The sequence below is a fragment of the Drosophila sulfurigaster genome, chromosome X (genome assembly GCF_023558435.1).
Source record: "Drosophila sulfurigaster albostrigata strain 15112-1811.04 chromosome X, ASM2355843v2, whole genome shotgun sequence".
NCBI lineage: Eukaryota > Metazoa > Arthropoda > Insecta > Diptera > Drosophilidae > Drosophila > Drosophila sulfurigaster.
The window spans coordinates 3035905-3142394 of NC_084885.1; the positions used below are offsets into that span (position 1 = coordinate 3035905).

The following is a 106490-nucleotide window of genomic DNA, read 5'->3' on the forward strand; positions in this document are numbered from 1 at the left end:
ATAGCCATTCTTACTATCTCATACATATCGATAAATATACGACTTACTAGCTTTACTATCTTTACTATTACATACATTTCGATAAATATACAACTTTCATGGATAGTATTTCACATATTAACTATCTTGACGATTGTAAACATATCGATAAACACTCAACTCTTAATCGATAGTATAACTGCACTAGAATTAAGCAAGTGTTAATCTGTATTTGTGGACTGTCATTTACCACAAATCCACAATCCACACTCGCTCTGGGATCACGACCCTTTATTATTAATGGGCTAAAGGTTAAGTCGAGGTGTCGAGGGCTGTCCGATGCTCAAGGTGCAAACGATGTTGAGGTGTCCAAGGGGAGGGAAAAGGAGGTGAGCACTGCTCTGACACGTGCGACCCAGCAATGAATGTGATGATGATTTTCGCTGTGGCACTTTCGAATTTCGGCCATTGTGCCTGGCCAAACGGGCAACTGTATCTTACAGATATTTTCTTCAGCTGAACGCATCATCAGGCAGCAGCACCGTCAGCTTCAGCTTCAGCGTCAGCGTCACCATCACAGTCATCGTGTTGTGCTGTGTTGTGTGCCTCATCGACCTGCATTGCCGAGAGGCAATTTAACGAAATGCAACACGTCCCGGGATCGGTGGAAGAACGTGCAACATTGCGAGTGAAACTGGGACTGCGAGTGCAACTGGGAACTGTGCGATCAGCATGGTCTCAGCGGGGAGAGAAGAGCCAGAAGAAACAGGGACAGCAGGCATGAGAGGCAGGGCAGAGGAGACTTGCCACAAATGTAATACACACATCAGGCAAATAAATTAGAAGGCAACTCCTTCGGCAGAAGCGTCAGGAGCGACGCGCCCTCCGACTCAACTGGCTGAGGACGACTCAGAAAGAGAGAGAGAGAGAGAGAGCGGGAGAAAGAGAGAGGAAGGAAGAGACGGGAAAGGAGAAGGAGCGAGAGAGTAATGCCGACAATCCGTCATGCAGGTGTGAATGATTCATTAATTTCTCGCCTTCATACGAATTTTCAGTTAACATGCAAGCGGAACCAAAACGAGCCGCCGCTAAAAGAGTTACGCAGCCTGCAATAAGACGCATGCCTCGCAGCCCCAGTCGGAGTCAGAGTCAGAGTCGAAGTTGGAGATGGAGTTGGAGTTGGAGTCGAAGACGCAGTCCCCAAGCTCAAGTCTCATTTCGAGTCTCGCTCGCAATCCCAAAACACAGTTCGAGTTGCAGCCTCTGTCTTCAGCTCCAGCTTAACGTCTTCATTACGCACGGCCTACGTTTCCGCTTCACTCCGTTTGCTGCCTCCTTGTTGCACGTTGCCTCTTACCCGTTGCCCAATGCCAGTTGCCAATTTCGTTTTGCATTTTCAATTTCGTGGTATGGTAGTATGCGAGTTCGGGGCACCCCGCCAGCTTCCAGCCTCCAGCTTTGTATGTTGTCTTGCCACACGGTTGCAAGTCCTCCTTGTTATTGTTGTTATTGTTGTTGTTGTTGTTGTTGCAATGCGCTGCGCGTTAATTACCCGATGAGCCCAAGGATCAAATGCCAATTTGCGACGCGCGTCCTTGTTTTCTTTTATGCCGAATTCAATCAATTCAACAAAAGCGTGTTATTAATTGCATCACTCACGAATACATTCACTTTTTTTATTTCTAAATTTATTTTACAGTATAATTTAATTTTCTTTGACATATTTGAATTTGTATCAAACTAAAATAATTATTAAATACATTATTTAATAATTTTGTTCAATAAATAAACTCATCCACTCAGTAATTATTGAATACATGAATACACTCACATAAAAACGAGTAATAAAGCAACAGGCGAGTGTGCTCGACTGTGAGAGACCCGCTAGACATATTTATTATTCTTTAAAATACCAAAAATATTAAAATATGCTGAAAGCTATTTTTAGTATATCAATATACCATATAATTAAAAATATACCAATAATCTAAACAACAATTTTCAACTCTATTTCTTATTTAATATGTTAGTCTATGAGATCAAGTTGTTTGTACGGACATACAGGCATGTACATATATGTATATTGTCTAGTCTTCTGACGCTAATCAAGAATATATAAACATTATAAAAATATATGAAATACTAAAATATGTCAAAAGCTATTTCTAGTATATCAATATACTATTTCATTAAAATTATACCAAAAATCTAATCAACAATTTTCAAAAGGCACGGATTGTCGAGTCTTCTGATGCTCATCAAGAATGTATAAATTTTATGAGATTGGAGATGCCTCTTTCTGCCTGTTACATATGTATATTTTCGGGAGGCACAAAGTTATAATACCCTTCTACCCTATGAGTAGCGGGTATCAAAAACAAAAAAGGCTGGGTATTATTCTTAATATATATATATTTAAAATACTAAAATATATCGAAAGCTATTTCTGGTATATCAATATACCATTTCATTCTAAATATACCGAAAATCTTATCAAAAATCTAAACAAATTTCCACCTCTGTTTCTTATATGTTAGTCTATGAGATCAAGTTGTTCGTACAGTTGTTACATATATTTCCTGGAGGCACAAAGTTATATAATAATATCCTTCTACCCTACGAGTAGCGGGTATCAAAAACAAAAAAGGCTGGGTATTATTTTTAAAATATATATATTTTTAAAATACTAAATTATACCGAAAGCTATTTCTGGTATATCCATATACCATTTCATCCTAAATATACCGATAATCTAAAGCAAACTTGATCTGAGTGCAAACATTACAAAAAATGTTAACTCTTTTACTTATAGTCTCTGAGATACGGATATATGTATATCATCTAGTCTGTCGACGCTGATCAAGAATATATATACGTTATTAATTCGGGTATAAACATTCATAAGTATTTCACAAATATTTAGAAAAACACGCCTTCGCACTCACAAATGATTTAACAAGCGCACGAATACATTCGTCTCTTAATCAGATTAGCGAATTTGTGAATACATGAATCCATGAGTGCACTCACGAATATACAGTCATAAATTTCAGCTAATTAAATCGAGTTATCATTCTCTCTTTTCCGCTCTTGCTGTTTTCTTCTGTTATTCAGTCAGTTATTCAGTTGTTATTCATTTAATATTCAATTAGCTGCACACGCAAGTGAATGAATGTCGCTCTCTCTCTTTCTCTCTCGCTCTCTCGCAGTCTGCACTTATTGCGACTCATTCAATTTGGCCAAATGTCAGTCCGAAGTGATTCACACGCTGTTGAATGCCACTGTGAATATGTGAATGCGATTATGTGAGTGTCAGTGTCAGTTTTTCAGTGTGAATATGAATACGAATAGTCGAGTCGGCTGCAAAAACTTTCAGCTCGTAAAAAGCGCTGAATGATTTTCGGCTGCAACCTGTTGTTGTTGTTGTTGTTGATGATGTTGTTGCTGCTGCTTCTCTTGTTGCAGCTTAAGACAACAACAATTCATATTTTTTATTACACCTACTTTGAGGCACGTTGTTGTTGCCTGGATCACTGACTGGATGCCCCATGGATCGCTCTGCTCTGCTGGCAACAAAAAATGAAGGCGTTAACCAACTTTAATACATTTATTTGGGCCACAAAAGCAAAATAAAAACGCGGCTCAACTTCAACTTGAAGTCGCAGTCGCAGTCGAAGTCGAAGTCGAAGTTGAAGTTGAGAAGCGCAGGCGCATTGGAGGTTGCCATATCTGTCCAAAGTAATAATTATGTTTCACGTTGTTATCCTAATTTACGTGCCGGGGCTGCCCAGGCTTCAGCTTCAGCTTCAACTTCAGCTTCAACTTCGAGTTGAGGTCGGTTTCGGGTTCTCGCTCTTGACGACACTGAGCTGCCTTGGCTGCCTGTTGATGGCCCCAGGCGCTGCTCATCTCTCTCTCTCTCTCTCTCTCTTTGTCTCTCTCTGCGGTTGCCTCCTGCTGGTCCTGCTCCTTGAACGCAGCGGCGCATTTCACTGGAAAAAGTATTAAGCACAAAGCGAGATACTGAAAATTGATTTCTCACCTTCGTGCACGTTATGCCCCTCTTCTCAACGTCGTCTTCTTTGTCTTCTTTTGGTCTTGTCTCCCTTCTCTGCTTGCTTTATAATTAATTAATATATATCGGTCGAGTTGGTCGCCTCCCTCTCTCAGACAGTCGTGATCCACACGCCCGCAACATCATCATCATCACTCGCAAAAGTATTTCAATAAAGAGCTGCCCCCCGCTCGCAGTCGCGCGTTGCATGCCCCAATGCGGCGGCACAGTCTAGAGCGCGACTAGACAGTCTGTCTCAATCTATCTACGAGTATCGCCATCTCTAGTATCGTGTCTTCCTCTCTGCTCAATCGTAAATAAAAATTTATCTGTGAATTTATTGCATCATCGGGAAACTTTTCAATTCTTCCTACGGACAGACAGACAGACAGACGGATCGGACTGGACTGGACTGGACTGGACTAGACAAACTAACTGCATATTTAAGCACCTGTTGCACAATGGGAAATTTATTTGTCATCTCTCTTAGGCCATTTGTCGTGGCTTTTAATTTGCTTTCAAAAAGCCAGCTTAGTCTTTTTCACTTCACCAAATGCTTTCTTCTTCTATTTTACTCAGTGTTGCTCCCTCACCTTGCTTGCCCTTTGCGACCCTACAACCTTTCTCTCTCTCTCTCTCTCTCTCTCTCTCTCTCTCTCTCTCTCTCTCTCTCTTTCTCTGAGAAGCAAGCTCACTCACTTTGTCATACATTTCGACCAAAAGAAACAGAGTTTCACATCAGATGATCTTGACGTTTACTTACAAAAGAATCGTTAACTTCGAATACTAATTTCGTACTTCAATTTAGATAATGCTATTTTAAAAGAGTTGTTACATTTATCGAGCAGTCTATTTATGAATAGTAAAACAACACGAACTTATTCGGAATAATATAAGTCACATTAAACATATAATAGAGAGCTATAAAGTTTATGATCTCTTTGTGTAAATCGAAAATATGTTTCAAAGCAGCAATTAATAAAATATATTTATATTTCTAGCAATTTACATAGGTTAAATATAGTATTCCATTAAGAAGAATTAAAATGGAACACAAATATAATATTAATAGAAATTAATTTGTATGAAATATAAAATAAAAAATTATTTATAATATAGTTATTAATATTATTTGAGCTAATGAATTCTACTGAAATTAAAGAATGAATTGAATGAATGAATGAATGAATATTGTTGAAAATACCTCTAAATTAATAGTGAATAATAAATTATATTTTAAAATAGCTTTTAATAAATAAGTTGTACATTACACTAATAAATCGCTGACCAAATGAATTTAATAGTAATTAACTGTGAGGCAATACATTAAAATATCAGATAGAAATATTACTCATATATATAAATATTTTTAGAGTAAATAAATATTTGTTTCTGAAATACTTTTTAATAGAAATTGTTTAATGTAAATGGTTTTCTAGACACTATAAAATAGAGTATAAATTAAACTAATAAATACACGCAATTTTTAAATGATTTATGGTTTTATAGCTACAATAAAAAGTTATTTTCAATTATCAAGTAATATATTTTTGTATTGTATATACATAGTACACTTATTTTCGAAACAGATCTATATCTAAAATCAAGATTTGCAATTTACATTTTTTTCTCTTCGTATAGTTTTGAATTTAAATTAGATTACAATTCTTGATTTAAGACTTTTAGGATCTTGAATAAAAACACTTGAAATAAGATATACCATAAAATCAAAATTATTATTTACAATTTGCATTTTAAGATTAAAGATTCAAGATTTTATTATTAATTTTAGCAGGTTTTTTTCAGTTAGGGAATTGTGATATTTTATTTAGTATAGTAAATCAACAATTTTAACAAATAGTTCTCTTCCTAACTCGATTATTTGTTAGTATAAATATTTTTATTTTATATGGCTGCACTTTGTAGTAAATAGAAATGTATTTCTTACAAACGTTTTAATATAAATATTTTGTATTTTAAGTTGTTAACTAGACACTGTGATATAAAGTAAATAAATATTTGATTCTGTTATTTAACTGTTAAATTCTACATAAATTAACCAGCAAATAGAAACAATATTTAAACGAATAGCTTTATTTTTTATTTTATTATTATTTTTGGAATATCTATTAGTATAAATATTTGTATTTTATTTGAAAATGGATAGTGAAATACTATATAAATGCACTGGCATTAACTTAGCGAATAGCTTTCTACAAGTATATCTAGTTCAAGTTAATTGAGCAAAATATTTAGTATCTTCGTAAATTTAGTATCTTCTAGTTCGAGTTAGTTAAATAAAAATGTATTTTCGAAATATCCAGAGTATATATCTTAGCGAATAGTTTTCATCTTCTACTTAGGGTATTACATAGGTTAGCGTAACTAAATGTTGTCTCTGGCTTCGTTGGCTTGTTATCGTCGCTTTTGTTGTCTTTTGTGAATAGAGTTGACGCTTTCCGTTTAGGCTTCTCCTCTTCTCTCCTCGTGCACTCCTCTGAAGACACGTTTTCTCCCTCTCGTTGAGTCTTTCTTAATGTAGGTCTTTTGGCTGCCAGTTTGTCTCCTTGGTTTTGTGACATTTTTAAATGCGCATGGCATATAAAAATTTGTATGATATGATTTTTATAGACTTCAAATCGATTTTTTTACGATCATCGCTGGGTTTTTATGCGCTCGCCGCTGCTTTATGTGACAACTGAAACGGCGGGGTGTCTGCCACAGTCACAGTCACAGTCACAGTCAGAGAAGGGGCGAAGCTGCCTCCAATTATGTAATTAGGTGTTAAGGCAAACAAGAGAGACACAAATATTTATGCATTTGGCTGCTGTGGCACACAGCGAACCGTTAGAGTGGAGAGTGAACGAATGGCGGGAGGAGCTAACCAAGTTGAAGGTGGAGGTGGAAGAGGAGGAGGAGGAGGATCTTATCGATATGCTGGCATCGAGGGACCATATGCTGCGCTCGAAAAGGCGCAGCCAATATCCGGCCAAAACGAAAAGTAATAATAAAAAAAAACTGAAACTGAAGCTCGAAAAAGTAAAAAGTAAAGAAAGAAACGAAGAAACTCCCAGAGACGGTTGCATGGACTGGCGGCCACCTGTTGCATGCTTTTCTATGCGCGCTCAACATTTTGTATTTAATGTCTTCATTGTGCTGCTCACTTTTGCAAGACTTGAATTATTTGTGACAGGGTCAGGAGATGGTCGTGGTCGTCATCATCGTTGCTGATTAATAAAGCTAGCCAGCCAGCCAGCCAGCAACAGCTGCTGCCGCAGTAACAGCAACAGCAACAGCAACAGCTTGGCCAATTTGTGCAGCCCGATTTGAAGGGAGGATCGAATAAAGTGTGTACAACAAATGTGCTTTTAATTTTGATCATTTATTAGCCATATCAACTTAGAGCTTAGTCACTATTTACAACGTTCACTATTTACATCTATGTACATTCTACAATTATGTTACTTAGTTACGAGTAACTCAATCTATTCGCCGCCCTTCGACGTCGTAAAGTGACGATGGAATTGGCAGGCGGTGCGGCATCCACGGCTGCAGAAGTTGCGATCGGCACACATGGCGGCGGCCAGACTCCACTCGGCGATGACCAGGACACGGCAGTAGTCGTGGCACATGTAGCAATCGGGGCGACTGCGGCACAAAGCTGGCGGCGTTTGCACCGCTAGAGTCTGTTGATAGCAACGCTGGCGACACTGTCGAATCCTCACTTGAAGTGCCAGCGGCAGGGGCTCCTTTAGCAATCTGTTGGCGCTCAGCGCATTGGCACTGACAGCGGCATTCACATCGATGGCTAGCAACCAGATGAGGCAACTGATGCGGAGCAAAAGAGTTGCGTTTACGCTTGCGGTTGGACGACGAGACGAGACGGAGGTGTTCATGGCGGAGAGAACTGTTTGCGACAACGTTGCCTTGGCTTCTAAATGGCCTTTGACAATGTGCAGTTGATTTTATACCCGCAAGAGAGATTCATTCATTCGTTAGCGTTGTCGCTAGGAAAATCCCTGCCCGATGGGATTACCTGATAAAAAAGAGATTTAGGCGCCAGGATTGTTTAACTGACAGGTAAAACCAACCAACTTATGACTAGGTAATTGACAACACATGTGCGCAATGAATGCGACGACGCGACGATGGCACATTTCATGAATGACAACCTCGCCTGGAAATCCCTAGGAATTTCTGCTCATTGATTCAGTTGACGGTTTTCGTGTGTTTCTACCTGTTTTATTGCCTGTCCGACGCACATACATACCTGATGTCCAACATCAGGCATGCGGATTTGTTGTTTGTGTCGCCCGCATCACACACTGTTTTATTATTGCGTAATGCGGCGGATGCCACTTAAGCATAATTGCAACCATCACTTAAAGCAGGTCATAAAACGGGCCAAGTGCCGTCATCTTTTGTTCAATGAAGGATTTCACATTTCCGCAATTTCTGTTTGCAAGTGACTCCAAGAGGACGCCAGCAAACTGAAGTTGTACAGTTGCCTCATAGATGGCTACACCAAAAGTGGAGTTATAACAACTGTTGTCGGTTCAACAGATGACGCCACACATCTACACATAGATGGCGCTAGACTATTTCGAGCATGCTTTTAGGTTGCAAGTTGCAACACAATATTTGTTGTCCTGACTGCAGGAAAGACTCAATATGGATTGCGAAGTTTGATAGTGCAATAATGCTCAGATTTTCAAATTATAATTCAAACTTCTGCTGGATCGGAGCTTTCGAGTGTATGTGTTTGCTAAGTTATCTTATATTTTTGTGTCGCAAGCCACAACACGAATTAATTTACTAACGGAATTAGTTTAAGACGAAAAATTGGGAAATCTTTACATTCCAAACAGTTGAAAAGTTGTTCAAAAACTTTGTTGTTCTTTCAAAACCTAGATGTGAAAACAATCACAAAATGGAAAGGTGATATCATATATATGATTTTTTCCATACTTTATCATTTACATAACTTTATAGATAACCATAAGACACTCAACTAAAAATCAAAGAATATTTGCATGTCCTTCAACAAGTCGATAGCCCTTTCGAAAATACCCCAAGTGAAAATAGTTCAATCAAATACTCCTATTTTGTGTGACACTATCTCTTTATGGTTTATTGACGCCATTAAAATTATTTGCTGCACATTTCTTATAACTTTTTTTGTGTTTGGTCTTTTTACATATGCTACTCTACTATGTTCGCCTGGGCTTATCTGCTGTGGCACGGAAAGTTTGTAATGAATTGTATAAAGATTTCTTAAAAGATTGCTGTTGGCTACTGAAGACGGCACGAACGACTAAAAAACGTCAGATTATCACATAAAACACGAGGCGAAGAAAAACTTGCGACAAGTGCTTATTAATGAAAACGAAAGAAGTGTTAATCCTCTTGCTATTCTAACATGTTCCCCTGATATTTGAAATGGCCCACAGGGCTTCTTCAAGTAATGCCAAATTAGGTTAAAAATACCAGGCGTACAAAAGTCAGCAACAAGGAAAACAGTCTCCTGCGGACTTAGCAGCGCCATCTATGGTTAGATTTCGCAACGACGATTTAAATTGTTGCAGCCCGAAAGTATGCTACAAAATATTGCACATTGGCTTCCTATTAACAAATTGGGCTTCTCCCAAAAGTATGCTATAATAAAATTCATTAGAACTGCGTTATTTATTACAAATTAGACATTACAAAATTCCAGATTTTAAGCATGGAAATCTATCGATTGACATAAGAAAATATGGGGTCAGTCCGGGACCGTAGAAGTTCTAGAGAATGCACTTCGCTTGACACTGGGCTCCAAAGAAACAGACAGAATGTGGCCAAGAATGTGCAAATATTAAAGTGTGCCTAAGTATTCAAAATCATCCTTCAAATTACAGAGATTCTATGGATTTTTTAAATTTATGTAATTTTCCAATACTTAGTCCCTTGATATAAGTTTTATGAATACGAAAAATTGTTTGTACCTCAGGCAATAAATGACAACTTCTCGCTTCCAGAAGCCTTATAAGATTGTGATATTATTACTTTTGCTTTTGTTTTACTCATATATGTATTCGTTGATTAGCGGTTTAAGTTTGTTCTCAAGAAGTTGATGGCGGAACCAAGTACAACGGAACTAAGTTATATGTTACTATATATATTCTAGAAAATTTAAACATGTCGAATTAATATGCAATGTTAAAATTGCAATCTAGAAACCGAGCAAAGCCATAATTAGTTGTGCTCACTCACGTGCATCTAATATAATGCATAATATTATTTAATGTATTATTAACACATCATCTTAGGCTATTTCATAATTTGATTAGCCATGAAATTCCTACCAATAAGTGTTTGAGCAATTTATGGTAATTGTTCATAATTATGTTTATTTTTAAATAGTTGATTTTGGTTTTTTTATGTTGAATGTTTTTATTATTATTATTTATGTGTATATAATTTGTCCACTATAATTTTCATTTAATTATGTTGTTGTATGCCACTTAACTAATATTTTATAAAATAAATTCATTAACAATCCGTTCCAACAAATTAGAAATGTATTTCTGCATTTTCCTCTTTAATCCAAGGAAAATTCGCTATTAAGCCACAAAAAAAAAGAAAAAATAAAACAATGGAAAATAAATATAAGTTAGATGTTCTAACATTGTGGGGATTCAATTCAGATTAACTCTTCGCTTGTTATGAGTTTGTAATGCAGTTGTTTCATTCAGTTTTGTAAACTTGATTTGACTTTGGTATTTTATAATGTTGTGTATCATCGATGAATGATGTTCTGGAATTCGTTTTCTTAGCCAATACGTACATGAATCTAATTATATAGCAATTATGCTGTCAAATATTATTAAATCTACGTTTAACAATTGAAATTTGAATTGAGTTCTTATAAGAAAAATTGGCGAATTGGAAGCGAAAGCGAATTCAACAGGCATGTTCCTAGATGATTAATTGCACTGCTACTTCATTAAAAATCTGCCTCTAGTTATCAATTTTGTTCGAGTAAATTGTTGACAAATTGTAGGTATATGAAATAATTTGGTCAGTTTGTGTATTGAAATATATATCTAGAACGTAAATACGGCTGTTAAATTTGACTCTTACTTTGGGAAACTACAAAAAGCTTAAGAACAAAATTTGTATAACTGGAAACTGTGCTAATCTTAAAAACGTATTATTTTTTTGGTGGTTGTGCGCCTATTTAGAGGCGTGTGTCTGTGTGTTTTGTATTGGTAAGTGTGTGTGCGTTTTTTTTGGGGAGAGAAGGAGAAGTCTATATAAGTATTTATATATATAATATATATGCATGTATATATATATATTATTTATATATATATAGATATCAAGGTGCAAAATTGAACACGCAACTTTATCTTGTCGCAATTTAGACATCGATGACGCTATCATTCTTCTTCATCTCCATGAGATGCGTCTGCTTGAGCTTCTCCTGCATTTGCGTGAGCATGTCCTGCATGCGTCGGATCTCCTCGTCCTTCTGCAAGAGCAAGCGATCCGTTTCCGAAATGGCCGCATCGAATCCATTCGTTGAGCTAATCGAATCGCGCTTCAACTTGCCACGTTCACGCAGCGCATGCTGCGATATTTGTGAGATGCACTGTGCCCGAAAGTTCTCGTAGTGCACATCCTGAAAGACAGAGAGAGAGAGAGAGAGAGTGAGAGGATGCTTGAATATCATCGATTATATAGCAAGAATGTGTAGCTCTTACCTGTGTAGTGTCCTTGAGGTCCTGCATGTGCGTGGATATAAGGAATGTGCGCAGCTTGATAAAATCACTGTGCTCGGCATCCTCGACATTGACAACGCCCCAAGGATATTGACGTCCGCGCACCTTCTTGCCAGCCACCTCGAGTATGGTATTGCTGCCGACAACAGCAAAGGGTATCGATGCCTTGAGCTCGCGGTCCTGCTGCTTGAAATCGTCATCCTCATCGGAATCGCATTCGGGAAACTGATACAACTGTATGTGATTGTCCTCGAGATCCTGCAGTATGCGCTCCTTCAGCTTGCGCACCTCCGTTTTGTTCAGACAATCCGCCTTGCCAATGACCAGCACAATGTTCACCTTGCGATGCAGTCGCCTAATCAGATCCAAGTCCATTTGCCGCAAGCTGCAAAATGATTTGTTCATTGTATTAAATGCGTATTGATATTGAGGAAGCTTGACTTACCTGTGACCCCAGGGAGGGACAAAGTAGAGGCAGCAATGGACACGATTGTCCTGGATGTTGCGGCGATTGAGGCCGCTCTCATCGGTGAAATACTGACGGAACTGCTCATCGATGTACTGCGTGCAGACACGCCAGCTATCCTCACAATTGATGGCATCCCCAAAGCCAGGTGTATCGACGACCGTAAGACGCAATCGTACGCCACGCTCCTCGATGTCCATGGTCTTCTTTTCGACACGTGTTGTCTTCTCGATGCGCTCCTCCACATTGGGCATCTGACGGTTCTTGTACAGATCCCCGAGGAACAGGCTGTTGATGAGCGTCGATTTGCCCAGTCCGGACTCTCCGACGACCATCAGTGTGAACTCGAAGCCACGCTTCACCGACTTGCGATGCACTTGCTCTGGCAGCGTGGCAAAGCCAATGTAATCCCGATCCTTGTCAAATGACGGTGTCTTTGCTGCAAAACGAGAGGGGAAAAAAGGCAATTTTTGGTAAATTAGAGCAAGCGTTTGCTGTGATGTCGCATAATAAAAAAAAGGGAGCAAAAGAAAGGAAAGCACTCCCGCTGTGGAGTGTTGAGTGGCAGCTCCATTTGCTCATTAGCGCAAAACAAACACATTGCTGGGCCGCTTAGCTCGAGTGGCAACAAACAAGCCACTTCAGTGCATCAAGCCCAAGTGTGTCCCCCCCCCCCCACCTCTTTGTGGTGGCAACCTGCATCTGCATCTGCATCTGCTACTTACACATGACGAATGTTGTGTGTGTGCGCTGAGCTGAGAAGGTTTCTTCTGTGTGTTTTCGCCTGTTGTTGTTGTGTGTATCTACACAACGCCGCCTACTTCAGTATCTAATAGGCCAAGTTGCCCGCTGTCAGTTGAACAGTTGAACAGTTGCCAGTTGGCCTTCTTCAGTTATGTAGTTTATGTATCGATTTGTTTATTATATTTATAACATTGATATTTGCTTTATAAAAATCCCCGAGTTGAGTTTATTGAACACTTTATTGTTGTTGTTTAATGCTGCTTATGTTATCGTCGTCGTCGTTGTTGTTGATTTGTTGTTACTACTACGTTGTTTTCGAGTGGAACAGCTTCAGCACGCTTCAAGCCACGGAGCTGAACAGAGTCGTGCAGCGAACTCGCCAAGCAAAACATGCCCAAAACACCAACAACAACAGTACAACAGAAAAAACTTTCGTCCAAAGGAAGAAGAAAAGAACAACCCATGAAATATTAATGGGCCACTTTGGCTACTCTCTCTCTCTCTCTGCCGCTTGCCATCTCGCTCTCACACTCTACTCGCCGCACTTGTGCTCTCTCGCTCGCTCGCTACCTTGCTCTTCAAAAGTTCAAAAGGATAACACACCCGGGTGCGCTTCGCTCTCAGCGCCTGCGCCCAAAGTTCCAACGGAGGTGTTGCGGGGGCGCGCTGGCTACGCAAAATCTATGCCAAAAGGTGGCGACAATATGTCAGCACAGGGGTTGCAAGTGGCTGCGTAGCGTTGCCAGATGGTGGCAATAACCTAAGTCAAGGTGTATTCGAAATTATAAACCATGTTTGCTCCGATGAAATAGTAAACGATAACAAAGACTTCCAAGTAATTTACGGCATGAACTTAATAAAATATGCTTTGAAAGTGTATCTGTACAAATATTTATATATAATATATCAAATTTATTTTATATTAATAAATACTGCACTTCGAATAGTAACAAATATTTTTATATGTAATTCTAATAATAACTTTATTCGCGTCCATGAAGCTATACATTCGATTAATATAAATCGCTAAGTCACTCTGGCTCATATTATTGTAATAAAGAAATTCTATTCGCTACTTTAATTAAATAATAATAATAAATACTCTTCGCCAAAAGCTGGTCTGAATATATACAGGGTGCGCCATATAGACAGGACCTAATGAAATGTTGAATAACTCCTCCATTTTTTAGCCCATTTTAGAAAATAAACTAGATTCATTTACGGTATAGAATGCCATTTATTGACAATTCACTCAGAATACAATATCGATCAAATGACCGCCTTCATTAGAAACACAAAAAGCGGCCCTTTTTTTGGCATTTCGCATTGTATTTGACAACATTTCGGGCGTAATAGCAGTTTCCGCTTTGATATTAGCTTTGAGTTGTTCAATAGTCTTCGGTTTGCTGACATACACCTTACTCTTCAAGTAGACCCACAGAAAAAAGTCCGGTGCCGTCAAATCCGGCGTACGAGGAGGCCACTCCAAATCACCCTTTTTTGACACAACGCGTCCCGGGAACTTGCTCTGCAATTGAACGATTGCTTTCGATGTACAGCGCTACAATTTCAGCCCGATTTTTTTGCTGTGAGTCGATCCATGTTTAAAATGGCATAGGCTGACGTTTCAGAATCTGGCTGGCTTGTCAAAATAGGCTGAAAAATGGCGGAGTTATTAAACATTTCAATAGGCCCTGTCTAGATGGCGCACCCTGTATATATTTATTTTTGTAGTGAAAGATGTGTTTAAGCTAGAAGAAGAACAACAGTCACAGTTCCTTAGGATTTAGTCTTGTCTGAATATACTATTGTACTACAGCATTTAATTCTAAGCTAACATTCTCTTAAATGAATAAATAAATAAAATAAATAACCGCTAAGTTAAAAATTTCTCTAGATGATGAACGACAACTATAAACGAAAGAAATGTATTACAAAATACTATCGTTAATTGTATCGATGAAAAAAACTTCTGCACTGAATCATTTGTTCGTTAAATCATTTGAAAACGTTTTCAGTTTGTAATATCTAGTTGTTTATTTCTTGTATTATTATTATTATTTATTAATTCATTTGTATTGTATGTAAATCTACTTTAATTTAACATGTCTCTATTGGTACGACAAAACAAATACTATCGCTCAATACTATCGAGACAGGGCTATCGATATGAAGATTACTGACGATATGGCAACGCCGTTAACGGATTATATTACACGCAGACATTCACAACCACCCACCCCGCTGCAAGTTGCGAGACGCGTAGCTAAGGGTGAGCACAACGACAACAATGTTGCAACATTGTGCTCAACTTCAATTGCGTTCTCATCCTGGCACACCGTGGTGTGGTGTCGTTTGTCATGTGCGCCAAGCATTTAATCGAGTTTAGACACGTTAAGTAGGCAAATCCTTTGGGCAGTGTCCACAAACTTCATCACTGTGTGGCCCCCTTTTAAGAAAATCGCACGCGTGCGTCAGGCTGGCTTCTTCTGCCCCTTAGCTGGTCATTGTATAGTTTGCAACCCCTAAACACTGCTCGGCGCACTTATCGATAACAAGTCGAGCCATAAACTCACACGCAACCGGAAATCAAAGCGCAACTCCACACCACAGTGCTTCTCTGCCATCGAGAGCAGCTGACAATTAGCCAAAGGAAATCTTGCAACAATGTGTTTCCAAGAAATTTCATTATCTTGTTTACAAATTTGCACTGCCATGGGGGAGATTTAAAGTGATGACTGGCAATTGATTCAATTGAATTGAGATGTATGCTCAAGTGAAGATTTCAAAAAGGCGTTAGAAATATCGATTGCATTCAATTGAGATGACACTTGCAAATAGAGATGAGCATGTCAATTAGAGATGTAAGTATTAATCAGAAATTGATGTCAGTTCAGAATAAACCAAATAAAGTTCGTTTCAATTTGAAAAAAGTGATAGGCACTAAGATTTGTTTCGAAAAGAAACCTTTGGAATAACCAATTGAAAATTTCGGTAATAATATTCAATTTATGTCCAGAGTTTCATGAGCTTGGGGAATGTGAAGTGGAGCATTAGCTAATTGAAAATTTCAACAGAGTTATAGAATTAAAATAAAAATGTTATATCCAGAGTTTCATAAAGATATCACGAGAGCATTAAGTCTGTGCGGTGCTTCTCGCAATTTGCAGAATTGTTGCGATATTCGGGTGTAAATAAACAGATAAAAGTCCCAACAACAACAACATAAAAGACGAGCGTTGTTTACTAAAGACTCAAGCGAAAGAGAAGACTGTGGCTATAGCTGCTGCTGTAGTTATGACCGGAGAGTATCTGTATCTGTATCTGAAGTTTGTTTCTGCATCTGTCAGATAAATGTGCAAAGACTGATTAATATGAACAAATATGCGAATCCAAGTGTCAACTTTGCTCATATGTGAGAAAGCAAAGTGGAATTGAAACTGGTCAAAGCTAAGCCGAATGCACATTGACACTCACACTCACACTCACAGTCACACTCGTACTCGTACTCATACGCGCATTCACATTCATTCATCACCATTCAACCGCATTCAAGTGCCATAAAGAATCTCGGGCCTAATTCGAAAATCAACTCACAGTCTCAAGATCTTTATCTTTTGCTTTGTGTAGGCGATTGCTGTGCTTTTTTTTGTTGCTGCTCTCCACTCTTCTTCCTCCCACAATCTCTCCTCCCCTCCCTCCTGCACTCTTCACAACTCTTGCCCTGTCTTGCCGCTTTACCACGCTTTTGACATGTTTATGTGGTTGTTCCTGGTGGCCCCTTCAAAAATGCATTCACAGTTCATTGGCTAGACTTTGTCATCATCGAGAGAAGTTCGAAGACTAACAACAATATGCGAGTCGAAGAAGTCGAAGTAGAGAAATGTGGGGAGGAAGTGAGGGGGCATGTAGGAAACATTCTCATCGCTAATGGCAGCGTTACATTTGCTGTTAGACACACATTTGCTGGAGTTCACGGGTGTCAACCACTTGAACACTGTGGCCCCCAAATGGGGGCTCAACATATAACTTCACAGCATGCCATCTATGCAAATGGGGAGCGTGTGTGTCTCGTTTGTACTTGGCAGTGATGGCAGCGTGACACGCGCTGAGTTGCCTAGAGATGGCAGCGAAGGGAAAGAATCTGTGAGAATTTTGGGCAAACGAGAGATCGAAGTGGAGGAAATTTCAAATCAGACTTAATGCAACACCAAAACACTTGCTCACATCACGCACATCAAAAAAAATATAGAGTCTCCCTGGACTGAAAAGAATATTTAACTATTCTTATCTCTCTTGCTTTATAAATGTAGATAAGCTTCAATTTTAATTAATTTTTAATTTTTATCTCAGTTGTACGTTTTTTTTGGAAATATATTAAAATGTTGTAGGGTAGAATAATTGATTGCAACTTTCTGAAAGCTATCAATAGAGATTCTATTAGAACATAACATTACAATATACCAGAAATAAATCACCGAAAAATATTGAAATATAATATAATTACAATATACCAATAATAATAACAATATATCAAATCAAAATAATGAAAAATACTGAAATATAATGAAATTACATTATATAAAAATACCAAAAACTATATTTGGTATATGCAAATTCAAATCTTAAGAAAATCTAAAGCATTACAAAAACTGTATATCGCTTTTCAGCTACATTCAAAATATACCATACAGAACAAAATATACTATATCGTAAGCCTAGACCATACCTAAGTATGCCCGACAGCTGCATCCGTTTTATGTCATATAACATTACTTCCTCAATACGTATTGACATTATTTGTAATGCAGTGACAGTATACATAGTATTACACAAATAAGTTTGTTAAAGTTTCTCAAAATCTCCTACTTTTTGGGCTGGTTTCCTCGCAAGTTTGTCGCTGAGAATGTGAACTATAACCCGCTGACACTTCTAGCTAAAAAGCTGCCCCCTACCAATATGTCAACGATACGACGATATCATCATTATGACAGCTCATTTGATGGCGCACTTAACAAACACAACAAATACTTACGAGGCAAACACATACATACATATAGTACAGAGAATTCCCAATTGAAGACGGCAGCGAATGAATCTCAGCGATTCGACTCTGATTCTGTCGCTGGTCCGATTGTCGATCGTAGCGTCGCGTCGGTCTGGCCTCTCGTCTCATGTAACCATGTCTCGTGTCTCAATTTCATGCAATTAAGTTCAATTCGAGCTGGTTCTTGCAACTTGCAACTAGCGACGTCTTTGCAACAGCCAACTGGCAACTGTTGTTCGAGTGCCTTGCTATTTTTTTTTTCTTTATAGTATGTTTTTGTGAACGCACGAGTGCAAATGCTTCACCTCTGCCGCCAACGCAGCCGACTTCGACATCTTAAGTCTCCAACTCCAACTTCAATTCCAACTCCAACTCGATCTCCATCTCAGAGGCATCGACATGAATTGCTTTAGCCAGCCATTGAACAAAGGCAACGGGAACGGCATCGGGTTCGGTTTCTTGTTGCCTCAAAGGCATCGCGTAAACAAACAAAAGCCAACAGCAGCAGCAGCAGTGGCAACAGCAACAGCAACATCAGCAGCAGCAGCACAAGCAACCACCGCAGATCGCACCGCCAACCAAGGGCCACTCGATGCGCTCCCAATGTTCCATAAATAGAGTTGCAGCAACGCTTGGCACGTTGAAATTCCAATCGTTCGCTTTTTCAAACAATTGACGCGCGTTTGAAGTAGCTGCCCCAATGCTACCTTTAACTCCTGCCCCCCCCTCTCTCTCTCTCTCCACTCTCCACTCCCCACTCTCCACTCTCCACTTTCAACTCAGCCTCCTCATCGATTCCTGCCTATCTAGAAAATTTCATGTGAAATTTCATTCTACTTCTTGCATTTTTCCACACATTTCATTTGGATAAAAGACATGCCATTCCATTCAATCCATTGAAATATTTTTAGTTTTCTAGTTTTTTTTTTCTTTTCATTTTTGTTCGCCTTAGGCAAACCAAAACTGTTTATATTGAGTACATAAACGTTTAGCATGAAAATCACATAAATTATGCTCGAATCGTACAATCAAATGATAATGTAAACTCACTTTTATGCAGCTGTTGATCTACGATAATCATTACCCGTCAATAACGAAGCACTAGACGATTTATTGGTCATTAGTTGCTGCATTTTATTGCATCTACTGTCGTGGCTTAGTTTTTGGTGTTAAAAGTGCTCCACAAATGTTGACGATGATGATAATAAGAACACTTTATTAGAATAATAAAAGCAAGCAACAATCGAGCGTACTCAACTGTGAGATACTCGCTACCCATTTTAAATAAAAGCAAAACAGCGTGGCATTTTATTAATATATCAAAATATACCGCAAAATACTAAAAATATACCACATAGTATATTCGGTATATATACAATATATAGTACCACATTCAAAATATTACAGATTGTCAGCCAAAACAACTAAGATCTCTATTAAGTATTTCTTTAATAACTTCGACAGATTTTGTCTGAAACCAACTAAATTTTCGTGAATCATAAACACTGTAGTTATTATTGCATGTACCAAAAAACTATAATACCCTTCTACGCTATGGATAGAAAGTGAATGTGTTCTAAAATATACATGAAAAAGGATACAGGCTTCAAATGAATTAAGAATAAGTAAGAAATTTGCACACATATTAACTATAATAGGCCCTTTTCTTTCCACATTTTTATTATTTATGAATTTTTATTTTTAAATAATTTTTTATTTATTAAGCGCTTTATAATTAAAATAATAAGGAAAATTGCTGACACACTAGTAAAATGATTTCTTCTAACTTCTATGTTAATTTCGTTGAAGAACCTTTTCTACTTTTTTTGTAAAGTAAAGGGTCTAAAAATGTAAGGAACATTGTAAACGATATTAGAGATAAAATGATTTACTTAATTATAGATTTTACTGGAATTATAGATTATTATTATTGAAATATTATGATCGTAGCTTCTAACCTACATGACTCTTGAAACAACAAAAAGAAAATGTAATGTTATCTTATTAATTTCATTACAATCATTTATGACATGATGCCTAGGTTGAAGGGGCACGATTTGCGCACATTCTGTGAGAATGATGTCACCGAATTTAGTAGCTCTCGCTTTTATTAAATCCGAGTTTTATGATGAAGCTCGCTTAAGTGACTACTTTAAGTACTTCTAAATGCACAAGAATTTTCTTTTGGATTTTCCTTAGCAAATAGTTGACAGCTTGTAGTTTTTTGTTTGTGCTTTGCGCTTTGCGCTGATTTCCGCTCCAATTGCAGCGACATTTTCCCTTATTCAGCTCCTCTTCTATTCTCTATTCTAGCGACCACTAACGGGTTGATGCACACGCCCTTCCCTTTGCTGCCGCCCACTTTTGCAGGCAGCCATAGACGCCCCTCATTTAGACAATGCAAAAGATACAACAATAACATGTGTAATCATTTGCCAGCTGCCACAGCGGCAACAACGACTCGTTACAAACAACAATGAAGTATTTTTAATGACTTCTCAAACGCTGCATTTACCACAGAGAAAGAGAGAGGGAGAGGGAGAGGGAGAGAGTAAGGGGAGGGGTAGATTAGCAATAGCAATTAGAAAGATTAACAGAGAGTGGAATGGAGAGAAAGAGAGTACAAAAAACAAAGCAGCCACAAAAAATATATATAGCAAATTGCTTTAAATGTTCATTTTAGTCATAAATTAGCAAAAAAAAAAAACACGTATGAAAGCTAAAATCGAGTATGCTCGACTACAAGACACCTGCTACTCATTTTCAATAAAAACGGTGCGGTATAATTCTTAAAATATACCGAATACATACGCCAAATAATACTAACATATACTATTACATTTAAAGTATACCATAAAGTATAAAATATACCAAATTATTAACTGAAAAAACATACTGCCGCTGTTTTTTTTTTTGCCATTTAAAATTGTTTTTGAAATAATTTCGACGATTCAGAAATTGTAAATACTATAAATATACTATAGATACTATATATGTATTTTACTACTAGCTACGATAGCTTTCGAATTACGCTCGATTATTTCGAGCGGAAGTGGGCGTGGCACAAATTTGTTATGCATGCTACAATAACAAGTGTGGTTGAACCATTTTAGAGCTCTATCTTTTATAGTCTATCAAGGTGTTCATATGGACAGACAGACAGACGAACATTGCTTTATTGTCTCCGCATATATATTTCCTTATGGGGTCGAAGATGCCTTCTTCTTTCCTGGCGGCACAAAGTTATAAAAAATATAAATTGTAGTTTAAGTAATGCGACTATCAAATACGCTGTTAAATTAAATGCAATTTTAGAGATTTCCCCACACATTTTCAATTCATTTGCTTGCATATTTTAAAATTTTCAAAATATTCCAAATAGTGTCAACGATTTGAGCACGCCCAAAACTGAATTCTATAGCTTGACACATACGCTTTGCTTTTGCGATCTTTGCTAACTTAAACAGAGCGCAAAAAATTAACAGAGATGTGGGGAAAAAGCAACTTGCACAACGAGAACAGTTAGTTAGTGTCTACGTACTAAATACAAATGCATATTTTAAGCAATGCCCACACACATTCAGTCAGGGGCATGATGAGTAAGTTAAGTATTAGATCATACACACAACAATACATTATGTGTGGTATATTGATGTATTGATAGCGCAACTCTCTAGACAATACTTATCTTATCATTCATACTAATTGTAATTGTTGTCGTTGTTGTTGGCTTGTTGTTACTACGGCATTGCCCCAAAGCAGCGTATCAAATGCCCCAGTCGACCTGGGCAGCCCCTTTATAAGGCCAAGACGAGCGAAGCGAATGCTAACAACATGTCAACTACTGTTAGCTGCGGTCACGTTGTCTTTGCCATGGCCCTGAAGCTCTCTGCTGCTGCAATGTGTACACTCTGAAAATGCACTCTGAAAATAGTCACAACATGCTGTTGAAGGGGGGTAGAGTAGTGGCATGTGGCATGCGGCCTGCTCCACCCACCAAAAATGGACAGGCAAACAGAAACCGCAACGCATTGTTGGGCCCGAGCCCGAACCCGGAGCGAAAGCGGCTGAGACCGCAAAAGTTGTGCTGTTGTTCTTGTCGTTGTTGTTGTTGTTGTTGTTGTCGTTGTTGCTGTGCCAAAATGAGAACAGCTCGAAAGAAATGAAAGGAAGGGAACAGAAGAGAAAAGAAAATAACAGAAGAAGAGAAGCAACAACAGCTAAAGAAAAGGCAACAATAGTCCAAGTCCATCTACAAAACTCTATTAAGAACCATGCAGCTTTCAATTGCTTTTTGGGGCTACACTGCGCGCAAAAAGTAATCATATGCATGCCAGCAACTTTAGCATTTACATAACAGTAGTCAACAACAACAACAACAACAAGTTGTCCAAGCTCGTCTAGCTTACAACGAAAATGTTATACGATCCTTATATAGAGGCGACCTCGTTACAATTACTTTAAAGACGAACAAATTGCAGCGTATTTTAAAGTAGTAGACTTTTGAAGACGATAGAACTGCTAAAGTTATTATTTAGTTTTAACCTCATATTAACAACTTCACAGTTAGTTTGTTATCAAAATACTTCCATAAATATTTATTAATCACAACGTAAAGGTTGCGAATTTCTTTATAATTAGTTTGTGGGTTAAAGATATATTGAGAAAGGAACCACAAATTGTGCAAAACTCTTGCCCTGATTGAAATAAGATAAATCGTTTATTCTTCTATAAGATTTGTTTAAAAAACACATATTTCCTCTTTTATAATTAACGCTGATAGCAGAAACCACATCTTTTGAAAATCAAATACTTCTTTACTTTACACTTCTTTTTACTTTTTTTAATTTTACACTTCTCTTTAAACTTATAATCATAGTAAATATGATTTAGGGTAAACTGATTCTAAGCCCAATAAATAGCAAAAAAAAACAGCTTTGGAAAAGCTCTGCAGTTTAGCGTTAAAGCTTTCCATTATATATACACCACTTCAGATTTTATTTTGATAGTTCTATAAAATAGTCAGCCTAAATGTTAAGAACTACTTAAGTGTTGATCATGTTTCTGAAGAGCTGTATTATTAAAACAGCAAGCACATTAAAAGCTGCGCAGTTGTCTTTGAATTAAAACAGCGTCATTAATAATGTTAATTTAGTAATGATTCATATAAATTAACTGTACTATAATCTTCAGTGAAAGCTTATGTTTTCAAGACATAATAATTAGTCCCAAAAACAAAACAAGCACATTAAAAGCTCTTTCAATTGCTTTTCCATTAGAACAGCGTTATTTAACACACTCATTTTGTCTTGATTCATATCAATTAAATGTTGTTCATCACAGCTGCTAGTGTTTAATTCGCTTGACTTAATTGAATACACTCGCAACACTCGTTTTGTGAATGACAAATTTCTCATAAACATATCTGTTTTGATAACAATTTCCAGAGAATTGAACTGGAATCGGAATCGTTTGATTTTTATGAAGCTACTCTCTAGCTAAATGAATTATTGAATATACCCATAGAGTTGTCTTGTGATTCACAAATTGAAAAAAAAAAAATAGAAAAAGTTTTTTTTTTACTTACGTTTGGGATAAAGGGGTGGCCGTGTTTTTGTTGTTGCATCAATGCTGTTGTTGTTATTGTTGGTGCCATTGAGATTGCTGATCGCATTGGCCACGACGCTGCCCTCAGCTGCTGCTGCTCCTCCTGCTTGCGACAGCGACGGCGGCTGCGACTGCGGCAGCGGAGGCGGCGTTGACTGTTGTTGCTTCATTGGGCCGCTGCCGCCCAAGACGCCGACGCCAACGCCGCCGCCGCTGAATAGTCGACGCTGCGGTAAAAACGCCGTTTTGTCTGCCTTTGATTCTCAAGTAGTTGTAGTTGTAATTATATTTATTGTTGTTATTGCTATTGTGTAAAATTGATGCTATTTGTCGCAGTTATTGTTTTTTGTTGCTGTCGTTGGTGCGGCAATAGTTAATTGTTTATTGTTGATTCTAGGCGCTTATCAAGCAACCGAGATAAACACAAAGGTATTTTTATTATGCATTAAGTCCGTGGGTGAGTTAATGTGTATGTGTGAGTGTGGCTTTTGCAAATAGAAGTGTCGCGAAAGCGTAAGTGAAGGAAGCACAAAAAAATGCATATGTATTTGCAATGCACACTCACACAAGCTCACACACACAGACACACGCACCACATCAGCCCTAATTCAGTGTGCACTGCTTCTGTCCTGCTGACATCGTTTCTTCTTCTCCCTCCTTTTATACGTAATTGAAAAAGAATTTCGTTCAACAGGGTAGAAAAAGAGAGAAAGCAAAAACTGCATGCAGAACTCAACAACAGTAATCTAATGGTACAGCGGGCAGCTGTTTCACTGCCGTGCTGTTGCTGGCTGCTGCGACGTCGGCTTCACCTTGACCTACACAAACAGCATAACAAATGAGCTCAGCCTGCACAATCATACACATACACTCTCCACAAATATTCTAAAACAATTTTCTGAAATCACACACTATTTGAGTAAACAAAAAAAAAAATAAATAAATAAATAATGTTAACTATGTATATCCGTTGCACTTTGTTTTTTAAAATACCTACTCGACTGTGAGCAACAAAACAACAAACACAACCGACCCGCGGAAAGTGTAACCGACAATTAAGAGCTTTCCCAAAGCTGTTCTATTGAACACATGTGTTGTGGTGTGACCACTTGCCAAATCTTGAAAATATATCATTAAACACTGATGAGATATACCAAAATGCAAAAACCCAGCTGGTTACACTTGCGGACTGCTTTGAATGTTCGCCTTTACCAGATTTTCATTGGAAATAGCAAAATTACAATGAAATTACTTATGATATACATATTTCTGAATTTCCATAGATGTTCCTACACTTCATTTAGAAAACGCAATCAAATTGTTCATGAAGCCATGGGTTTTATAAATGACACAACTCTTTAAATCGTATATTTTCTTATGGGCAGCATCTTTTGCTGAAAATATCGAACTTATACGATATCTAATGTATTAATATTAAGATGTTTCTTATCCACTCTTAAGAAAGAAATAATTTGAATATCTTTAAAGAAAAAATATAAATTTTAAACTAATTTATTAAAAAATAATATATAGACAATTAAAAGTTAATACTTCATAACATTTACATAAAATCGCTTTAATAAAATTATCGATGTTTGCGGTTAAAATCGACGATAAGGCTAAGCAAAATAAACGATACATCGATAGTTCCATCGACGTTCCTTCAGCTCTTGTTGTCTCTGCTTCATTGTGAAATCGTCTCTCGAGAGAAATAGTAGTCCGTGTCTCTGTGAAAAGTATTCGAAAAATTAAATTTTCAATTGTTTCTTTTCGTCACGGTGAGTGTTTTTCTTTTTTTTTTTTTATAATTATAGTTAAATTAAATATTGTGGGACCCTGTTACTGCGTTCAAAAATGAAATACGGTGAAAGTGCAGTGGCTAATAGTCAACTCCGTTGTCATAGTTTTGTGCAAGAGTTAATTGTTTTTGTTTTGTGACTTGTGAGGGGCTCCGCTGGACGGCCGGCGGAGCACCACTTTTCGTAAGCTAGCTAGCATAGCTTTTTGATGGATACACACACATATTGCGCGAAGGCAACGTCGACGACGGCGGTTGATGGTGACTTCGTTTGCACGTCGGATGCGATGCATGGGCACACTTTAGTGTGGTGTATTTGTTGTTTTTGTTGCGTTTTCAAAATGGTGGCCACTGCAGACGACAAGTCGAAGGCAAAGTTTATAACAATTGGCAAATTATGGCTACTAAGTTTGACAATAATGCTAATACTAATGCTAAAAAAAAAGCGCGCCAATTTGCTTATGGTATTGTTCAATTATTAATATAGCCACACACAAAAATAATATGAGTATCATATTCTGATATTCTGGACAGCAGCATTATTGTTATTTTGGTTTTGTGTAATTGTGTATGTATGTATACTGGCGCTCAACCTCACGCACACACTGACACAGTCACGTACACGCATTGGCAATGACACATGCGCATCAAGTTTTTAGTATGCGTTTGTGTAATTGTGTGTGTGCATTGTTGTTCTTCTAGTTCGTTCTCTATTCAGCGCACAGTGACTTCACTACTGCAGTTCTGCAGTTGAGCTCCTTTGCCCAAAATTTGGTATATGGTAAAGAGCGGCACACATACAAGCCTGTGCATGTTGTAATTGTGATGTCTTGCAGCTGTTCAATACAAAACGCACACACACACGCACAGCTGCGTTATTGCTTTACGCGCGCTAAATGCGAACGACGCAATTTTTGTTGGTTGGTTGGACACCTTTCGCTCAATTCGCGCGCCTCTCACTACATTGCTCTCTGTCACACTAATTATCTATTGCTATTGCCGCAATGTTTGGGCTTTGTGTGTGATGCTCTATTGCTAGCCTGCTTGCACAAGCGGCATTTTAATGGAGCACCAAGCTAAAATTTCGTTTGTTTTTCTTCATACATGTAAATATTGATATGAAATAATGTGCAAATGCACAAAAGGAAACAAATTGGCAAATACATATAAATGCATGTATGTGTCTTTTAGTGGTGATCAAACATAAGAGTAGATTGTTTTTCTGTTTATTATCCGAAAACATGTACATACATTTCATGAATTTTTTCAAATTGCCAACCCATTAAACGTTATCTTTTGTCTTATTTTGTTTTTTCTTATTGAAATTGGACATTAGACATAGGACACATTTTAATAAGCATAACTATATTGTTATCGACTTTGGTTTTCGTTGCTAATGCACATTTATCGATGATATGTACTATGTCATGCAAGGGTATGCAAGCTTTTGCTTCATTGCAAAAGCTTCTCTCTCAAATGAATGTGTGTGAGTGTGTGTGCTGCTTTTGTTTGTGTTTACTCGAGTGGCGCTCGATTTGTTGTTGTTCTTTGGCTTCGCATTCTTCGTCTGCATAGAAAGTCTGCCGCATAAACTGCATGTACAGTGTATGTATGTGTGTGTGAGCTGATCTAAAACTAAGAAACCTACAACTCATTACTTCAACATGATTGATTCAGCGGGGCTAGCAAAAGAAAGGCATCAACAAAAAGCAAAAACAAAACAAAAAAGCAAAAATGCGATTCACGACGTACAGAAAAGAAAAGAAAGAAAAAAGTTTATGCACTCACACACAATGGCTCAAGAGGGCACTCGAAGCTTGCCGCTTGCTGCTTGCCACAGACGGCGACGACTCGTCGCAATTGAAGTGGAAGCTGAAGTGTTCCCAGAAACCAAGAGCAGCCGAGTTCAGGCCAAAATAGCTAAGGAAAAACGCACAAAAGGAAAATTGCTGCAGCAGCAGCTGCTACGAGAGATCTCAAGATTTCAACCCTCATTCTCATTCTCGTCTTGCGCTGCTGCTGTTGCTTTCTTTAAAGCCACAGTTGCCACAAACGAATCAGTTGCACGCCAGCGCTGCGGCGCTAAGCGTCGCATTCAAAGTGTTCTCTATAATCACATCTAAAGTCAAATACATCCTTCACTTGCAGCTCTGATCAACAAGAAGTAGAATGGCTCGTACCAAGCAGACTGCTCGTAAATCCACTGGAGGCAAAGCTCCTCGCAAGCAGCTGGCTACCAAGGCTGCCCGTAAGTCGGCGCCATCTAGCGGTGGAGTTAAGAAGCCCCATCGTTATCGTCCTGGTACCGTCGCTCTTCGTGAGATCCGTCGTTACCAGAAGTCCACTGAGTTGCTCATCCGCAAGCTGCCCTTCCAGCGTTTGGTGCGTGAAATCGCCCAGGATTTCAAGACCGATTTGCGTTTCCAGTCGGCTGCCATTGGCGCCCTGCAGGTGAGTTACTGTTCTACACACACAAACACTCTGTGTGGCATGCAACATACATACTATATTTCTATTATTGTATGCAATTACAGGAAGCATCTGAGGCCTATTTGGTTGGCTTGTTTGAGGACACCAACTTGTGCGCTATTCACGCCAAGCGTGTGACCATTATGCCCAAGGATATTCAGTTGGCGCGTCGCATTCGTGGCGAGCGTGCTTAAGGAGGAGGTTATATCGTTAAAACACAAAAAAACACAACAATTACAACCACAACACTCAAAACAAATCACATTCTTCATATATTACATCAATTCTTGTGCTTACAACAAGTTTGTCGCAAGGTTCGAAAAGCACAACATCAAAATGAAGCAGAAAAACACAACATCAACAATTTAACAATATTTGTCAATTTAAGCTTGATTTCATTATAACTTTCGCCAGCGTTATGTGTAACATTCATATGTCTAAATATATACCTAAATGTATTTCCGACTATATAATGTAGTCATATGTAGTTATGCAGTTGTAAAACAGATAATTTGTTTTAAAAATGCATCACTGTATATATGCTGAATATATTTGTGTGTATATCCAGATCATATAGGCTTATAGAAAAGCGCGCGTGCGAAGGCAAAAACAACATAATCTATATATGAATATTATAATTAATAACTGTAATTCTTATCATTATTATTATTATTGCTATTATAAATATGTATATTAGTTCATAAGTTTGTGTGTCGCCCGCTGCTCGCCTTGCATTTTGAATCACGTGCCACGTGCAACGAGTTGCCATTAGAAGAGTTGCGCTTTAACTGTATACGGCACAATGGTCAAACAAACACCCGAATGAAGCCACTGTGTGGCAGCGCAGACCGCCAAGTTACGTGTAACGCAAACAAAATTTGGATTCACGTTTGCTTGCCACAAGACGCAACGCCAACAGCGGGCGGCCAGGCTGATCAGACAACAACATCTCCGTCCAAATTGGCCAACAAACAGCGAAAAAAAAAACATCAGAAATGAGTACACATAAAAAGCGAAAAAGAAGAAAGCTGCATCTATATATATCTATATATATTATTATTATTTTTACTATTATTACATCTTTTTTTTCCACTTAATCTAACATAATTTTTGAGTAAACACACACACACACAACTTAACATATAATACTAAAAATATATATATAAATGTAACGGAAGAAGATATGAAGAAAAAAAAAACCATTTGGATTGGGCCCATCTGGGGCCGTGGTAGTTGATTAAATAAGTTTTAGATTTAAATGCATTTTATACGTTTAGACAAGATTATAACCACAACAACAACAACATTAAAAAACAATCAATATATACAACAAGAGAAAAAAAAGTAATACAAAAAATGCAAAGCACATTTTTGAGAATAGAACTTAAAATCAAACCATCATCTCAATGAAAACAACTTGTAATAGAATTCACTTAAAATAATATATTCAAAATGTGAAACACGATTCGATGTGAGATCATCTGTATCTATTCAATATATATATTGTAATACACACAAGTAATTCATACGATATATTAACTTGACAAATAACCCCTCCAATAATAATAAACCAAAAGTACAGAGATTTACATTGTTTTGTTGCATTCAACAACATACAACAAAAATGAAGAAAAACGAAAAAAAAAAAACAAAAAAAATTGCTGTAACATTGAAATCCATCTTCAATAGAACATGCAGACAAAAATCCCTAAAAAAAATACAAAAAATTAAATAAACGGTTTTTTCTAGAGAAAAAACCAAAAAATACAAAACAATTTGACTTTGTATTAGATACGGTTGGGTGAGTGTACAGTTGCCGCAAAACGTCAAACGTTGCTGCGGTATCAACAACCTATGCATGTGTAAGTATGTGTGTTGGTGTGAGTTTTGGGCAAAGCTTTTTGTTGGACGCCAGTTGCAGTTATTAAAGGTCAACTAGCGCCATCTATGGGTCTGCAGCGTTCAATTATCTGCACTTTTCTTAAGGCCATTGAATTGCCTTTCGCTTTGTGAACGATGTGGAACTACAAAGTACAGTTGTACTATGCATAATGCTATATGTATTAGTATTTCTTATCTTATATGTACATACGTATACGCTTTAATCGCTAATAGAACTTGTTGAGCTGGGCTTGTGCTAGATTCGGTCACGGATTTCACACATGTCTTATCGCCAATCATCAGTTGCAACCCACCTAGTAAACATGCTATAAGTATTTAGTTAGCTTCATTCTAGATAAGTAAGTAATTAGTTAAAATCATGCACTAATCGTCACTAAATGGATAAGATTTGTTTTTATCAGAGCAAGTTGATAATGTGTGACTATAAAATTCAATGTTTTTGGAATGCCACAAAAATATATTATGCAGAATATTTAATTACATAAAAAATGTATTGTATTAAAACTAGTAAGCATACAGACATATAACATAATATTAATTACATGTGTTTACGAGTATAAGCATCATGTAATACAATGTATTATGTAGGTGTAGTAACTTGTTTATGAAATAAATTATTTTATTTTTTCTTTAAATTATTCAATTTTTTATTTTTAAAGTAATTGCGCAAATTCAAGATATAGCTTTTGCTATGACGTCATACTATATAAGATAATGTTACATACTAATTTGTGCTATTAATCAATTTTTTAATAAAGTGAGTCAGAATAATGCAATATGCTTAACATATGTATATGATAAAAACTATCTTTACAGATAGTTGCTCATAAAAAACGGGCATAATTAATTTTGAAAATCAAATTAAAGCTTTATAAAAAAAATAAAAATGAAAACCATACTTAGCGAAGAAAGTACCTTTTTTGAAGAGCAACAAATGTACCATTTCGAATTGCAAGGAAATGTACCCAGAGTCATTTCAACAAGGTGGCAACGCACTTACTACAGCACAGCTGATAAAAGGTGACAGCGTTGCCAGATCATCGCCAAGTGGGCTCGCCCCGCTCACACAATGTAGTGTGTGACTTTCATTCATAGGACGGAGACAATGGAGGACAGCAACAAGTTTGCCAAACTACATCAGCAGTTTCTCTGCTGTTATCCGATCAACAAAATGGCCTGGTCGGTAAGTGCAACTTGCATTACATGTGCCGCATATATAAATATTGTAATTTGCTGCAGACACTGAAACTGCCAATGGAGCTGGAGGAACAACGTGCTCTAATTGCGGCGACCTGCGGACACGAGTTGAACCAGTTCTTCCCGGTGCGACGCAGCTACCAGGAAGCGTTTGTGAAGCGGCTGCTGCAGCTGCTCAAGGATCACGAGGATCTGCACGACGACATCTTCGACAGCATGTGCGGTCAGCTGGCGAAAGCGAGTCTAGACGATGCTGTCAGCGATGGCACTTCCAGTTCAACGACCACCTCCAGCTATGCCTACAAACATTATGTGCTGCAGCCGGGACAACACATCACGCTGCGGGAATCCAACAGCTTTGTCAGCGAAGGCACCACGGGACTCTGCACCTGGGAGGCAGCTTTAGCTCTCGCCGATTATCTGCTGCAACATGCCAATCTGTTGGCAGGCAAACACGTGCTGGAGTTGGGCGCTGGCGCTGGATTGTTGGGCATACTGCTGAAGCATCGCTCGCTGCAACTCCAGGTGGGTCAAGTGCTGCTCACCGATGGCAGCGCTCCTTGCGTCCAGCTGATGCGCCACAACATTGCGTTGAATTTTAAGGATGTGGACGATGTGGTCGCTACGCCGCAGTGCGCTGAATTGCGCTGGAATCGCGTGGCACAGTTTGAGTGGTCCAAGTATGCGATACCCGATCTTCTGCTGGCCGCCGATGTCGTCTACGATGAGACGCAGTTCGAGTGGCTGCTGCAGGCGCTGGATTACATCTTTGATCTGGCCCAGAATCGGTGTCAAATGCTGTTGGCCAGCACAGTGCGCAACGTGGACACGCTGCACAAGTTCATGGTGAAGCTGGGTGAGTTAGCTGAACTTTCGAATTTCGCATTTCGTTTGTATTTCTAATGATTTATTTGATTTATTTGTAGAGGAGCATCATTATCAGGTGACGCCGTGCGCCAATGTGTCGGCTTGTGCTAGCCACTTTTGTCGGGATCACACGGCTGCTGTGCAAATCGTGTGCATTAAACGTTAGCCAACTAATACACGCAAACCTCGCTTAGCGGCCACATAGCATTTAGTGGCCACTTGGGCGCACTTTAAAGAAAACATAGAAAACACTGCAAAAATTCTCTTTTGCTTCACTCGAAAATTGTGACCGTTAAACGAGGTTTACAAGTGTATTACTTACAAACAAAACAAAGACAAAAAAACGAAAAAAAAAAACACTAAACTAAACAAGAAAACAAACACAAATAACAACTCAATGCAATGCCGATCATTGGCTAATGGTCGGTATGGTGCCATCGTTAAGCCAACGCACATTTAGCTGCTCAATCTGATGCTTCATGAAGATAATGCCATACACCTCATACTGTATGTCCAGCAACTTGATGCGATGCGTCCGCGGCACCTTCATGCCCACCACCAACGCGACCAGGGCCGTGATGATCATGAACACAAATCCCTGGGCCATCAGCGTGTTCTCATCGCGGGCATAGAAATACGAGTTGCTCGTGTTGGCCACAAAATAATAATACACAACACTGGTGCTGACCAACTTGAGCGTGTAGGAGGCAAAGATGATGCACTCCGTGAAGCGCAGATGCGTCACCTCGAGCAGCACAATCTGCTGGCTGGAGTACGCGAGGCCGAAGAGCACGAGCAGAAACCAGAATGTCACTTTCGACCCCGTCGTCCCATAGATGATCATGCCCAGCACCGTGATCAGCAGCATCAGCAGCTGTGTGCTCACAAATTGCACCTTGGCGGAGACGAAGCGCAGACAAATGAGCGCCAAGACGCTGCCTCCGAAGATCACCCAAAACATGGCATCCACATGGGCCAAATCATTCAAGCGCACGGCATCGTTCAACGCAAACCAGAAGACCAAATAGATGAACAGAGCGAATTGAATGGCCTCGGTGAAGAGAAGCAGGAACGTGACGTGCCACTGCTGATTCTTGGTCACGTAGAAGAACTGCAGCCGCTTGATGACATCGGCACGCGACTCAAATATGCTGCCATTGGCATTGGCAATGCGCAGGTCATTGTCCAGACTATTGCTGGTGTCCACAGTGCCCAGGACATGCAGCACTTTGAGGCCAATGACGATGGCCAGCATCACGGCCGAGATGGAGAGATATGTGGCAGCAAAGTTCACATAGATGCCATCGATGGCCTGCTCCGGCGTCACCGTTTCTCCCGCGTTCTCCTCCAGATTCTGCACATAGGCGGCGCCAATCAAACTCACAGCCGAGGCCATGCCCATCAGATAGCAGCTGCAGCAGCCGGAGATGAGCAGAGCGCGACTGTCCTTTGAGCTGATCGTGAGCAGGAATCCATAGCCGGCAACGAAGGTCAGACTGTGCGCCACATACGACATATAGGCGCCCACGTGATCTGTGGCGAGAAATGGAGAAAGAGAGGAGAAAAGGCGAATTAGATAGAAAGATACATTTTTAATTGAGTGTGAAGATAGAGCGGGGAACGATTCAGTTTTTTGCATGTCATCCTATTAATATTCTTATCTGCTGCAAATGAGAAGCTTTAAGCTCGCTTAGCGTGGAGCTTTGTTGATCTTTCTTGTATAGCATCTCATCTGAAGATTAGTATTTTGAATAATTCCAAATGAATTGTAGTTTGTAGCTGCATTTTGTTGTCCAGTTTCAAAGCGAAGCAAACAAAAAAGTCTTTCAATTTAAATAGCTATCTTTTGAAATAGAAAAGCGTGTGCTGATAACACAGGTAAATAACACAATTTTGGGATGGAAAACAGCAGCTTTCTAAAGCTCTTAGTGTATAAAAATTGTTAAAATTTGTGTCGTACATTTGAGGATAGGAAAGTGTCTTAGTTTTAATAATAAATGTAGAAGCTAAAGAGGATTTCTAATCGATACTAAAAAGGGATTCCATAGGTGAAGAATTAATATAGTATAGGCAATAAAAGTGTGAACTGAAAGGGATTAATTAAATAGGTGAAGGATTATTCAAAATTAGCATATTATAGACGAGGCCTTATAATGTCAGATAATGTTAACAAAAGCCACTCTAGTTTCTCTATCTGAGTGTTGTTCGATTAATCCGCATTTCCTCACAAGCTTAACACTCATCAGAGCAAAGGAAGTATTACTAGAAAGATGGTTTATTTGTAGAAATCTTACCATATCCATCGGCAAAGTAGAAGCAGCTGGCAATCAGATTGAAGACTCCAGTGCCAATGAGCAACAGTGGCTGCCAGTAGACGATGCATTTCTTCAGATACTTGAGCAGCAGAAAGCAAAGAGCTGTGAACAGAGTCAAGCTGGCACCCAAGATCAACGGTCCATAGTCAATGAGATTGGCAGCGAGATGTCGCTCAGCGATGAACGCACAAATCGTGTAGCCAAAGATGAAGCCAGCGGGCAGAAAGCACAAGCAAACTGAGAGTGAAAGAGAGAGAGAGAGACAATTAAAGCTGCTGTCTTTTTCTTTTGCTTTCATTCAATTCGATTCCATTGGATTCGAAACTTACCCACATAGCTGGGTGCATATTTAAAGAACTTGATCACACATTTGCCCCATAAATTCGACATGGTTTATTTTGACTCAGTTTGATTGGTTGTTGTGATTGTTTCGTTGTGTGTGTGTGTGTCTCTAATGCATTGTCGCGAATTAATTAATTGTTAATAATACTTATTATTTGAGCTTTATGTTAGGGGGAAACCAACTCATGGGGTTGACTGATGAGCCAGCAATGCGAGCAAAGATTGCGTATACTTTAGTGTCCAAGTTGGCAGTCGCAGTACTTAGATAAGATAACCAGGTAGCCAACCAGCCAGCCAGCACCTGCATGATGACTAATCTGGGCTATATAGTACAGATATATGCGGATGCCCGCCTCAAAAAAAAAAAAAAAATAACAGCAATAGCAAAAAAAGCCTGATAAGCATGATAAGTCGCCGCGCCAGAAAAGGGAATTCAAATTCAAATTCAATGAGACTCCACTCCAATCAATTTAGATTCTCTGACTCTGACTTTCTCTCCCACTTCCTCTCACAGTCACTCGCTGGCTGATAATAAAGCTAATCTCATTGTTACGCCAGTTGTGTTGATGTTGATAATGTGCGTCTTAAGCCAAAGGCAGCTAACGGCTAAAAGCTCCCCGGGGAGCGTCTAAAGTGAACGCTGCTTAAGTGGAACAAACATTCGCCTGTCACTTTGCATCTTTGCATCTGCACACACACACACACACACACACAAAACTTGGCGGTTGGCGGGGGAGACAATCGGGCCAAGACTTTGTTTACCTTTGAGTTGACTTTCGCATTTATAGGGTTGTGGCGCAGCCATGCGGCATGCCACACACAAGGTTGCTGACAATTCGAAGTGCTCTCTCGAATCGTTCTTACAAATCGATTAAGCTATTTATTGATGACAAATTGATTCAATGGGGTAATGAAATTACTAAATTTTAAATATTGATTTTTTGCACATTACATTCATTTTTATTTTAAATAGTTTTAGAAGTTTCTTTATGATGGTACAATATTATTCAAAACTATTTCTAGAGAGCATTCTTACTTTTAATAATTTTAGCAATTATTTGCGTAGTCAAATGTTTAAAATTAATAATAATTTAGTTTTTTCTGATCGAAAATTTACTAAAATTAATGATTATAACATTTATTAGCATTTAATAGAATTTAACTAAAAACGTTTTATTCTTATTTAAAGTTATAATCTTTTTTTAATTGGAAAATCCGTACGGAATAAATAAAATGTGTGTTTGTTATATTTAATTAGTATATGTTATAGAAATTTTTGGGTATTTCTTTATTAGCATAATATATATATTTTTTATATATATTTTAAGTTACGTAATAAAAAAAATAATATAATAAAAATACATAATATTATAATAAAATAAAAAGAAATAAATAAATAAAAAAACATCTTCATTGCACATTAATATTAGTGTCTAACTTAATAAGTGCAAAGCAAAACATTTCAAATAATGATTTCATACTTTTATTTATATATATTTTTTTTTAAGCTGTTATTTCATTACGCTATTAATTTTAGCGTAGTAAAATAAAGAAATACAATATTTACATCAAAATAAATAATTTCAAAAAATGTATATACAATCTGAATCGAATTTTGACGAAGATAATAAAAAATAGCTTGTAATAACTTACAGCATTTGATATATGATTAAATTTTATGATTTATTTATTGCTTCTAAGGTGAGGACGCACTTTGTGACGTCACACGGAGCGTTGTTAAGGAAAAAGGTGTTGCCTACCTTTCGGGGCATCGAATGAGCCATTGCGTAAGCCGCACTTTGAGTCTCGGGAGAGCGTCGCACAGAGGGTGTAAATGTCAGTGCGGTAGAGCGAGACGGCGAGCGACGACGGAAGAGAGAGCTTGCGCCTGTGACCCAAGAGCGACCCAGTAACCAAGAGAAAGACAGAAAGAGAGAGCGAGTGAGAGGGAGAGCCAGGACTGTGTTGGATTGTGTTGCCTTTGGACGGCGATTACTTCCGGAATTTATTTGGCGAGTGCACAACAACAAGGCAGCGACTGGGCAGCAAACAGAACAGAACAGAACAGAAGCTGAAGAAGCTGGCGGATGAAGGATAATTAAAGCGATGTTGTAGACGGACGCAGCAATCACAAATCGCCGGCTGGCTTGGAGCAAACAACTCCACACACACACACACGCACAACTGACAACTGGCAAGTGTGTGTGTGTGAGTGTGTGTAAGCGAGATGTATATGAGCATTTGGTGTCACAATCTGAATCTGAGTAGCCGCAGCCTGGCCATTGCCCTGGTGGCCTGTGTGACGCTCGTCTATTTCTCCTACAGCTTCAATGCCTGCCTCTTTGCCAGTCTCTCGCGCACGTTGCAGCAGGTAAAAGTCAACACTAACAACTGCTTGCCACACTTGCCAAACACACATCTCCTCTTCTTGCACTTCTCATTCCAGAGCAACTTGCGCAATTTGCTGACGCTGCCGCAACGCAATGACACAAGCAGCAGCAGCAGCAGCAGCAGCAACAACGCAGATGCAAGTACAACGGCAACGCCATCGACAACCAATGCAACAACGACACCACCCACCCACCCGGCTGCTCAGCCGTTGCCCAGCATCGATGGTGCACCCAAATATCAAATGCTGCGCCAACAGGGATTGCGTCCCTCTCGCCATCTGCCCGACACGCTCATCATTGGCGTGAAGAAGAGCGGCACTCGCGCCCTCTTGGAGTTCATCCGCCTGCATCCGGACGTGCGTGCCGCCGGCTCCGAGGTGCACTTCTTTGATCGGCACTATCAGCGCGGGCTGCGTTGGTATCGCCACCACATGCCCTACACCATCGAGGGGCAGATCACGATGGAGAAGACGCCCAGCTACTTTGTGACCAAGGAGGTGCCGCAGCGTGTCTATCACATGAACACGGCCACCAAGTGAGTGAAATTTGCAATAATATTGAGATTCTTGCACTTATCTGCAATGTGCAATTAAGTTAAACATAGCATGACACTCATTTTGATATGAAACGCAGACTTCAAAGTCACAGTTATCGAATAAAATTTTTGGTTAGTTAACAATTGGTGTAACTTAGTGGCAGTTGTGCGTTTAACTGCACCATTTCATAATAAATCATTCTTACAATATTTGACAGTTCTACAAATATTTTAAACATCAATAAAAAGTGCTTATCTTAATAATTGCACTTATCTGCAATGTGCAATTAAGTTAAACATAGTATGACACTCATTTTGATTTGAAACGCAGGTTTCAATATCATTGCGTTTGAATAATGTTTTCGCTTGCCTGACAATCTGTGGTACTTAGCGGCAGTTGTGCGTTTAACTGCCACTGTAAATCATTTAAAATCCTTTTTACAATATTTAACAGTTGTACAAACAATTAATACATTAGAAAAAAAGGTTGCCTTTGAAAATTATGTAATAATCCGATAGGTGCAATTATGTGCAATGCATTTAATGAATGGTTTAATATAACTTCAGTTGTACGTTGAACTGCACATTTTCATAGAACATAATTTGTAGCATATTTAACAGTTACTGTGTGTGCAAATGTTTCAAACATAAATAATAATCAGAAAATTTTAAAAAATTGAGCAATAATCCGATATGTGCACTTATGTGCAATGCATTTAAATTATATCGGCTTTTTGCGAAGTGCATTAAATTTGATGCATTTAAAACCAAAATTATTTGGCTCACATTTTATTTGAAATGCATATTTGAAATTCAGAGCGATCATATAAAATTTATGCTCTCCTTATGAATGATGTAATATAAGTGCAGTTGTGCGTTTAGCTGCAACTTATAATTGTAGAATTTGTTTGTAGTACCGATTTGCGGTGTCATTAAACTGTAAATATGTTGTAACAAATCCAAAATCGAATGCCTCTTAAAATGTTGTGCAATTATCTTCAATGTGCACTTTAATACACAAATGTGCAATTATCGACATTATAATTAATACACTTCTCGCCTGTTTTGCAGACTCCTGATTGTGGTGCGGGATCCGGTGACGCGTGCCATATCCGATTATACGCAGGCGGCCAGCAAGAAGTCGGACATGAAACGCTTCGAGCAGCTGGCCTTTGTTAATGGCAGCTATGCGGTGGTGGACACCAATTGGGGACCGGTTAAGATCGGTGTTTACGCGCGATATTTGGAGCGTTGGCTGCACTTCTTTCCACTGTCGCAGCTGCTCTTCATTAGCGGCGAGCGTTTGATTATGGATCCGGCGTATGAGATTGGACGTGTTCAGGATTTCTTGGGTCTGAAACGTGTCGTCACCGAGAAGCATTTCTATTTCAATGCAACGAAGGGATTTCCGTGCCTCTTCAAATCGGAGGCACGTTCGACGCCGCATTGTTTGGGCAAAACGAAGGGCAGAAATCATCCGCATATCGATGCCAATGCCATTGAGCGTCTGAGAGAATTCTATCGGCCATTTAATAATAAGTTTTATCAATTGACTGGCATTAACTTTGCCTGGCCCTAAGCGACAGAGCGAAAAAGCGACAAAGCGAGCGAGATGATGTTGTGTTGGTCGCTTATCTACAACGGACTGATATTGTTGTTTGCATTTTTTATACATATTATATACTATACTGTGTACTCGGTAACAAATAGTTGATATATATACATACATATAGATATACTGAATAGTATAATGCGTTACGCAATATTGTAACGTTTATTGCTCAATTAATTGTAGCTTTACTCCAACTCAACTCTCACACTGACACTGACACACTCACTGAAAAACGGTTCCTTCTCTCAACTCTCAACTCTTGACACGCACAACTACTAAAACTACGAATACTACTATTACCTACTATCTTATATACATACACGAGCATAAACATAAAACATATACATACATACTATATATAGTTATAGTATACTATATAATGGCATAGAACAAATAGAGCTTACTACGAATTCCTAGAGTGCATCCTCGATCCTAACAATTAAACAACGATGAGAGACAACAATGATAGTAAATTCACACACAAACACACACACACACACACACACACGTTACGCACAACCTAAAACATAAATTTTGAATACATTCCACATATAGTTCAAGAAGATAACATACTATATATACAACATTACTATATTCAAATTGCATGAGCATAGCTAAAGAAAAGACAAAAAACAAACTCAATTATTACATTTAAATAAATTGATATTTCATAAATTGGCTAATAACTCTTTTGTGATTTATAGTACATACATATATATATATATATATCTTATATATATATAGCTAAATTCCTGCCACCCCCCCCAACTTGCGATAATCCGAATTGACCGCAATGCCAGCATCATTCAAGCCATTTGATATGCCACAAATGACCGAACCACGATGACGATACCGCTCACATTGATGTCCCTTGGCCTGCAGACTGTTGACATCCGCTTGCAGCATGCCGTACTCATATTGCAGCACATTGGGCAGCATCTGATGGTGGAAACGTGCCGCATCGATGGCACTCTTAATGTCCGCCCGTTGCCACAACATGCGCACCAGCAACGGGGCCAGAGCTGTTATGATTTTCGTGCCACCGGCGGCACCAACAACCAAACGCACCTTGCCGCTCTCACGTTCGGTCACGATAATGGGGCACATTGAGGACATGGGCCGTGGGGCGACACCAATCGCATTCTTGCCATCGATAAACGGCAGATCAAAATAGTTCCTCAAGTGACGCAACGAATAGTCAGACATCGCATTATTGAACAACACTCCTGAGCGTTTGCCCATCCTTCCGCTGCCGAAACTAAACGGAAAACAAAGTGTCAACATATAGTCGAAAGTTTATGCTGTCTGTCAACTTACTAAAAGTTGATCGAACTGGTCACGGACACAGCGTCGCCATTGTGCAGCACCGAGATGTGCGCTGTGCCGTGTTCATCGCGTGCTTCGAGTCCTCCACTCGCCCCATAATGCGACGAGCTGTTGAAGGTTTCTGCATCGTCAATCAATTGCGCGATGCGAGCTGCCAATTCGGGACTGGTGAGATTCGCCAGGAGCTGAGGAAGAGAAATACCGAAATGAAATTAGAAAATACAGAAATCAGCAATACATACAGTGTTTAATGAAAAAGTATTCAAGTACCGACTATTTTAGTTAGATAAAACTTAGTTGTCAACAAACAATTTCTATTCAATTACTCCACTCTCAATCTTATGAGCTGCAGAAGAAAGAATTCAACGGAAAGTAGAAGATTAATTGGACACAAATCAGTTGCCTAGAAATAAATAGTTATGGCACTTAAATATAATTTGATCTCGATCTTGTTAATCAATCTGCAGAAGAATTTAACTCAAAGAGGAAATTGTATTAGATACAATTTAGTTGCCCATAAACAAATAGTTGAGGCATTTAAATATAGTTTGTACTCAATTGCATCTCAACTATTAATCTTATGCGGTGCAGAAAAGAATTCATCGTTAGAAACAAATGCAATTTGAATGAAAATAGATGCCTATAAAAATACAAATTCTGACGTTGTGACATTTAAATGTAATTGGCATTCAATTACTTTTAAATACTCAATATTATGAAGAGGGAGTAGCCTTTAACACTTTCAGAAACTGGCGGAGGTTTCATTTTGCTATGTGTATAGTACTACTTGTATACTATAGGAATGCAATCCAGGGGCAGGAATTCAAATAGGCCAATATAGGACATGCTTTGGGGAAATGCTTACGTTAGTTTTATACTTTATTGGTGTTCTAACTAAAGATGTGATTTGGTGAACGGCCAAGGCTGTCTTAGCTCTTAGCTTGTTTTCCTATTTCTTTTTATTCATACAAGTATACGACAAGCTACGGTTATTCCTAGTAGAGGTTTGCGTTACCGGAAAGGCTAGAAAAATAGACGGACGCCATTTGCCTGAGCACACTGTTCACAACTGAGCTATTTGATAACCCAGACTCTCAGTCACTCTGAGACTCATCCTGGTTTGATATGACTGGGAAGGGATGTGGTCAGTTTTGAGAGAGCCGAATCTTCACATATGTTCTTTAGAGCAGTTACTATTAGCTTATCCTAAATTAATCTATTGAAACTTATTTTTTATTGCGTATTGAATGGTAATTTGAAATAAATAATGTATGCTATTATTTAGTTAGAGCTAGAACTAGATTTTCTATTGCGATTGAATAGTATTTGAAGTTGATATATGCCCCATTTAAATTCAAGAAAATAGTCTCGTATTTTGCGCAAGCACATGAAAAGAGCTGAGATAGTCATTACGCTGCAAAAGAGAGGGACAGAGAGAGAGAGCATCTATGTATATCGAACCTGCTCGTTAGCTGCATCATCCAGTTGCCAGCGTTGCACGAAACCAAACTTCATGGCCTCAACAATGCGATGGATTTCCAGGGCGCCCAATTTGCCCGTTGCCTCAAAATCGCTGCGAAACTCGCGCAAAATGTTCATGATGAATGCAACAATGTGTCCGCTTCCAGGCGGTGGCACCAAATGCAAGTCCAGCTCATCCAGTGGCACAACTAGCGACTCTGCCAGCTGCACTTGTGCGTTCACCAGATCCTCGCGTGTAATTCCGCTGTTGATGTCCCGTAGATCGGCATAAACTTGCCCCATCAATGAGCCATTGTAGAAGCTACGCGGTCCCTCGCTAGCGATGGTTTCGTATGTGGCACACAATTGCTTCGGCGGTTGTATGTGGCTGCCGAGACGCCAAAAATCTCCCGTTTCGGGATTCACAAACATGCGGCTCAACAGCGAATCGGATTTGATCATTGCGTCATTGATGAGCAGCGCATCCAATTGATGTTTGTACAGTGCATAGCCGGAGTGGCACAATGCCAATGTGGGTGCCACCAACTCGTGCCACGGCAGGCGACCGTAACGCTCGTGGGCCACAGCATAGCCCAAGAGCTCGGTGGGCACAGCGATGGACCAGCTCGATTGTTGCAGTTGCTGTTCATTCTGGAATTTCGCATAGTCCAAGGCGCTGCGCGACTGTGGCGCCATCTCTCGACTCAAGATGCTAACTGCTCGCCGCTCGTTGTGCAGATAAATGTTCATCAACATGCCGCCTCCCAATCCCATGCTCTGGATGCCCAACAATCCGTTACATAGCAGTGCGGCAAGTGCTGCATCCACCGCGCTGCCACCACGTTGCACAACATCTCTGTGATATTCCTCAATTTACTAATCATTTCATTTAAAACGCTCTTGTGAAGTGTTGACTTACCTTGCTATCAAGCTGCATTCGGCGTTGTCTGAGCAAATTGCAGATTGTTTGAAATGTTGCTTCTGGGAGCTGGATGGTGGCAGCGGCATCTCTGGATTTGGCAGTGTTCTTGCCACATGTCGTTTACCTAAACAATGATTATATGTTGCGCATTTGTTGTGCACTTGTCTTACTTTGCCAACTTACCGCGGTTCTCGAGCTGTCCATAGTAATAAATTGCAATCAGCAAGCTGGCGATGCCAAATAAAGATACAAAACGATTACAAATCCATTGCAAGAGCATCATTTTGTTTATCCTAGTTGTTGTAATAAGTAATTACTTTGTATTCGCTTCATTTTGTGCTTTAAATTTGTTTTGTTGCGTCTTGCAGCCAAACGTAAACAAGGATATCGAAACAGGCAGCGATAGTTCGATAGGCATGAAAAGTGTGGAGTTGCGCGATACTTTTACTGAGCGAAAGTAATGCTATCGATAGCACAAACGGCGCATTTTTTAAATTTCAAGGTAAGCAATTATAATCGTAATTGAATTGTTATACAATTTAATTAAAGAATAAATGTTATGCAAAATTTGAATATATGTGAAATATAAATGAAAATAAAACAAATGAATTAAATTGTATTTATTTTAATTGCAAATAGTGCTGTATTGAATTCTGATAAAACAATAGAGATTTTTACTTAGCTAAGTAATAGGATATTTAATAGCTAACCTTAATACTTGTGTTTTAGTCACATTCAAGCAGCTAAACTAACGTTATGCGCTTTTTGTGGAATACAATATTTAATAGCTAAGGTTATAACCTCATGAAGTGACTTTAGCTAGAGAACCTGACCTGATGATCAAATGCCCCGTTCTATGCAAAAGTCGTGACGAAGCATTGTTGCATTGTTGTTGTTGTCGCTGCAGTTGTAATAAATGAATGTAGTGAAGAGGCACCTTTATAATTGGTTTTTGGCGTGATCTTTGGTCAGCGACAGCAGTTAAGATTCCCATGGTATGAGCAATGTAATTGATTTGTGCATCCGCTTGCCATATTATTATTATTGCTGCACTCGCCAAGCATTCGCACTCGCACTCGAACTCATACTCATACTCGTATTCGTACTCTGCAAGAATCAGAGTGTACATGAATGAAATTTAAAAGCCATAAATCTTATGTTTTTATATTGCACTGCGCAGCATGGCCATCAAATGAACAAATCAACTGATCCAACAACAGGAAGACACATTCCGGTTCGGTTAAGTTCGTTGATCGTCAATGGAGATGGAGATGGAGATGGAGATGGAGATGATGGCAATGGCAATGAATGAATGTGTGCTGCCTGCAACTTGGATTGGGATCTCGCATATCTGACATCTCTTTGGGTTGGGTTGGGGAGTATCACACATCTTGTCTCCGAACATGGCAAAGCTAATTCCAGCACGCGTCTCTCCTAACTATGTATGACGAAATGTACGCAACAAATACAAATGCCTACATCATCATGGCACCTGTCAGACGTCAGTGGCGGCTTAACAGCTTAAATGACGCAACGAGCAGCAGCAGCAAAAACGAGACAGAGAAACGCAGACGCAGTCTGTGGTGTCTGCGAAAGAGAAAGAGATGGAAACGCTGCTCCAGATTGTCAACAGCGTCAACACCTTGGTAGCGACAAACAACTTAGCCAACATAATTTGCCTCAAGTATTTGTGTGTGATGAATTTATTTTTAATAACACTGCACAACAAAATGCTAGAAAAAAAACAAATTATATAAATATGTAATACCAAATAATTAATAGAATAATAATGAAAACTTGAAACTTAGTAAAATATTAAAAGTTAAACAAAAATTATCTAACATGATTGTAAATGTTCCCATAACTAATTAAGGTAATCCTGTACGGTTTTAACAATTTTGCTTCACATAAAAGAAGTAAATTTATTTTTTGTATAGTTTATTTAATAACTTAAAATGTATTCTAATTTATTTAAAAATTTAAAATCAGACTATGCAATCTACTTTTTCAGTATGTACTCTTACAATATTTAAAAAATAAAATCTGATTATGACATTAAATTAAAAAGTTGTTTGAGAATAAGACAAAGCCAGAAATAATATCATCCTTTATATGACAAGTTTCAAAGATTATATAAACAATTTCAAAATTAAAAAAAAATGTATTCACAAAATGAAAATTTTTTTAATGTGAATTTTTTTTTTTTTAAATATAAACATGCTTACTGAATTTTATTATTGTAGAAATATATAATATATTGTAATATCATATTTTTTTAACTGGCTTATACTCATTATTGTAGTTTTTTTTTTATTTTTATTTATTTATTTATTTTTATATTCCCTACCAAATGAAAGAAGGGTATTATAACTTTGTGTCGGCAGGAAATGTATGTAAGAGTCAAAAGGAAGCATCTCCGACCCTATAAAGTATATATATTCTTGATCAGCGAGACGATATGGACATATGGACATATGGCTAGTCCATGTGTCTGTCTGTCCGTCCGTCAGTATGAACACCTAGATCTTAGAGACTATAAGAGATAGAGCTATTCATTTTTTTCGACATCACTGCTTATGTTTCCAGGCAGATCAAGTTTGTTTCAAATTTTTGCCACGCCCACTTCCGCCTACTTACTGGGGGTCTTAGCTGCTTTGGCTGACAATCTGGTATATTTTGCACTCTATAGTATATGTATATTGAATTTGGTACCATATCAATATACAAAATATACCACTTGGTATATTTTAAATATTTATGTGGTACATTATTTCGGTATATTTTGAGAATTATACCCAATATTTTGATTTTATTCAACATGTAGCTTTCTTACTTGTGTTTTATATTTTTGTGCTCCAATATAATGTTTACACCGAATTGTTTAAAATGTATTTAAAGTGAATTGTTGTGTTTTAAAGAAGTGCAAAAAATTCGACATTTTTAAACGCGATTACTAAGAGAGTTTTCAAGCAAAAAACTCAAAAATATTACCATGTTGCCCAGTGTTTTGCTTTGAGCGTTGAGCGTTGACAAGATTCCCGGTGATGTCCAGACGGCAGGTGCAAACAGGCGCATAGCTGGAATTACGTTTTAATTGTCTTTGGGGGCTTTTGATGTTCTGCTGCTGAGTTTGAGATGAGACAAGATGAGTCGAGTTGAGTTGAGTTGAGTTGAGTCCGTGATGGCATAAAAGCTGATGCAGTTAATCTAGGCAGGCTTAGCGGGCGCTTTTCCTGTTCTCCGCATCGGAGACATCGGATGCTATGATCTACTATAAGCATGGCCACACGACACTCCACTCCACTCCACTTCAGTCCACTCCACTTCATGCTGTGTGCTTGCTTCCAAAAAAAGACTACACAAGTTGGGTGCGGGGACGGGGGAGGCAAGCGGGGAGGAGTGGCTGCCAAGTGACAACATTCTTATTTCGCATACACGAGGTGCTGATCCTAAACGCGACTGCAGTTGTTGCTGCTGACAGCGTCTTTTTGCGTTTTGTTTTAAAAGACTGCCAGCGAAAGATGCGGAGAGAATGATAGAGGGAGAGGAGACAGAGAGAGGAAGCCACCATTCCAGAACAATTGGAGGAAGATATCGTGTATTTATAGACCTGGCCCTGAGACCATTTTCACAGTTGGCTTCGTTCACTGCGCCCGTTCCCTGATCTTTAGCATGTGTGTGCCGCCCCTTGTGTTTTCCATCCGCTTTTCTTTCCACTTGTGCAACATATTTTCATTTAATTGCGTTTAATTCGAAAATTACAAACATTCAATTTGATCTGTTTGTTGATCCGTTGATATCCAATGCTCAACAGTTTTTCAAAAGCAAATAAAAAGCCAACTCAACATAAATAATAAATAACAAACAACCAATAACATAGAGCTCAGTTGAGTTGAGTGCGTTGCTTCAAGTTCTATTGCTGAATGAATGACTCATTGACTGAATGCTTTACTGGTTGACTAATTGATTTGACAGCTCACAGTTCGAGCTGCAAACTTGAAAATGAACTTTTCCACGGCTTTTACTTTTACTGCATAAATAATTGCCAGAACTCAGAGTTCATAATTGCAGAGCTTTCGCCTATTTCCCATTAAGAAAAATGGCTTCGAGTCAAATTTGCTAAAGTTTCGTTTTATCTTAAATCTGTAGCCATTTATGTCTACTTTTTAGTTTGGACTTTTCTGGAAAATAAGAATGTAAACTGGCTTTGACGAAAATGTGAAAAAACTATTAAATTTTCTTTTCCGACTAAAAAAAAATGTTATTTTACACATTTATTTCCAAAAGTGGTCCGCATTTGGAAGTTTTTCTATAATTTCTTCAAACTGTGATTTAATTTTGAAATAGTTTCATGTTAGTGATGCATGTATGTATATCATAAAAATATTATTTTACTTTTTTTGCATATCGGTATTTAGAGTAAAAAAACATATACCAAAACATTTTTTTTATTTTAAATAAAGATGAATTTAATAGCTCTCGATTAGTGCATTTATTAGAGTTAAGAATGATTTTGCAATGGTCTTCTGTTTTAAGATAATTGCATAAAGGAACAAATTCGTACGAAAAAAGGAAAGAAAGAAAAAAGAATTTTATCGTAAGACAGAAAAAGTTCCTAATATTAAACTGTGCTCTAAATAGTAAGAAACTTACTTATTCTTAAAATTGTTTCAGCCTATGGTATAATTATGAATTTCTAGTATTTAATAATTAAAGTGTATTATTTGCACAATTTTTCATAGTTGAAATAAGTTTGTGTGATTGTTTTAGTTAAACTTGTTCAACAGTCCTGACTCCATTGAAAATAATAATATTCAATAGCTTTTAATGTATAAACGATTTATTAAATAAAATATTTAATCAGAATATCATTACAATATATGCTCCAAGGTTTTATTTTATTAATTCTCAATGCCTTATATTTTCAATTTTATTTTTTACAAAGAAAAAACTATAATCTAGTTAGCCAGGGAAATCTTGGCAGAATCTTGTCAAGCTGGAAGGCAGATCCCGCCTAGCTTTAGTCAGTCTTAGTTCTAAACTCGTACGGGAAACAACTTCGGGAAACATAAAATACAAAACTCAAAATTGTACGATAATAATAATTAAAATATATATTTCTTTTTCGGGGAACAAATGTTTCGACTCGGGTCCATTGTGCGCTGCATCGATGCGCTGTCGGTGCGTCGTTTGATGGCCAGGAGCTACGGCTCCGCATTGGCTGCCGTATTGCCGAATCGCTCGATGCCGTTGGAGCAGAAGCAATCGTCAAAGCTAGATGAGGAAAAACTGTCGAGTGAGAAGATTATTGGACGCAGCTACAGCGAAGCGTTGGAGCTGAAGATGGCGAGTGCCAAGGAAGATGCTCAGGAAATGGTTGATGAGGTCACCGCTGAAGCCAAGGATAAGGGCAAGAAGGCGGTGGAAAAGGGGAAGGCAGGCAAGTCAGCGGGTGGCGATGGTGCCAAGGAGCCACCAAAATCGCCACCAGCCAAGCCAAAGGCTAAGGAGGAACGCTTCAAGTCCTTCGAAATCTATCGCTGGAAGCCAGGCGATGAGCCCTCGATGCAAACCTATCGCATCGATCTCAATGATTGCGGTGCCATGGTGCTCGATGCCCTCATTAAGATCAAGAATGAAATGGACGCCACGCTGACCTTTCGTCGATCGTGCCGCGAAGGCATCTGCGGCTCGTGTGCGATGAATATCGATGGCATCAATACGTTGTCGTGCATCACGGCCATCGATACGAATGTGGGTAAGCCTTGTCGCATTTATCCACTGCCACATCTGTATGTGAAGCGTGATCTGGTGCCGGATTTGTCGCAATTCTACGATCAATACCGTTCGATTCAACCATGGCTGCAGCGCAAGAATCTCGATCGCGAGATCGGCAAGGCGCAATATCTGCAGGCTCTCGAGGATCGCGATAAGCTCGATGGTCTCTACGAGTGTATTCTGTGCGCCTGCTGCCAGACCTCGTGTCCATCCTACTGGTGGAACAGCGAAAAGTATCTGGGACCTGCCGTCCTCATGCAGGCCTTCCGCTGGATTATCGATTCACGTGACGAGGCCTCTGAACATCGGCTGTGCCAGCTAATCGATCCCTATAAGCTATATCGCTGCCACACCATACTCAATTGCACCAATACGTGCCCGAAGAATCTCAATCCGGCCAAGGCTATCATCTCGCTGAAGCAGATGCTGGCTGGCATGAAGAAGAAGCCGCCACCGAAAATGCAGACTGATCAAATGTTCCCGACGTCGGGTTAAACGCAAGTTTTCATTTTACTCTCTCCACTCTACAAGTCTACAATACATTTTTACATTAGATTTGACTGATCTACACTGTTCGAGATTATTTTTCCATCGTCTGCATTCTACACATCAAGCAACTCTACACGAAACTACATTCGTTGCCTATATTCTACACGATTGTACACTTCTCTACACTACTCGCTTTACTCTACACTACCGTCAACTACTCCACACTTCTGTATACGACTGTGAACTACTTTAATCTTCACAATTCGGTGCTGTCCTCCACTATTTCAAACTGTTCTTATAGAATCTGTTTATCTTAAATGCATTGAACCGTTCACTAAATAATGTAGGGAAACACGTCAAAATTTATGAATTTGATTTTACAATTGGAAATTGTATTCTAAACTAAAAATAAAACACACAACCTAACATTTGTTAAACATGTTCGATAATTAAAAAATGTGCAATGAAATCGAAAGACTTTTCAATTAATATAGTTTGAAATATTTCAATATTTGAAAGAAATCGAAAATTCAAAATGTGAAAGTGTAAAATGAAATGTATAAAATACTTTTATTTTAAATAAACATCAGCTTTATTATATACTACTTTTATTTTAAATACTTGCACTTTATTATTTACTACTTAGAATCAACATTTTGAATTGCCTTTATAAATTACTGGAATTGTTTAAATTAAACAATAATAATAAATAAATAGTAAACTTTTAATAAATAAGTTACGGACAAAAAACGTTTTAGAATTTTCTGAACAGATTCAGATACATATATGTATGTATGTATATGTATAGGTAGATGATGTTTTGCTAGAAGAGAAATAAATCTTTATTCTTTTGTTGAATTTCTAAATTAATCATTTGGTTGCGGGATTAAAGAGATGCGTTAGCTTAAGAGTGTCATTCCATACGATTCCACGCCCTCTCGATTCTATTTTGGAAGCGGTAGCAAATGAAGAACAAGAACATAGCGGAAGCCCTTGAATATTCAAGGATTACAAGAGATTGAAATGTGAAGTGAATCATTTGACTGAAATGTTTCAATTTAGACAGTGCCGAAAGCATTCGTTCGTTTCTCTATTCCGCTCGGAATTCTATTTTCGCATTGTGCAGTAATTAATTGATACACATAACAAATAATTCAACAGATATTCGGATATTAATAAATGCTCTCAATACGAGTAAGTGCAAATTGTGTGCTCGCTAAAGCTTTCAAATATGAATCACATGTGGGATGATCTTGAAATTCGATGGCGGAACTTTTAGCTTAACCTACGACAGCTTAAAGCTTTGCTCTTCTAACACACCGTTGTTCTTGTTGTTATTGTTGTTGTGCTCAGTGTCAACAGCTTGCCATTTCGCTTACTCTCCCTTTGGCGGTTTGGCGCTCTCCCTTGCCAGTTTCGCTCTCTTCGTTTTGGTCGTGAGTAAATAAATAAACGCGCACAAAAATATTTACATATGCGTAAATGCACGAGGTTCCCTGCATGTGTTTGTCGCTGTCTGTCTCTATATGTGTGTGTGTGTGTGTGTGTCTGTGTCTGTGTAGGTGAGTGGGTGTGTTAGTCTAGGGAGCCGTAAAGCGCGTCACCACGTGCAGCGCTAGCGACGGCGACGGCGATGGCAGCAAAAGGCAAACGGCAACGGCAAACAGCAAAGCGAAATCAAAGCTGAGCGGGAAAAGCTTTTCGGCGTACGTCACCGACGCACCGGAGGTGGCCCGAACCGATTGCAGAGCTTTCGGACGCCTACAAAAACCAACCCCAAAGCAAAAGCCGCTTTGCAAATCAGTCGCAAAAAGTACGTCGCCAGAACGCAAAACCGAGAGACCTGGCACGCTGCAAAATCAAAAAGAAAATAAAGATTTTCTAACCAACCAACAACAAACGAAATACCACACACAAAAAAAAAAAAATAGATAAATAAATAAATAGAAATCAAAATCATAATAAAAGTAATTTTTATTATTCAAAGAGAAAATAAAAAGGCAGCGCAAAGCGTATCAAACTAAACGTGGTTTATTGCAAAAGGTGTGTGTGGGAAGGCTCAGCTATCAATGTACAACAAACCTTTTTTTTTTCGTTGTTTTCAAAGTGTGTGCAAAAAAAGCTTGAATAGATTTGTTGTCATCCTCACAAAACAAACAAAAAAAGGAAGCAAAGCAAAGCAAGTGCAACGCTGCTGTTGCATTTGTTGCTGTAACTGTTACTGTTGCTGCGCTGTTGTTGTTGTTGTTCTTGTTTTTGTTGTCGTTTGTTCTTGTCGCTGTAATTCATCTATTATTTATATTTACTCAACACCCTGAACACAAAACAAACACAAAGGTAGCCACAGCAACGCGTTACGGGAGCAACGAACGCCAGGAGCAGCAGCAGAAGAAGAAACAGAAGTAGAAGGAGCAGCTGAGGAAGTTTAAGAAGAAGGAAGCAAAGCACACAAATTTACAAAGATGTCATGGAGATATGCGGTGAGTGTCAACAACTGATTGCTTCAAGGACTCGGCTTGCGCTGGTCACACTTTTTTTTGTCGTAGTTTTGGTTTTGGGCCACAGCTGATGATAAGATGCAGCTGCTGGGACTGTCGCTGTGGCTGATGCTGAGGCTGGTGATAGCGCCAACTAACGTGACCTTGAATGCATGTGCGCGCTTGAGACTGACCTAATTTGAGGCTCCGTGTGTGTGTGTTTGGTTTTTTTTTTTTGTTGGTTTGGTTTGGTTGCAATGACACTTTACCTGTATTTGTGTCTGTGTGTGTGTGCCATTTTCGAGCTGCAGCTGAGAAGCCTTGGCACACACCCAAGCCAAACCACTCAACCTGCAACCCTGCACTACCCCTAATACATCTCCGTTATCCCCCGTCTCTTCTTCTTCTCCGTCACCGTCACCATCACCCTCCATCCATGCATCCACACAAGGCCTTTGCTCGTAAATGCAAATGCTCTCTATGGCCAAAGCAAAGTTCAAGTGCCTTTTGCACAATGTTGGCTGGCACACACACACACACACATACACATACGTACTTAGACACTCACACACACGTGCCCATATAGGTCGTATCCAAGAACAACAATACGACATTTGTCTGTTCTGTTGTTGTGCACAGTTAATGCAAAACAATTTCATTGCATTGCCCCCAAAAAAAGGAAAACCAAATTTGAAGCTTCCAAAAGCTTCAAGTTTATTTCGTTGCTATTAATAACTCGTCATTATTATGCGATAGCTCTGCATTTAACGGCATCCTTAGCATTTTGGCGCCCAACGTGTGGTGGGAGTTTGCTACCTTTTGCTGTAATCAGCAAAAGTTTCGCTTCCATAAGACCAAAGGCAACATCATTATGTGCAGGCCTGAAGCGGAGGGAGTGAATTGATATGACTATGCGGTAATCGAAAAGGCAAAAGCATATCATCTGCCTTTCATTATTGTGCGGTTACCTAAATATAGCCGAGTACTTCACAACGCTGGCTAATGTAATAATACTCCAATTTTGTTCGTGTGTCCCACTTTTGCGCATTGAATTTGCTTGGCGCCCAACGTGGGCTGTGCCACAATTACAGCTCAATTTGGCCAAAGCAAGGGTGCCATGGGGATGGATGGATGGTTGGAGGACTGCATTACAAGTATTGCAGTTGTCGCCTGACCCTAAAATGGATAAATGTAATAGGCTTTTGGGGCTAAACTTAAGCAGATTACTCATACGTCGCGTGGGCCAATTAACTTAACTATAAACGTAATTTGTTTTTTGTTGTTGTTGTTTTATTTCGCGGAAAAGGGCTTGCACACCCCATTTTCCCATTTTCGCCTCAAGGCTAATCTCTCATCTATTGAACTTGAGTTTTGGGGATGTAGATGTGGGAGAGGGCGAGGAAGAGGGAGCAACTCAGCTGAATGCAAAATTAATTAAATTGCTGAGTCAATGTCACAGCGATTGCTTTCAAATTTTGTTTATTTTATTTAATTTTTTTTTTTCGGTGGGGTGTGAGCTCTGCCACTTTTGGTGGCAAGGTGTGCAGAGTGGAGTGTTGTGCAGTAGGCGCAAGTGGGTGGGGAAGGGGAGGGGGAAGCGGGAGTGGCGTAACCACTGAAGTGAACCAAGCGCCCCCAGGGGCGTGCATTTAATTGGCCAGGCAGCCAAGCTCGCTAGCTTCCGTGTAATGTGCATTACAAAATTGTAAAACAAAAACAAAAAAAAAGAAGGCAGAGAAAAACCAACACACTCACACACACACACAGCGAAAATAATGAAACACAAAGCCCAATAGCTTAGCTAAAATGTCAATGTCAGTGCTGGCTGTCATTTATAGTAGTCGCTGTTGTTGTTGTTGTTGTTGTTGTTATTATTGTTGGCGCTAATTGAACGATCGATAGAGCGTTGTACATCTCCGATATATGGTCTGGCCTATATATGGCCCATATATTGCCTATATATGGCCTATATATAGAACGACGAGCACACTTAACAATTATGCGAACATTCCCTCTCAATGTGTGAGTGGGCGTAAAGGCGTGTGGGCGTGTGTGTCTATAGACAACAAACACTCGTCGTCGTCGTCGTCGTTGTCGTCGTCGATTGGCAGCTGTTGCGCCTCATTGAGCAAAAGCGAAAGGCAGCAAAAGCAACAATAACAATACGACAAACTACCTGAGCGGCCACTTAAAAGAGAATTTGCTGTCGCTATTGTTGTTGCAGTTCCATTGTTTAACAACTCAAATAACAATTATCACCAAAAATGTAATGTATTACTTGGGACTGAAGTGCTGCCTATCGAGCATGCTCATTGGCTATGATTAACTCAATTTATTCTAATATCAATTTAAATGCTATTCAACTATTCAAAAATGTATATACATAAGAAGATAGAATTTATTCGAGATATCATCTTGTCTATGGCTTATTTTTGCTAAACATAAATTGCTTATTGTATTCAATATTAAATATTTACAGGATGTATAGCAGTCGATCAGAAAATAATTTTCGATTTGTCTCATACTGCTATCTATAGGGAATCTGTTATATATTGTACTCTACGGTACATTTGAAATACTTATAATAGTATATCCATGTACTATATATAGTCTTTGGTATATCTTAATATATTTGGTATATTAATACTCTTTATTTATTGGTATATTTGATATGTAATAGTAATACATTTACCAATTACCATTTATATTTTTTTTGTATATTTTAGTATTTTTTTTGGTATGATATTTGATTTGAAATTTAATATAATAGTATATCCATATACCAAATATCATTTTTAATTCTATATATATTCTATATATATATTTGAAATGTAATAGAATATCCATATACCAAATATAATTTTTAGTATATTTTATTATTTCCGGTATAATAATACTATATGGTATATTTGAAATGTAATAGTATATCCTCATAGTATATAAATCTAGTCTTTGGCATATTTCAGTATTGTTTTCGTTATATAAATTTCGTATATTTTAAAAGTAATACTGCACACTGCTTTTATTAAAAATATTTTGGGTATCTCAAGTTTGTTTTTACTCGATGAGTATAACTATTTGTGGCAATCTAAAAGAATATTAAAACTTTAGCTGATCCACTGTTTTCATATTTATTTTTGTTTCTATTTCATAGTTCTCTTCCACCCTATCAATAAAACCCCCTTTTGATGTGTTCAAAAATACGTTCATCATTTAAAAATCGTGCCATTTAAATAACATACTCCTCAGTTTCAATTACAGGGTATAGCGTCAGTCGTGACTACGATGCGTCTAACCAATATTTATAGAGTTAGTCACGACTTTGGAGCTTTTCGTTTACGATCGCATCACGTGCTCATCGCTAGCGATTTGAATACTCGCTCGTGTTTGTTAGAAACATTGTCCGTTTGAAGCGCGCCCCATTTCGGGCACCCTATAGCCAACCTTGAGTGATCATTTGCATTGGCTGCATATACATATTGTTAACACAAACTAAATGAGACTTGTCTGTGATGATGTGCTCTGTAGTTGTTGTTGTTGTTGTTGTTGTTACAGTCACTGCCAAAGTGCACACCTTAAATGGCAAATTAAAAACTACTGCGCATTTAATTTGCGCAATTTTCATTTAGTCTCATTTTATTTATTGCTGTTTGGCTTTTCCTTTTGAGTCAGTCATTCAATACAAATACAAATACAAATACAAATACACATACGAATAAAAAATATATGTATATACGTATATACATTTATTTTGTGGTGGATTCGTTTCAGCACGTGATGCCGAAGCGCATTAACAATCTCTGTCACAGTCAAAATTCTTTAATAATTTTTGTTTTGTCTACTTTATTTACTTTTCCTGTTTCTTGTTGCTTTTTTATTTTGTTTCGTTTTGTGTTTTTGGCAGACTGTTAAATCAATACAATTGTCTGCAGGCTGCTTGCATGTCAATGCATTTCGGTTGTCTTCCTTCTTTTTTTTTATTATTTCTACAGGGTATGCGCCATAAACATAAGTGGGGTAAAGTAGTTCATTGCGATAGAGTCAGCGGAGTTTTCTTCATCTGTAGGAAGTCTTGAATTGTAGGGAATTTGATAGCCCGATTTGCCTTAGAGTCAATGCAAATATGTGAATAGTAATATATTCTAATTCATCAGTCGACTGTCTTAGACAGCAATCTATGATGTTTTTTTCTTACAGGGTATTCTGCAATCTGCAGTTAAACCTTTCCCCCGTTTACGTATCTATCCTTAGGCGGATTTTATCGATAGGAAAACGCTTTTGTTTATCGCCTTTTGCCATAGACTACAGCACAAAATATTTCAATTGTTCACAGATATTTTGTTGTGTCTATAATTTTCAGCATGCCTCGCAAATTTTTCACACTTGTTAAGCATTTTTGATAATCGTTTTTCAGTATTTTCCTATTTGCGTTTTTCTGTGAATATCTCGTCGTTGTTGTTCTCAATGTACAAGGCCAATAACAATAAATACGTATACGTAATATTCATATTCACATTCCATGTATGTGTGTCAGTGTGTGTGCGTTCTCACTTATGTATTAAGTGAGTGCTTTTGAGTGGCAACGAACTGATTTCATAATTTATTGGTTCCACATTACTACGAGTATCTCAAAATATTTGCTTCGCTTTGGCAGCTCACTCGGCTGCCTATTGCGTATTTTTGTTTAATGAGTTCAAATCGATTGCTAATGCTATAATGCACTTTGTTCCAGCAGCTCGCAAATGAATTATCAATAGAAAAGCTAATTCGAAATTCTGATCAGACAACTGATCAGTAATTAGTGAAGTAATTTGCAAAGCCTTAATTATAAGTAATTTTAGTTTAATAGTATATTAATATACCAAATATACTCTTTGGTATAGTTTAGTATTTTTCGGTATATTAATTTCAAAATTCTAAAAATTATCCCGCTTTGCTTTGCTTATAGTGAATACATTTCCAGCTGTTTATAGTTTAGTATTTGTTCGGTATATTACCACACTGTTTCCAATATCTATCTATAGCAAAGATAATTCGTGTACATCGATATACAAATATATATGGTCTTAGGTATATTTCAGTATTTTTTAGGTATATTAATTCCCAAAAAAGTTGGATTTTTTTTGCACTGTTTTGCTGATCTCTGATCCAGAAGCTCACATATGAATGTTGTATGGCAAAGCTAATTCAAGTATATCGATATATCAAATATAGTCTTTGGGGGTTTAGTATCTTATCGGTACATTAATTCCCTAAATAGTGAACTTTGTTTGCAAAGCTGCAATTGCAATATAGTAGTAGTATATGTGGAAATACCAAATATATGCTTTGATATATCTTAGTATTTTTTCGGTATATTCATTCCCTACAATTTATAAATTATACCGCACTGTTTTGCTTATATTGCTCTCTGTGTAAGCAGCTCACATATGAATTATCAATAGCAAAGCTAATTCGAAATTCTGATCACAAAATATCAAGTAGTAACTAGTTAAGTAGTTTGCAAAGCTGCAATTATAAATAATTCATCCTAAGTGTTATGTTACATCTTTATGTTAACATCTTTGCCTAAAGTAAATTTACCGAATTAAAAAGTAGTTCAGTCTTAGAAAATATGTTTTCATTAATGTGGAATTCTCGCAGTTTGTTTGGAATTAATCCACCTTAATCTGATGAACTACTTCGCTTAAAATATGTGCTTGGCTAAACACAAATTTAATTTATTTTAATAATCTGATAAATAAGTTGAACAACTTGTAGTTGATTTTCTTTTTCTTAATTACTAATAATTTAATTGTAATTTGAATGATCTAGTTACAAAGAATGTGAATGATTTAGTTCACGTATTTATCACACAAAACCAGATAGACGGAGGTCGTTAGTTAGTGTCGGTTGGGGGCAAGTACTCAGAGTATGTGTCTGTGTGTGTGTGTGTGACAGGTTGCACAAACGTGACACGTCTGCGGCACATTGTCAGCTCGTTTGGATGACTTCCAAAGGGCACGGGCAACAGTTTGAAACACAAGCTGCATTTATCTAGCTAGCTGGCTGGCTGGCTGGCTGGCTGGCTGGCTGGCTGGCTGTTTGTTGAGTGGTCAATGCTTGACCTGGCCTATAGCTTAGCTGAGCTGAGCTGGGTTGACATAGTTTTTGCAGTTTGTGTTTCAGTTTCAGTTGCAGTTTCGATTTTGGTATCGTTTTCATGTGCAGGAAGTGTTGAGCTCTGCAATGGAATTGAATTCAATTCAATTGAAATTGTTTCTCTCTCTCTGTGTGAAGGGGGAAATAGAAATGGAAATGGAAATCGAAATGAAAATGGTGTCAGTTGGACACACTGAAAGCGCCAATGAGTGTATCTGACTCTGACTAATAAACAGTGGATGCAACAATGCGATCGTCAGACGCAGTTCTTGGCACTGTGGGTGTCTATTAAAAGGCAGTGAAAGAGAGAGGGAGAGAAAAACACCTTGCCTCGAGGCAAATAAAAATGTCGTGCCAATGAATTGTGTGGTGTATGTGCGATATACACAGAAATAGATAGAGCGTAATGTCGATGATTAAGTTCAACTGATTTAGCATTTAATCCAAGTCAAAAACACTCACACACACACACACACATTCTATACGATTCTTTGTTGTCTTCCAGAGCTAATTGCTTTGGCATGCGGGCAAAATCAGAGGCAAAACATCCCAACTGACTGACTCATCGGTTGAGCTTTTGTTTTCTTCTGGTTTCTAGTTTCTGGTTTGCCATCATGTTTTCAGTTGTTCGTACAGTTTTCCAATTTATTTTGCCGCGATCTCGAATAATTTCCAACGTCAAAAGGAATGTGTCGAAAGTTTGGGGCGGCGATGTGCGAGCGATTTTCGGTTTGCAGCGTGCTTTTCACAGCATTTAATGCATGTGCCACTGTGTATTTTTAGATGCACACACTAAACAACTAAAAGTACGTATATATGTATGTACATATGTACATATATGTATTGGTGTAGTGTAGATCTGTGTGTAGCGGAACAAGGTCAAGGCGTCGACAGTGGCCAAAAACCACTAACGTCAACAACATCAGCCATGAGGCAACAACATCAAATGGCCAACGCCAACGCCGACGCCTTTTCGCTTGCACCTGAAGGCAACTTTGTTATCCGCCCCCCAACCCCGCTATTCCCCTTCCCACCTCGTCACTGTGTGGGTGTGTGTTAGTCGCCAACCCACCTGCAAAATGGCCTCAAAGAGATTTTAAATATTATATTACGTATACGCAGAAATAGAAATAAATAATCGAAATTGTCGCTAAATATACATTTAACATTTTTATGTATAAACTCATGTATGCGCGTATATCACAGGCAATTACTAAAGTTCTACTTAGCCGCCTCGGGCTGGGGCTGGCGACCCGCTGTTGCCTAGGGGAACTGCTCAGACACAATGCTCTTCACTTTTTTTAATTCAAACGCGACGACACTGATTTCTATTTATAGTCAAGTGATTTCAACTTGATACGATTACACAGGATTTTAGCCCGGAGTGTCATCAATTAGCTCTTTGAATGACACTTAATTAGTTGTTGCACTCTCTTGCTCTTAGTTTTCATTTCTTTAACTCGATTTGCACTTTTCAAAATTCTTTTTGCAAAATGAATTCGAGCAGAATATTCAGGATATTCAAATTTAAATGAGGCATCAGAAATTGCACTTATTACAATGCATAAGTAATTCTTGTATTATTATTTCAATACATTTATTTTTAATTTTATATTTTTACATACAATAATATCTATTATATTTATGACTACTTATAAAAATTGAAGTATTTATTTAAAAAGTAATTTTGTATGGTAAAAAACCTTTGCTTTGGTTAAAAATTTTGTATATTTTGTATTCTACGGTATATTTTCGAATGGGATAGTAAATCTTTATACCACATATAGTCTTTAGTATTTTTCAGTATTTTTGGTTAAAAATACGGTATATTTTATACTCTACGGTATATTTTCGAATATGACAGTATTTTTCAGTATTTTGGTTAACAATATGGCATATTGTGACATCTATGGTATAGTGTGAGTGCAAGAGTATATCAATATACCAAATATAGTCGTCGGTATTTTTTTTTAATATTTTCGGTATATTAATTTATTTATTTTTAGCGGGTATCTCATTCCACTACAGCTAACACATCTTACTTGTTTAGAACTTCGAATTTCTATTCCAATTAATTTCAATTTCTTTTTAAGTTTTTCAAATCAAGCTTAATATATATATATTTTGATATGTATGTTTTTTTTAATCAAAATTGTTTGAATTATTTGTATTGCATAATTAAACAGTATATTTTCAAATTACTATTACTATTGTGAACTATTTTATAATGCGTATAATGTTCGGTGTCTCTATTTAATTTGTATGTTTATTTACATTATTTATTATTATTATTGTGGAACTATTTTTGCATTTGATTTACGATTTTATTATTCATCACTTTTTGCAGCTAGTCGACAGATACAGCAGCAGCATTGGCGATAGATATAGTCCGCACTATTATCAGGTTTGTCAGAGATCGTAATCGTTATCGTTATCGTTATGGTTATCGTTGTATCGATGCAATGCATGCGCGCCCTTCTCGTGTTATTCGAATGCATTAAATAATATTTAATGAATCGTAAAATGCAGCTTATTAACCAAGCAAATCGAATTGTTCATATTAGCTAAGGCTTCCACTAAAATCAGCTAAAATTAATGCTTAAATGTAAACAGCAAATTCATGCCGTCAAGGCAATCTCCATAGATGTGCCAATAAATCGTCGTCGTCGTCGTCAGGCAAACACGAATTTAATTCGAGACAAGAAATATGCAAATGTTTATGTATGTGCATATATTATATATATAGCGATAAGTTGTCGTGTGTTTCGACACACAAACATACACAGTATGTATAGTGTATAATGCCCATCAGATCAGTCACAATAGATCAAAATCAGAAGACAGAAAAGTGAAAGAACTTTTGCCTGCGATGATGTTTGCGATTTCTTTTTGGCTTCTCAGGGTCGAATGCCGCGACAAAAAGCAAAAGTTTTCGCTTCGCTTCGTTCGTCTCTTTTCAGTTCTTTCGTCTCTCTCTCTCTCTCTTTTCCTTCCTCCTTGCGACGCCTCGCTGTCGCTGATTTTATTTGAATATGTTATGACAAAGCAGACAACCGATAAGCAAAACTAAACTAAAAACAACACAAGCAAAAAAAAAAAAAAACGAAAACGAAAATAATAAATGAAAATCGAAAAGGGAAAAGAAAGCAAAACAGAAAATACAGTTTCACTTTCCCATTGACTTTGGCTACTGTCCCTGAAATTGACAAAACCCCAACAAGGACGTGGCTCGAGGGGCGTCCCTTTACCCCCTCCCCTTTCCCTCTTTCTGCCCGTCACACTGTTTCACTGTTTGTGTTTTGTCTGTATTTTGGGGCGACCTTCGCCTTTGCCCATAAATTTTGGCTGGCCGAGCTTTTGGCAAGCTGAAACTGAAGCTCAATTGTCGCCTAGGCACAAACTTGATGCCCATAAATAATTGCCAACTGCCAAAACATACAACAACATTTACATATCCGCAACGCGAAATCATTTACAAATCGCCTACAGAGATAGACTTTCGACTCAGCTCCAAGAAGCCAGCTCAAGTGACAAGCGGCACAAATTATGCCATATTCGCTGTCAAACACAGCAGCAGAGCCATGCAGAGCAATGCAGAGCATCCTTCCTTCATATTTCCTTTTTTTTTTTTTGCTGATTTCTTTTTTTACTTTTGGGATTTTCCTCTGTTGCCTTTGTCGTCGTTGTCTTAAGTGTATTATTATTGTGATGAGCTCATAAACGTTGCTTTGCATGGTCACCACTAAAATGTATTGTCAGTGCGCAATTTTCTTAATTCTTGTTGAGATTTGTGGAATTAAGCGTTCTTACTAACACTGCTGATGCCTTGAATTTGCTTAGGGATTAACACTGATTGTTCTTAGAGACGATTGCAATTAAATACCATGGAACAAACGCAGTTTTGTTTAGTAATCAAAATATATTTAAAGATTGTTTGCCAGGTTTATGATTAACGAAGGAGATATCGAATCTTTATTTCTCAAATTAATAAACTTTGTGTTGTAAAGTAAACCTTCAAAAATATGTTTTACTATCACTTGTTTAACTTGAAATCTGATAATGTGTTCAAAACATTTTTGGTTATGAATGATTGGAAACTGGATGCAAATTAGGTTGTTGAATAATATAAATTTTGTAAAGATAATCGCTTTACTTTAGAATTTATTCAAATTTATCTACATTTTAAATTTTAATGTAACATTATATTATATTATGTATTATATTTACTTGAAACTTTCGAAGACGTTCGAAAAAAACCGGTTTGCTTTTGAAGTAGCTCTAGTTTTCGAAAAAATTAAGTTTTTTAATAGTTCTTGAAGAGTCTAGTATAGAAAGAATGAAGACGACTTAACTTATTGAAAGTGAAGAAAAATAAGATTTAAACAATTTAACATAACGATACGAAAACAATGTCAGGCATAACTACAATATATATTTATATTTATAGAGGAAACATATTACTTTATCTTATGAAACATTCTCAAACAAAGTACAACAAAATATAAAGCTTAACTACAATTATTTAAAAAACTTAAATTCTCAATTTTAAGATTGGACAAACATATTTAAAAATGAAAAAAAAAAACAATTTAGAAACCTATTCAAAAAACATAAAGTTTCACTCAAAATATTGTTTTCAACAGTTACTCAAAAAAAAAACAAAGTTTCTGTCTAAATATTAATTTAAAAAGTTATTCAAAAAAAACAAAAAAAATCACTCCAAATATTATAAAAAAAATAAATTGAATTTCCAATTCGAAAAAGTATTCGAATAAGTATTCGACAATAAATTGAAAGCCTTTCGAACAAAATATAAAGTTTCACTTATTTAATATAACTTGAATTTGAAAAAAAGAAAGCATAAAGTTTCGCTACAATTATTTCAATAACTTGAATTCTAAATTTTATAAAATTATTCGAATATCAGAAAGTGAGTAAAAAGTAAAAAAGTTTGACTTTGGAGAATGGAGCATTTTTGAAAGATTTATACATTTTGTGGCTTGTTTATAATCATTATATTGTGTGTGAACTTGTATTAATTGTGACAAACACTTTTCGTTTTGCAGTCGCCCAGCCGCCTGGAAACCTCAGAACAGACCACAGGACGCCAGCTGCAACGTGTGCTGCACTATTCGATGGCTCCTTGCCGCAGTTTGCCGGGTCTGAGACGCGCCGAGTGCGCCATACACGATGTTGACTGTGATGAAGTCTATCCGGGCATTTACATAGGCGATGCGTAAGTTTGTGTTCTCTTTCTCACTCACAGATAACTAAGTTTTTCTCTCTCTCTCTCTTTGAAGTGCGGCGGCTAAAAACAAAACATACTTGAGGCTGATGGGCATTACGCACGTGTTGAATGCGGCGGAAGGTTGTCGCTATGGCCAAGTGGACACTGGACACAGTTACTATCGGGATATGCCCAGCGTTAGGTGCGTGGAGAAGAAGAAGAAGAAATTGAATTTATGATCATAATCAATGCGGGGCATCATTTGGCGCACATTAATTATTGATTCAACTTTAGTTTCTTAAACTCACATATTTATTTTGATTATTATTATTATTATTTCTTTCTTTGGCACTTTTGATTCGATGGCGGTTGCTAACAAAATTTTGATGACATTTTTTCACCTCTTCTTTTTTTTTCGTTTCGTTCTCTTCAAAATCCACACACACACACACACCTTGTATATAATGTTTCATTCACAAAAACACAAACATTCAATGCATTATCTTTCACACTGTGTGGGTCATTTGCTGTTGTTGTTGCTGTGGTGGTGGTTGTTGTATTGTTTGTGTGTACAGACGCCAACATAAGGATTGCTTTTTTAGATATATGGGATTCCCCATGATCGATGCGCCCACGACAGACATTTCCCGTTACTTCTATGTGGCATCCAAGTTCATCGACAGCGCCATCAGCAGCGGCGGTGAGTAGTTGAACTAGTCTACTTACTGCCTTTTCACATTAATGAACTTTCTCTCTCTCTCTCTTCCTTAGGTAAAGTGCTGGTGCATTGCCTGGTGGGAATGTCGCGATCGGCCACCTGCGTTCTGGCTTATCTGATGATTTGCCGTAAAATGTCCGCCGTAGATGCGATACGCACGGTTCGGATGCGCCGTGAAATTCGACCAAACGATGGCTTCCTTCAGCAGCTCGCCGATCTCGATATGGAGCTGAAGCGCAAGAATCTTTATCCCTATTAAGCCACCCCCCTACGCCCTACGCCCTACCCCTGCCCCATCCCACTCAAAACAAACTAACAAACTCCCCCTCCCAACACACACACAACCAAAGATAAACACAATTACACACACACAAACACTATAGTACTGAATAAGAGCGAGAGAGAAACACAAATATAACGTATACGACGAATACGTGATTTGTCTTGATATTAAACGTTGACACACACACACACACACACACAAATAAATATATATCCCACACACACACAAACACACACACATATATAGACCACAAAAAAGCGTTGTTCTAAACTATTTATAATGAAAAAGCTAACGACTTAAAGGTAACTTGGTCTTCTGCAAAAGAACCGAAAATAATAAAGAAAACATTTCAAAATACAAAACAAAACTGTTCAACTGATCAACTGTATAATCATGGCAACTAGATATATATGTATAGTTATATATAGAATCGGCCATACTTCCATTTAGTGGGAATCAAGTTACACTAGAGAAACTCCACAGCGATACATAGCGACCTAGGCGTTACACCAACAACAACAATAACTACAACAAAGCAAAAACAAAAACAAAAACAAAATTAAGATGAGAACGTAATCGAGCTGACATTTAACCATATGATTAATGTATACACACATACATACATACATATATATGCATACGTCTTTATATATGTATTCCTATGAAATGACTTTTTTTGTATGCGAAAAACGAAAAATCAAAAACCAAGAAACTCTTTCGAATTGTGGTTCATCTCTTCTACCCAATCGTACATCTATATAGTTAAGATCATACTATATACTACATACATATACATATGTATATGTATATGTACTTAGGCGTTTAAGATGAGCTGAAGAACAAAAAACCAAAACCAAAACCAACAAGAACAACACACAATGAAACAATGTATAGAACACAAGTGAGATACTAATATACATATACTATATATCATATATATTGGTATATATGTACTATATATTGACCTTATATCTACATAGATGTATAAACTGATATATATATAAAAAAAGAAACATTAAAGTATATATATATGAAGAAAACCGTGTATTGTATGATACGTATATACAAGCTGCGTTATATACACCCCCTATATATATATATATATATTATATGTACTTATATATACATGCATATATATACAACTACATGTATATTCAACTATTGTACAATGAAATAGCAAAGCTAACTTCACAACAAACAAAGAGATCAACAACAAACAAACAGCAACAACATCAATAAGATGCAATCGGCAAACGAACAAAACATTAAAGTAAATACAAAAAACAAAAAATAAAAATAAAACAAAACACCAAATTCATATTTTCTAGAACATGTATGAGCAAAAAACCAAGAAAAAAAAAAAAAAAAAAAAAAACTAAACTAAAAACCAAAAATTGTCTCTAAAAAGTGATTAATAAAAACCAAAACTATAAAACATTGAAAATTTATTGTGATCTTTTTTATATTATGGTTTGGCACCCGCTGCTTAGAGATTAAGTTTGTTATGTTTGCCTTATGCAGATATAATAATCAATTTCAGTCAGGAAATAGAGAATTGCTTTTCATCTTCTTGGCAAATGAATGAATCATGAGACACAGTAATTAATTAATATGGAATATCGCTCCCATTATCGCTAATGTAGTGCAAAACTAATATTGTTCAGGAAGTTCCTAAAAAAGGTTTCATTCTTTTTGACTGAACTTAAAATTAAATATTCTCAAGCTTGTGTAAAGCTTATTTTTTGTTATTTCCCGTTATAGATTCGGATTAACAATTCTATATAAACATATTTCTGTTTTTATACTACTCTTTTTGAAAAGAATATTTTCTGTTATTTGTTCAGAAACGTAAAACCAATTTTACCCGTTATATTTTTTACATTCATTTTTTTCAAATAAATATTTCTATTATTTATTTAAGTTTAATTTTTAAAAACTATTTTCTGTTGAAAATCTTGACTACATAGTTTCTTTATAACTTTTTTTTTGTCTGTTTTACTTAATATGTTCTCAGTTTTCCTCACTATATAATTTAGCTTCTACAATTATGTGGATCATTTCCATATTATCAAAAGAAATGTTGATCATATGTATTTCCTATTATATGTTTTTTAAAAATTATTGTTCATAACGTTTCTCAGTATGTAAATAACTTTTACTTATTTTTAAAATTGTTTTAGTTTATGTTTTTTTCATTGTAAAGGGTCTAGCACGGAACAAATTCCGTCATGGAATTACCCATATACATATGTATATTCTTGACCAGCGTCAGCAGACTGTAAGAGATAGATCTATAATATTTAGAGAACATTTGTTGTGTTTGCACCCAGATCAAGTTTGTTAAAAAGTTTTACCACGCCCACTTCCCCCTGGGAAATCGACAAAAAACAATCAACAAGTGTATTTTTGAAGATAGAGCTAGAAAGATTTTTGAAACATACAATAATCACTAAAGGATTTAAGAATCCTGAAAGTTTGGTTGCAATCAAACAAAAATTGTAGAAGTAATTTAAGAAATACTTAGACTGTCAATCTGGTATATATTTTGAACTCTATGTTAGAAATACTTAGACTGTCAATCTGGTATGTATTTTGAACTCTATGTTAGAAATACTTAGACTGTCAATCTGGTATGTATTTTGAACTCTATGGTATATTTTGAAAGTGTCACTATATCAATATACCCAATATAGCTTTTGTTATATATTTTTTAGTATTTTTACGGTGGAGTAATTCTATATATGTATATTTTATAACCCGAACTTTGTTTATTCAAAATGGGTCGCGGTATTTCAACGTTGAGCACACTCGACTGTAGCTTTTTTACTTGTTAATATTAAAATGCAAATTTATCACAATCTTGATTAAAATGTCTTCCACCAAAAAGTCTTACTTCAGGGTTTTTCTAATTAATTAATTATATCTGTTCGAAAAAAATTTTTTATTTTCAGAAAAATATTTTCTGTTGAAAACTTTGCCTAAATCGTTTCATTATAATAATAAACAATTAGTTATATTTTCTAGTTAAAAATAATAATGTTTGCTCTTTAAATTTAAATTTTAAAAATTTTTTTTTTTATATAATTCAGTTGCTACAATTTATGGATCATTTCTTCACCCATACCCGCTACCCATAGGGTAGAAGGGTATAATAACTTTGTGCTGACAGGAAATGTATGTAACAGGTAGAAGGAGGCATCTCCGACCCTATAAAGTATATATGTTCTTGATCAGCGTCAACATCCTAGACGATCCGTCTGTCCGTATGAACACCTAGATCTCAGAGACTATAAGAGATAGAGCTATAATTTTTTTTCGACAGCATTTGATATGTTTGCACGCAGATCAAGTTTGTTTCAAATTTTTGCCACGCCCACTTCCGCCCCCGCAAATCAATATACATACATATACATATATACAATAATAACTAAAGTAGTTATGATTCCTGAAAATTTAGTTGCAATCAGATAAAAATTGTCGAAGTTATTAAAGAAATACGTTTGTATGGGCAAAAACGCCAACTTACTAGGGGTCTTAGTTGCTTTGGCTGACAATCTGGTATATTGGGCCGTCTATGGTATATTTTGAATGCGGTACTATATCGTATATTTCGTATATTTTTAGTATTTTTGCAGTATATTTGGTATATTTTGAGAATAATACCGCAAAATATATTGCTTTTATTCGAAATGGGTAGCGGGTATCTCACAGTCGAGTACACTCGACTGTAGCTTTCTTACTTGTTTAAATTAATTTTGACAACATTTCTTAGATTCTTAGATTATATTGTTGTCTATTAGATTTAAGGCTAAATTATTTTCGTGGCTATGGAATCTATCAATGGTTGAAATACTAAGATCTTTGTGAATATTTGCATTAGATACGTAAAAAGGAGCATTAATAATTTTTCGCGTAATGAAAAATTATGTATTTTTAATAACTATTTTATGTAATTATATTTTATATTCAATTCAAAACTTTAGTCAACTTTTCTTACTAAGTGAATATTATGTATATTTTATAAAATATTGAAAAGAATAATTTATTTTGTATTCATTTAGAAATATGTTAAGCTCTACCTTTCCCACTACACACTTATTTAACAATTGGTTTTTCCAATATTTATTCAACATAATTCTTAAGAGGGTTTCCTCTGTTATTTAAATTCATTAATGCATTTAGTATATAATTAACTTTGGCTACTTTAATATTATTTCCATGCCTTGTGACTTCGACCTTGAGGAAAACACACAAATTAATAATTTATTTGTGCTTCTGTTTGCCAGTCAGTTGAAAATTAGCAGATGCAGAGAAGAGCAGCGAAACGAGGTTGTTGGTGATATGGGGAGGGGGAAGAAAAAAAGGGGTTGTCAAGGTGTTTCTCACTCGCATGCAGCGAGGATAATTACAACAAAATTTTGATTGCTTCGGCATTAAGAATAACAGCACATTAGGGAACATTATTTTTAATAACCCATCAAGACAGTGAAGTAGACGTAACGAGTGCTCCACACACTGTACTGTAAATACGAGTATTCCTCAGTTTCCGCCACCAGCTGAGGGAAACGCTTAAAAATTTGTAGTCCATACTTACAAATTGCCACTGTAAATTCAATTGCTGTTGAGGTTGCACGTGTGTGTGTCTGAGTCTGTGGCAGGGGCAGGGGCAAAGTGTTGATGGTGCCAGGAGTCGCAGTGTGTGTCGGGGTCGAGCTCAGTGTTTGGGCATGGTGTCGGTGTCGGGGTCGGGTTCGGGCTCGAAGTCAGAGTCGGAGTCGGAGTCGGGGTCGGGGTCAGTGGGGCCATTATCTAGACATTAGTTGCGCCTGCTAACTGCCTGGCAACACCTGCAGCGGCATCGACTGGTTATCAGCACAGAAAGAGAGCAAGAAATGAAAGAGAGAGGGAGAGAGATTGAGACAGACTCTGTGTGTGTGTTGTGGCTAAAAGCCGAGCTTGTAATTAAAAGAAATTGCTACCTGAGAATGCATGCCGAGAGCTGGTTAAAGTCACTGTTCAAAATGTGGAATGAGGAGCGAGGAGCGTTCACTCGTTCGCTCCACCGCATAGTTGACCCTAATTTAAAACTATCAATAACTACGCCACAAGAACACACTCAAGATTCAAGATTTCGATCTCGCGCGCGCAGTCTAAACAATAAAATTAATGTCTCCGGCGGAATTTTGGCCTGAAACAGCGGGCACTTAAGCCAGCTCCTAACACACACGGAACAATCGAGCAACTCAACAACCGAAAACAACCGAACAACTGAACAGGTAGCTGTCGTAAGTCGTCGTTAAACAGCAAAACAACAAAACAATAACAACAACTAAAGCGAGCGAATGCGAGGCGATGAGAAGTAGCCGCATTCTGTATACACTACACAGAAGACAGCCAAAGGATCAATATTGTGCGCAACTCTACAACGAAGATTTTTTACATTATTAACACAAAAATTGGATCTTTCTAGTAAATGCTTGGATGACTCAGCTAGCAATGAACTTAACTTACCTTGTCGTTTGCATATTATTTTTATATTTTTTTATATGAAATTAATAAAAATACAGACGGTACCTAAAGCTAAACCTAATCAATAAGGCAGAAACATTTTATTGCTAATTATATCAGCGAATATCTGCAAAATCTTTTGACATTTGTTGCAGCTTTATTTGATTATTAGAACAGCAGCAAGTTGCTTACTAAATGATTAGCAGCAATTAACTCTGACAGCTGGGAAATTTGTGTGAAACTCTGCTTGATCACATCCACAGTCCGTTTACTATAATATCATGGTCGCCTAGTTAAATTTCCAAACATTGTTTATAAATCACAACTTTAGTGGCCACTTTCTTACTCGAATTGATTACCAAATGATTACCACCAATTTACGATGTCTGTTTATGATACTGTATCGCAATACATTGTCAAATTTGACGTCCTAAGTTATTAACTTATATGCTGATGTATTTATATTTATATTAAGTACCATTTATTTGTTTCATTATTTTAAATAATTTTAAATAATAAATATTATAAATCTTTGAATTGGTTTTATATTCCAGTTATATTGAGGTTGTGTTTAAAAGTCTATTAAATTCATTCTTATTTATATTTTTTTTTTGGTATTTAAAAACACGTGATTTTATTAAGATTTTTCTTAATAAGTGTAGAATTTTGAATGGGGTTTTAATATTGAGATAGTATAACCATTTGCTGATATACGTTAAATTGAAATATTCGTTTCAAATATTGTATAAATAATAGATTATGATTTATGATTAACAAATTCACAGACAGAAAAAACGTGAATAAAATCTCGAGTCAAGATTGTTGGTATGTCAAAATTAAACAAAAAAATCTAAAAAAAAACTTTCTTCAATCAAGATTTTAATTTAAATATAAGATAGTTTTAATCTTAAAATGTAGCATAAAAATATTAATTTACAAATGGTTTAATTAAAGATTGTTATTTTTAAGATCGAAAAAATCTTAAATCAAGATTTATTTAATATGGATTTTTCTCTTTTCTAGATTAATGATTATCAAATTAAATTATTATTTTTAGACATCATATTTACGTAAATATATCATGATAGCTTTTTAATAAAAATTCTAATAATTCGTTGAGTTAATCTCTTAAGTTTTGCGCCAAATTAAAAATCCTGCAAAAAGAAACAATAGTCATTGAACTCGATGTATTTATAGAGTATGTGCAGTACTTTTTTTTGTTATATCTGGTCAAATGGCAAAGGCGTCCAGCAGCGCAAACTAGTTTCAGTTTATTTTTGTTTTGTATATATTTGGTTTTTTTTTTGGTTTTTGGAGGGGTTGGCATCGTTGTTTTCCCAGGTTTCCTCGAATCGAGTTGCGTTGCGCTGAATTCATCGTTTTAAGCTGCTAAAAATCATTTTTCAAAAACACACATTCAAGCCCCGATGCGAGTGGAAGGGAGTTGGAGTCGGAGAAGCGTCTCGGAGTGATCCCCCAACTGTGACACATGTTCCGGCTGGCAAATACTATTTAGACGAGTTGCCCTCGGGCTCTGGGTGCTGAGCACACAATGCGAGGACGCACATGAAACAATTATTATTATTAATAAGTTAGTTTTAGTTCACGTGCGCCAGACGCCTGTCAAGAGTGGTGAGGAGAAGGAGGGGAGGAGAAGTTGGAGAAGGAGTGTTGATGCGCGCCAAGATTAAGCATGAAAAATGTTACGAATTTCCCTGTAATTAATCTTCATCTGCGCTAAATGGACGCGGGCAGACACGAAACAGAAACCCAGAACGCATGCAAAAGAGTTAAATAATAAGTACACACACACACACACTCGCACACCCATCACTCCCATCACTCCCATCACAACACACACACACGCTCACGCTCATCTCTTCCCCCTCTCGAGACTGTGGAAACTACCCTTTCGAAATGTCCTTTGGCTCAGTTCAAATAGTTGACGGGTGGCCAACAAACAGCTGCGACCGGGGGAGACCATCAAAGCCCTCTCTCTCTTGGGGGTGTACTCTTAGCCAGGTTAATGGCAATGCAAATACGTTGCAAGTATCCGCCGTAACACACTGTAATACTATACACACACACACAACCACACTCACACACACACATACATATATGATATAACATTCGTAACAAGAGGATAACGCGCATTTGTCGCGCAGTTGATGGGGGGACAGCATTCAGGATATTCTCGTTGTTTTATATGGGCGCAGCCAAATGCCAGGTGCCAAGTGGCAAGTGGCAAGTGGCAAGTGCCACGCCAATTGGTGCACGAATTTCATCAAGCTTAATGCTACTAATTGCATCAAGGTAGAGAAGGGTTTTCTTTTCTCGAATGTTACATAATAACTAAAGACCAAAAGATCAAACAAATATTATGTTAGTACAGTTAAGTATGGCTTAGTAACCCATCTGAAGTAATAAAATGCATACAAATTATAAATGTAAATAGCAACATTACAAATAACATACAGAGAAGGGGATAGAAAACTTACTATGTAAGTATTTAAAACATATAAGAAAGCTACTGACGACTGTGAGATACTCGCTACCCATTGTAAATGAAAGTAAAAAAATCTGGTATTAGTATATACCAAATTAATATACCGTAAACATACTAAAAATATAATAGAGACTATATTTGGTATATTTAAATATTACAGCATCCATGTACATAGGTTAAAATATACCAGATTGTCAGCCAACGAAAGGAAGATCCATTGCAGTAGAAGTTTTTTTCATACGAAAGTATTTCTTAAATACCTTTTACAAATTTTAAATCCGCTTATAAATACAAGGATTCGAAATTTCAAGGAGTGCTAACAAAACAAATAGGAAATCTACAGTCGAGTAAGCTTGACTGTGAGATGCTCGCTACTGAATAACACTGAATAATATAACCATATTGTAAAATAGCAATATACAAAATGAATCTACCAGAAATAAAAATACTGAAGATTACCGATGGATACATTTGGTATATATACATTCAAAATGTACCAGATGGTCAGCAAAACAAATAGACCTCATGGTTGTAGGCGTTTTTATACCCGCTACCCATAGGGTAGAAGGGTATTATAACTTTGTGTCAGCAGGAAATATATAATATGTAACAGGCAGAAGGAGGGATCTCTTCCTATAAATTACATATTTTGTTGATCAGTTGATAGCCATGTCCGTCCATGCCCGTATGAACACCTAGATTTCACAGACTGTAAGCGATAGAGATTTTCTACAACACTTTCTTTGTTTCAACGTAGATCTCAAATTCTCGAGACGTTCCCTTCTTTCCACGCAAATCAAATAAAATCGAACAGCAAGCTTTAATATTAACAACAGTAATTATAATTCCAGAAAATTTGGTTAAGGATGAGAATTTATCAAGTTATTAAAGAAATACTTTTGTATGGACTCCGCGATTGTTTTGCGATCCTTACGCGAGTTTTGCGCGATTTTTGCCTACCACGATTGTTCTGCGATCCTTCTGTAATTTACCGCAATCGTCGCACGATCCTTCCGCAATTATTACCCGGAATGATCGCTTCAAAATCGGTGAAAAATGCTGAACAATCGCGCATGAATCGTGAAATCTTATACTAAATTTGCATTTTAAGATTAAAAACATTTTATTTTAAGATTAAAATCTTGATTCAAAAATGTTTTCTTCTAAAATGAAAAGGAGATTGCAAATCACGACTAAAAATTATTTTAACAAAAAAAAGGGAATTTTGTTTTTGGTTTCTTAAAACAAATTAAAATTATTTCATAAACAGATTAAACAATCCTTTAAAATTAGGCCACATGTTCCAACTCTACTCGATTCGTATATCATTAGAAAGGAGTAAAAGTTATAACTATTGTAACTAATGTACAAAAAAAAAAAAAAAAAAAAAATGGAGAGCATACAAAAAAATGTGTATAAAAAATACGTTATATATTTTTTGTTTATTTTATTTCAAACAATCTAAATTTAAGAATGTTTGATTTCTTCTTGGTTCAATTTTAAGATTTTTTCATTCTTAAAACAATATTATAATCTTGAATTTGAATATTTGGCAATCTAGATTTTTTGTAGATTTTCGATATTGATTTAAGAATAAACCTTCTTCGTTCAATTTTGACACTAAAACAATCTTTTTTGATGTTTATGTTTTTAAGGCAGTGTCGAGTGAGTTCATTAAATGTTAGTTAAAAGTCGTGAATTGTATCTGGCAATAGCTCTTATGTCTATGGTGTGAATCTATGAATACGAGTGCGAGAGTATTCAATGTTGAAAATGAACTGCAATTTGCATTAAATCTATTTACAGTTCTTTCATCTGTCAAACTGAATGCTGACTCAGTGCGTGGATTCTGATACAGATACACAGCGAGAGAGATGAAGAGAAACAAGCTACTGCAACAGCAATCAGCAACCAGCAACCAGCAGCAGATACAAAGATACGAGCACATAAATTATGCCGTTTATTGGGCGACTGAAACTTAAACAGAGTGCGAGAGACCAAAAGAGCCCAAGGAGCTCAGACCAATAAACAAATTAATATGCCAATTTTTGCGACAATTTATGACAGTTGTAAAGCGTTTATTTATACGATGTATGGAACACAATAAGCAGAATAATCATAATAATTATTATTTTTATTGCAATAGAAACACTTTGTGCTAAAGATTATTTCTACGTTTCGAAATGTTAATTAAATAAAGCAAAATAGTGCGATATTAATTTTAAAATATACCGAAATAATATACCTCAAAAATACTAAAGATATACCGAACGTATATTAGGTATGCACATGCAGAACTACTTTCAAAATATACCTAGAGTGCAAAGTATACCAGATTTTCAGCCAAAGTAACTAAGAAACTTAGTAAATTTGTGTTTTTGCCTATACAAAAGTATTTCTTAAATGTTGTCGACAATTTTTATGGGATCGCAACCAAATGATTATAGCGAGTATATACCCGCTACCCATAGGCTAGAAAGGTATAATAACTTTGGGCCAGCAGGAAATGTTTGGAAGAAGGAGTCATCTCCGACACCATTGAATATATTTTGTTTTTTTTATGTACTCTATGAAATATTCTAAATGTAATAGTACATCGATATATTCGGTATAATTTAGTTTTTTTTGCTGTCGTTTTGATTATATTATAATGGGTAACGGGTACCTCATGTTCGAGCACACTCTACTGTATTTTTTTGTTTTTTTTCAAGTAGTTCTCAAAGTTGTTGTCTAATTTCTCATAATTGCAAATTTAAAACGATTCTATCATGTGAGCTGTTTCTTTTTATTTCTAAATAATGCACAATGAAAATAAATTATATTCGAAAAAAATCTTAAGAGAACTTATGGATCTAAAAAAAATTTTGTTAAGTAAACATTTAAAAATGAAAAAATCTTGCAACTAGATTTCGATCTTCAACAACGTAACTGACATGAGGAAAATGTTGCTATATTTATTTATTATTAATTGTAGCTTAAAATTAATTCTATTTAGCCAGAGCAATTGAGGTCTTCAGTCTGGTTTTGTTCAGCCCATTTTCTTATTTGTAAGTTTAATAAATTCGTTTACACTTTGTTTTGGGTTCACCTCTGTGAGGAGTTGGTTAGAGGTGGGGATATATTTTTTTTTTTATCATTTTGCAATGTTACTATATAAACACATTTAAAAAGTGAAACACGCAACTATTATTTATTTTTATCAAATTTGAGTCTTCAAATCTTTGATCTTGATTTTCGATAATTTGTTATTAATTAAGTCTTCACACTATAATATTATTTAAATGAAAATATTTTTTATAATTTGTCGAATGATGAATCTAGAATTATTGTAGAATTTTAAGGATCTTTTTTCTTAAACTTGTAGTTTTTTATGTGTAAAGCTATTAAAGCTAGTAATATTTACTATCCCTGTGTTGTTAAGATATTTTTTAAGTTGTATAGGTTCTTCACTTGGATAATAATAAAACAAATACTATTTTTACTATGACTATTATATGGTTAATATTATTGCATGATACTTGAGAGCAAGGAATCGGTTGTCGGTGGCATGTGGCATGTTGCATGTGGCATGTTGCACTCAGTATTTTGAGTAAGAGTTTAGTAGGTAAATTTCGCACGTGTTGCTGACCTGCAACACCGAAGCTGGCTTAGTGCGCAAATATAAAATGTGATTTTTGCGAAGTGCAACGAACAGCAGCAGCAGCAGCAAGGAGGAAGAAGGTGGGGAGGAGGTGGAGTGTGAGTGGGGAGGGGTGAAGAGAGGGATGTGTGGTCGCCGTTGGCAGTTCGACGAAGTGAAAAACAATAAATAATGCAGCCAATTAAAACTTTGGCTGTTTGCTTCGCACGCACAGGCAACACCAGTAACAACAACACCAGCAACAACAACAGCAACAGCAACAGTAACAACAACAGCAACAACACCTACCATTCATACGGGCAGGGCGAGCGTATACCGAGCGACTAATTGACAAACAACAGCAAATTGAATGCAATAAAGCACACACACACACATAGTCTGGTGTGTGTGTGTGTGTGTGTATGTTTTATATAGTATACTATAGTATGCTGGGCATGTGCATTAACAATGTGATTGACTGACAACAATCAATTAAAATCGAAAAATCAATGCAGTTTGGCATCTGAATGCGCCGAAGCAACAGAAAACTGAGCTGCCAAAGCATCATCATCATCATCATCATCATCATCATCATCATCATCATCATCATCATCATCATCATCATCATCATCATCATCATCATCATCATCATCATCATCATCATCATTATCATCATCATCATCATGAACGAGAATGCAACAGAACTTGCCTGGGATTGGGATTGAGATTGGGTTTTGGGTTTGAGTTTGAGTTTGAGTTCGAGTTTGGAATTGGGAATGCGAGTTACATTGGCATCACATCTGCTCTCTCTCTCTCTCTCTCTCGCTCTCTCACTCTGTCTTTCTTTCTGTCCTGGCAGTTCAAATTATTATAAACTTCTTCACTTTAATGGAATTGTTATCAAAACACATTATAAAAAGCAACGAGCGCCAATAAATGCACTTTGTCAATGCCAATTCACACAATAAATCTACAGCCAGATAGCAAGCTCGATTGAATGAGGACAGAGAAGGCGACGGCAACAGCAAAGTTGCAGATGCGACTGGGTCGGATGTCTGGCTATAGAGATGGAGCCGCAGCCGCAGTCGAAGCTGAAGCTGTTGCTGAAGCTGAAGCTGAAGCCGTTTGTCGCTGACGTTTTGCTGTTGCCTGTGTCTGGCTCTTGCTCATGCTTTGGCTTTGGCTGTGGCTCTGGCTCTGGCTTTGGGCAGCCAATAGGCAACAGCTCTCAACTTGCAGCTTCCAGCTCCCAGCGCCCAGCTCTTGAGTCTCGTGCAATGCCAGCACAGATCCAGGAAGCCAACCAGCCAGACAGACAGACAGACGGAGAGACGAAGAGACAGTCAGACTGTCAGCCAGCCAGACAGCCGCTGTGAGTTTGACAGCCCAGCAGCAACAGCAATAGCAACAGCAACTGGCAGCCAAATAAGTTATGCACCAAAACGAATTTCAAATGCACTGCAAAATCATTGGCAAGCCCTTCATTTAAGCTGATTTGTGATTATAATTGATTTATTTATAAATACAATAGCATACAGAGAACAAAAATCTGGGAGGAAAAGTCGATTTTGATTTCAAGAACTTTTCAATTTTCCAGAAATTCCAGATTGTAAAAATTATAACAAGATTTAGATCTCCAACTATAATTTGGAATGCAATGTTTGAATATAATAAGAATAATAAATCATATATGTACATACATATAATATATATATATATACATATATAACATAGGTGGAGGACAGTTGAACAAAGTGGTTCATTTTTCATTAGCAAGTGGATAAGTATTATATATGTACACAGAGATTCAACTCAGTAAATTCTCAATATTTATTAAATTCTGCAATTTAAAACCAATAATTTGTATATTTTACGATTTAAAGTCTTTAATTCAATATTCTGCATAAAAGGAACTTTTTAAAGCTTTCAAATTTAGTTATTTTAATAAAAAAAAGTAATATTATTTATGTGGGAACTTTAGGTCGATAAATCAATTTCGAACTTAGATAACGCTATTCAAAATATGTAAATATTATTTAATTTTTTTTTTATAAATTATACATATACTATACATATATATTTCCTGTCACATAAAAATTAAAAATATATTAAAGTACATACTATTCAATATTAATTAATAATTAATTAAATTTGTCATTTAATTTAAATATCCATTAAGAGCGCCAAAAAAAAATGGAAATTTAATAGCACCGAAAATCCGTAATTTATGCCACAGATTTTTTTTTTAAGCAACAAAATTCACAAATATTTATTATTTTCCTTATATTTGGATCTTGAAATAAAAGCTTAAAAGTGCTTCATAATTTTGAAATTCATCATCTAATATAACGAAATATTGTAATTGCCTTTGTTGCAATATTTTTATGTCAATGATTTCTTTATTACATAAAAATTTAAATAAACATTATTTACAGGTCATGCTATTAAAAATAATTAAAGTATCAATTATAAATTCAACGCAAACAAATTATATGGAAAGTTTCAATGTTTGATATTTCCAAAGAATTTCTGAAAGACTAATATAATTAAGAATGCTAACAAAAAACTAAACTAAACTAAAACATAAACTGAAATAATATTAAAAATAAGTAAAGCTTATTCGCGTAGCTCTGGATTGTTTATTATTTAGAACTAAGATTGATTTTAGGAATTTTTTCTATTTCACTTTTCAATACTATGTATTGTAGTATATAAATTGGGTTAATTTTTTTACGTTTTGCCCTTTGTCAGAAACAAATTCCAAAATCATTCTTAGGTATATTTAAAGTCCTAATCAAGAGCTGTAAGATTAATTTTTACTCACTTTCACTTTAGATATTTTTTCCAGAGAATTGTCCATATGCATAAAATCTATTCAACGCATTGTCAAAAAAGAGTTTTATAAAATATATTAATTTTTTTTTTTTTCAAACAACAATAAACAATTACTGTACTAAATTTATAATTGTATATATTTTTTGTTGTACTACAAATGTAGCTGAAGAAGAGTTTCTATAAATATATAAATTAAGCAAATGATTAACAATTATTGCACATTTTCAAGAATAAAAATATTAATGAATCAATTTAAAAGCAGCTGTTCTTGTGGCCAACAATATTTCATCTGAAAACACACAGAGGGGAACAAAAAAGTTAACTGGAATTTCTGGATGCAGATGTATCTATTTCCCCAAATTGAGTAAGCCGATGGATGGAGTATCGAAATTCGTTGACTAGTTTGTTAGTCTGACAATGGGCAAAACAAATCGCTGCACATATTCAATGTATCCGGCTTTGGTTGCTGGTTGCTGCTATTGAAACAAAGCTGAAGCTGATATGAAGCAGACTTTTGCCATGGAGTGAACGACAACAAAAACAAAAACAAAAACAAAAACAAAAACAAAAACAACAAGAAAAACGAAAACGATATAAAAAAATGCACAACGAGTTTTGGGTTTCGTTTTTCGAAGTTCAATCGTTGTGGCGTTGTCTGCATTGTTGTTGTTGTTGTTGTTGTTGCTGGTGTTGTAGACTCTATTGTTGCTGTTGTTGCTGTGGCTGTTGCAGTGAGTGTGCTTGTGTTGCTGGCTTTGCTGGTAAGCTTCGATTTCCGGCGCACAGTTCACGCAAAAGCATCTTTGAGATACATTTGTATCTGCGACTTTACAGCGCCATTAGCAAAGCAACCCGCATTCGATTGGCATTTGGAGTTGAGCTTTCAAAAAAGCTCTCAACGATCAACAACAACTGCAACAACTGCAACATCTACTCGTAAAAAGCAATTTCAATTGATTGCAAAATATAAGCTCGAAAATTAAATAATGCGGGAAAATACTTCTCTCATCTGTGGATTAATATTGGCATATGTGATGGCATTTATGGCTGCCGCACACAGCAGTCGCATGTTGCAAGTGGCAGGCATTGACCTCAGCAACAGCAACAGCAACAACAACAGCCACGTGCCTGCTGGCCAAACTTGTAAAGCAAAGCGAAGAGAAGAACAGATCAGAGTGAAGCTCGTCGGCTTCTGATACCTGCTGCTGCTGCTGTTGCAGCATCTTGGCCAAATTGCAGCCACGCCCCACAGCAAATTGCCACAGCCAGAGAACATGGCACGCACAGCAGTTGCATGAAAGCGGTTGCTGCTGCTGTTGCTGTTGTTGCTGTTGTTGCTGCCACGTCAATTGCTGAGAAGCTGCTCCAAGATCAGCCTGCTGACACCTTCAATTTACTGCGCCGACGCAACAGCAGCTTCAACTCAAGTCCTCTCAATTTATAGTGGTATATATATATAAAGAGTCCTACTATACTCGTATATATTTTAGTGCTTGTGTGTGGCAGTTGCAAGTCTCAAGTTGCAACCATTAGAGCTCATTATGCTTGCTCCGCCCGACACTTTGTTGATTTTCCGAGCCTGACATTTTGTGGTTTTCATTTTGCCCCGTTTTAACTAACTATTTATTCTCGCTCGTCTTTTATTATTGTTGTTCTTTCGCTTTGTGTGTGTTTTTTTTTGGAGTCGCCACGCTTCGTCGCTTGTGCGCCAGCGTGCGAAATAGAAGAATTGTCTAAATTAAAGTTGGAAATTAAAAACTTCACACGCACCTCTGTCTCTGTCTCTGTCGTTGTCGTTGTCGCTGTCTCCTTTGGTCAGCGCCCAAAGCAAAAGCTGAACGAATCAAATGGTTTAGATAACGTGGCAGATAGAGAGAGAGAGAGAGGAAGCAGCAGGGGGAAAAAGGTTGCAAGTTGGTGTGAATTGAGTAGGGAAACAAGGCGGAGAGAGAGAGGGGAAAGTGAGACCCACGCAAAGTCGATTCAAGTCAACGCATTTTGATTGACGACAGCGCCAAAGTCTTGATAAGAGAGACGCGCTCGTAAAAAGCGCGTCTCACAAATTAAATCGAAATCTAAATTCAACGACTGCCCACAGTTGTAATGACCTCTTAACTACACAGTTAATTATTTTCCATTTTCCTATTTTAATACTTTGTATTCCACGATGACATGATCCCAAAAAACACACAACAACAAGATTGCTTTATATTGCCTGTTAATTAACTAGAGTGTTGACTCTAATGAACACACTGTCTTAAGTTCAGAGGCAAGTGCTATGATTTTATTCGACTGATTTGGGGTGATAATCATAACCCAAGATGCCAAAAATGTGGGAACATTTTGTTATGGTAATAATGATCCATTCAAAAGAAATATAAATAAGTAATGCAAAGTCATATAAAGTTGGATTAACTCATGTACTACGTAATCTTAAAATTAATGCTAATATTAATACAAATATTATTGATCATTATGTTGCGAAAGCAAAATTTAATAAAGCAAATTAATTAGAGTTTTAACCCAAGATGTACAGAACAAAATAATTATAGATTATTTTACATTTATTTTTTGTTTATTGTAATATTTTTATGAATCAAAGGAAATAGAAAAGATTACACAATTCAACACTTAAAACATCGCCTAAACCTAATTTGTCCGTCTGTCCGTCCGTCCGTATGAAACACTGGATCTCATAGACTATAAGAGATAGAGCTATAATTTTTTTTTCGACAGCATTTGTTGTGTTTGCACGCAGATCAAGTTTGTTTCAAATTTTTGCCACGCCCACTTCCGCCCCCGCAAATCAAAAAAATTTAATAACACGCCTAAGCTAGAGCTGCGAATTTTGGTATATACTATAATTACTATAGTAGTTATGATTCCTGAAAATTTGGTTGCGGTCAAATAAAAATTGTGGAAGTTATTTAAGAAAACTTTTGCATGGGCAAAAATTCTAATGCAAATAGTAATGCTGAATCTAATTGGAATGCTCCAAACTTTATTTATTATTTTTATTGTTATTGATCTTAATGCTAATGCAAATAGTAATGCTAAATCTAATTTCATACTCATTTAGTCAACTAGGAACAGAATTCTTTGACTGCCTGCAAGTGCATTGCATTGTGACTCGCTTCCATTGTTTTCTCTAGACCGTAGAGCAAAGACTGTGGAGACTCTAGACTCTAGACTGTAGACTGTGGACTGTGGACTGCAGATGCCCCGTGGGCCGGGAGAGTGGACTGAGTTTCATCTTACACTTTGGCAATTAAGCAAATCGAGGCAAATGCGTGTTCCGCATACGCATCTAGTGCATCCGCATCAACATCCGCAGCTGCCAAAGAAAGAGGTGCGAGAAATGAAGGAGAAGGAGACGAGAAGAGACTGAGACAGAGGTCTGAGGGTGTCATGCGTCAGCGAATAAAATAGGGAAAATGGGAATGGGGAATGGGGAAGACGTGGAAATTGAACAATGAGAGTGCGTGGCTGATGAATTACTTGAAGCGAGGCAAACGAGAGTGAGAGACTTGGTCAAGTGGCCACCACAACACTCAGCAATGTGTGTGTGTGTGTGTGTGTGTGAGTGTATGCATCGCACCCCTCTGCCTAGCACTCACCTCCTATCTTGTCCCCCTCCACTCCACATGCCCCGCTGGTCGCTTAGAGTGACGAATTGCTGTGTTGCCCCTGAAATGTGAAGTGCAGCCAAAAAAAAAAAAACAACAAACGAGAGAGAGAGAAAGAGTGCAGCCAAGGGTCGAGTGAGGGGCAGCGGAGCAAAGACGCTAATGGTGATCAATCTTGAGAGCTTGCATTACTCTCCCTCTCTCCACACCTCTCCCTCTCCCTCTCCCGCACACTCTCACTCTCTCTCTTTATGTCTCTCTTACTCTCTCTGCTGCTTTGCGGAACATATTTCACATGCCTGGCAGCGCTTAATAATTTGACAGCTCGTTTGACAGATGAGCTCGACTGCCAGCCAGCGAGTGAGCGAGACAGCACGACAAGACAATATCTGTCCCTCTTCCTCCTTCCTCGCTGCCATTTCAATAATAAATTAGCCCAAAAACTGTAAATGCAATTTAGCTGAGGAAAAAAACGCGACTCTCTCAACTCCAAGTCGAAGTTGAAGTTGAAGTCGGAATTGCATGTTGCCTTAATAGCCATTAGCTGGACACACACACACACATTCGTACACACGCATGAAAAATTGTCGACAAACGCATACGGAAAAATAACAACAGCAGCAACAGCAACAACAACAGCAACAACAACGCGGCCAATGCACATTGGGATGAAATGCCTTTATTTTGGCCATAACCGTAATTTTAAAGCTAGAAAGTTGAAACTTGGAGAATTTGCTGCTTATATTATTTGTGAATTTCGGATTTTTTTTTTTTTTAATCACCTCTAAATCGTTTTCCGAAAAATCATTTGGAATTACCCAGTCAAAAGAGGCCTTGACATTGCGATTTGAATCCAGCCAAATTTTTAGTTAGTCACCCCGACGAAGAGAAACCTTGCTTGTATCTATTGATATATTTAACCCCCCCGCAAATTCCCGCAAATTAATTAAATGCTACCTGAATATACACATAATAACTCATACTACCACATAAGTTGTTATTTGTTGTCTGTTGTTTCTTGCTAGATATGCTCCACGAAACACAAATATTTTAAGGTTAGAACCAACAAAACTAATGCCTACGTATTTCATTAAAAACATGACAACACAAAAACAAATATAATTAAAAACTTATACAAATATTTTCTACATACCATGAAGAACATTTTCCAATTTAAGGTATTTTAATAAGTCAAACTGTTTAAAAATACGACAACGCCAAAATTAAGAAATTTTACTAGTCAGCAAGCTTGCACGCACAACGTGGCAAGAACAGCTGACTTTAAACAGCTGGTGCAAGACGAAGGCTGCGCAATAAAATTCAAATTAAATATTTTCGATGTCTAGGGACATTTCTAAGCTTGAAATAATTGCAACATTATTGATATATTAACATGAACTTTTTAGGTTTTTGCCAAAATAAAGGCCTTTCATCCCAATGTGCAATGGCTCGTTAAATGTTTTTGCATGTGCGGCAAGTCGCAAGTTTGAAACGCGAGAACCCAAAGAGCGGGGCCAGCTGCAATCTATCAAGAGGCAAAACGCCTGCAGACAAACCACAAGGAAGCTGCCACATGCAACAGCAGCAACAACACACATCCACTGGGGGTGGGGGCGGGGGAAACGCTTTCAAAGCCCGCCACCCGAAAAAAACGCGTGAAACAATTCACGAAAATACACAAAATACAACAGCAACAACAAATAGAAAGCACAAAATGCACAGCATATTAAAAATGAATAAAAAACGCAGCGCATGTCAAAAGTGATTGACTAGCTTATACCCTGTACAACGAGTTGTATAGAGTGTAGTACTAATTTAATATTAGAGTAAACATTAGAAAAGTTCATTAAGCAATTTTTGTCGAAAATATATTTGACTTTGATTTTTATTTTTTTGGTATAACATTTTAAAAATACATATAATTACATACATACATATAACAATTTCTTAAGACTTTTTATAATTTAATTTCAAATTAAAAATTAAAAAAAATATATATATATATTGCATTGCAGACTTAAAAACAAAACTTTGTTTGGCGCTTGATTTTTGTTTAGCTTAAAATTGGTATTTGGGTTCTGGGTTGTAAAATAAAAATAAAATCCAAATACAATGTTTTTGAATCCATTTGAAATATTATTAAATGCAAACAAAAGCATTCAAACTTTATTTTTTTTAACTCGAATAGCATATTTTATATTTAAATTATTGTTTTTTTTTATGTGTATGTGATTATATTCTTAAATATGAATTAATAAATAATAAATCAATAAATTAAAACAATTTAAAATCTATTTATTTATTTTCGGTGCCGTTAAAACAATTCAATAAGTGAAGTTTAGAATTGGGTTAAATATAATAATAAATTCTTAGAAATAGTTTTATTGTTCTTTTTTTAAATTAATGAATAATGAAGTAAATGAATAAATAATTTACATTTTAAATAATTTAATTGGATTGGATTGAATTTCATACATATTATTAAGTCAAAAATAATAAATATATTTTTTATGATTCCTGAAAATTTGTAGAAGATATATAAGAAATAGTTTTGTATGGGGAAAATCTGGTATATTTTGCACTCTATGGTATATTTTTAATATACCAAATATAGAATTTGATTTATTTTTAGTATTTTTGTGGTATATTAATTTGGTATCTTTTAAAATCATTACCGAACTATTTTGCGTTAACTAAAAATGAACATTCTTGACTGTAGCTTTTTTACTTCTTTAAAATAATTTAACTATAATCTACAAAAAAAAGAGAATATTTTTAGTCAATTTAAAACGATTCATTAAATAATTATATATTGAATTTCAATTAAAGTAAAAGTACTTGTTATAAATTAAAAATAAAAGCAAATATTCATTATTTTTTATTCTACAATCTTTAATTGAAATCTGTAATTTCAATAGAAATAAATTTTAGGCTTAAGCTCAAATTTCTTAACATGGAATTCAAGATTCGGTTGAAATTGAACATGCCGTGATCAGTTTATGATTTTGAAGGGTATTTAAATTGTGGCGGACAAATGGATTTATGTAAATATTAATAAACGAAAAAAAAAACCGAGGAAAAACCGGCCATTACAATTTGTTTTAAACGTGCCACAGCACAAGCACGCTTCACGTTGCTTGCCCCACAATCTGTCTACGTGTGTGTGTGTGTGTTTGTGTGTGTGTGTGTGTGTGTGTGTGTGACAAATTTACCAATTAAATAAATGCCAAAAATAAAGGGATTAATGCGCAAAGAATATGGTCAGCTTATTGAGCTAAATAATAAATACTTGTTCAATTTTGTTGCCGTTTTCTCTGTGTGTGTGTGTGTGTGTGTGTAAAAAATGCGCAATAAACAAACGAATACAAGATTAAATTAACAAAATATTCGAAAATATTATGAATATTATTCATTTCGAGCTTTTTGTTACTCACTCTAAGCCACTCGCAACGGATTAAAGCCCAATTTGAACGGATCAAAAAGACAAAAAAGAGCGTAACTCTTTTATTTGGATTTCGATTTTGATTTTTATTATGAAGAGCAAGAGCACCTGCTCTGCCCGCAGTCAAATACATAATAATAAATCCCCAAATATTCCAAGCAAAATAACACAACAAATTTAAGGAGCGGTTCATTGATGTGTATGTCATGTTCAAAATGTTGCTCTTTTTTTTCTTTGTTGTTGTTTTTGTGTAGTTCTGTTTTGTTTTGCGTTTATCGAATGCCAATATTTATGGACTAAACTTCGTAGGGGGCATTGTACTTTTTTTTTTTTTCTTTGCCATGCTTCAGATCAGGTTGAGATGCTTTTTCAACTTGCTCATTTACTAGAGACTTTATAGAGTAGTTTTTACTAACAATAGCTGACATTTTTTTTGGTCGTTAACTTTAACAATTTGAAACTTCTTGCCCAGTTTGGAAGCAAGTTTCTGCATATTCTCATGGATACCTTAAAAGAATTTAGTAATTAATCATAATTTGTTGAGCTTGCTTATGTTTTAGTAGTTCGTTTAAATAATAAAAAAGTAAACTTATCACACATCAAAAATATTTAGGAAAAATATATTCATAATTGTGGCTCTAAAAAACAATTGAGAGTGTAATTTTTCATCCTGATTACCAATATAATGTCACCAATTATTTTAATATATTTTGTATCAATCAAAATAAGAATTAAACGAACTTTTAATCATTAAAATCTTATTTGTATTGCTACTTAGTCTAAATATGATATAGTAAATTCTTAGAAGTTTAATGAAAAAATAATGTTAATGTTAAATATATTTTTGGTGTAAAATTACTTTAATTTACATTTATGAATTTACATTTTGCTGACCAATGCATGTTTATACTCGCTACCCATAGGGTAGAAGGGTATTATAACTTTGTGCCGGAATGAAATGTATGTAACAGGTAGAAGGAGGCATCTCCGATCCCATAAAGTATACATAATATAGTATTCTTGATCAGCGTCAGCAGCCGAGACGATCTAACCATGTCCGTCTGTCAGTCTGTCCGTCCGTCCGTATGAAGCACTGGATCTCAGAGACTATAAAAGATAAAGCTAAAATTATTTCAAACCTTTGTCACGCCCACATCCGCCCCCGCAAATCGACATAACTCGAATAACATTTTAAAGCTAGAATTTTGGTATATACAATAATAACTATAGTCTTAGTGATTCCTGAAAATTTGGTTGCGATCAGATAAAAATTGTCGAAGTTATTACTTATTTGGGGTCCTAGTTGCTTTGGCTGACAATCTGGTATATTTTGCACTCTTTAGTATACCTTGAATGTAGTACCATATCAATATACCAAATATACCATTTGGTATATGTTTAATATTTTTGTAGTATATTATTTTGGTATATTTTAAAATTATTACCGCATAATTTTGCTTTTATTCAAAATGGGTAGCGGCTATCTTACAGTCGAGCATACTCGACTGAAGCCTACTTACTTGCTTTATTTGAAATCAATTTCAAATATTCTTAATAGATTATTTGGAAAGGTAATCAACTATATAATTATAATAATAATACTACATTAATTTTATATATTTATATTCATTTACATTTAAATTTATTTAGTTATTCTACTCATTGCAAATACAGAAAAATCCTTTTTAATTATATTTAATAATATAAGTTTAATAGTCCACATTATTAATTTAAATTAATGTGTTGATTAGTATATTAGGTAAAGTTTTTTAAATAAAGAAGCAAGAAAACAACAATCGAGTGTACTCGACTGTGAGATATCCCGACACCCATTTTTAAAAAAAAGCAAAAAAGTGTGGCATTATTCTTAAAACATACTACTGTGGGCAAAAAGTAAGGTGAATTTTCAATTTAAACTTCACGGGCCTAACAATTCGGCCTAATTCTTTTTTTCTTAAGTTGGCAAGACTGTTGATGATATCTGGGCAAAATTTCATATGAATGTCATTATCAGAAATATATTTACGCTTGTGTTTTCCAAACGACCAAGAGTGCATTTTTCGATTTTTTACAATGTCTGAATGAGAAGTGCCATCAAATTTTGTTTGCCGAATGAAATTTCGGCTGCGGAAACGTTGAGGATGTTGCGGAAGACCTTTGGTGATTCTACCATGTCACAAAAAAAAATGTTTTTAAGTGGTATAAAGACTTCAAAGAGGGTAGAGAACGTGCTGATGACTTGGAGCGCTCCGGACGACAATCGACGTCAACACATGACCAACACGTCAATAAAGTGGATTCAAAAATCGTCGGTTGACTATTAGAGACCTTACTGATATGATCGGAATATCAGAAAGATCTGTGAAAACCATTTTGAAAGACCATTTGGGCCTACGAAAAGTCAAATCTCGTTTGGTACCAAAAACGACCAATTTCTGTATACGTTTTTCTTGACCATTTCGCCAAAAATTCGAGTCATATCGTTCCACAACCACCGTATTCACCTGATTTGGCTCCGTGTGACTTCTGGCTATTCCCAAAACTCAAAAGACCACTTCGGGGAACACGTTTCGAGTCGATTGAGGAGATAATAGCTGAATCGAAGAAGGCGCTGATGGCCATACCGGAAATGGACTATTTGACATGTTTCGAGGATTGGAAAAAACGTTGGCATAAGTGCATTTTATCGGGAGGGGATTACTTTGAGGGGGATGAAATAGATTTACAAGAATAAATAAAGATTTTTCATTTTATAAACAAATTCACCTTACTTTTTGCCCACAGTAGTATACTGAATATATTGAAAAATACTTAATTATAAAGAATGCTATATTTGGTATATAAATATACTGTTACATTAAAAATATGGCATAGAATACAAAATATAACATATTGACAAAAAAATTAAGTAACTTTATTTATTTAAAAAAGTTCTGTATAATTAAAATTAACACTAACATATTTGTAAAAGGCCTTTGGCTTTCTTCTTTGAGTTCTGAATTATGTTAATTTGAATATACCACAATATATACTGAAGCTTATATATTATATATGCTATATCCAATATTGAATTATACTTGAGAATTTATTCAAAACTGCAATTTTTTCACAACTAAAATACATTTATTTGCACTTGAACATAAAATTCGATATAAAACATTTGCAGCACTTGGTGAACAAATCGTTTAAGCATGTATTTTTTGATTCGATTTGATTTTGTTTTTATTAGTTTTCGTGTTTCCTTAGGCAATTAGAGCAAAATGTTGCTGATGTTCCTGATGGGAGGAAACCAGTTTTGAAAACAATCGAGTTTCGTTTCCCCTTGTTGCACTTTATCGATCAGAATAACAGTTGAGAACTCTCGCAGAGTGCGGAATGAGGAGTGAAGAGTGCGGAGTGCGGAGTACGAAGTGTGTGTGTTGATTGTGGAGTGTGGAGTGAGTGTACAATTACAACAATTACGAGAATTATTGTTGCAAGTGCCGCATCGCATCGCATCGCATTGGATTGCATTGCATTCGCATCTGTGAAAGGTGTGAAATGCTTGCAGTGGCCGTGCCGAGAGGGGGGAGGGAGAGGCAAAAAGGGAGACTGCATTGAAATCAATTACGATGAAATCTTTGCCGTTATCTTTTTGGGTCGCCCAATGCACGTGACAAATGAAGCAGCTGCCGCAAAGAGTAGAGACGAGCCGGGTTGACTGCACTTTGCCTAAGTGCGTCCGCGGCAAGTAATAAAAGTAATAAAAAACGAAGAGCGAGAGCGAGAGAGAGAGAGAGAGAGCGAAAGAGAGAGAGAAGGAGAGAGGGAACAAAGTGGCAGGAACAGAGCAACAGTCTGAGCCGTAGCCAGAACCATTCCCATAAATTGGACACATTGTTGATAAAGCGCAACTTTATATGTTTTATATGAAGCTGTTCCACATGTGTGAGTGTGTGTGTGTGTGTGTTGGACACACACACACAGCGACATCATCACAGCTCACATCAATGGCTTTCATCATCAACATTGTTATCAGCGTTGACAACAACAACGTCTGCGACTGCAACTCCTACTCAGAGGCTCCTGCTTGGACTTCCAACTCCGATTCTGATTCTGGCTGCGACTGCTCTCCCTTCTTCTCCCCCATTCCCTTCCCCATTCCCCTCTCCCCTCTCCCCGCTCCCTTTGCTGCCAACGCTTAACTGGCTGTGGCGGCTATGAAATTACGCTGGAAAATAGCGAAATAAAAACCAAGAAGAATAAATGCTGATAATGTTGAATGTGGCGCATAAATGCTGCTCAAATGACACATACACTCGCACACACACACACACACAGACATACACATCAATATATGTATATATGATACATACACTCTTGCATCGCATCGCAGACTTGACTCCAACTCTCAACTCACAGGCTACAAACGGCAGCTAATGTGCTGTTGTCTATTCAGCGGCCTCTGCCAAAGTAACACAGACAGCGACAGTGTGAAAGAGAGAGTGAGAGAGAGAGAGACAAAGAGCGAGATAGATAACACGACTCCTCCTGGGTAATTGAGCGTTGACGCAACGCCCTCAGTTAGTCACTCATTCTAATCTGTTGGTATAACTAAGTACACACACACTTTACTCTTCTCTTCTCTCTGCTTCTCTCTGCTTTTCTCTTTTTTATTTGGCACAAGAGCCTTAATATCGCCACAGATAACCATATATTGGCTATATTGTGCTGGCCATCAATTTTATGAGTTATTTTTGCTGCCATTTTTCGGCTGCTGGATTACCAAAGATTTCATATCAAAATTTGGCTACAACATCAGCCAAATATAATACTATAAAGAATATACAAAGGGAGAGAGTTTCTTAAAAAGAACCGAATAATATTTCAACATCATTTATCTGCTCAATTTTGCACTTTAGCAAAACATTAAAGTGCCTGAGTTAACTTTTATGCTTTAAATTGTAAATCATAAACTTTTGATGTCAAAGGTAACTTGTTCTTTAAACAAATTTTAATATATTTTCGGTATATCTGTATTCAATAACTATAACAAATCCCCAATAATTAACTTTTAAAAGCATCTTAAAAAGTATAAACGTTTAATATTATTTGCCAGAACTGTATAGTTTATTTACATTTTCAAATTTTCAGAACTTGTTAAGAAAAACAAATATGCAGATTCTTTTTCCCAAATTTAAAACATAAAATACAAAACAATTTTTTTATTAAAATTCAAATTTTCGTTTATTTAAGGTTAATAAAAAGGTAGCAAACAAGAAAACAATTTTTGTAAGTAAGTTTACATTATTTCAGTAGATACTTGATAACTTAATAACAGAATATACTTGGATGCTATTAAATTTTCCTATAATAGTCTTGCTTTCAAAGCATTTAAGCGTTAAAAAAAAAAAAAACTAGTTTAATAAATTATTCAAATAAATAAATGCATCTTATACTAAAGATATTCAAATAAATTAAAGCTACTGTTAACTTGGCATAAAATAACGTTTTACAGAGCGCTGTTAGCGGCTTAATACGGCGGCTAACAGCAAGTGTTTGAATGCTTTAATGAAGCTGGTGTTAACTTACAATAATGTTAAAACTAACAGAGCGCTGTTAGCAGCGTAACAGCTAGTGATTGAATGCTTGCAGATGAAGTTGCTGTTAACTTGGACTAATGTTAACAGAGCATTGTTAGCTGGTGATTGAATAGTAAAATTATGCTTCTGTTAACTTTGACAAATATTGAGCTTAACAGAGCGCTGTTAGCGACTTAATACTGCGATTAAAAGCGAGTGATTGAATGATGAATTTGACATATCGTTTAGTTTGTATCTAAACTGGGATTAGGAGGCTCTATGGCTGAGTGGGCGGTTATTATGAGTGGGCGTGTACCTTAAGAGGGCGGCCCACCCACACACACACACACACACACACATATGTATTGGCAGCCCAGCCTAGGCAAAAGGCCGGCAATGCTTCGAGATGTCAGAGAGGTGTAAAAAGCTATTCATGTCGCGCCATTCGAGAGATGCTTTTAATGCCAGGCCTAATAACCGCCGCCTCCAGACGCGACTCTCTCGATTGCTGTGACTTTGCCCAAGTCTCGAAGTCTCGAAGTCTCGAGACTCGAGTCGCTGTTTTGAGTGACTCTGGTGGCAGTTTTGTCGTGGCTGGCGCTGTCAATTAAGTCAAATATGATCGAGTGTGCGGCGTCATAAATCTCATACGACTGTCAAATTTAGACAACTGCCACTGCAACAGAGCAACACAGCAACAGCAACTGCAACAGCAACAACGACTGCGGTACCCAACTATGGGCACAATTGTTTTGCTGCCACAGTAATGCGCGGGCGCGCTCGCGGTGTGGCAAATTGGCAACTGGCAACTGGCAACAGCAACAGCAACTGCCGCACTGAGTTGCAATTAAGCGACGCTGTGGCAATTGGCATAATCAAGCAACCAAGTGGCAGTTAAGGAGACCCAAAGGCTGCCGTAATGGGAATGCCGATGCGAGTATCTAATTAAACAGATTGTCCCTTTCATTTTCCTCCTTAGTCCCTTCTACTTCTTCTTCTTCTTCTTCTTCACTCCTCTTCACTCTGTTGTCCTGCTGCCACAATTTCATTTCATTCCTTATGCAAAATATGCATTTGCACATTTTATGCAAATTATTCATTTATTTAGACTGTTTACAATTTTATTCATTATTAAAAGTATGTCTTTGAATTTTTGTATTAAATCTTTTAACACGTTTCTCTTTCAACTTTATTGTACAACGTAAGACACATTTAAACGCTCATTCAATATAATTGCTAAATTTAACTTAAATGCATTGCATATAACTGCATATTTCGGATTATTGCATATTTTTTGTTTGAAAAGTTCCAATTTTCTGTTTTGCCTCAGAAATACTTAATCGCATAATACTTGTTTAATTAAAAAAAAATATGATTGCTATTTTTGTAATGTAAAGTAAAATTAACATCTGGAGTTCTGAACATTTAAACTAAAAATATGATTAAAAGTATTCTTATTTTTTATTTTTTTTATATTTTTTTTTCTTATCAATTTCTACCATTTATTAGCCCCACATAAATTATTGTACAATCGTTCTACTAAATTGAAATAAAAATAATGTTAATTATGTTTTCATTTTTAATTTAATTCCCCATTTGTTTTGAAGCATCCGAATTTTTATGTTTCTTAAGAAATACTCACTTAATTGCAAAGAAAAAAATACATATTTTCGCAATCAAAAGTTAAATGCACATATGCTGTTATGAGCATTCAAAATAAAAGTATCAATCATAATTTATTTATTTGTATTTTCATCAATTTCTACAATTTATGAGCCCGACAAAAATTATTGTATGATTAAGATTAAATTAAAAATCATACAATCCTATTTCTAATTTTATTTTTTTTAGTGCCCTTTATAGATAATTACATTGCTTGTAATTTAAAAGTGGTGCAATTGAATTAGAAATAGTTCGGGCTATTGATTTTCGATTCCAACTTATTATTATATATTTCTAGTATCGATCACGTATTTATCGTTATTTAGTAATTGTTGTATCGTTGATCGTAGCTCTCATGGAATGTCGCCTGATAAAATCTACAATAATCTATCATCTCATATCGAATTTTATCGCTTCATTAATTAGCTATCGATATCCATTTCAATAGTATATTAATCGATATTTAATCGAATGTATAAACGGTGATTATAGTCGAACTCTCGACTACCGTTTTGTCGTCGCTCACTTTACTTAAATTGTTAATTGCTTTGCCAGCTCCAAAAATGAGTCGACAACACGCTCCATTGAATGCCTTATAAAGCAGCTGTGGGCAATTTTTAGCAGTTGTCATTTAACAAGTGCTCCAAATGACTGCGACTAAATTTAGTGAATGCCACTAAGCGAAAATGCAACAGCAACCGCAACAAAATAAAACAAATAAGCTACAGTCAAGGGTGCTCGACTGCGATATACCCGACACCTATTTTAATATAACCAAAACATTGCGTTATGATTCCTAAAATATACCGAAAAAATACTGGATATTATGTTTGGTATATCGATGTACTAGCAGCCGTTTTTTGGCATATAAATTTAATAAAAGCAAAATATATCTTTATGATTCCCAAAATATACTAAATATGTTACATATAGCAACAAATTCTAAAAAATGACGAAGATTATATTTGGTATATCAATATACTATCAGCCGTTGAGGGTACTCGACGAGATACCCTCAACAAATTTTAATAAAATCCAAACAATGCGTTATGATTCCTAAAATATACCAAAAATACAAAAATATACCGAAGTTTGTATTTGGTATATTGATATGCTAACATCCATTTTAAGCCATATAAAATTAATAAAAGCAAATCATTATGATACCTCAAATATACCAAATTAATATACCAACAAATTCTAAAATATATGGAAGATTATATTTGGTATATCAATATACTATCAGACGTTTTTTGAGAATACAAAATTATCTCTTAAATTTTAATTTATCTTAATGAAACTAAAAAATACTTTTATTGTTATTAGATGTACCAAAAATACTGAATATATATACTTTATGATGTTGGAAAATAACCTTCTACGCTATTGGTAACGGGTATAAAAACAAAAGGCAGACGCATAATTGAAACAGCAAACTAATGACAAGAGCGGCAACTCACAACTTCTTCAGCTTGTTGTTGCTGTTGTTTCTGTGATGTGACTATTATATGTTGTTATTGTAGCTGTTGTTGTTGTTGTTGTTGGCAGTGTGAACGTGTAAACAGCAAACACAAAGTACAACTACTGAGTTTGAGAACGAAATTTGAATTTATAAATAGTTTTTATATATATACAAGTATGTACACAGAGAAGCCTGAACATGTCTGCTTAAAGTACGTGAATATGTATGTGAATGCACTCAGATATTCATGCATGCATTCAGTTGGGCGTTGGCCCCGCGGTCAGACATTCACAGATCGTTTAGTCTGTCAGTGCAACGGAAATGGCAGCCACAAGTGCGCCACCTGATGCGATGATGCCCCATCGCTTCATCGCTTTGCCCCATGCTTTGTGCCCCATGCTTTGTGCTTTGTGGCATCAACAGGTACCCAAAACGCTGGCTGTCAAGATCACTGCCGCAATCAACCAGCAAACTCTAGTTATTTGCTTCTGTATTTTTATTTCTATTTTTTTTTTGTGTCAATTTTCTACTTCAGTGTCAACCAGACAGTAGAAAACGTAGAAGTAAAGCTTTATTTTAAAGAACTTAATTTGTCAATAAACTAAATACATACCAAATATACATTTCAGTATATTTTAACATATTTTATGTTTATACAATATTATTAAAATTTCGTATTCGAAAAAAAATCATCAGTTAGTTTTAGTATTTTTTAGGTTTATTAATATACAATATTATAAAACTGTGGTATTGTCAAAATGTCAAAAAAAAAAAAATCATTTACAAAAAAATATTGAAAGAAATTTGGTATTTATTTTATTTTGAAATTTGTATTTATTATTATTATTATATAAATATATTCAATATATATTAAACATACATTTTAATATACTGAATATGTATATATTAAACATACATTTCAGTATACTTTAGTATTTTTAGGTATATTTAGCATATATAAAAGATAATACCGCTCTTGACTATTGTCTTCTTATATGTTAAATGCCAGTGGTATTCGAAAATACAAGAAACAAAAACATTTTCAAATAGTATTGAAAGTATTTTTATATTTTGAAACAAATTTTATATGATTCATATAATCTATGAACTGTTTAGTTTATAATATTTAAAGTACATATATTTCAATCTCATATAATTTTATTTACGTAAATTTTTACTAATTGACTACGTTATTTTTATTTATTTAATTAAAAACTTGGAACTTAGTTAGTTAATTTATTAATAAATTGTAATTCTGTATTCTTACAGTATTTTCATTTGGTATATTTATACGATAATATCACACTGTTTTGTTATTATTGAAAATTGTAAAATACCTTTACTTTATAATTTACAAAATATTTAGTCAGGCAAAAATACTTTTATGTGATCAACGCGTTTATTTTGTAAATCTTTATATATGCGATGAATTTTTTAATTACTATTCATATAATAGCAATGTTTTTCATTAAGAAAGCCGCAGGATTCAGGATTCATGATCAAACAAAAGGAAAAGTGCGCATGCTGTGAGTGACCCAAAGAGTTTAAAACACAATATCAACAAGGAATGCAATATTAAATGGTGAGGAAATTCTTGACATTCTAGATGAGTTTTTGTTTTATGCGGCAGATGTATAGTGAGATTTCTCCAAAGAAGAGTTTTATACTTTGAAAAGAGGTGAACTAAATATCTCAAAATTATTAAAAGTATACTTCTATCTCATTTTATAATAGATAAATTTTATAATTAAAATAGGTAAATTGAATTAAATTAAAAAAGAAATATTCTATGTACCTCATAGTTTTATATAAAAAAATAAAACTTGAAGACTTCAAGAATATAACAAAAGTGAAATTGAAAAATAAAAGCTAATATGAAATGAAAATAGAATACGAAGTATGTACAAAAGATTTTATTCAATGTTTTTGTGTTTTATTTGTGAACGATACTTCAAATTTAAATTTAGTAGAAATAACAAAACGAATTAAAATTTGTGAAATAGATTTTTAAAACTAATTGAAAATTAAAAGTAATTGAATTTGAGTGAAATGTTTTTTAAATGAATTAAAAAAAGAAAAGGAAAGATCAAATAGCAACTATTTGTGAAACTATTATGCCCACTATTTAGATCTCAGAAAAAAGATAAAGCTAAAAGATAAAGTAAAATTGTATTTGAAAGCACTAATTATATAAATATACCAAATATACATTTTAGTATTTTTACGGTCATTTTAATTGGTATATAAATTATAATACATGGCTTGATTATAGAGTTTGAAAATAAATGAATTTAATTGTGATTTTACAGGGTGTTTGGCCAGCGATCATAGTCCACGGGGGTGTTGACTAACTTGTTTTCATATTCAAAGTTGCGCGGAGCTCAAAAGCAATGTCGAAAGCAAGCATTGATGGAAATGGAAATGCTTTTGTCGCTCTGGCGTATTTAGAGTATGTGTTGTGGTTGTTGTTGTTCTTGTTGTTGTTGTTGTTGGCATTGCATTGCACTCTTTATTGTTGTTGTTGTTGTTGTTGTTGTTGTTAGTCTATACAGCTGCTGCTGTGAACAGCGTGATGCCATCAGCGGACTCGACCATGGTCAAAAGCTGCCGACCATTTGCCAGTTGGCCTGAGACTGAGACTGAGACTGGGACTCAAACTAAAGCTGGAGTTGAAGCATTTGTTATCTGTGCATTTGCTCTGGCCTTCAGTCTATGAATTGTGCGCAAAGCGAAGGCAAATACAACTGTGACCTGAGCTGAGCACCTCGCTCCTTCCCCGACTCCGAGCTGCGAGCTGCAAGCTGCGGCTTCAACCTCAACCTCAAGCAACAACCACAACCTGACAACCTGGCAACGGCTTTTTGGTCTGGCCTTGTCTTGTCTTGTCTTCTGTTGTCTTGTGTTGCCAGTCGTTGCCTCGCTGTCGCACCGTTATCTTGCTGGCATATTTGCATAACTATAACTGCCTCTCCCTTGCCCCCTCTTCTCCTCTCTGTCATCCTGTTGCCACATTCCTAAAGACTGCCCTTTAAGGGCAAAGTTTGGGTTGCAACCGATTTTGTTATATGAAATTTTCGCCTAATGATTGCCTGATTATTCATCCAACTACTCACATTAAATGCACTTATTCACACCCACCGACATTCACAATTCACAATCCACAATTCCAATTCGAATAGTTTTGAAAGTGCAGCCCAAACGCCCCCCGGAGCGACTTACAAAAATCAAATGACGGCCGCCTCTCTATGACTATTTGCACCCAAACCAAAACAAAAAAAACACAAAAAACATAAACGAACAAAAAGAAATATTCGAATTTGGATTCCGAATCTGAATCTGAATTGAAATCGAATTGCAAATCACAACAAAAATACAGAAATATTGCTGCAGAGGAAGGAAAAAATGAAACAACAACAATCAAAAACACTCAAAAGCAGTTGGCAAATGATTCATAGGGCTGCCGATAAGCGATTCGACAAGCATTCAGTATCATAGGCGCACTCTGACTCACAGTCCATTCACAAAGGCTTCAATAATAATAATCTTCTCAGTTCTCAGTTCTTCAGCTCAGTTCATTGGAAGAAGACTAGGAACTTCAAACAAGTTCTATTATTTCTATACTTACATTTGTGATTTATGTATGTATGTATAACAAAGATTGAATAATAATAATAATTGTAAGCAAGTTAGAATCCATTTTCAAGAAAAGCCAAGCAGTGCGGTATTCTTAAGAAAAATATAACAAAGTAACAAGTGCGGTATTATTCTAAAAAATAAACCGCATCAAACGGAACGGTATTATTATAAAAAATTTACCGAAATAAATGGAGTGGTATTGCTCTAAAAATATACCATATTAAAAAAGGCGATGATATTCTAAAATTATAGCACATTAAAACAGAACGGTATTGCTCTGAAAATATACCAAATTAAAAAGGTGCAGTATTGTTTTAAAAATAAACCGAAATTAGAAGAGAGGTGATATTCTACAAATATACCAAATTAAACATAGCGGTCTTATTCTGAAAATATACCATATTGATCAGGGTAAAAGTGTTCTAAAAATATACCAAAATGAACGGTGTTATTCTAATAATATACCGTAAACTAACAGATTGGTGTTATTCTAAATATATTCCAAATTAAAAGTGCGGTATTATTGTAAAATATGCCGAAATTAGAAGAGCGGTAATATTATGAAAACTTACCGAAATAAATAGAGCGTCATTTGTCTGAAAATATACCATATTGAACAGGTCGGTAGTACTCTGAAAATATACCATATTAGTGTCAAAAATAGAAATATATAAAAGCAAACACAATTAGAAGTTGGATATAAAATTGGGAAACAAATGATATAACTTAATATTATATAATACGAAATTATAAATGTATATGATTACAATGTTTAATACTATAAACATAAATACTACACTATATAGAATATACTATAATATACAAAATAAAATAAATTTGAATGTCGAAATAATGGTAAAATACTTAGCCACATATTTTTTTTTTTTAATCCGTATAAATATAAATTAAAGTTTTTTTTAAATATAAAATAGAGGAAAAATTATAGGAACACCTATTTTGATCAATAAAAAATAAAAGCAATTAAATTAAATTATGTTATACATTTCCAAATTTATTATATTAAGAATATTAACTTGACAATTTATTCGTTTCTTTAAAATTCTATATTTTAAAATAAAAGATAATAATTTATTTTGAAGTTAACCCTACAAAAAAAAGTAATTGGTACTTAGTTTTATGTAAATTATTATAAATAAAATAATAAAAATATACCAAAGACTATATTTGGTACATATTTATAAGTACCAAACAGATTTTAAACTAGTTTCTAACACTATTGATTTGTATGTGTCTTATGGATATGCGTAGAATAAATAAAACTACTTGAATAATGTATTGTTTTTTACATTTTACTTAACAATTATTTGTATAACAACAAAATTAATGTTTGAACGAAGGTTGTTGAATTAAATTGAAGTAATAAACTAAAATGTAAATTTGAGTGAAATTCAATTTTAGGTAAATAAGTATTAAGTGTGAGCGCCATAAATTGATTGTTTGAAATTACTGTAGAGCTTGTTGCCACTGTGCCTTGCCACAGCCTGTGGCAGTTGCACAAAGTGCCCTTGAAAATGGCAAAAACACATGCTCCTCGTTTTTTTTTGTTGTTGTTGTTGTTGCTTTTCGTATTTCGTATTTTGTGTTTTGTTTTGTTTTGCTTTTCTTTTGTGCTCGCTTTGCGAAGTGGAGTTGAGTTGCGTTGAGTGCGGTGGCGGTGGCGGTGGTGTATAGAGTGGATCGAGTATTAAGTTTGTCGGGGAGCGGAAAGCGGGAAGCGGGGTAAATCGAGTGGAGCACAAAAGCGGCAGCCTGGCAGCCAAGCCACAAAACGGCAATTACGTCGAGACGTGGCAATGTCTCCACGTCTCCAAAACTTGACCGTTCTTCTCTCCTCTCCCCTCTTCTCCTTTCCCTCTACCTCGCTTGTCTTTTGCTCGTCGGCGTCTGAAAACAAATACAATCATAAATAATATGATTATGATACGTTTGGTTTTTTGCCGTGGACAGCACTCGATGATAATGATGACGACGAACATGATGAAGATGATGATGACGATGTTGACTGAAAACATTTTGCGCATGCGCATGTGAATACTTCGCTTTATATTGTATGTGGCATGAGGATAAATATGAGAAAGAGCACCAACAGCAAAAGCAATAACAACAACAACAACAACAACAACAAAAGTTGCGTTGTTGGCATTCTAAAAAGATCTCGCAGTGAGAAGTCGGATCGAAGTTTGGAGTCGTTTGACAAAAGGAATGCGCTGCGCGTTTGTTGTTGCATGCTGCACGTTGCACGCCGCATTTGCCACAGCAGCAACAACGACAATAAGAACTATGCCAGGCACCCTCAATAACTTTATGACCTGCTTCCCTCGCTCCCTCCCTCGGTCTAAATGCAACCGCAACTGCAACTGCAACTGCCACAGCAACAAGCTTATTTCATTATCGTGCCGTGACAATCAGTCAAAAAAAAAACAGCAAGTAAGAAAGCTACAGTCGAGTGTGCTCGATTGTGAGATACCCGCTACTCAATTTAAGTTTTACATGAAGAATACTAAGAACATACCAAATTAATATACCAAAAAATATACAAAAATCAAAAACCGAAGCGTATATTTGTTCATCGAAGGGTATATTTTGTTCATACCAAAGACAAGAACGCTCGACTTTAATAAATGTGCGGTGTTATTCTACGAGTATACAAAAGTGATATACCAAATAAATACTAAAATATTTCGAATGGTTTATTGTGTATATCAACATCTACGTATTCATATGGACAAACGGACTACTAAATTAATATACCAAAAAATACTAAAATATACCGAAAGGGGAGAGATCTAGGTGGGAGATCTAGGTACGCATACACACACACGTTACCGTTACCCATTTTCAGTAATACTAAAAATATACCAGATTGGTATATCATAAAAATACTAAAATATACTGAGATATATATTTTGTATATCGAGATTTAGGTGATTTAGACGTTACCGTAACCCATTTTTAATAAAAGAAGAGTAATACTAAAAATATACCAAATTAATATACCCGAAAAATACTAAAATATACCGAAGACTGTCTCTTAAATATCGAATATCTAGGTGTTCATGCGGAAAGACGATTGTGCTTTAGTGGAAAATCTATATTATTCTAAAAATATACCAAATTAATATACCGAAGAAACACTAAAATATACCGAAGAACTTATTTTGTATATCAAACAATCAGGCAGACAGACGGTCGGACATCGTCTGGACTAATCAAGAATATACATAAACTTTTTGGGATCGGAGATGCCTGCTTATAATACCCTTCTATCATATGCAGATCGGGTATACACAAAAATACAGAAACAAAAAAGCGGCTGCGTTTTCGACGCGTTTTCTCAGTTTTTAGTTGTCAGTTATTTTTTAGTTTTCTCAGTTTTTTTTTTTTTTTGTGGGTTCGTTTTTGGTTTCGGTTCGGTTCGCTCGTCGTCACGTTGTTCTTGGGTGTTAGCAAAGCTGTACAACATGGCTGGGGCCAAGCTTCGGGCCAGTTCCACTTCAAGCCCGGCCATGAGTAATATTTGTTTAACAACTACACAAACCGCAACAACAACAACAACAACATGAGCAACGCCCTTTTTTGTCAGGCCGCCGCCCGCACCGAGTTTTTTTTTTTTTTCGAATTTAGTTTTTAGCCCATTAGCAAGTTTTGGAGCGCCGGCCGCGTTTCGATTTGTTTACGGCTCCAAAAACTATAATTTTCGATTTTCATTTCTGCTGCTCTCGAGAGTTTTATATGCGGGCTGCTGCTGTTGCTGTTGCTGCTGTTGCTTTTGCTGCTGACCAAGCATATTAGCTATTAGCCAATGTTTGTGTGTGCGACGCGACAATCGAGCAATAATTTTACATAAATTATTAGTCATTCATTCATTCATTGGAAGCGATTGGCTGCGACGTCTGAGCTACGCATAAATCATAGATTAATAAGCTCCATTAGCTCTGCAATATTTATAATAAAAATACCAATCAGCTAAATGCTGCACAATAAAATCATAAGCAACAACCGACAAAGCAAAATACGTGTCTTAAGCTAAGAGATAAGTAAACACAATTTCTCACACGAACAGTTAAGAAATAGATGGAAATAAATTTCCAATACCCAATAAACATTAAGTAAAGAAATTGAATTTCAAAAAAAATTTTTAAATCAAATATTTTTCAAAAACTAATTTTGTGGTATTAAAAAACAGCTTCAAAAACGAAAATAGCATAAATTTTTATTAAAATTTTTTTGGTGATCATATAACAAATTGTTATTATAATAAGAACTCTTAAAGAGTTATTTTTTTGCATGTATAATTTAGTTATTTCTTTAACATGTAACATTTGAATAAATTGGAATAATTAAAATGCATTTATTTTTTGGTGATCTAACTAACTAACTAATTATTGCAATAAAGTTAAAAAAATAAAACAATTTTTTATATATTATTTGGTTTTTTTCTTAATGCAATAAAAGTTAAATTCGAATAATATATTAATATATGTATGGATAGTTTATAATGGACGATTTTATTCTATTTAATACAAGTAAATATTTATATTTTCATAATTTTACCTAACAAAAATAAAATAAAAAAAGGTTAAATTAAAATTAACAATCTTCAATCTAATTATTTTCTTTCTGTATACTTTTGTGTGGCAAAAAACTCTTACTGCAATTGGGCTGACAGTCTGATACATTTGAATGTAATACTTATCGATATACTTGAATAAAATAACGCATTAAATTTGAAAGAAATTCATATGGCAAATTTGATTAATTTTCCAATAGTTTTAATATAAAGTTGTTGAAGGTCGAAATTAAGTAATTTATGTATGTGGCAACTCCCATGAGCGGAAAACTGAAAAGTATTTCAATATTTTCTAAAAATATATCATTTTAAAATACCAAAAATACTGAAATATTCTAAAATATACCGAAGGACATTAAGTAATTTATGTAGAAACATGACCGACAATATACCAATTGAATATACCGAAGATGCTAAAATTTACTAAAATATACAGAAGAACATATTTTGATAGTCAGACATCATATATTTAACTATTTCCTATTAACTTTTTTGAAAGTAGAAATTAAGTAATTTATGAAGCAACGCAAATGAGAGAAACCCAGAAAATATACCAAATGAGTATATCAAAAAAGTGAAAACCAAAAAATATACCAAATGAGTACACCAAAATATACTAAAATATACCGCAGGACATATTTTGATAGTCAGACATCATATATTTAACTATTTCCTATTAACTTTTTTGAAGGTAAAAATTAAGTAATTTATGAAGCAACGCCAATGAGTGAAAAACAGAAAATTTACCAAATGAGTATACCAACAATATACTAAAATATACTACAAGACATACTTTGATAGTCAGACATCATATATTCAACTATTTCCTATTAACTTTTTTGAAGGTAGAAATTAAGTAATTTATGAAGCAACGCAAATGAGTGAAAAACAGAAAATTTACCAAATGAGTATACCAACAATATACTAAAATATACTACAAGACATACTTTGATAGTCAGACATCATATATTCAACTATTTCCTATTAACTTTTTTGAAGGTAGAAATTAAGTAATTTATGAAGCAACGCAAATGAGAGAAACCCAGAAAATATACCAAATGAGTATATCAAAAAAGTGAAAACCAAAAAATATACCAAGTGAGTACACCAAAATATACTAAAATATTCCGCAGGACATATTTTGATAGTCAGACATCATATATTTAACTATTTCCTATTAACTTTTTTGAAGGTTATTATTAAGTAATTTATGAAGCAACGTCAAGGAGTGAAAAACAGAAAATATACCAAATGAGAATACCAAAAATGTGAACAACAGAAAATGTACCAAATGAATATACCACCAATATACTAAAATATACCACCAGACATATTTTGATAGTCAGAATCATATATTCAACTATTTCCTATTAACTTTTTTAAAGGTAGAAATTAAGTAATTTATGAAGCAACGCCCATGAGCGAACTGAAAACTGAAATGCATATCAATATTTGTGCATTGGCAAAATATTGCATTTGAGCTGAGAGTGCGGCTTTAGGGTATTTCGATTAATATAATTTATAGTATATATCGTTTTGTTTAATTTGTTTTGTTTCTCCCAATGACTTTTAGACGCCAGTAACGCCCGCACTTGGGTGTAGGAAAAAAGCACAGCTGTTGTTATTGTTATCTTTTTTTTTCGGTTTTTTTTTTTGGTTTTTTTTTTAAATTTATTTGTGTGTTTCTCATTCTTATTGTTGCTGCTGGCATTTATGTTTTTTTTTTTTGTGCTTTTTCAAATTTGCGCATTTGTCTGCGCTTTGCATAATTTTCGCAGCACTCCAAGAAAATGTTTATTTTATTTGCCGCGTACATTTTTTTTTTTTTTTTTTTTTTTTTTGGGTCAAATTTTTGCTGGTCGAGTGTTTTGTTGTGCGGTTTCTAAGCAGCGGCAAGACGGCAGCAAAATGCAACAATGAGAAACCCAATCTAGGCCCCAGCACACTGAAATCACAAAAATAAACAAGCCAGCAACAACAACAACAACAACAACAGCGAAAAAATAGAGAATCGAATTGAAAAAATACAAAAAAGTTCAAAGTTCGCATGTCAAATGAAAATGCAAGAGAACAAAACAAAACTGAAGCTGAAGTTGAAGCTGAAGATCTATCGAGCTGAAAATAGTAAGAGGAACAGCTCAGGGTCGATCCACCAAAATGTTTGCAACTCGACTCGACTTGACTCGACTCAACGCTGATCTAATCTATCGCTCTGGCCAAGTTTGTTAAGCTAATTGCAGTGATCAGTGATCGCGCCAGAGAGCGATGGATTATACATACATATATATGTATATACATATATCTGAATCTGTTTGTGAATGAGAATGCATTTAAGTGCCTCACATTTTAGTCGAACTTTGAATGGCAATTTCATCAGTTGGCAACCGTAAATGTAGTTTTTCTTTATTTCACATTTTCAATATTATAAAAATAATAATTTTTCAGATCTCTTTGATCATTTAATTGAAGATTTATAGTATATATTATTTTTTTCACAGATTCACGCGATGTTTAATGTAATTTTATGTGTACATATTTCCTTCTTCTTGCATTGTTTAACTTTTTTTCAAATAAATTTCTTATATCAACGATTAAAACATAGATTTTAAAATATATATTTTTGTTTTAATGTGTTAAGAAGTTTGTTGCTCGAAACAAAATTACACTCTTAAGGACACAAAACACGAAAATTTTTCTAGAACAAGCCTTAATAATCATTTTTTGTTTTCAATTTGGACACTAGAGGGTTAAAGAGTATAGTATCTAGTGCTCTATTTATTATTATTAATTCTATTATAAATGAATTTAAATTTAAACTGTAGCTTTTTAATAAAATATATGATTACATTTCATTACATTACATTCACAGTTATATATAGAAAAATGACAAAAGTATTTTCCCATTGTTGCCTTTTTGGTTTTGATAAGTTTTATTACGAAATAATTTATTATAAATTTTTTTTAAATATAATAAGTAAATTTTGTGTGCAGCGTGGAACCAAAGATTTGTAATTTGTTACCAAGCAAATATCATTCAATTTGTATAATAAAATATAATATATTGGGAAAGCTATCATAGTTTAAATATATGTATATCTTCATCTCTTCGTAATGTAAACTATTTGCTGCACTATGAATATATTCATCAAACAATAAAGATATAAAAAAAAGTTATATATTATTCTTAATCATAAATAGAATTGGAATTAATAAAATAATAATAAATAATTATAATTGGAAGGCAGTCATTACATTTGCGATTCCTGAACATTTTAAATATTTAGTGAAATATCAAAATATCGCACAAGAAATTACGAATAAAATAAAATGAAAAGAAAAGAAAAGAATTGTATATATTATTCTTATTCAAAATATCGAAGAAAAATATAAAAATATAAGTATGATGATGATTAGACTGCTTTAAAAATGTGAAATATTTTTTGAATTATAAAAATATGCATACATCAAGGAATTTAAAAGGCAATGGAATAAGTTTTATGTTTAATACTTAATCCAAAAATTTAAAAATATTGAAATAACAAGTAAGCTATTAAAATAAAAACGGAAGAAGTTTAGTCTTTTATTCTATTTAAGTAATAATAATAATAATACATAAATAAATGATGGTAAATGAAAAATAGTAAAATGAATATGTATATAAATAAATACTTCCAACCAACTGTGAAAAATTCAATCCTTAGAGAAGAGAAATAAAAGTGCTGCCCAATTGCCTTCAGCTGACCCTTTTGTTTTGGGCAATGATACTTGGTACCGTTATGGTCGCTAGTTGGTAGTTCGTGGTTGGTAGTTGGTAGTTGGTAGTTGGCAGTTGCCATTTGGCCTGGCCTGGTGTAACAGTAATCCAGTTGCAGTCGCTGCTGCAAACATGCTGCAGCAGCGCCACGTTCGTCGCTTAAGTCTTTTGTTTGCCACGCAGATTTATGTCATTTAGGCAACAACAACAGCAACAACGAAAACAACAACAGCAACAGCAACAACACAACAGAAGCCACTTAGGTCCCAACATCCAGATTCCACAACATCCACAAGCAAAGCTCGTAGCCGTTTTCCAGTTACAACTTCCAGTTGCGAGTTTGCAAACTCTTTGATTTTTGTTTGTTTTTCTGTTTGCT

The 106490-nt window shown here is 35.9% G+C and overlaps 9 protein-coding genes across 14 annotated transcripts; 5 read left to right on the forward strand and 4 right to left on the reverse strand.

Annotated features, from left to right (window-relative positions):
- Positions 1–7419: 7419 nt before the first annotated feature.
- Positions 7420–7929, reverse strand: LOC133847581 (uncharacterized). Its single transcript, XM_062282729.1, has one exon. The coding sequence runs from the start codon at positions 7927–7929 to the stop codon at positions 7519–7521; it is 411 nt and encodes a 136-aa protein (XP_062138713.1). The 3' UTR covers positions 7420–7518.
- Positions 7930–10713: 2784 nt separating this feature from the next.
- Positions 10714–24742, reverse strand: LOC133848008 (septin-5). 3 transcript variants are annotated; one of them, XM_062283371.1, is made up of 5 exons: positions 24658–24742; positions 23641–24060; positions 12242–12701; positions 11779–12181; positions 10714–11696 (listed from the first exon to the last, which is right to left on the reverse strand). In XM_062283371.1, exons 2-5 carry the CDS (start codon positions 23828–23830, stop codon positions 11436–11438), a joined length of 1314 nt encoding a protein of 437 aa, XP_062139355.1. In that variant the 5' UTR covers positions 23831–24060; positions 24658–24742; the 3' UTR covers positions 10714–11435. The 3 variants fall into 3 exon arrangements, with proteins under 3 accessions (XP_062139355.1, XP_062139356.1, XP_062139357.1); XM_062283372.1 differs by having other exon boundaries at positions 24654–24733; XM_062283373.1 differs by lacking the exons at positions 23641–24060; positions 24658–24742 and adding an exon at positions 12988–13320.
- Positions 24743–25297: 555 nt separating this feature from the next.
- On the forward strand, positions 25298–29144 carry LOC133847749 (histone H3.3A-like). The gene is made up of 3 exons (XM_062282950.1): positions 25298–25438; positions 27607–27909; positions 27993–29144. The coding sequence occupies exons 2-3, from the start codon at positions 27628–27630 to the stop codon at positions 28119–28121; spliced, it is 411 nt and encodes a 136-aa protein (XP_062138934.1). The 5' UTR covers positions 25298–25438; positions 27607–27627; the 3' UTR covers positions 28122–29144.
- Positions 29145–30852: 1708 nt separating this feature from the next.
- On the forward strand, positions 30853–32142 carry LOC133847340 (protein-lysine N-methyltransferase EEF2KMT). The gene is made up of 3 exons (XM_062282310.1): positions 30853–31012; positions 31069–31882; positions 31953–32142. The coding sequence occupies exons 1-3, from the start codon at positions 30935–30937 to the stop codon at positions 32057–32059; spliced, it is 999 nt and encodes a 332-aa protein (XP_062138294.1). The 5' UTR covers positions 30853–30934; the 3' UTR covers positions 32060–32142.
- A 13-nt stretch (positions 32143–32155) lies between these two features.
- Positions 32156–34864, reverse strand: LOC133847338 (uncharacterized). Its single transcript, XM_062282308.1, has 3 exons — positions 34538–34864; positions 34188–34445; positions 32156–33426 (listed from the first exon to the last, which is right to left on the reverse strand). The coding sequence occupies exons 1-3, from the start codon at positions 34596–34598 to the stop codon at positions 32303–32305; spliced, it is 1443 nt and encodes a 480-aa protein (XP_062138292.1). The 5' UTR covers positions 34599–34864; the 3' UTR covers positions 32156–32302.
- LOC133847339 (heparan sulfate glucosamine 3-O-sulfotransferase 6) lies at positions 33420–39737 on the forward strand. Its single transcript, XM_062282309.1, has 4 exons — positions 33420–33771; positions 36252–36921; positions 36997–37475; positions 38547–39737. Exons 2-4 carry the CDS (start codon positions 36778–36780, stop codon positions 39052–39054), a joined length of 1131 nt encoding a protein of 376 aa, XP_062138293.1. The 5' UTR covers positions 33420–33771; positions 36252–36777; the 3' UTR covers positions 39055–39737.
- A 6-nt stretch (positions 39738–39743) lies between these two features.
- On the reverse strand, positions 39744–43178 carry LOC133847336 (glutathione hydrolase 1 proenzyme). Its single transcript, XM_062282307.1, has 5 exons — positions 42980–43178; positions 42794–42920; positions 41875–42730; positions 40405–40598; positions 39744–40345 (listed from the first exon to the last, which is right to left on the reverse strand). Exons 1-5 carry the CDS (start codon positions 43077–43079, stop codon positions 39832–39834), a joined length of 1791 nt encoding a protein of 596 aa, XP_062138291.1. The 5' UTR covers positions 43080–43178; the 3' UTR covers positions 39744–39831.
- A 4639-nt stretch (positions 43179–47817) lies between these two features.
- LOC133848314 (succinate dehydrogenase [ubiquinone] iron-sulfur subunit) lies at positions 47818–49532 on the forward strand. Its single transcript, XM_062283813.1, has one exon. The coding sequence runs from the start codon at positions 47933–47935 to the stop codon at positions 49067–49069; it is 1137 nt and encodes a 378-aa protein (XP_062139797.1). The 5' UTR covers positions 47818–47932; the 3' UTR covers positions 49070–49532.
- A 1326-nt stretch (positions 49533–50858) lies between these two features.
- LOC133847093 (dual specificity protein phosphatase 3) lies at positions 50859–65303 on the forward strand. 4 transcript variants are annotated; one of them, XM_062281883.1, is made up of 7 exons: positions 50859–51106; positions 51401–51543; positions 60029–60085; positions 62748–62917; positions 62982–63110; positions 63484–63608; positions 63680–65303. In XM_062281883.1, exons 2-7 carry the CDS (start codon positions 51526–51528, stop codon positions 63883–63885), a joined length of 705 nt encoding a protein of 234 aa, XP_062137867.1. In that variant the 5' UTR covers positions 50859–51106; positions 51401–51525; the 3' UTR covers positions 63886–65303. The 4 variants fall into 4 exon arrangements, with proteins under 4 accessions (XP_062137867.1, XP_062137868.1, XP_062137870.1 ...); XM_062281884.1 differs by having other exon boundaries at positions 51405–51543; XM_062281885.1 differs by having other exon boundaries at positions 50860–51106; positions 63511–63608.
- The last annotated feature ends 41187 nt before the right edge of the window (positions 65304–106490 follow it).

Bases quoted from the DNA above. Each gene is read 5' to 3' on its own strand.
- LOC133848314 (XM_062283813.1), top strand. From the start codon at position 47,933: ATGTTTCGACTCGGGTCCATTGTGCGCTGCATCGATGCGCTGTCGGTG.
- LOC133847093 (XM_062281883.1), top strand. The intron at 60,086-62,747 runs GTTTGTCAGAGA...TTCGTTTTGCAG, and splicing joins ATAGTCCGCACTATTATCAG to TCGCCCAGCCGCCTGGAAAC. The intron at 63,609-63,679 runs GTGAGTAGTTGA...TCTCTTCCTTAG, and splicing joins CAGCGCCATCAGCAGCGGCG to GTAAAGTGCTGGTGCATTGC.
- LOC133848008 (XM_062283371.1), bottom strand. From the start codon at position 23,830: ATGAAGCAACAACAGTCAACGCCGCCTCCGCTGCCGCAGTCGCAGCCG. The intron at 12,182-12,241 runs GTAAGTCAAGCT...ATCATTTTGCAG, and splicing joins GTCCCTCCCTGGGGTCACAG to CTTGCGGCAAATGGACTTGG. The intron at 11,697-11,778 runs GTAAGAGCTACA...TCTGTCTTTCAG, and splicing joins ACCTCAAGGACACTACACAG to GATGTGCACTACGAGAACTT.
- LOC133847338 (XM_062282308.1), bottom strand. From the start codon at position 34,598: ATGTCGAATTTATGGGGCAAATGTGTGATCAAGTTCTTTAAATATGCA. The intron at 34,446-34,537 runs GTAAGTTTCGAA...TTTCACTCTCAG, and splicing joins ATATGCACCCAGCTATGTGG to TTTGCTTGTGCTTTCTGCCC. The intron at 33,427-34,187 runs GTAAGATTTCTA...TTCTCGCCACAG, and splicing joins CTACTTTGCCGATGGATATG to ATCACGTGGGCGCCTATATG.
- LOC133847340 (XM_062282310.1), top strand. From the start codon at position 30,935: ATGGAGGACAGCAACAAGTTTGCCAAACTACATCAGCAGTTTCTCTGC. The intron at 31,013-31,068 runs GTAAGTGCAACT...AATTTGCTGCAG, and splicing joins TCAACAAAATGGCCTGGTCG to ACACTGAAACTGCCAATGGA. The intron at 31,883-31,952 runs GTGAGTTAGCTG...ATTTATTTGTAG, and splicing joins CAAGTTCATGGTGAAGCTGG to AGGAGCATCATTATCAGGTG.
- LOC133847339 (XM_062282309.1), top strand. From the start codon at position 36,778: ATGTATATGAGCATTTGGTGTCACAATCTGAATCTGAGTAGCCGCAGC. The intron at 36,922-36,996 runs GTAAAAGTCAAC...TTCTCATTCCAG, and splicing joins TCTCGCGCACGTTGCAGCAG to AGCAACTTGCGCAATTTGCT. The intron at 37,476-38,546 runs GTGAGTGAAATT...CCTGTTTTGCAG, and splicing joins CACATGAACACGGCCACCAA to ACTCCTGATTGTGGTGCGGG.
- LOC133847749 (XM_062282950.1), top strand. From the start codon at position 27,628: ATGGCTCGTACCAAGCAGACTGCTCGTAAATCCACTGGAGGCAAAGCT. The intron at 27,910-27,992 runs GTGAGTTACTGT...ATGCAATTACAG, and splicing joins CTGCCATTGGCGCCCTGCAG to GAAGCATCTGAGGCCTATTT.
- LOC133847336 (XM_062282307.1), bottom strand. From the start codon at position 43,079: ATGATGCTCTTGCAATGGATTTGTAATCGTTTTGTATCTTTATTTGGC. The intron at 42,921-42,979 runs GTAAGTTGGCAA...ATCATTGTTTAG, and splicing joins TGGACAGCTCGAGAACCGCG to GTAAACGACATGTGGCAAGA. The intron at 42,731-42,793 runs GTAAGTCAACAC...GGAATATCACAG, and splicing joins GAATGCAGCTTGATAGCAAG to AGATGTTGTGCAACGTGGTG.
- LOC133847581 (XM_062282729.1), bottom strand. From the start codon at position 7,929: ATGAACACCTCCGTCTCGTCTCGTCGTCCAACCGCAAGCGTAAACGCA.